At 41.5% G+C, this 144,179-nt stretch overlaps 2 protein-coding genes and 1 long non-coding RNA gene across 5 annotated transcripts; 1 reads left to right on the top strand and 2 right to left on the bottom strand.

The window, feature by feature from the left end:
* Nucleotides 1–17,460: 17,460 nt before the first annotated feature.
* On the bottom strand, nucleotides 17,461–19,280 carry LOC146558469 (uncharacterized). Its single transcript, XR_014888617.1, has 3 exons — nucleotides 18,543–19,280; nucleotides 17,657–17,794; nucleotides 17,461–17,574 (listed from the first exon to the last, which is right to left on the bottom strand). It is a non-coding gene; the product is annotated as an uncharacterized LOC146558469 (long non-coding RNA).
* A 15,279-nt stretch (nucleotides 19,281–34,559) lies between these two features.
* On the bottom strand, nucleotides 34,560–118,183 carry mei4 (meiosis-specific, MEI4 homolog (S. cerevisiae)). Of its 3 annotated transcripts, XR_014888488.1 has the most exons (6): nucleotides 117,927–118,183; nucleotides 116,674–116,919; nucleotides 114,931–115,448; nucleotides 92,682–92,813; nucleotides 48,811–49,123; nucleotides 35,212–35,327 (listed from the first exon to the last, which is right to left on the bottom strand). XR_014888488.1 is itself a non-coding variant. In XM_085246149.1 (5 exons), the coding sequence occupies exons 1-5, from the start codon at nucleotides 117,952–117,954 to the stop codon at nucleotides 35,082–35,084; spliced, it is 1,170 nt and encodes a 389-aa protein (XP_085102275.1). In that variant the 5' UTR covers nucleotides 117,955–118,183; the 3' UTR covers nucleotides 34,560–35,081. The 3 variants fall into 3 exon arrangements, 2 of the variants coding, with proteins under 2 accessions (XP_085102275.1, XP_085102276.1); XM_085246149.1 differs by lacking the exon at nucleotides 48,811–49,123 and having other exon boundaries at nucleotides 34,560–35,327; XM_085246150.1 differs by lacking the exons at nucleotides 48,811–49,123; nucleotides 92,682–92,813 and having other exon boundaries at nucleotides 34,560–35,327.
* Nucleotides 118,184–133,164: 14,981 nt separating this feature from the next.
* LOC146558467 (5-hydroxytryptamine receptor 1B-like) lies at nucleotides 133,165–138,322 on the top strand. The gene has a single exon (XM_085247404.1). The coding sequence runs from the start codon at nucleotides 133,535–133,537 to the stop codon at nucleotides 134,684–134,686; it is 1,152 nt and encodes a 383-aa protein (XP_085103530.1). The 5' UTR covers nucleotides 133,165–133,534; the 3' UTR covers nucleotides 134,687–138,322.
* Nucleotides 138,323–144,179: the final 5,857 nt, after the last annotated feature.

Here is a 144,179-nt window from a genome sequence, read left to right as displayed (position 1 = left end):
TTTATTTATTGTGCATAAATAGTGGATTGTCCTGACACAATATTGCGTTTCGCTTCTGTTATTATGGTACATTGACAAAAACATATACTTTTATTCACAGGATAAAACAGGTTTTTTGTATCACTAATTGCCCAGTGCGATTACAGACTGCGGTAAAGTGAGCCGTCATTTGTGAGCCGCGGTCAAGCCAGCCGCCTCCTATCCGCGCGGTGATTACAGCATACAATATTATTGTCACTGCTACATTTCTGTAATGCGAACCAGAAATTATTTCCACTACTAATTAATTACCGTTGAGCTCAAAGGTCCTATTAATAAACGGTTAAGGAATGTGTATTTATGACGACAATTTGTGAGACTGGTAAACTTATGATACGTACGATGGTCTTTCGTTCTACACGGTGCATTTCAAGGTCCTGCACCCATCCGTCAGTAAACTGTACCTGGGCTTGTTGCAGTGACCTGAAGTTACTAAACTTCATGAGTGTATGCACTCACTCCAAGAACCGTATAATTATAAATATGCATATAAATATGCTAAGATGAGATAGCTGACTTCATCTAACTAGCAAATGTTTTCCAGGCTACGTTGGTGATACAGTTTTTTTTAATGTGTATGATATTTTTGTCATGCGATTTTAAAGCTGGTCCTACAACCACATCCAAGAATAACATGCAGCGTATCTCAGAACTGTCGGTGAAAATTATTCTTGGAGCTAGGTTTAATTGAGCTGCATTTTAAAGAGGTGCAATTTCACAATTTGTGTATATTTTCTAAGTTCACTATTTTGTCATGTGTTGAGAAAAACACAGATTTTAAAATTACATGGTCTAATATTTACATTTAGCATAACTGCAACATTATTTTTTCGTTTTTTTTTTTTAAAGACTCGAAAGGACTTGAAATTCAAAGTTTCAGACTTGTGACTTGACTCGGACTTTTACACCAGTGACTTGAGACTCGACTCTGACTTGCCTGACAATACTTGAGACTTGACTTGAGACTTGAGGATAAAGACTTGAGACTTACTTGAGACTTGCAAAACAATGACTTGGTCCCACCTCTGAATTCTGATGCCGCACAGAATCCCTCTGCAGATCCCAGGCTGTGCAGCTTCGATGTGGCATTGTTCATCTGTTCGTGCCCTCGAAGAAAAGCTGCCAATAATAATTCATTCAGTCCTCTTGGCTAAGGAGACACTTCATCATCACAACTGTGGGAAAGATTGATTTAAAAACTGTGATTTTATTCGATTAAAGCTTGTGTGTCAGTCTGCATTTTGTACAATATTCTTTAACTAAATAAAGAAAATAATGGTTTCAGTTTCTGAAAGGTGAGAATTTGATGCGTTTCCTTCTGTTATATGATCGTGTAAAGACCATTAATGATGAAGGTTAATAGATACTGGAGATGTGATCGGAAAACAGACTGCTGATCGTATATATATTAGCAATTCTACAGAGGAAAAATAGGAATAGCAGCACGTAAAACCAGAGATTTGGTCTCAGTGGGAGAAAATGTGGATGAGGGATGTTTGCAAAACAAGTACTGCAGCATTTTATGGCAAAGCATCACCAGACGAAACCAAACCAGAGACAAACGAGCGCTAAATGTCAAAGCTATCTGAGCCTTTAAAGAGGTCTCAGCTTCTGCCCATCCAGTCTGTGGCTCTCAAACTAAAACTGGAAGTAAAACACATTACAGTACTACCGTTTACTACAGTATATGGCAATATATTGTGTTACTTGATTACATAAATATGAAATGAATGGACAGAAAAGCAAGAAAAATCAATGCAAATGAAGTAAACTGACATGTTAATGGAAGTGAAATAATGCAAACTAGTTTAAATTGTTTCATAATGCAGTTTTATTCAAATGTACTCACACATTCACTGACCGCATCATGTGAATAATGTAATCAGAATAGTTCTTAATATTTATGCCCAGAGAATAATAAATGTTGAAGCTCAGACACTTAATTTTAAAAACAATCTGAATCTGCCTGCAAACTCAGATTTTCAATTACTGAAGAGAATAAAAAATACTTGATATTTGTCTAAGTAACTGAGGGTGCTCTCAAAAATTAAAAGACGTAACAGGTGATGATGAGAGCCCCACAGAAAGCTACTCGCTATCTTTGGTTAGAGCAGACATGAGCTTGGGTCTGCATCGATGTTACAACCAAAACCGTCGGTAAAAGTTATTAACTTGCATTTCATGAGTGTGTGGTATGTGTGGCTTCAGCCCGACAATCTGCTGCTCCGAAAATCCCTCAGTGCTCCGTAATAACGCCCACGTTGCCATGGTTTTTGTAAGAGATGCTGGATTTATAGAGGGAAGGAAATCTATGAATTATTTTACCCTGTTTGAGGCAAAACTTTAACCCACCCACTGACAATCAGAGGGCTAAATCAAAGGCTGGTCGGAATAATGTGACGGGTATAAGTGGGGTTAAAGTGCAGACTGTTAAAGGCCCTTTTTTAGACCTTTATGGAAGCAATTTATGACCTAGTTAACAGTCATATAGGAAAAGGGTGTAAAAAACATGAAGAAAAACAGTATAACATTGCACTAGGGTCACTTTGGGGTTCGTTTTTTTAAATTGAAGGTGGCTGGAAAAAGTTCACAAAAAAATACCAAAGCAGCAACATTACATTACAGTTCACTGTAACGGAGCACAGCTAATTGTGCATATGTACAGTGATATGCATGCATGCACAGTGTGCATTGGGTATTGTTAGTGTTGTACAGTCATGTCATAAGAAGTCAAAGATGGCTCGTTTTACTGAAAATGAGATTGTGATTTGTTGTCGGCTTTAATGGTGTGACTGGAAGAGTGCTTGCTGGCCTTCTATTAATGTTTCTAATGAGTTATTCAGTTCTTAACCTTGAAAAGTGAAGTGATGTAACTCAGAAAAACACTATTTTTACGAGTGTGAAATGTTTGGTGAGTCAGTGTAAGGCTGCTTGCTTATGGCAAAAACCATAATCTCCAGTACATTGGTCAGTAAATGTACTCTCTTATTTTAGTCACATTTGTTGATCTCTTTCCCCATAAACTTTAAATATATTTAAGTAAAAACAATAAGTAAATAATCATGCACCACCCTGGTGAAGCATTTCATGCTGAGGCCAAAAACATTCAATTCAGTTCTATTCAATTCTATTTATACAGCTCCAAATCAGAACAGCAGTCGCTTCAAGGTGCTTTATATTGTAAGGTAGACCATAGACCAGGGGTCGGCAACCTGCGGCTCTTTAGTCCTTATAGTGCGGCTCTGCGTGGTTTGGGAAAATAAATTAGAAGTATTTAGCTGAAGTGTATTTTATTTATGTTAGTTCTTTTTTAACTTGTAGTTCTAAATTGGAAGATTATTGTGATATTGAAATATAAAAATAAAATTATATTTATTTATTTATCGAAACTTTCAGCCCCAGGTAGGCCAATTATGGATCTTCGGATCCACATTATGTCAGCAGCTATTCTCCACCGTGAACTATGTTAAAAACAAACACGGCTCATGCCTCACAGATGACAGCTTACAGTCCTGCGTAAAGATGAAAGTGACTTCGTACAGCCCCGATTTGCAGACGCTGTGCGCAGAGGTTCAGGAGCAGAAGTCCCATTGTACCATGGCAAGCCTGACGATGTTTGCATGAACACGCTTTTCAGCATCTCTTTATTGACCACTTTTCACACACAGTTGCTGTACACATACAGCCGGCTGTAGTTTTGCAGCTCACAGCCCAACATATATACCAACAACAGCATAGATAGCACATACGTTAAGGTGGCGAGGCGTGATTGCGGGTGCCGCTCAGGTGCATCCGCGCTGCAGACCACGCCCCGCCACACACATTAACCAAGTAAAATACATATTTAGGCAGAATTTTGCCAATATCTATTTTTCATCTTTAGCAGCATAGTGCTTTTTTTCCAATAATTTTTTAAAAGTCAGGTCAAAGCTCCAAAAGCCCAAAGGCGATATAAGGGTGGCGGCTCACAACAGTTTTTGTTTGCTACATGGATCATTTTAGTTCAGCTGGGCGTCTTTCCTTTTGTTATATTTCTTTACGTTCAAAATGTGTTAATTACATAAATAAAATGTTATTTTATCTGTAGCACTTCATGGATTTCATAAGCAACACACCTTAGTTGTTCACACAAAGCATAAAGGTAAAAAACAATATATACAGTGTTATCTTCATTTTAGATGTCAAAAAGTATTTGCGTCTCCCAGTGTTTTCATTTGCGTGGAAACCGGGTCCAAATGGCTCGTTGGGTGTTAAAGGTTGCTGAGCCCTGCCATAGACTAAACATGAAAATTTTCCTACTACAGGAACCCCTGAGATTGTCTGTGACAGAAAACATTCACATTATTAGTTAGAAACCTGCATTAAAAATGCTCCAAAAGACACAGACTCAACAAACACAGTCCAGAGGTCCAGCTCAGAGTCTCCAATTAGCTGAGGTGAAGCCTGGCAGAGAGGTGGAGGAGGATGGAGGTTGGCGCTTTGGGTAACCCTGTATTCAGTATTAATGTACACTGATGGGATCAAACAATAATAATGCTGATTAACTCCAGGAGTGGAACATGGGGAGGTCTGGGATATATTAGTGGTAGCTGGAGTCAGTACGGTGGATGTGACGGGGGTAAACCGATAATAGCATGATGGAGGACGGGGTCGAAGCATCTCCATAATCAAAACGTGTTGGCACTTGTTCTCAGGCAGCTGCTGGCCGCTATCAGCAGGTTCTTAAGTGCCACTTTCTTAACAAACAAGAAAACTGGAGTCAAGGAACAACTCTGTGCTTTGAGGGGAAGTCTGGAGGCGGTGGGCGAGATCCTGACTTTGACTGATGGGTAAATCAATGGAGCCAGACATAGAGACCTGTCAAGACTTCAAAATATCAAAACTGCAATTAGTGCATTTTTTTTCTCCTCCTGATGAGACTCAATGTGATTTGTGATAAGGCTGGCTCAATGGTGGGGATATTTCACAATAAAAGTTTACCATCTTTGTTTGAATTCTCTGAGCCTGATAATTTAAAAAAAGGACATTTTGCACTCCAAATGTACTTTCCCTCATGTTACATCTAAGAAAAACAGTGGAAATTGTGTACGCTTCCAAAACACGAAAATTATACAGTTATTACCACATCAAATACGGTGTAAAGGGCTATCCACATGCTAAAAGAAAGAAAAACACAGTAAATCACTTAGTTGTAAATCTTCATGTCATTAGCATTTACTTCTACAGTAGCAGCTAGCTAGAGAAAACCTAACTGGCATGGTTGCTGTTGTTATACGAGCATCTCCAAACCTGCAGCTGTGTTCTCGGTCTACAGGCGTCAGTGTTGATCAAAGTGGTCCAAGCAAGGAATACTGCTGAACCAGCGACAGGACGGTCAAGGCTCACTGATGTACATGGGGAGGGAAGGCTGGTCCATGTGGTCTGATTCAACAGACGAGCTGCTGTCGCTCAAACTGCTGAAAAAGTTCATGCTAGTTGTCCAAACACACAAAGCACCACAGTTTGGGGCGATCGTGGTTCAAGAGTTGGGAGTTCGTCTTGTAATCGGAAGGTTGCCGGTTCGAGCCCCGGCTCGGACAGTCTCGGTCATTGTGTCCTTGGGCAAGACACTTCACCTGCCGCCTACTGGTGTTGGCCAGAGGGGCCGATGGTGCAATATGGCAGCCTCGCTTCTGTCAGTCTGCCCCAGGGCAGCTGTGGCTACAACTGTAGCTTGCCTTCACCAGTGTATGAATGTGAGAGTGAATGAATAGTGGTATTGTAAAGCGCTTTGAGGGGTCCCGAAAAGCGCTATATAAAATGCAATCTATTATTATTATTAGTAGTAGTAGTTTGTTGTATATGGGGCTGCAGACCTGGAGACCAGTCAGCGAGCTCATGCTGATGCCATCCACCACCGAAAGTGCCAACAATGGACACCTGAGCCTCCGAACTGGACCACAAAGCAATGGGAGAAGGTGTGCTGGTCTAATCAATCACATGAATCATTGGGTGATTACCTGGGGAATACCTGGCACCAAGATGCATGGAAGAGGCGGAGATGTTGGTGGAGACGATGCGATGCTCTGGGCAATGTTCTGCCAGGAAATCTCGGGTCCTGCCATCTATAGGGATGCAACTTTGACACTTATCACCTACCTAAACATTGTTGCAGGCCATGTACGCCCTTTAGCGGAAATGGTACTCCCTGATGGCTGTGGCCTCTTTCAGTAGAGTAATGCGCCTGCCACAAAGCAGAAATGGTTGAGGAATGGTTTGAGGAGTACAACAACCAGTTTTAAGTGTTGGCTTGACCTCTAAATTCCCCAAATCTGAATCCAGTGGAGCCTCTGTGGGATGTTCTGGACAAACCTTACAACTTGAATGACTTGTTGACGTGTCAGATACCACAGCACACCTTCAGGGGTCTAGTGCAGTCAATGCCTCAATGGGTTCAGGGCTGTTTTGACAGCAAAAGTGGGGCTGACATAATAATCATCACAATGTTATGCCTGATCTGCGTATATTTACTATGAAAATTGCCATAATATGTCAGCCAAAGCCAGCTGGGGTAGGCTCCAGCCACTAAACAGATCAGAAAATGGATGGACTACAATAATGATTAGTGGTTTGAAGGAAACCTTCCCCACTGACAGAGTCTGACAGATGATTCACTTATCATGTTTTTATTCACAGGGAATGAAAACAAAGCTGAGATGATTTGTATGGTTCAGACAAACATTGGCAGGCAGTGTTTGTGTGCTAATGGGCCTTCACTCCAGGAGGTGTTGACCAATTCTCAGAGAAGCGCTGTTACACAAACGTCTCAATTAGCTGGCAGCTTGTTCGCCAACAAATGTCAAAGAATGATGGATTCTGTGGTGAGCCTGAAAACGCCCAAAGACCTGCAGTGAGAGGACAGATTCATCATAATGGAAGACCTGATCTGAAACACGATCACAGTGGAAAAAGGAAGTGTATCTGTGGCTATGAGGTTTTGGTTGTCTGAGAGCTCAGATGCCACAGGTGTTCATACTGCCTCTTAAAGGTGGAAAGCACTACCGGCTGCCGAAGGGTCCAAACTAATAGAGCAGAACTTGCTCCAGCAGACGGCAAATCAGCTTCAGATATATCTCATGTTTATCATTGAACAGGTCTATAGAATAGCTCTAAAGGCAGGCATCCTCTGCACACGGCCATTAACAGCCAGAAGAGTCTGTTCAGTGACAGGTTGCTTCTCCCCAAGACAAGAACTAACAGACTTAAAAACTCCTTTGTCCCACACGCCATCAAACTGTTTAACTCCTCCCTGGAGGGGAGAGGGAGGGGAAACAGGAGGACAAAGGAGGGGGGAACAACTAAGCTGTAGTGCCTCTTCACCCCACTGTGCAATACCTTTTGTGCAATACTTTTGTAAATAGTCAACAGTGCAATAGACCTCAATACTCGAAATGTGCAATTCATTCACTTGTATTTTTATTTTTTATTCCTATTTATTCTATTTATCCCCTTCGTATATTTTATTTATATTGTCTCTGTATTTATATATGTGTGTGAGTGTGTGTGTGTGTGTGTGTGTGTGTGTGTGTGTGTGTGTGTGTGTGTGTGTGTGTGTGTGTGTATATATATATATATATATAATATTCTGTAACTCTGGAACTTCTGTCGGTGCTGTGCTTTTTGGAAATCGAATTTCCCAGAGGAACCCACCCGAGGGATTAATAAAGTTCTATCTGAAGGAAACGGTTTCCAAGGCCTAATCCGTGGATCGACTTCCTTCGAGGCGTGGACGTCTATCAGCAGAGAATGTACCTTCACCTATCAGCAGAGAATGTCCCTTAGTCTGTAACACAGTCAAATATATTCTCAAGCAATATTCAAGCATGCCATTCAGCGTGTTAGTACGAGCTCGGGAGCAGCTTGGGAGAACAAGAAAACAGAGACTGCTTTAGATTGTCTTCCCAAATTGACTCAACTTTATTCACAAGTACAACAGTTTATATAGAGGGTAAAATTCATGAGACAGCAGATTATCAGTTTAAACCAGTACAGACCAAGATAAGGGAGCGTCTTCCTGCCCTTGGGTGAAGAAGCATCCTTTGTGTAGTTTATTAGTTCAGCTACAATTGTGATTATCTCAGCGACATATTTTCAAGGCACAAAACAAAGAGTTCTTTCATTAGTGAAATCTGAAACAAACCATTTGGCCTTCAACAGGCGTCTAAAAGATTAAGAAACTAATGTAGCTGAGGGAGTGATCTCTGTGGTATTTCAACCTTGTACCAGCCTGTGATTCTCACACATCAATACTTGGGTCAAAGAGAAAAATAACTAAAACAAAGGGGCCGTATTGAATGACAGAGTTTTCCTGCATAATGTCACTATAAAACAATATCCAGTAAATGCTACCATGGTACTAAAATACCTAACAGTTCCCCTCTTTTATTATTTTTAAAAATAATAACTCAAATAGAAAGGAAAAATCACAAATGTAATAACATAATATAAAAAGCAAATCATAAAATGTAATAGTTCACAACCTAATGTTCAATATACACATCAGGAACATCATTGGTAACATCTGGCACATCCTCAGGATCAATTTGTGCTAATTGCAAATACATTGAAGTAGCTGTACTAGTAGCTATATGGGTTATCATTGAAAATGTGGCTTGCAGAAATGTGAACAGGGTTGCACTTTACAATACGAAATAGTAAATAAAAATCCTAAGGTTAATGCAGTAGATATGATTAATAACCTAAATATATAAAAAAGACAGTTCTTTAGTCGTCTTCTGGCCTGGTCCCAGGTTCGAGAGACCCCGTATAAGCGTCGTGTGATGACAATGGGCATTTCATTTTCTCCATTATCAGGATGAAACGAGTCTATCTTTATCAGGTTAGACATTGTGTGGTACTCTAGGATTTCTGTTCCTGCTGGATGTTCGAGTACCTTGTTGTTGTTCTTTCAGGCGTTGTGTGTTAATCAGTGATTGTGTGTGTGTAGGTGGATTGGATCCGGGCGTTGGCTCGCCTGAGTCGTCATCTACTTGATCCGACGCCTTAGGTGGTTTGGTGGGGCTGGTCTTAACCCTGCTGGCATGAATCCACTGAGGTTGTCCATCTGTTAGGATGCTGGTTCTCGTCACTGCAAGTACAGTCTGGGGGCTGGAACACGCGGCCTCCCCGAGTGCCCTTGGTTTTAGCGACTTTACCAATACCGCATCTCCTGGTTTCCACGGATGGGTTGGATCTATGGAAGGGAGAGGCTGAGAGAGACAAACTTTCTGATAGTTATTATTCAGTGTTTCTACCAGGTTATGAACATAGTCAGACAATGCAGTGTCTATGTCCCCTTCCAATAGCGGTGCCCCTCTGGAGGCTGACCATGGTGTTGGAAACGGTCTTCCCATGATTATTTCAAATGGAGATAATTTGGTTGCTGCGGATGGAGTCATTCTAATCTCGCAGAGGATTTGAGGAAGTAGTTTGATCCAGGTCATTCCTGTTTCTATCATTGCTTTAGTCAGGCGATTTTTTATGGTCCTATTCATTCTTTCTACAACTCCTGAACTCTGAGGATGGTATGGCACATGATATTTCCAGTCTATTGCTAGAGTTTTAGCACACTTTTGAATTACTTCTGATGTGAATGAAGGTCCTCTATCACTGTTAATTTGGTGAGGTATTCCAAATCTGGGTATTATTTCATTGCACAACTTTTGACAGACTACTTCTGCAGTTTCTTTTGATGTTGGGTAAGCTTCTACCCATTTACTAAATTGGTCCACTATTACCAGTAAGTACTTGATGCTTCCTTGTGCTGGCATGTGTGTAAAATCAATTTGTAATGTATGAAATGGGAAATCTGGTTGTGGTAAATGCTGATGTTTTGCTTTTGAGCTACCTACATTAGTTCGTGCACATGTTAGACAGGTTGCTAATATGCGTTTTACTGCGTGTGATGTTTTCTCGATTACAAATCTTGATTTTATTGCTCCTATTACCCCTCTTTGTCCGACATGACTCACACCGTGAAAATGGCAGACAAGGATTGGCAGTAGTGAAGATGGGAGGGCAATCAAACCCTCAAGGTTTTTGTATAAGCCGTCTCTGTTATCTAAGGTACAATCATTACTTTTCCAGTAAGTGTAATCTAAGGCAGAGGCCTGCTCTTGTATGAATTTTAGGTCAACATTTGCTTCTAAATAGTCTGGGAGTGTGACAAGTGGCAGCTGTAAAGGCAAAGATAATACTTCCTTTCTGGGTGGTTGCTGTGAGGCAGCAGCTGCTTTCGCGGTTACGTCTGCAAGAGCATTTCCCACTGCTTCGTCTGTGTCAGCCGTGCTGTGCCCCTTCGTTTTAACAACTGCAATTGCCGATGGCAGCTGTATAGCCTGCAAAAGTCTTAGAACAAGGTCAGAATTAGCGATCGATTTTCCATCAGCAGATCTAAATCCTCTTTGTCTCCACAATGTGCCAAAGTCATGCACCACACCGAATGCATAACGGCTATCAGTGTAAATTGTTACCCGCTTATCCACATGGAGCTCACAGGCGCGTATTAAAGCCATGAGCTCTGCTTTTTGTGCTGAGTGAAATGGTAATGAGTGAGCCTCTAGTATGATGTCAGGCAATGTCACCACCGAATAGCCACAAAGAAATAAGTTGTCATTTGGTTTTGAACAGGACCCGTCCACATAAACAATGACTGAGTCTGGGATTGGTGTCTGCTCTAAGTCTGGGCGTGGTGCTGTGGATTCCTGTATACGTGTCATACAATCATGATCGTCAGGGTCGTCTGAACCATCCTGTCGGTCAGAGGAACACAGCATACGAATGAGTAAGTGTGCTGGCGAATTGGGTGTGCTGCTTGCTTTTATAGTGAGATTTGCTGTTGAAGTCAGTGTAGCTTCATAACCTGAGCGACGTTGTGCGGTCATGTGTTGTGTAGTTATGTTTGCTAGAATGGTCGTGACCTGGTGATTGGTGTGTAGAATAGTGTCATGTGAGAGTGTGAGCTTCTCGCAGTCCCTTATCATGATAGAGCAAGCTGCTACTGCTCTCAGGCAGGCCGGCATCCCCTGAACTACTGCTGGCAGCACCTTTGAGTAGAAGGCTACTGGACGGTAGCCACAGCCATGCTCTTGGGCCAATACACCTGCACAGGTTGTGCCGTTCTCTGTGACGTACAGGTGGAACGGTAAGTGGTAGTCAGGCAGACCCAAACAAGGGGCGGAGGTCAGCGCTCCCTGTAATGCATTGAAAGAGGCAGTCATTTCTGTGGACCACAGTATTCGAGGAGGCTTGTCTTTTTTGCAGCATTCACGCAGAATGTGGTCATGAAAAGAACAGTCTGGTATCCACTGTCTGCAATAGTTCACCATGCCTAGGAAAGACAGCATTTCCTTCTGTGTAGTGGGCTTAGGGACAGAGGTCACAGCTTTGACCCTGTCTGTAGTCATGGAACGTTGTCCGTGAGACAGTGTAAATCCCAAATATTGAACAGAAGTCTGACAGTACTGCATTTTCTTTGCTGATGCTTTGTGGCCAGTCTGTTGGAGGTGCTGGAGTAGCATGTGTGTGGCAGTTTGACATAGTTTTTCACTTTCAGCACAGAGGAGGAGATCATCTACATACTGGATCAGAGTACAGCCCTCTGGAGGAATGAAGCCGTCCAGGGTAGCACGTACCACCATTGAGAAAGCCGCAGGGCTGTCTACCATGCCTTGGGGTAAGCGAGTCCATGTGTACTGCTTATCTCTATGTGTAAAAGCAAATATCGGCTGTGTGTCCTCATGCACAGGTACTGAGAAAAAGGCAGAGCACAAATCCACCACAGTAAAATGTGTAGCTGTTGCTGGAATACCTGTCAGTATGCTGGGAACATCTGGGACAAGAGGAGGTAGAGGCATAATGACTGCATTAATTTGCCTTAAGTCTTGTGTGAAACGCCATACGCCAGGTTTGTTAGGCTTTGGCACAGGATTGACAGGAGTGTTATATGGAGATACTGTGGGCTTTATTACTCCAACTGTCAATAAATCTCCTATGATGATGTCTAAGGCTGCGGCTTTTTCAGTGGAAATGGGATATTGCTTGACATATACCGGCTTGTTGTTTTTCAGCTGAGCATGATAAGGTGTACAGTCAATAAATCCTACATCATTCTCACCTCTTGACCATAATGTCATGTTTTGATATTCAGCTGGCAATGTGACAGCAGAGATAGTACAGTGTATGGGGTAGGTTAGATCTATGTGTCGACATGGTGCAGTAATGTCATAGCCTATGTCTGAGTTATGTGACAAAACCACTGTTCGGCCTTCACTGGTGTGTGCAGTTATCATGTTGTTGAACAGTGTGAGAGAAACAAATATGTGGCTTCCAGGCATGGGGCTACCTGGTAACGGTGTTTGCACATGTTTTTGACACAGAGTGTGACGTGGGGTACCAGTCAGATGGATATTGAGTTCATTCTCCGCTGAGGCGTCCAGCTGACACAGAGGCTGTTCCTTCTCCATGGTGTCGGTGCATAGGGCAGAGAAAACATAGCTGTTATCAGTGTCTGCAAACATTTCACCCTTTGTGTTAAATGAAATACACAAGTTCATTTTTGCCATTAAATCTCTGCCTAATAGATTCACAGGCGAGTTTGGAATAATTATGAATGGATGATATGTAATTTCGTCTGGTTTTGGGCCCCAGCGTGTTTTTAGAGAATGAGTTTTGGGGCATTGCACTAGAGTTCCGTTTATTCCCATGGTGTTGATGCACACAGAGGAAACAGGCCCACTATAGAATTTTCCAGACAGTGAACTTTTAGTGGCTCCACTGTCAACTAAAAAGGAATAAGTCTTTTCACCTATCTCTATATCTAACATGGGCAAGCTTTCTGTGTTACGGGACAATTGCAAATGCAGCATCGTGTGTAGTGCTTCACACTGTCCCTCATCATCACCTGGGCCTCCCTATTGTCGGTCCAGTCTTTCGTTATCATATGGGTGGGGATTAAAATGTGGATTATAAGGTTGTGTCCAGACAGGACAGATGCTTTAACTACATCCTCTGAATCCTTCTGAGCAAGAGAATCTGCTCTACTGTGAATCATTTACCCTACAAAGGAAACTCATTTCCACTACTTGTTTCCAAAATCTCATGTTTTTTGGTTACTGCCTGCAGCTCAAGGTCGACATGTTAATCCACAGCTTTGCTTTGACGCTCAGCTCTCTCTTCACCACAACAGGCTGGTACAGTATCTGCATCACTGCAGAACCAATCCATTGGTCAATCTCCTGCTCCACTCTTTTCCCACTTATTAACCAGACCCCAGGACACTGTATCTCCAATTGAGGCATTCCTGGTCCACCGGTTTTCCAGCAAAGAGCCATAGCTTAAGACCTGAAGGTGCTAATTCTCATTCCAGCCACTTCAAACTCTGCTGCAAACTATTCTAGTGCAAACTGGAGGTCTTTGCTTGATGAAGCCAACAGAACCACATCATCTGCATAGATTGGAATTTGACCCTAAGGCTGTTGAACCAGACACCCTCCTCCTGGCTGTGCCTACAAATCCTGTCAATAAAAGTTACAAACAGAATCAGGACAGCCATGAGTCCAACACACACCAGGAACAGGTCAAACTTATCTGCAGCAATGCAAACGTACAGGGAATTAAATAGCCAACAACAACAGACCCCATACCTCATCCATGCATTTCCCAAAGCGCACAAAACACATGTTAAGTTAAGCAAACTCTCACACAACTTCAAATATCTTTAAGAGTATAATGAGCTAGATTGGACAGCAGTTTTCCAAAACTGGTTGTCAAAGTACAAAAAATTCATCAAACTGAGGGAAATTAAAATATCTGAAGGTCAGAATTTCCTTGTGGGTCCACAGACATCCTGCTTATGTGATCTGATGTTTGACAGTTCACATTAAAATAACACCTACGTGTAATTAATACATACCTCTGGCTTCCATATGAATGCAAAGCAGGGCTACATTGAAAGGTTCCTTTGATTAAAAAGAAAGTATTTAAACAAACCAATCTGGACTGAGTGTAATTATAAAAGGATTCCCTGAAGATATTTTGTTAAAATGTGAAAAACTAAATGTAAAAAAATGAAATAAACATTCATAAACCAAATAAATGAGCTTTGGTGCAATTGCCAATCTCGTTGAGTGATTTCGTGATCCCTGAGGCCCCCCCCAGCCCCCCAGCAGCAACACGCCCGCTCTGTGTCACAGGGCTCTCAAACACATTCTTGCGGCACTCTCCCAAGCAGCTGTTTTAGCTCTGCAAGTCTAATTTATGTATCTGTGAACACTGTTGTTGCTCCATCAGCCTCCAGGGTCACTGCAGACAGTGTTGGGGAATACTAACGTAATGCAAATCCCTTTAATTATACATTGTTTACTCCTCTTTCCCTCAAAGTATAGCTTGACTGCAAAGTCCATGTCTTCCTTCAGTCTGAGGAGCAACAGGAAAGCAGTGAAGTGAAGCAGTGAAGCCTGGAAGTCAGAGAGGACCATTCATGCTGAATTTCTATGGTTTTGAGCTTCAGGTGATGGTTGTAAATGTTAGCAGAAGCATTTTTTCCATTAAAATCGATTAGTGATGAGAGTAAATGTAAAGGTCCATCATATTTCTGAAGTGTAAAGCTACTTCCTGAATCTTACGTCAGCATGATGTCACCGCTGACAGCATCCAGTTTAAAAATCTGCTAAATCAAACGTGCAGAGCTACCTTCTGTGGTGACCCCTTGCAAATATGGGAGGAAGTGAAAGTAGCTGTAGTGATTCTTTTCTAGGTCTTTTTTTGCATTACTGCATGTTTCATGTATTGGGTTATTTTGGAAGGTCGGTAGCACAAAGGATGTGCTGAAAACACTACGAAACGAGGATCTCTGGTTATAGAGGCAAAAGAGATGGTTTGGACATGTGCAGAGGAGGGATAATGGATATACTGGACAAAGGATGCTGAAGATGGAGCTACCAGGCAGGGGGAAAGGCAAAGACTACAGACGAGGATACTGGATGTAGTGAATGCTGATAACCCCTGAAGAAGCAGTGCTAAGTGCTAAGCTATGAACTAACGCCGGTCACAAAAGCAGTGGTGGCCTAGTTTCTCAGCTGATGAACGCAGGAAGTCCCTGAATTGAAAAGGTAGTACAAGTCCAGGAAGTTTGTACTCCAGTTTTGATGAGTATGTTTCTGTTATTAAGCACAAATGAGCAGATATCAGTTTCCGTGTGTTAGAATCGATGGGTGCTATAAGAGCCACTTACTCCCTGTTTTTGCATTATTACATGTTTGAACACTAGGGGGCGCTTACTTGTAATATACTGCGTATCAGTAAGTTCCGTAGTGACTTACCAAAAAGCAGGTACGTCACTAGGGACACACAACCGTTTCCGACCGTGTTCACTGCAGCAGCAATGTCAGCACTAACAATATTAAGTTAGGCTTCATAATTCAAATTGTTCAAGTCATTAAAAAAAGATGTTTGGATGTACATAATGTTCCTAGCAGCGGCTACTAGAAATGATGCATCTTTTGAAGCAAACTAGCTAGAGTTAACTGAAAACTTCACACTCCATCTTATCCAAACATGGTCTTTTTCATGCTCGAAATTCGCAGTGGTGACACAGAGGCTTTAAAATGTGCAGTCTTGTATACAGTCTATGGCCCAGACAAACATCACAGCATCTTTAATCTAAAGCAGAATCGCTGGGCCTGCCTCAGTGTCCCACGGAGGACCGGGGCTGTATCTGCCGGAGAGCTGCTTCGAGGAAAATCGTGCCAGCTCAGCAACTTCTCCACTGTAAAAATAAAGGTCAAACGAGCAGCCAGAGACAAAGTTTCATCCTCTGCTGAGTCAGACTGCGCTGCTGCTGACCTTGGTCACTGCTATATGCCTCACCTGAAAATAAAGGATTAAGTTGTTGGTACTCTAAATCAATAGCTACCAGCAGCTTGTATCGACAGTGTGAGGTACTTCTGACAGATATTGTTCTTTACCTTTTCATAGTTTATTACTTATCGAGCTGCAGGTACAACATGTGACACTAAAATCTGTGAAATAAGAAAAGAAGTTGACCTCATGCTGTTAGTGTCCTCCTTTTCCTTATATGATGATATGAGGAATACTTGGAGGATCCTGGGATTTTTTACCAAAGCTTCATCTTTTAAAATGTGACTAAAGAAGGTAAAAAAAAAACCCTGAAACAAACATTTAAATCTAATAATGTGGATGCTGATCGTGTTGCTACTGACAGATGAATCATAGCGAGATGAGGCAGGTATGAGCAAGAAGTCTGATCATATTAAGCTCTGCATTGTTTGCAGCACGACAGAAATGAGCTTCATGCGTTTCATCTGAGTCATTTTCTGTCATTTCAGTCTGAAAGGTGGATTCAGCCTGGCAGGGAATTCCTAATTCATTAGTTATCCGTACAGAGTGATTAACTGAGCTTTACAGAAGGTCTCAGCCTCATATTTATTCTCTTCCACTTTGCAGAACAGAGTTGAAGTATCACGATGTGCAGAAGACTAGAAAATTAACTTCTACAGGATCATATTTAGCAGTTACTCCAAACAGACACCTATGTGAAGTATGAATAAAGTCAGCTCTGCATGTAGAGACTCGTTCATTTAATCAGTGCGAGTGTAATAAAAAAAAGAATATTTGGTATTGACATCATGAAGCAGCTTTCAGAGAAAACTCATGCTTCTCTAAAAAGTAGATTTTGTGAAAAGACATTATTTTTGCCACCAATAAAGACACCTTTGTATATATGAATACACATACACATGGATTTGTGAGAGTAGCAAAGTTTGCAATGATCTTTTTTAGCACGCCAGTCGAATCCTTTAATAAACCAGAGGTTAAGTGGTTGAATATATGCAGGGATGGTGGCCGTGATGTCACCCGTTTGTTGGTGCTTTAAAACCAGATTTCTTTTTTGCACCCAGACGAGTCACCCTGTATGTTTAGAAGCTAGCATCTTTTAAATGCAATCTATTGTGAGAGACCGTGTAAGACAGACTACACTGAAAAAAAGAGCATGTTGGATTTACTTAATTCAATAGTGGACATTGGTTGCACACAATTGTTTTGCTTTGGCAGAAACTTAAATGACGTAGTTAAATCAACACAACTTATTCATATTCAATAAGCCAGTGCATTTTGTGTTGATGAAACGTGACTGAAACATATTCAGATGAAGTAAGTTGAGCTCTTGGAATATTTTAATCCCCACAATTTTTTCATTTTATTCCAACACTATACAATAACTTTTACGCCAATACTACTTGTGTCACGGTTCGGCATGGCAAACCGTGGGGGGTGTGGGGAAGGAGGACCCAGGCGCGGTGCTCTATGTACAAGCAGTGCGTTTATTTACAGTGATGGAACTGATACACAACAATAATACATCCCCGTGTGCTCCCAACTTCCACTCCGTGTCTTCTCCCCGTGTTTGTGCCCATGTGTCTGCTCCCTCGTGCCAGTGCACTCTGTGTCTGCTGCCCTCTCATCCAGCAATCCTTCCTGGGAAAATAGAGGCAGTAGTTAGTACCCTCAGTTCACTTGGTAAGCTCACACTCACAAACAGACCAGCTGGAGAACTGACGGGAAGTCTCACGAAATGATCCCGTGTCGGTGGGAGCTCCAAGACTCTCTTAAGTAGCTCCCCCGACGAGGCCTGATCAGCAGCAGGTGTGTGGCTTCGGGTGTGGCCAGTCCACCAGCAGGGCCACACCCACCAGGCCTGAAGGCACCCGCAGAAACAAACACACACACACACACACACACACACACACACACACACACACACACACACACACAAGCAGGGATAACGAGGGACAGCAATACAAAATATACATTATAATATTAGTCCATAACTGCTCAGGGATCCTGGGTCGCTCAGACCCAGGACCCTGACAACTTGGATCTATTGAACCAACCACCATGCCACCAACCCAGGGTTAACAGAAGTAGAAAAGCTGTGGTTTGAAGGCTTGATGCTGAATTTCCTGTATGTTTTTGTCCTTGACAGGTTGTCTGCCTTTTATAACTCCAGTGATTTTCCTGCAGTTTGAAATCTCATGCGATCTTGTAAATTTCATCAGTCCAGAAACTAACCACTCTTACTACAGTGTATCATGTCATCTCAACTTACAGATCCTACATGATTTAATTACGTTCACCATAGAAACATTAAATTATTTTGTTCAAATTACAAGTTAGACTTTTGTAAATGTAACAACCACACCGAAAAAAGTAGAGGCGACTGCTCGACTTGACTGAGATGGATACCTTCCTCAAACCACGATCCGAAGCGCGCGAGATTAAATCATGTGAGATTTAACATTGCCATATTATTGACTTACTTTGCTCAAACATGATATGAACAATTTAATATACCCTCTCTGCATATCATGTACTTTCTGCACTATATAATTACACTTAACTTTAAAGCATGAGGCAATTGTTTTAAATATACGTAAGATGCTTACATAAATTCAAGAGATGGCAAATCCCTTTTTTCAGTGTAGACACTTCTCTCTCCTTGCTTCTGAGGGATCTTGATGTGTTCCTATGGTACATGAGATGGTTTCTGCAGACCTTTCTGGGTTTTCTCCACAAGACACCAAAGGCACTATCGAACAGTCTCCTTCAACTCTTAGCTGCCATCACCAATTGACAGCTGAATTGAGAAACATGTCAGCAAGTCGTGTTCTGCGGATGGCATAGTGGTGCGGTGGTTAGCGCCGTCGTCCAACAGCAAGAAGTCCTGTGTTTGAATCTGCTGGTCCACTAGGTCCAAAGGTGATCAGAGAAAAAAAAGAGACTATGAGCTACGATGGCAGAACTAACATACCTGGTGACAGCTGAGATTTTCTCCGTAAGAAAAGGGATGGATGTTTTTTTAGCTGGTGCTTGTGAGGACAGGAGAGGTTCTCCACAGGTTTGAAGTTGTAATGTTGTGAAACTGTGCTTGGATAGGAAGGAATTTCCCCATTCAAATAGGCTCATTCAAACCAGGAGAACTTAAAGTGTGACAAAAACTTTATAGAGACTGAACAGCAGCTCAATACCACAACATGAGAAGGGCCTAATGAGTCAGTCAATAACTGAAATGAAAGTGCTTAAATGACATTTGACAGAAATAAAAGTCCCTGTAGTACTCCATTTAAAGCTCTCTGACAGTTTGACATATGATCTTTCAAAATGTCACATGAACTACTTGAGTTACATTTCAATTCAGCTCTCCTGCTGATGGCTGAGGCCAGATGACAACACTTTGCATGATTTACAGCCTTTTCACACCTGACAGCCCAAACCAAGACTTATTTTTTATTACAAATGCATAATATTTGGTGCAGTTAGTTTCTGTTCACATATCACGTACACCCAAGGACTAAATTATTCTACATGACTTACCTATATCTACTTCAAAATGACTGGTTTGTAAAGCAGTGTGTGTCTAGCATCAATGCAGTGCTTAGAGTATTATTTGAAGAAATCAATTAACAGATTAATTTTGTAATCACACTGTATTGTGTTTGCACACTGCTGCCACAGCTTTATTGTCTTCTTTATTACCTCCAATACCTTGCCTCATCTTTCTCACCACCTCTTTTTTGCTTGACTTTCATCCTGCATTATTGTTTTTCTTTGTTTTGGTTCTAAAGTTAACCTGACATTCTCCACATTATTAGTCTGAACTATCCAAAATAATGAACAAAATGTCTCTAGACTGAGACCATCCCTGTTTCCTTCGACCTAGAAACTGCTGTTTGGTCAGTCCGGAGATAGATGACGAGATCTGTAAAATCACAATCACGAGAGAATTAATCGTACCAGGCTCAAACAATCAAAGAGCTGGTACAGACCAAATACTGGCCAACATGGTTGTAGCTATGAATGAAGGTTTATCCAAACCTGTCAACTTCATGTGCACATTTTCCTTACAATGACAACAAGAATCACTTAACAGTATGCTAACTACAGAGCAGAGAATTGCCGTCCTTACCAAAAGGTTTTCAAATGATTCTCTGTAGGCCTAGGTCATTTAGGTTTTATATCAAACTAATTCGTCTGATGTTCTAGGCCAAATAATTTATGCTTGCATATTTTCTCCTGCCATGTGAAAAAAAATTAGAACAAAATGTTTAATGCCGTGAGAGACAGAAATTCTGAAACGGTGCACGATGGCTTAACACAGCGGTCCCCAACCTTTTTTGCGCCATGGACCGGTTTATGCCCGACAATATTTTCATGGACCGGCCTTTAAGGTGTGGATAAATACAACAAAATAAAACTAGTACCGGTACTGAAAAAAATAAAATTTATTCATAACACATGTGAAAAGACCCAGGAAAACCGAGTAAACGATGAAAACGATAACAAAATAACGCTGAAAACCGATAAAAACCCTGAAAACTATACATTTCACACCTGAGCCTCAACTCTCGCGGCCCGGTACCAAACGACTCACGGACCGGTCCGAGGCCCGGGGGTTGGGGACCGCTGGCTTAACAAACAATTGTTGTGCTTGTATATATCCAAATATATCGAAAGGCTTAATAATATCCCATCGTTCTGTGGCTGCCCAAACATATTCAAGACAAACGCATAAGAGATATCAGATGCAATGAGAGAGCTAAAGTTTTTCAGTGATACCAACGTCACCTTCTTTTGTACCTCCTTTCGGTGTGCCAGCTAATTTTTATGAAGCTCCACAGAAATCTCATTATGACAACTTAAACTTCTTTCAAACAGAGCAGATCTCTTCTGTGTCCAACTAACTCGACTTCTATAGGAAGGAGCTTTACTGGTGATGAACTCCTGGGTTTCAGCTATTGACTCAGCTCTGACTTTGGATGCCCATGTAAAATCTTTGGTTCGCTCCTGTTTTTATCATTTGAGAAACATTGCTAAGCTGAGTCCCATTGTATCGCGCTCCGAATTAGAAATTGTCATTCATGCATTTGTTTCATCTCGTCTGGACTACTGTAATTCTTTGTTTACTTGTTTATGTAAAGCCTCTTTGGATCGTCTGCAAGTTGTTCAGAATGCTGCTGCAAAGCTTCTGACCAAGTCCTCCAAGTTTTCCCATGTCACACCCCTGCTGATTCAGCTGCACTGGCTCCCCGTTAAATTCAGGATCCAGTTTAAGGTTTTGACCTTGACTTTCAGGGCCCTGCATGGACAAGCACCAACATATATGAGTGAACTTTTGCATCCATACATTCCCAGCAGGTCCCTGAGGTCATGTGACCAGGGCTTGCTTGCTGTCCAGCACACGAGGCTGAAAACAAAAGGCGACAAAGCTTTTGGAACTGTGGCCCCCAGATTGTGGAACTCCCTTTGAGCCTGAGATCTGTGGACTCAGTGGTCACTTTTAAAAAACAGCTAAAAACCCATCTTTTTAAACTTGGTTTTAGTTGATTTTTATTTTTAGGTTTTAGCTTCTGTGAAGCACTTTGTGATTTTTATCTTGAAAGGTGCTATATAAATAAAGTTTTACTTACTTACTTACTTTCGGCTGTGACCTTTACAAGATTGACACTGTCAACGAGAACACCACAGTTTTAGCTCACCACACATCGACTTGACAGATACGCCTACCTGCAAGTTCACTGCCTTTCCCCGACGTTATAATTCAAAGTTTACCATTGTGACAAGGTAGCGGAGATCCACTGAGGAATGCAGAGGGACAGGTACGAAAGGGTAGAACTAAACGGAGCTGGTCCGAGGCTCGATAGATGAAGTTTCCAAGATTATCAGCCTTTACACAAACACACACAGAAATACAGAGGAGGATCTTCAGACAAACTTAATATCTCTCAAATACATAAAAACCAAGACCTTTTTATCGTGTCAATCATATTTCTGACAACCCTTTTCTATCTTTGGAAGTTCCAGAATGACCAGTGAGCACATCTTAGAAACACATCTCTATCAGTCTAGGCAACCCTGCAGGAATATCAATATTATATGCATGGATGGAAATAAAGCAAGAAACTTACTGCAATTAAAACTTTATTGCCAAATTGAAACTAGGCAAAGTCCCTGAATGCCTTGGTCTCTGGCATCATCAACATCATCTCAACGCTGAAAAATAATCCCCAACAAATGCTGTTACACCTGTCTGAGCAAAGTTTTGTAAAGGTTAACTAACTGTGTTGACAAATGACTGAAATTTGTGTTTTATATATAAAGCTGAGCCAGTTATCTTAAAGAATCATAAGCTATAAAGGAGGAAAAGTTTCAGTATCTTCTTAAAGCACACTTTGACAAAGTTGACTGCTTCCTGTCATGGCACCAGTTTTTCGAATCTTCTAACACCAGTGGACCCCGGCTCTCACCAGCTTTCACCAATCACTGCCCTCTGACTACTCTCACAAATCGTATAAAGAAGGTGATCAATAAAGGATGGCACAAGACAGAAAATAAGGGATTGTTTGGAAGGATGCACGCTCAACTGCACTCTGACAACCGGAGGCAATTCGAAGACACCCAAGCTCCCGCTGCTGCTGGAGTTCAGCTCGCTATTTGTTGAATATTTTAGAGGGCTGCATGGCAAGAGGGAAGCAATGAAAACTTCACTCTAGAGTGAATTAAGTAGACTCTGACAGAAGTCAGATCAAACCGGCCAGTAACACAAGAAAATGAGGGTCCTTCCCGTTGACTTAGCTCTCACGACTTATTAGGTTGTTCCCATGGGGGTCGAAACACACAGCAAAGGCCAAAATTTGCCTAGATAAATTGAAACTGAACTTTAGCAGTACCCGACATGCTAGGAGAAAAAAAATCTAATCATGGTCATTCTGTGTTGAAGTAACTTAGTGACTAATCAGCAGCTGCTAAAAAGTCATTCTGCTTCAAAGGGAAGGCTCTCTAAGAGGTTTGACAGTTCATTTAGGGTCACTTTTAACCTGTAAATGACATAATAAAAAAGAAAATTACTTAAGGTGGATTTTTTGTGTGTTCAAAATAAAAATAAGACAGCTATACTGTTTATTTTATACAGTTTGATTAAGGAAATATATTAGCTTTAAAACAATCTGGCTGCCGTGTAAGAAGGAATGAATTAAAATCAGATTCTGGCATTTATAGATATTTTACTCCACTGCATAACAATCCTCTGCTGCTGCTTCTGCTTACTCACATATGAGCCAACACTGTTTACAAGGAAAAGCAAACACTCTTCTTGTGCTGCAGGAAAGCTACAAGTAATTTCATTCTGCAAAACAGATTCAGTCTGGCAGGATTTTCAAATTCATTTCATCATCCTACCAATCCAGCTGCCCTGCACTGCAAATACACACTGTGTTTGGTGCTTTATTTCTAATTTTAATAGCCTGGAGCCTTTTGTAGGACATGTCAAAACAAGTACAGAAAAAAAGTATAGAAAATGTGAACACTAGTGTTGTTTCTGCATTTCACAGCCATACAGCTACAGTCGCCTACACCAGTAAATTATTTTGAGACAGAACTAGATGATCCTGGTATCAAATTTAGGTAAAAAGGACACCTGTCATACGTTCTCACTTGTTCTGAGTAGCCATCTATCCTTCGTGGTGATACAGCCAGAGGGTACCACATGTTACAGACAAGAAACTGGTACAGTTTTCTGACACTGGGGTATAGCCCATGACACCAATGTGCAAACTCTAGCCCACTCGTAAAGGTCAAAGATTTTTATAGTATCAAACTATAGATCAAGGGTCATTAATATACAAAACAATTGCTGATTCTGAGGGGATCAGATGGGAGCTTTGAATGACTCTATATCGAATGACACATTTATTGTGTCATAATTTAAAAACAATGAGCTGATGATACAGTTAATATTAAAAAGACTGTTTAGGAGAAACGGTTATTTTATTCCTTACTGTACAGAAGTGCAAGAGATAATGACAAAGCATTCAGTTCAGTGTAGATGTATAAATAAAAGTATAAACAATATATTCATTATTGTTGCATTTAATTTCTTTTATAAAGTGTTAATTTTAAGTGAAAAAAAAACCCAGCAGCTAATATTCAAGAATCTAAGTGTGTCCGCATTTTGTAGAAGGACCCGGGATCGAGCCCTGAGGAACACCAAATGTTTGCGCAGTTGCACTAAAAACACACAGTTTCACCTTACAGAAACTGATTTTAAGAACTTACCACGAAGTCTTATGATTTCCTCTCTGGTTTTCATCTGAAAGAAAAGTTGGACAGGTCCTCCTCTTTCTGACTGGTGGTATCAGGAAATCCTAGCTAATAGGTTTTCATGATGTAAGACAAAACAATCCTATTTTATTGTTTTAACCAATGTTAAAATATTTCAAGTCATGAAATGTGGATTTGCCTCCGTTTGCATTACCAGGCGCAAATTTCACATCAGCAAATGTGTACTTCCAGTCTGAGGTGCTAGAGTGGCTTATTCATACACAAGGTTTCCTCCGGAGGCGGAGCTTGACACACCTGATTATGGCATTATTGAGACATCTGTCACTCCTGACTTAGACTGAAGAGAAAATAAAAGAAAACCCAATTTAGGAAGTATAAAGTTCCCACCTGCACGTTATGCCTGGTCTTCTGGCTCCAATGGACTCACAATCAAACAGAACTTTAATCTGCAAAAACATGTACAATTGGACTAGCTACATTGTTGAACCAACAATACAACAGCACAGGTGTTAATCTTGAGAGTTTTTAGCAGGTAAATCACACTGAAAAAAAAGAAGTATTTTTGTAGTGGTGAGAATAATATCCCCTATTCTCCTGAGTGAAATAGGGGACATCAGTATAGTTCTGAGGTATTCAGGTGGTTCATTTTCACCTGCAGGAGTTTCTGTAGGCTCTCGTAATATGCTTTTTTTTTCCATGGAGGAAATTAATTAGTGAAAACTGTAAACAGCTTTTTAAACTCCCCACATAAATGTCCCACAGAAAAGAAGCAGAAAGAAAGTCTGTCAACCATCCAAGAATTACAAATGCCGCAGATGACAAACTCAGAGAGAATGATTCAGAGCTTTGACAGCCTGAAAGAGGAGAGTCTGTGCCGCGCAAGAGGTTTTTATCTATGCATTAGCGGGTCGTTATCATTCCGTGGGTTTGAAATAATGTTGTTTTGTCAAAGCTGCTGGAGAGTCTCAGTTATGCACACCATGTACTTTGGAGGTGGTGCATGACACACAGGGTTATGGTATTACTGATATGAGGCTGTCACTCACAACTTCTCATTTTCCAATGCAAAGGTGGCGTGTTTTTCACCAGACCAGCGGGTTTTCCTAAAACCAGATTTGGCAAGGAAAGAACATTTTAACACACCTTTAGGTGGATGAAGTCCATCATATCCTGACTGATGACACCTGATGAAGAGAAATGTCTTGGATTAATGGTCCTCAGAAATTTCCCCCAATGTTTCCCCAATGTTCATTAATGTTTTTCCCCTCTTTTCTGGGAAATCTGAGGTATTTTTTCATCAGGGTGGCCCTTTATTCAGGTAATAATAAAGATGGGGTTCCAGCAGTCCTAAATAGACCACGAAAGTCCCCAGAAATATAAAGCTGAAATCCATTTATCGGGTCTAAATTAGATTCAGGTGCAGAGTGGAATTAAGATGAATGAAAACATTCAGCTGGCTTTTCGAATCAATCATCTACTTGCAGGTCTTACTTGAAAACTTCCGGACTGGAGATGCGGTCTCCGGGTGGGGGAAGCTTTTTAACAAACATGCACTCAGCCGCTGTGGCGGTGGGACTGGCATCACAAGCAACACTTCCTGCTGACTGTGTTATTGACAGTATGCATCCATTACTGGTTGTGCTCCTGATAAATGAGTGTCATTAATGAGGAGTGGACAGCACCTGGTACTGATGGTCACAATCAGCCTCTGGAAAGAATGAGAGCTAGCCAGCAGGAAGCCGTGGAGGACAGATGCTGGCTGTCAAATTAGCCTAAATTAAAGATAAAATCATCCATTTACCAGAGAGGATGGATTCAGACGTGTAAATCAGATTCAGAGGCACAAAGCCTCAGCTATTTTCCTTTTTTTTTATTCTAACACAGATTTAACACGGAAAACACGGAGGTCGTGTTGGTGGCTCTACGATGGAGCTTATGATGAATCGGTGTTTGGAGTCTGACTCTGTGTTTATACTGTTGGTCATTTGATCACGAGTTCTAAGCTAACATAGTTAATATGGCTGCCTTTTAATCCAAGAGCAGAAGAGAGGCAGTGGGGCGTTCAGGAGAGAGCATTGATTTTGTCGCTCCACCGAAAGGTTTGAAGCAAGCAAGAGAGCTAGAGAAGATCTCATTTTTTAAATTAAGTTACAATAAACTCACACATTGGCAATAAAATGTTTAATACATGAAAAAAGGTAGCAAAAGGTGAGCCATTTCTAAAATGAGCCGCTGAGATGACAAAACTATGACAGTGAAAATGAGATTTCCTTTCCCAACATGACTCGGTCACATCATGATAAACAAAAGAAATGAGAAATGTGAGCACTTTCCCTGGCTGGTATTTGCTCGACAGTGTGTGCGTTACTAAGAAAAGCTTTATATACTGAGATTGATTGACATCATCTCTTCCCCTGTGTATTTCCACTGATAAGCTGAGACACAAACTGAACGTGACCGGGGTGGAAATTGTGCTGCAATATTCCAGTGATGCAAAAACCTGTAAAATTAAGATGAATGAGCAGAGTCATCCTGAATTTACAGCTTGCTAAAGCACATTACATTCATCAGCCTGACTGTGTTCCCACAGAGCAACCATGGGAAGAAGCGGAGGCAGTCACTATGTTTGCACTGACTTGACAGCAGGTTATTAGGGGGAAACAGAAGGCTACAGGGACACTGGCGGATACGGATACAGCTGAACACGTCTGCTTGAGTTAAAGACACTTTCTGTTATTACATCAGGGTGCAGTGGTTTACACATAGTAAGAAGTTGCAGTGAGTAGCTGGTTCCCCAGTGGTTGAACGCTCTGAGCGACTATTTTCGACTCCAAGACACAAGGTGGGAGCCAACCAATCTCTAACCTTTTTTCCTATTGTGGCCTGCTTTGGACTGACTGCAGTCACTCTCTCAGTGTTTTTAGATTACTGCTGTTTTTCTGCAATAAGGGATTCGACTCGCCTGGTCACCATTGGGCTGGAGTCTCCTTATATAAAAGCGAGGTTGCCAAGTTTGCTGTAACACAAAAATTTGTGGACGAATTTCTGAACATCTGTTTCACATTTAGGAAGCTCGGGCTGGATTTTGAACCAAAGTGGTTAATAGGAATTTCTGTGCATCTAGACAGCAACAAATTTGTGATTGTCACCAACTTCTCACATTTAATTCACTTTTTATCACAAATCGATTGCATGTGATTCTAACCTGACTCCATTCAATTGTAAATTTATTACTATTTTATCAAAATCTTAACACATCAAATTTCTCAATAACTTTATCTCTGACCTGTCTGGTGTCTAAATCCAATTGAGAATCTGTGGCAAGATCTGAAAACTGCTGTTCACAAATGCTGTCCATCTAATCTGACTGAGCTGGAGCTTTTTTGCAAAGAAGAATGGGCAAGGATTTCAGTCTGTAGATGTGCAAAGCTGGTAGAGACATACCCTAAAAGACTGGCAGCTGTAATTGCAGCAAAAGGTGGTTCTACAAAGTATTGACTCAGGGGGCTGAATAATTACGCACACCCCACTTTTCAGTTATTTATTTGTAAAAAATGTTTGGAATCATGTATGATTTTTGTTCCACTTCTCACGTGTACACCACTTTGTGTTGGTCTTTCACGTGGAATTCCAATAAAATTGATTCATGTTTATAATAATAACATTGCATTTATATAGCGCTTTTCGGGGCCCTCAAAGCGCTGTACAATTCCGCTATTCATTCACTCTCACATTCACACACTGGTGGAGACAAGCTACAGCTGTAGCCACAGCTGCCCTGGGGCAGACTGACAGATGCGAGGCTGCCATATCGCGCCATCGGCCCCTCTGGCCAACACTAGTAGACGGTAGGTGAAGTGTCTTGCCCAAGGACACAACGACCGAGACTGTCTGAGCCGGGGCTCGAACCGGCAACCTTCCAGTTACAAGACGAACTGCCAACTCTTTGAGCCACGATCGCCTACATGTTTGTGGCTGTAATGTGACAAAATGTGGGAAAGTTCAAGGGGGGCCGAATACTTTTGCAAGCCACTGTATATATAAAATGTATTGAACTGTACTCTGTTAGTGAAACAATACACAGGGACCAAGATAAATAACACAAAAAGTATTTAATCAACGTATTCAGATTTCAGCTCAGTGTAAAAGTCTTTACTGCTCTTACTTCCATACACGTTAGTTTCATTTCTCAATGTCAGTGTGCATTCTCAAACAGAGCAGATAAGATTCAGGTGATTTAATGAAAACAAAATGCTATGTTGCAAGAAGGAAAGTAAAAGGTTAAAAAACAAGTGACAAACCTGACAGAACAACAGTGAAAGTTAGTGCATGTGAGAGGCAGGTGATGAGTTCTAGTCTTTGGAGCTTCCAAACCAGGGGTGTCAAACATAAGGGCTAGGGGCCATCATTGTTCTGACAATCTGGCCCTCTGGACAGTTTTGGAAAATATGAAGGAGGGCATAGATCTGAGACTTCATAGGTTTTCCTTACTGATAAAGACCCTTCCTATGGACATTCATACTACAAAGAAAGTAAATGAGTAATAGATAAACAAATGACAGAAACTTCCTGTTTTTCCACTATCCACAACAGAAATGTATGACTCTTGCAGTGGATTCACTGTAGGAAATTTAAATTAAAGTGTAAACATACACGGCAGACCCAGTGGCATTTTGATGCTTTTTATTAATGCTTTGACGGTTGCTGTCCACAATACTCACAGAGCTGCAGCTCTCCCGCTGCCGACTCAACATTATCACAACAACAACGCCAACCACAGGACCCAGTACAATATTTAATTCGGCGGGGCGTGATTGCGGATGCCGTGCAGGTGCGTCCGCCTCCTCTGCACGGCACCGCAGACCACGCCCCGCCACATAAATTTGTGTCAGGTAACACAAATTTTCAGTTTTGCGCAGACTGTCATTGCCCAGAACAGTCTGCGCAATGAGGTCACAGACCTTTTCTTATAATTTTGATGAGGGTCATCGATGGGCAAAGACAAACGGCATCATACGATGGGAAGAAGAAGAACAGACCAAACCTCAGCCAGAAGAACACCTTACATGATCCATCCACAACATGAGGTCATTCATTAATATGCTGCTGCATGGTTTGGATAACTGGCTGTGAAAGTCCTGATCCTGAGCTTCATGTCCATACGGAAAGAGCGTTACTTTTCCAAGTCTTCAAATATCTGGTGTCCAGGCCACTGTGTGCCCAATTTTTAATGTTTATAAATCATAAATCAATGTAAGAAAGCAAGCACTTTGTTTTTTACCAGATAAATCACATTTATCTGTCTTCTCACGCAGAGAGAGACTAACATCAGTTCAACGAGCACCTTGCAGCCCAGTTATTAATATCCTTTCAAGGTCCCAATTTGGTGTGCCAATTACTCTCTGGTAATAAAATGATTCGCTGCAGTTACAGTTGATTTCTGAATCATCTGTCATATAAAGCCACAGACTGAGCATCTGGAAGTTCAATCAGCTCCCGGATCAGTCAAGGTCACAACAACTCAAGAAGTCATCTTTATCAGTCTAAATGGATCAACCCCCCAGCCCCAGCCCTCACGGATATAAAGAAAAAGTCTTTATACCTCCCATTTGACTCCCTTTAAACCTCCTTTGCATCCAAAATGTGCCAACACATAAAGGCTTAATCCTCTTCTCTTGCTCAGAGGATTCGGATGCATGTTTCTTTGAATCAGTTCTCTCACAAATTCAATTCTCTCTGTATTTATGGTGATCCTCATGTTAGCCTCCATGCTGTCTTTTCTCTCTTCACTTGTTCTGCTGCTTAACTCCATTTTTGTCATCCTTTCAAATACAGATTTGATGAAGCATGTGCTGAATTTAATAAACCTGTAGAAAGCTCAGAAACCTCCAACTTCACATTTCTGACCTTTACACCACTAGATGGTTTTAAGTATTTTCCTTACCTATAACAGCAGTGACAGAACATATGGAAAATTAGCTTCAGATCAATCAGGGTTGTGTAGTTTGAAGAAGTCAGAGCTCATAAATCATCCAATCCCAATGGGAGAGGGCTTTCCACACTAAGCCGTCTCACAGCCTCACTGATTTATGCTCTTGCACCCGAACTTCAAGCTCTCTGTGCTTTTCATCATCCCTTCAGTATTTCACGGTCAGCCCGTCCAGCAACTGCCACAAACTAGATTCATCTCCGTCACAACAACTCGCAAATAAATAAGCATAGACACACTTGAGGGTGCAGCTTTTTGACCCAACAAACGCCATGAAATTACCAAAAACTTGCCTCTAATGGTTTTCACTTCTCCACACCGATACCCCATACAACTTCAGCAGTACAAACTTAAATCAAGCCTTGTGAGGCTGCAATGCATCTCTTTGAGTCTTCAGTTTGGAGTCTTCATTATGGTTATAGGGTTGCACTGCCTCCCCCACCGCTCAGTGCAAATCACAGGGTTTAACGTCCCTTATTTTCCCTCAGTACATCACTGTAAATAATAATAATGATGATAATAATAATAATAATATTACAGGCAGTCAAAGTTGTTGAATTAATGATAAGTGAAAAACAATACATCACTTATATTCCTCAGAGAGGTTTGGTCTGCTGCCTAAAGTACCACTGCTCCTTCAGAGGAAGTATAAGAAAACATTTCTTCTGCCACGCACGAAAACTAAACATATTTACTGCTGTAACCAGACTATATTTCCCACTCACACACTGACTCGTGATCTTCATGACTCACACGATGGGAGGCGGGAGCATCGTCTCTCAGGACGACATTTGAGGTGGTAAAAAATATTGGGAATCCCCATCAGGTGTCAGAACTGAAGAAGCCTTTTGTTATCCAGGCACCTGTTTATTTGGCATTTTATTCTGCCTCCACAGTCTTCTCCTGAGGTTTTGCAGATATGTGACCACCAACTACGTAACTTTGACCTGTTTGCCATTTTCAGTGTGTGAGAAGCAAGGTAGGCTAGTGTAGGCTCCAGTCACACAGGCCTAAAGTCTGATCTGCAACCACCTGGCAACCAGTGGTCATTGGGGGACAAATGTATATTTCCGACTGTTTTGGCTGTTAGCATACCGCTGCAGTCATAGATTGAATGGAAGCAATAGACTCGTCCACAAACACGGAAACTAAAAGTTTTGCCTTTGAAAAAGTTTGCCTTGCACTTTCTTGAGTTGTTAGCAACCATTTGCAGATAAAAATGAAAAACCAGGCAATCTTCTAACAACGCCAACATGCCTTCTTGGGAACTGATTTCACCCAGCAAGAGCCAGAAACCTCCAACAACTACTGCCAACCAGAATAAATGTCTCCTCAGCCAGCGTTTGAATCGCATCCAATATGGCACACAACCCTTAATTCATGTCGTGTGAGAAATCTCAATACACGCAGATGTCATTTTTCAAACACAGGTATTGCCCCCTGGTCGCCATTAAATAGAATGCAGATTTCAGGAACTTCAGCAGAGGCAGTGACACTAATATTTACAGACATTATCCAGTCGAAAGACCAAACAGAGCCTGAACCAAACAATTCCTTTATGATTCGAATGGCCAGCTAATATAGAGCTTAGATAACGTCAAAGGAAAGAAGATGAAACTAATGTTTGTCCAATTACTAACTTTGAACCTTTGCTGGAAGCATGCAAGAGGAACCACATCACAACAGGGGCAAATTTTCATGTAAAGCTAAAAAGCTAATAAAGTTTGAAGATTTAGAAAGTGCAGACATGTAAAAAGAAGAACAAATGATTCAGGCTCTATATGCTAAACACAAATAAACCAGGACCAGCCTCTGAACTTCTCATGTTATGAAGTCATTTTCCCATCATCCATCATTGGGAGTGCCTCTCACTGGGGTACTCAGCTGATGACCCAATCCGCCATGCCTGCGCCCGTCAAACACCCCCAACAGGAAGAGACGTATCCACCTCTCCACAGAGGCACATTAACCAGCAGCGCACGTATGAGCGACCCAATTTTCTTTTTTCTAATGCGAGCCCTATGCCTGGTTTGCTGTTCTCAACAGGATATGAAAGATGAGGAGATCACAGACGGAGAGGGCCAGAAGCCTGCAGCAAACACAATAGGAGCGATGGTATCGATGACGTACCAGGAAGCTTATTTAGCCGCGCTCGTGCCCAAATTATTATTTCACACGCCGAATGAACAGCAGGGGAGAGAGCAGCACTGCTGATGGAGCCTCTCGGCTTCCCGAGGAGGGAGTTGGAAACCGAACGATGGCAGCCCACATCATTAGGATGCTGACAGAGATACAGCCTCCATTAGAAGAATCCGATACCAGAGACAGTCAGGGAGTCATTTACACTCCACATAATAGAGCACGTCTCCTCTGACTTTTTAAAACCTCGTTTTAGTCCCTCTACATTTTTCCCTTCCTAAAATTCAGAGAGAGAAATGAGTGGATGTAAAAGTCAAATAATTTCCATCAGCCGTAACATTTACAATAATTTCACTGTAATAACCACAGTGAGTTCTATTTTCATTTATTTTTGACTGCAAATTAAAATCGGAAAAACTATCGGAAAACTAAGCCATTACTTAAGTCCCAAAACATGCAGTTCCTCTGAGGGTCTCTAACAGTGCCTGAGTCCCCACAGGCACACATGTTAAGATGTCCAATCTTACCATAGAAATAAACTTGTTTACAGCCTGATAAAAAAAACAACCTGTTACTAGTTTCTATGTATAGTTTGCCTGTTAATCAGAGGCAGTGATTTTTTTTAATAACGCAGCCTTAAACTTTGCATTATTAGGGCCGTGACTGTTACAATCATCAAAGATTGTGCTCCAATTTTAGTGAATAAGGAAACTTAGTTAGCACTAATTATCAGCCACAGCGTATGGACACAGTTTAGTTTTGATCACTTCTGGCATCAAAACAACTAACATGGTGGATTTAACGCCGAAGCTGATGTTTGTAAGCCGTCAAACACATCAATTCCCTTTGTGGATGACGGAGGAAAGGAAAACTTGAAGCTCATAAACGACTAACCATTATTTCATCATTATCCAATGCATTCTGGGAAATAGGATCCCTCTGTTTTATTATCCAGATGGACTATTAACCTGCAGGAAACAAAAACTGAAGCTTGATTGCAGTTTGAGCTTAACTGGCCAAAATGAAACCAGAAAACAAAACAGCTCCTATACACTGCCTACAAATGGTTTGTTTTAAGTGATCAGCCACGTAATGTCTTTGTTTCAGAAAGAAAAACTTTTCTCATTGGTTAAAATGTATTTATTAGATATTCTGTAAGTCTTAAAAACTCAAGTTGGTGCAAACTTCTTTTTAGGTTCATGAAGATGTTTTCAGCCTGCACAGAGATATGGTTATGCCCGGCTCGCTAAGGACATAAAGCAGATTCCTTTGTTAAGTATAAACTGAGGAAAAGAAGGACAAAAGAAAACTACGTGCTAACCTATAACCAACACGTGACTGAAATTAGAAATAACTACAAACCAAAGCAGAAAGATGACCTAAGTGGGGCGCCAGAAAGGCACCAGCTTTCTGGGAGGAGAGAGCGTGAGGAGCTGCCATCTTGGAACGATATCAGCTCATATAGGCTCCCAAACAAGTGAAGTTCTTTTTTCCTAAAGAATGGGAGGGGCAGTTAATGACGACCCGGACAGAAAGAATCAAAACAAATGGATGGATGGATGCATGAATGCTTCACCTTTTATCTGAAAGGCTTCTTTAGTTATCAAAGCTGATGAGGAGTTTGAGATAATGAACCTCTAGTGGGGTTGTCATCTTGAGGTGTTGCCAACCTATCAGGGTCACATGGGCCTAATCTAAGGCTGCCATGACCTGGAAGACAGCAAACCCACGGGGACCTGCTGTACATGGCATTTAATAATAAATGGTACCATTCATCATGAGTCATTCATAGTCTTTACCCAAACGTTAACAGCGTGGCCTAAACCTGTAGAGGAGTTTAAAGACCTCCAGAACGTTTCATCTATTCCATGTCAGATTTTTAATGGATTCATTTTATACCTGCGTTAAGAAATACATGAATAAAATGGATGGATCAAATTATCAGATCAAAGTTTAAACACTTGCCTTCCAACAGCTAATAAGTTTCACAGACCTGCTCTGACTCTGTTAAACACCAAAAGCTCTGATATCAAAGGTCAAGAGCTCCAGTCATTATTCACAGAAATAAAGCGGGTCTGTGTCGGCTTCACGGGGAAATCAATCCTATTAGCGCTCACCGTGAATCATTTCAATTATGTTTCAGTGTCATTCATCCAAAGACAAACACTTTAAAGTCCAGCAAATCCCCACAGAGCTCATAATGAAATACTGAGACAGTTAATGTTTTTGTACCACTTAGCAGAATAAAGACGCTTAAAAAAAACAGACTCCAGTAGAAACATTTCACACATTTTTGGTGGTTTTATCTAAAGTGATAGAAGGAAAATATATTATCTCCTGACACAGGAGCTAACGCAGATAAATTCATTACAAATAGATCAAATTAAGGCTGTAAATAGAGAAAAATACTTGCTATGTGTTTTTAATTTTTTAATATGTCTGTGAGACTTCTGTGTATGGGAGGGTTGGGGTCGTCTACCAATGCCAATTAAAGCCTTTCTTTTTTTACAATAATAGGGTGTGCTGGAGCTCTGTCTGCTGCACCATCTGACGCCTTTGGTATTTGTGGCAAATAAATGATGTGTTTTGGTTAAGAAACTACAGTGTGTGCCCGCTGTGGCACAAAGAAATGAGATATCTGAAAATAAAGCACTCAAAGCGATACATTTATTTAATGTTTGAGGTTTTTTTTGTCAGATTTTTTGCATTAAGAGAAAGGAATAATGTTTCCAGACATATCCTATTTGCTCAGAGGGGTGAGGAGACCTCGTATCCCCCACATTCGGATGGAAAATAACGGAAACTCATCGGACAGGAGGAAGACTTGCTGCTCCACATGGCTCAGGAATTCCAACTGTTCCGGGCCCACCTCGACCCTGTGCGCCACCTCGGGTTTCTGCAGGAGCTCCTCCAGGACGGTGAACAGGTAGCATGACTTCTGGTACCGGTCGACGGGAAACGTGTCAAGCACCGAGCCGTCACGCCCCTGTAAAGGAAAATTAGTTTAACCAAAACTCGAATCTATGAAAGGACCAGTTTCCTGTGTGAGGTTTAAGGTCAGAATTCAGCACAAAACAAGGAGTACTTGTTCCACTCACTTCACTCACTGTTACAGCGATACAAATCTCATCAACATGAGGGGAGAAACGCGGCAAAAAGATGAACAAGGACAAGAAGAGGGGCAAGAGGAAAGACAAGGATGAGAAGACAGAAGATGATGATGAAGAGGAAGGAGAAGGAGGACATGAAGAACAAGCAGGAGGAGATAATTTTGTATTGTTGATCTTTTTAAACGGGGGGTTTCCAAACTGGTCTCATGTGATGAAGGTCTGCGTAAGGTGCTGGCAGGTCTCAGACATGACAACAGCGAGACGAGCTGTCGCAACTCATCTTCGTTTTTAAGGAGACAACAACAACAAAAAAGTAATTTGAAATATTTTAGCGTCAATTAAGGGCTTATTTTCAAACTGAGATCATTGACTTTGAAGACTTGAAGGATCTGCAGGAGCCCAAATGATTATTAAAAGAACTGGAGCACTGGGGTAATCCCTGAGACGATGGGTTTTTAGATGATGAAACAACAAATACTCGTACCACGAGTTATTTAACTGCAGATGAAAGATGAGAAACACGAGATCCGACTGTTTTCAGAGCACAAACTGAGTGAAAGGAAATAGAACACACAACAGCTCAAATCAAAACGTAATTATTCAAACCAGCAGAAGCTGCCGCATCTCATACCAACTACATCCCAGTGAGAGAGAGAGTGTGTGTGTGTTATTTGCATGTCAAAGTTGGTGTGTGAGGGATATCACAAAGAAAAACAAGCGCCAGATGGCTGTCAGGTATTCCTCCTGGCAAAAACCTTCAGAGAACCGACAGGATGTGACAACAACACCCTCTTAACCCCACACACATACACATGCACACACACACAAACACAAACACAAAGGCCCGGACCCCATCAGCATCAGGTCAGCAGCCATTTTTTAAAATCCCGATTCATGTTTTTCTGCCTGAAAGCTCTCCAGCTTCTCCTCTGCTGACACAAAGAGACAAAACATTGAGAGACACACAGATTCACCAAAAACACATAAACTGTCAAAAAATCATTGAAATATTTCAGGGAAATGTGAAATTGTGAACACTTCAAATATGTCATCTTCCACTGTAACAACTGTAAAAATCTAAATCTTTGGGATCTCTGGTCCTCCGGAAGCGCTGATTCTGTGGAGACTACGGATCAGGAACACTTCCAGAAATCACTGAACACAGATGCCATCAAATTTAAAGTGACTTCAACTGTTTCTCAGTGTAAGCATCTGATGCTTTGTGCGTTGTACTGTGAATAAATATTTATATTTTCCAAAGTGTCCCAACATTTTTGGGATCCTGGGTGTATTTTAACTTCCGCTCACGCAGAATACTAGAACTGTGTTTTTGTTGTTGTTCATTACTTGAACTCACTGAATTAAAAATGCCTCTGATAGTCTGACTGGAGAAAGGAAAAAGCCAATTTCACCATCACCAAATAAGATAATATTTAGTCGTTGTTGGGTCTGTCTAGCACAGGCCCACCGCTGGAACGAGACAGTTTAACTACACAGCCAAAAGCATTGAACAGCAAGTAGGCAAAGTTCTTCGTGTTACTCATGCATGAGGGAGACCTGCCTGGAGCCAAGTGTCGTTCCACCCACTTGACCTCCGCCAGACTCTCAGCCAGGTTCCCCATAGCACTCCTGTTATTGTGGTTTACATGAATATGCATTGGTTCATTAACATATAACATCTTACATAGGTATACTTGTCTGTGTGTGTGTGTGTGTGTGTGTGTGGTCAGAGTGTGACCCCATAAATGACTTCCCTAAATCTGGAAGTCCAGCAGTTCATCTAAACAAAAGGCACCTAGCCTAAAACAGATAAGTTTATCCTACCATAAAACAATAAGAAAAGAATGTGGGTGTGAATGCCAGAGTGCTCTGGAATGCACACAAAGTCTTTGCAGACAACTAAGGATCACACATCCTATCACTACACAATCGATTATACACCTCCAAGCATATATGGTTAAATATTTCTAAGCATAAATGACAATAAACAATACAAATCTAACAGTCGTGATGAGTTGCTCAATCACTGCGTCACATTTCTGAGATCAGAGCTCCAGAAACACCTGCAGGTACATTTAATCGTTCCACCAACACATTTAAACCCAAGCAGCTACAGCACTTTAACTAACTAACCTTTAACTTGTATAGTTATAAAAATGTCAGTAATTCCTGAAGAGTTCATGAAAAACTTTTGTTGAACTCCTTGAATTAAAGCCAAAAAATTCTTGACTAATTTAAAATCTACTGTGGTGTTGTACAAAGGCAAAGCTACAAAAAATCAGTTAAAATCCTAAAACGTAAGAATTTAAATGTATTAACCCTTTCACGCATAGTGGTGACTACAGTGGACAGCTAGTCAAAGACTGTTCTCTTGTATTTGTGTCAGTGTTAATGGTATACTTGCACATAAACCACAACATTGGACAGCGATGTGTCACTCCACACCCTGCCACCCACTGGTCGTTTAATGTAACTATAGATGTATGACATGTTTCATGGTAATGAAAAGAGCTCCCAAAAAGCCAGCTGAAGCTGAATTACAACCGATAAGACACTGTTAATAAACAGATTCAGGGAACACTCGATCGGCTCAGTACAACACAAAGTCAGGGATATCAAACCACTGTTAATCCATTTCAGCTGCTTTCATCCAAACTGACATGAAAACAGATGAACAGGAGAGGGAACAACAAACCAACCCTCACTTCTGCAGGTGGTGGTCACAGACCGCTGCATTTTCTTCACTGATTTTTCTTAGTGTCCTCTACGTCACCTTCAGCCTGTTCAGCTTTATGTTAGCACAGGAAGTCCAGCTTATCCATACGTGTCACCTGAAGAAGGTTTGCCAAGTGTCCTGGCACAATCACGGGGGTGTGAAGGAGACACCAGGAGGCACCAGTAGGGATGCGAGCTCCACCGAGGCTCAGGGTGAAATAAAGGATGTTTATTATGATCCGTAAATCATGCAAAGCTACTCTAATAGAATCCAAGAGTAACAATACAAAGCTGGAAATGTTTAATGTTTATAGCTCGTTGGAGGGCTCACACATAATGATTATTCAATATGTGCTGTGCTGTTTCCAGACTGCACCACACACATGCAAAGCTCATGCTTATGTAACTGTGCTGTTTATTTAGAGGCATGTCAGTCAGTGTGAGCGTGACAGCAGGTTACAGTCCTGTTAGCTCTGCGTCTGAACCGTGAATTTATGGTATGCACATACTCACAGCATGTGGTTATATTTGGTGGAACACGAAGAGGCCGCAGATATTCGCACAATCGGCCGTCAGCGGCTGTCAGCAAGATGGAGACGGTTTCATCTGATGTGGTGAACACAGGCGTGAAGGCAGAGACGAGGCTTCGCAGGTCTTTGCTAGAGAGGCGACTCAATCCGCTCTGAGTCCTTCCTCTTTCACGTCGTTGTGCCGCCGACAGGCTTTGGTCTACCATCCGTTTAAAACCAACAAACCGACCAAGTGGTGAAGCTGAGACGAGGGAATGAAAGCGGTTCACACAGAGGGATAAGTGCAGAGAGAATATCATGATTAATTTTTAAAAGAACCTCTCGCTTTATACCAGAAAAACAACCAAAGCTCTGCACTGATCTCAGGAGGGCTGTCAACCAGTGTTTCATAATTTGATTATATAATCAGTTAAAAAAAAAATTAGACATTCAGCTGTGAAATTAATATTCAATCGTGGGGGGGAAAGCAGCTTGCACAACTGCTGTCTGTCTCCTGAGCAGCAAAGTGGAAAACCTGACAGAAATACATGGAGCTATTCAAACATAAAAAGTCCTGCTCATTACCTGCAGATGAGCCGGCCCTTTGTTGTGTTACACCCCTCGAGTGAGAACGTTCTGTTATTGTTTAATCTAAATGCGGCGTTTGATTAGTGAGAGTGGACCAGCACTGGTAGCTAATCACTGAATGCAAACGTCTGTGTTTGGAGCATACTAACAACACCAGGAGAGTCAGAGCATTAAAGACTATTAGTGCATCAGCTCGGCCAGCAGATCCATCGCCTGAGTGAAATACAGCAGCTGTGGATGAGAGCAGAGCTCAGGCTTACATGCTGCTTGATTAACTGCTGTTTGATATCGGACACATTCAGCGTCTGATTTCAGATTTTCAGTTCAGTCTTAAGGCTACATACGTCGTTGCATTTACCCTCAGACTTACACTCAGGTCATTTTCTCCAGTTTGCATAAAAATGTTATGATAAAAAGTTTGGACACATATATAACGGTGCCTGTGAATTAATCAGTTAAAATTAGAGTAGTAGAAATCTGTTCTATTCTATTCGGGTTAGACCGTCAACTTTTTGTTTTTGTGGCACAGCTTGTGATATTTGCTAAGTCAAGCATAAAAGTGAAAATAGCATTTACTTCATTTTTGTGACAAAGAATTTACAAAAAGTATTCTGTTTTATTTGAGTATTAATGTGAAATATAACTATGTACGATTCAAAAATGATCACTACATAGTTTTTGTGCTATAAATTTTTTTGTTTTCTTTTTAATGCTCAACTAAAGGACTTTGAATGTTTGAATGTTTTAATATGCAAAATGTCAATCACACTTCGGGCTTCACATGAAGCCGCTGACTGTAGTTCTGTTATTACCTTCACTGAGTTTATGTAACAAAGATATGACCTATCTTTGTTCACCTCTGTCAGTGCGCCCCAGGGTGGCTGTGGCTACAAAGTGTGAATGTGTGTGTGAATGAGTGGATGAGTGGTTGTGTAAAGCGCTTTGGGGTCCTTAGGGACTAGACCTCCTCTGACCACTGGTGGTGGTCAGAGGGCCCGGTGGCGCCTGTGTCCGGCAGCCTCGCCTCTGTCAGTGCGCCCCAGGGCAGCTGTGGCTACAATGTAGCTTGCCATCGCCAGTGTGTGAATGTGTGTGTGAATGGGTGAATGACTGAATGTAGTGTAAAGCGCTTTGGGGTCCTTAGGGACTAGAAAAGCGCTATACAAATACAGGCCATTTACCATTTACTCTCTTGTAATTAGCACAGGCCTAAAAACAACCAGACCTAATCACTGTTGATGAAGTCCAGTTATTTTCATTACTACCCATCACTGGTTCAGCTAACCGACTTGCGGTTTAATTGATAGAAATCTAACATGACAAACCGGCCAGAGGACACACAGAGGGGCTGCTAAACTGTTCGCGAGTTCAATCAGTCAACTTATTGAGGAACTGGGGAAACATTTCAGTTCTAACAAGGTCACCAAAAAAACAAAGTCAATAATTTAATGGCTCTTATATTATGACTCATCAATATCAGTGAAATCCATCAGCCTAAAAGAAATACTGCAGGTGATATAAAACCAATCAATTCGAACAAACCGACAAGGAATTCGTGGTCTCTGGGTCCTCCTTCAGGAAAGTCACAATCTCATTTGTGGGCTTTGGACTGTTGATAAGAGGAAAACAATAAAACCCAACTTTTACCTTTGAAATATGTGCAACCTGAATGGTTTATTGTCTGCAGACCTGTGCGTCCACCAGATTTAAACCTCTGTAAAGGAGACTATACCACGACTTTCATTTGACAACAACAAAGCAACGTCAAGGAGGTCGAGCAGCTTTATGCCCGTGAGGTTGGCGAGATATTCCATTTTAATCTCCAACCTGTCAAACACTCACATGCCCATGAAATTTATGAAGCCATGAAGCGAGATTCAATGAACGGCAGAAATCGATAACTGGAACGAGGATCCAGAGGGAGCGGTGATGGAGCATCTGCGAGGAGCATATAGAAACATAACGGGGGCTCGAGCTCCGCTGCAGGAGACAGAAATACTTTCAGAGGACCTGCTGGGCCTCCTCCTATCAAATCTGATTAAGAAAATCAACAACCTCCCAAAGTTTCGACATTTACTCCAATAAAACTCATTTTTCAGGGAGTTTAATGTTTCTTTAGTCACAGGCTGTATTTTACAAAACAACAAAATCAACTTCAGGCTTCATTCAGTGAGCCAAGAAACTCATCAGGAAAGCGCTTGCTGAGGTCACAGAGCAAAAGTGTCAAGATCTGCGGAGGCAGATCGTGCGGAAATGTGTGTAATGGACCCAGGTGCGTACACAAGTGAGTAGACGGGAGTGAACTTAACAGAAAGCGAGCCTTTATTATGGCTGGAGACAAGGTGTACAAACAAAGCAAGGATAACGTGGCTAGGCTATAACTAAACTGGGAAAACTACTACTGTGACAAACTAAGGAAACTCAGAGACTATGATGTTCGCTGTAAAGACTGACCGGGAAAACATGGAGGTGAGAACACAGACGACGCGACACAGACTGTATGAAACACAGAGTCTAAATACACATGAGGGATGATCAGGGGAAGTGGCCACACATGGGAGCACAGCTGACACACATGAACCTAACGACAGGACAGGAGGAGTGAAACGGAATACACTGACAGTGAATACAGACTTTCAAAGTAAAACAGGAAACATGGAGATTAGACATGACACATGAACCGGGGAGACTTAGTACAGGGGAAGATGACATAAACAACTAAGGAACAAAACTAAACTGCAGTCTAGAAATTAACTAGGTGAACTAAGCTAGGTGCAAATGAATACAGAAGATACATGGAACTCAAATACTGGGTCGCTTGACCCAGGACCATGACAAAAAGCACCTAGGGCCTTTCTGCAACGACAAGAATCGCCCCCTGCTGGTCATTAAAAATAATACCAGTTTAAAGCACTGAAAAGCTTCATTTTTCAGAATCTGAAGCTGCATCCAGCTTTCTGCATCCACCCACTGGTTAAAGGAGCCTCAGCATTAGCTTTGCGGCTGCTGCCATGTTAGTTTCAGTTAGAGGTCACAGAGTTATTGAACAACTGTCCACCATGTTTACATTAAAGTCTCTGCAAAGACACAAATTGGTGGCAGGAAAGGTGAACATATGTGAATCTGCTTCTGTGGGACACTACAAATAAAAAACTTTGGGAATAAAATCAGCTTCACGCCGTGTTTGCTAAGATACTTCCACAGACTGGATTTTCACGATGCCACCAACAGTAAGAAATGGAGGGCAGGTTTTGTCGTTGCTGTTAAATTTTGTTTTACAATACAGAAAAACAGAGAGAGGAAGCTTGGAGGAAAGCGAGTAAAATCATGAAACTTCGTGTTAAGTCCTGAAAACATGTTTGTGATTGTAGCCATCACCTGATCGCCTCCTCCTCATCCCATTGGCTGTTGGGGTGAATATTTATGGGATTTCAGTGTGACTACAGAACTTTGCTTCTTATTTAAAATGAAAGCGAAATGAGGATCATTGAGTGAAATCTGAGCTTGTTTGGCTTTGTGTCATAATTAACTTGTAAGTCTTCAGTTAATTCAGCCTGTGATTTATGGCATTTGTGTGAATCTTGCAGGAGAAAGCTCACAAAGAAAACCTTCATTTTGTCCCATCTTTCACCCGAGCTGATGGGAGTATATTTTCAGGCTGTAAATGTGTTAATTTCTCCTATAAAGACATTTTAACCTAGGCGGTTATGAGGACTGACTGCCAGCCACTAGTGGACATTAGAGGAACTGCAGCTTTTGGTGCTTCCACGCTGGCTTCACTTCTTAGTGATCAGATATTAGAAGTGTGAGGTACTGTACTGTAAGCTTCTGTAACATTCAAATACATCTGTGACTTTTCAGCAGACTGCTTAAAGGCAGTCTGAACCAGTCCTCCTCCTCCAATCCAAAGTACAATGCACACCAAACCAATCAAACCAAACCATTTTCTCTCCCTCATCTAGGAGTATCTGCCCCAAAAACACGAGGTACAAACACCACAGACTTTAAATAATCACTCTTCCATTTCCCCCGCTCAACAGCACATCTAACTCCTCCTTTAATGTGCTGCAAAAAAAAGTCAGCGTGAACTCTGCTGTGACTACAGAACTACAGTCCGACCAGAGAGAAAACAAGCTTTCTGAAGAAAAAGTGGTTAAGAGCGTCCGCACGCAGAGACGAGCAGCATCTCATCTACTGCACTCTTCCTCAGGTCGTCTCCAAACAAAGGAAAGGAGATGTTAAAGAGACTTTCTAATGAGCTGAGACCCCTCCATCAGTGGGTGCTTCTGATCCTCTCTGTGGGTCTGAGAGATTAAAATCTCCCTCGGGTAATACTTCTCTTTTACAATCCACCAGATGATTTTAATGAGTAAACAAAACCAAATAAACCTCCAGTTAAAATTGTGCGACCAGCAAAAGAACAGACAGCAGCTGAAGGGAACGAGAAATCCAGTGGACCAAGCAGAAACAAACTTATTTGCAGAGTTTCTCTTTTTGTGTTCATTCAGCAACTTTGACAGAACTACAATAACAATAATAATAATAAAAAAAAAAGCTTCTGCTGCATGAAAAATAATAAAGTTTGTGTTTCTGGCCACACAAGCTTCAGGTCCCTCCCTGAAAAGCGGACCTCCTCTTCCTGCAGTTCTCTTTACAGTGATGAACTGATTGTGTTGATTGGTTAACGTTTTAATTTTCATTTAATGGTGCTACAGGTCTGAGGGCTGAATGCTGCATTCAGCTGAACTAAACTGCACATATGGCAGCAGATTTGCATTATTTACACCCAGGAGGGATATGAGAGGATCATTTATACTTAACAGGCTGTGTCTATTATAGGCTCAAAAGCAGCTTTAGAAGTTGCCAGATCCTGGTATAGGCAGGAAGGCAGCAGCAGCAATCATTATGGTAAATGGCCTGTATTTATATAGCACTTTACTAGTCCCTAAGGACCCCAAAGCGCTTTACATATCCAGTCATCCACCCATTCACGCACACATTCACACACTGGTGATGGCAAGCTACATTGTAGCCACAGCCACCCTGGGGCGCACTGACAGAGGCGAGGCTGCCGGACACTGGCGCCACCGGGCCCTCTGACCACCACCAGTAGGCAACGGGTGAAGTGTCTTGCCCAAGGACACAACGACCGAGACTGTTCAAGCCGGGGCTCGAACCGGCAACCTTCCGATTACAAGGCGAACTCCCAACTCTTGAGCCACGATTATAAACTCACTGTAAACGTGGTTATTCACAGAACCACAGAGCTGGCATACAGGAGAAACCAGGAGACAGCAGAGGATAACTGCATGTTTCCTGCTGTAAACGCAAAGCTGGGGACAACATGATGGGCTGAGTGTCGGGTCGTTAGCGCTCCTCCTCCTCTGCAGGCTGACAGTGATGAGACAAGCTGATCCTGATAAACTGCCCTATCCCTCCACGCCAGGTACAGATTTTTAATCCAGGCCAAACCATGAGGTCACAATGAACCTAAACATTTTCACAGCGACCTGAGTCTGAGGCCGAGGTCCAGGCAAGTGCTAACTTTGAAAGCTGGCAAAATGGAGTTTGAGCCAATTTTCTGGAGGAGTGCAGGAAGTTGAGATGTTACAGAGACGTGTCCTCTTAAAAGACCACAATTAGAATCAGTTCATGTTTACTCTGTGCAGCAGGAGCTCAGCACCCAGATTTTAGTTTCATTTTAATGTTATTCAGTAACTCCACAGGAAATAATACATTTATAGCATGTGATCAGAGGTGTTGTGTGGTGTTGTGTCATTATTCGATTTGAATATGGACTTAACTGTACTACAGCTCCTGACATGTTTAAAAGCAGCAGGTAAGGAGACTTACCTGGAGAAAGGAGGGGAAAGGAGTTTGTGCTTCTGACTCTGCAGTTACCTCTTGATATATTTCAGGTGTTCATGACGGTGAAGTGCAATTGAGTTATAAAGGCATTAAAAACTTGTGGGCCTTTAAAGAAAACACTTAGAGTACCTGATTAAATTATCAAAACACAAACAAGTCTATGTTTTTACAGTTCCATAAAAAATATATTCTTTAACTGTGCTAGCAGTCCATCACATCGATCCAGACTAAAATATCTACGTTATGAGCCAGAGTCCATTAGACTGGGACATACATTACTGTGTCCCTCAGGAAAAGTTGTAACAGCTTTGGTGATTTCTAACCCTGTCATCAGCGGGTCGAAATCTCCATTCATTCACCCATTTCCTCCATCATTCATCCAAGCGGGGTCGCAGCGGGTCATTGGCTAACAGGCTGGGTGAACCTGTTAATTACCACTACGGGGATTTGGAAATATGCGGGGAAATTTGCACTGAGGTGGATGGGTGGAGGTGGAGGACCTGCACTTGGCAACCCTTTTAGATCTGTATGCAGCGAGGCAGTCTGAAGCACCACGACCCAGATAGCATCAGCTGCCCTGAGATTAAAGCACAGCATTCTGAAAGGTATTTAATCGTCCATTTGATTAGACTCGGAGCTCGTAACACCACAACTGGACCGCAGCAACGCACACCGTTGATGGTGATGGAGGGATGGTCATGCCGAGGTGTTAATCAGAGTTTCTCCAGTAGAAGAAAACAAGAATGGAGGCAGAGAGAGCGAGATTAACAGTACAGTCATGACAATGATGTCAAATGTGTTTCCTGGTCTGAATATCAACTAAAAACTTTGAGCTGAACATCTCTGACCACAGAGACAAGACGCTACCACAGGCCTGATTTTTAAATCTTAAAGCAAAAATTAGACAATACAAACACAAATATGTTCACAGCTGCATCTTCAAGAGAAAAAATACACCAAGATTTGGCTTGGAAGAAGTATCACCCCCCCCCCACACACACACACACACACATCCGAAAGAAAAATGCTTTTAAACCTTCTTTAACCTCCTAAGACACGAACTCTTCCACAGCATGCATTTTTAATTTCTCTTTGATATTTGGGGATATTGGGGCCCGATGAATGTAAAAACAAAGAATTACCATTATTTTTTTTTTACCTTATTTTTGTTTTTAAGAAAAATAAGAGCCACATATGAGGATATTCGTTTAAAATTTTGATAGAACAGTAGCAGTAAGTGGATATCAGGCCCTTGTAGAGCAAAATGGAGTATTTTGGTCTAAATAACCCAAAATGTGATGTCCACATATGTGGACGCCAGGTCCTAGGAGGTTAAAAGCATTTTTAAGCATTTTAAGCCAAATTCAAGCAGGCATATGTGAAACCATGTGATGTATTCAGCTTCTTTGCTGTGGATCTAAACTTAGGTCAGATTCATCAGTTTCCTTGAATTTTCCTTAAGACATGTGGAAAACGTGACTGAAGCCCACCGGCAGCAAACTGAATAGATTACACAGAGTTAACGACGACTCGCACCTTTGGTCCTGGCGTTTACACCAAACATCAGGACAACAAAACTCAACTCTCTCTATATGATCAGACCCGAACCCAACCGAGACCGACAATAAAGCATCGAGGATCACACACACCAAAGTTCAGGCCCTTTTAAATGTGAACCGGCTGATTTCTGGACTTCAGTCCTTCAGAGGAGCTTCTTACCATTGCTTTCAAAAAATCTCACATCAAAGTGCTAATTGACGAAACTCCTTTAAAGCAGATAAATGGTGCTAATTAGATTTGAGCCTTCAGTGACTCATCGCTGCACGTCTGTTTGCAATTCTGATGTAGACTCCAGAGTTTACTCAGTTTTTTATATGCTCTTTTTTATAACTATGCAGGTGCAGACACACAGGAAACCACATGGAAAAGCAGAGGGAAGGTGGTTCACAGAAATTGGTCCAGAAAGCCAAACAGAGAAGTCTTTTTTTTTTTTTTTTTTTTTAAAGGAGGAGAAGTGGGAATCAGAGGCAGAGCGGCAGAGGGAGAGGCACATAATGAAGCTGTGCTCGGCCGCCAGCATGAAGGGCAGTAATTTACAGATCAAGGACGGGCTCATCTGTCACCCGAGTGCAGGGGAAAGCCCACAGTGAGAGTGAGAAGCTTCAGCTTCTCAGCCTACACTCACAACAACTCTGTCAGTCAGTCAGCCTGCACAGCAGCACCGTACACAGAGCTTCAACCCACCCGCCATCAGCAAGACCCACAACGACGGCTGGCCGAGCCCAGTAAAACCATCACATAAGAACTAATTTTCACAATTTCTTTTGGTGTAAACAAGTATATTCTGCTTCTAAAACGCACAAACGAAAGGCACCATTTACCTTACATGAGAAACTTTGAGTACTTTAATTAAGGTTAACCCACGTGTCTCGCGTCTGTCGTTTTCATCACTCATTATATTTATTTCATATGTTAGAAATCACAGAAGACATAAGAGCTTTAGATTTGGAACTAAACTGGGTATTTTACATCATTGTGACTCAGTTTGTCTCGATCTGAACGTGCTGTCGGCTTTTAATCACTTTTTTATTCCAGAACAGTAAAGCCTGGAAGAACACGAGCTTTCACTGAGAAACTAGAGTAACTGATGATAATCACTTCACACCCTCCAGTGGGATGAGTTCTCTCTCTGGGCTCCTGCTCCACTGGGAGTTACAGGTAGCTTGGCATGTCACGCATTAGCTCCAACGATTTTAATTGCTCGGAGTTGAGATCAGTTTAACTTCCTGTTGAGTTTAATGATAACCACATCGCTGTCAGTCTCTTCTTGTTACTGCATATAGTGTTGGTGGAGTGTTTATATCTATGTCAAATTTTAAAATCTACTATTGTATCTTAAAATCTGGTTTCTTTTTCCTTTTAAGGGAACTCTGATTTGAAATTTGGGATTGTAAGGTTATTCTAGATCACTAAAATAAAAAATAAAAGCTTGACACTGGAAAACAAAACTATGTGAAATGATTTTGTTGACTCTGAAAACTAAACTAAAACTACAACTAAGCCCTAGCTTCAGTATTCATTAACTTGGAGAGAACTGGTTATCACAGTTTGCAGATGAAGCTTAGATGGGCCTGTTTATTGAGCCTTTGGAGATTCTTTCAGAAGATTCTGTGTTTTTATGCTGATTTCCTTCTGGCATTAAACTAACACTAACACTAATAAAAACTTAAGCAAAACAATCAAAACTCACTCTGGAAACTAAATGAGACTAAACTGAATTAATAACAAAAAGTCAAAACAAACTAAAACTGCAATAATTAGAAAATACTCCAGACGTGTTTGGATGTGAAGAATTGCTTCCTTTCTTAAAGCATAATCAGTTTTACATTGTTGCGCTGCTCTTTCAGGCTGACTCACTGCATTTATTAGCTGGTTATACTGTAAAAATGACCAAAGTATTTAAACATGAAGTACTGTAAAGTTGGTAATGGGCATTTTGAGCAGTGACTATTCACTGAGAACTATTCGACAGAGTTCAGCAGTGGCAGACTTTTTGATCTCTGAATGTCTACATGTGTCAAAAAGCATCTGTTATGCTTTCAGAAATATTATTTCCACATAAATAAAACCACAATAATCTTAATTATTATTATCTTAATGTTTTGTTGACTCTGTTTACCTGGACCTAAGGTGAGGAACACAGACTATTCCTGTTGGTTCTGCACTGACGTGAACACGACCACTCTCTGCTTTCCGCACAAACAGAGGAGGAAACAAGTCCCCGAAACTGACGGCTTCCTTTTTCCTCTCTTTGTCCGTTCAGGAGCCTCTCCTACCCGTGTTTTATTTTCCTTCCCTGCTAACCATCTGGTTCAGGGTGGTCCACTGATTCAACTGACAGAAAGTCGATACAATCTCATCCTAGTCGGCGTTCTCTTGGCTCATATCTTGACATCTCGGCTGCCCGGGGAGGTGGAAGAACACAGGTTTCTCTGACACACACACACACACACACACACACACACACACACACACACACACACACACACACACACCTGTGAGTTTCTCATGATCAGAAACTTAGAAAGTTCCACTGGGTTGGGTGATTTGTCAAGTGGAGGTGGCAGATCTGACAGCGGCGTTCCCCCATAGACCAAACCACAGTATTTACAGTGTTTACCCAGTTGGAAAGACTTGATAGAGTAGAAATGCCAGAACTGACAAATAAGCTTTACTCTTTTTCCTCCTTCTGTTTGCCTCCCTGTCTCTGAAGCCTCTGAAGGTCAGAAATAATCCAGAATATTAATGTTCAGACACATGATGCATCAGCTCAGGTTAAAGGACTGTTGTAAAGTCTGTTTATTACACATTTAACTAAACTGCCTTTGCTGCAGTTACTTGTTCACAGCTCTCCTGTGCAGTGACTAGGGTTGCCACAAACGATTATTTTGATAGTCGACTAGTCACTGATTATTTTTGCGATTAGTCGACTAATCAGATCATCCATTGGATGTAAAACGTACAGCTTATTGCACCAGCATGCATCTGCTCTTATATAACTATCATTAGCTTATAGCTTTAAGTATTTAAGGTATTTGCTAACTAAAAATAAAGACAAGATGATAGTTTATTAAATTTTAATGAAATTTGCAGATTGTTTCGGTGAAGTTTAATAAACTCCTTGCTATCTAAAATATAACAGGACACCGGAGTATATTCTCCAGCATCTCACACTTCTGATAATCAGCTGTCTGCTTGATGTTTATTCAGCTGTGTAAAAACTATAACTTTAATCTCAGCCAAGCCGATTTACTCAGGAACAAATAAAATACTAAAAAAGCCAAACAATAACATTTGTAAGTTATCTAAGTGACTTATATATATTTAACCTGAGTAGCGAAAGACGGCGGTGGGTTTGAAAATGATTTGCGGGGAGTCCGGTGTTCTCACGGCGCTAGTGAGCCTTGCCCCCGGCTAGCTATCGAGCTAGTGGGTAACGGACGTCTCCGAAAACGTCGGAGCGCTTTTGAAAATATGCGGTGTCTTGATAAACTGAGCAGATATTTGAGGTTTACACAGCTACATTCTCGCCTGAAAATATGTTAAACGTTTATTTTGTGACCCAGAAAGAATAATAAAAGTAATATTAAAACTAACTAGCTGCCACCATTGTTGAAAACTGAGCTGGGCCGCGCTATGAATTCTGGGACAGAGCTACTTCTTCACGGTTTAACGGCAGCTGGCATCCTTGTACATGCATTGCTGCCATCTTCTGTTTCAGTCCGTGGGAAACAAATTTCCCACGTGTGGGACTAATAAAGGTTATCTTATCTTATCTTATTTTATCTTATCTTATTACACTCTTAAATCCTACTACTTATTCCTGCGTCTTTTGGGATCTTACAAAGCTTCAAACGACGCGTGCGTGCAATGGCACACGCATAACCCCCATTTCAACTCCCCACGCTAATACGTCGGCGCCACAATACGATTGGGCTGAAAAAGGTGAAACACCCTCACAAATGAGTAACTGTTTTGCCCCAGTGTCACGCAGAATGTTAACAGCAACTTTCTTCTCTCCTCCCACCAAAGAAGCAAAACCTTTTTTTTTTTTTGCCTGTCCCGTTTGGCTCTTTTGCCATCAGAATTGTTGTCTAAAGGCAAAGAAAGATGCCCAACGGATTTACTTTACCAAATTGACCATCCCAGCCTTGCCGTAATGGTCCATTTGATTCACCTTTTATTGTTTATTTTATTTTCACTTACTGAATACGGGACAGACTTGACTGGGGGAAAGAAGGGGAGAAAGAAAGAGGGAAAGAGAAACAGCTGAGAAGAGGGACGGGGGAGAAGGGCAAAAAACAAAAACCAACAGAATGAGCAGAAAAAAAAATGCATATATCAATCACCTGGATCACCTGCTGAGAAAGAAAAAAGAAAACAACCAGAAGAGAACAAGAGTAATAGAATAAACAACATCACAATGATATATGGGAATATGACAGTAAATACTAAATGTTAAACATTATTGTGCAGCACATAAGATCAACAGAACACAGTGTGCTTTGAGGTAGGAGCCAAAAAGGGTGTAGTTTGTGGGTGTGATCACCCGTGTGTACACCTGTGAACATGGACGCGCTTGGTTTTTTTTTTGTTTTTTAAAGGTTCCTTCATGTAATGATCTGCTAGAGGGTGTGGGGGGGCCACAGCCCCGTCCTCCAGGGCATGAAGCAGGTATGGAGGAGATCAAAACTCCAGACATCCAGAGGCCCCCAGAACACAAGAGACCAAGAAAGACCAACAGAGGGGTAGCCGCGCCACTGTCCCAGAAAGAGCTGAGGAGAGTCCCAGATGAGGGCTCACTCAGCAGCCGCGGAGCAGAAGCCAGGGGGAGTTGCAGTGACGCGCCCGTGAGCTCCGCCGGCAGCCAGCTGCGCCTGAGTGACCGAGCCCCAGGCCGAGAGGCCGGGGGCACCCCACCTCCGAAGTGGCCCGAGCGAGCCCCAGGCTCCAGGCCCCGATAAGCGGCCGCCAAGGAGTGAGCCGGTGTGTACCTGGACGCCCATCCCCGGACACAAAGAACCACCAACGCACCGATGTCTGAGGGAGTCCGCCACTGGCAGGGGAAGTGGTGGTGGGGGGAGATAGGCCTCCAAACCTTGGAGGGCCTAAGATGTCCCCAGAGAGGTGGCGCCTGACACCCAACCTGACATATAGACACAGAAATACAGGCACACACATATACAAACATCCATTCCCACCCTCATGCTCTCATATGCACTTACTCCACACTCAACCAACGTGGAGACAGACATAAAGAGACGCTGTACACACGATCACACTCCCCAAGCGTACTCTACAAACCGGGTCTAGGTACCCTTGCCCCTGGAGGGGGGAACTGCACCCAGACCCAGGTGGTGTTACCCTTTTCCCTGCGGTGGGGGGAGGCAGACCGCCCCGACTCCGCAGCAGCAGGGAGGCCCCACACTCTAGACCGCAGTCGGACGGCCAACTCCTCCTCCTAGCCCCCCCGCTCCAGCAGGTCGCAGAGAATGGGGGTGAGAGAAGACTCCGAACCTCCCTCCACCCGCTCATTGTAGTGTTGATGCATGTGTGTTCTAAGGTGCATTTAAAACCCAGGAGGGCATGGAGCTACCTGCCAGAGAGCAGCAGGTAAGCGCATGGTCCCTCCTGCTAGCCCTCAATGTCTACGTGTATTTAACCTTGAGAGGTGGGCAACGACGCCAGGGGTGGGGTGTACACCCTGATGGTACTTTGGATTCCGTGTATCGTGCCCACCCCCAAGATCCTATATGTATGTGTAATGAGAGTGTGAGTAATGTGAATGTCTAAGTTGTGGGATAAAATTGAGGCAGAGGCAGCCAGAAGGGGACGGGGGGGGGGGGGGGTAGCCTCCTCTGCACCCTGGTGACATACCCCTACTCCAAGGTCCTGCATGTGTGGGTGGTTGTGGCGGAGCGGGAAGAGGGAGGCAGCTGGAGATGGGGAGGGAAGGAAGGGAGGGGCAAGTGAACCCTCCCTGGGGCCAGCTCCCCCGCTGACCCCAGTAGGCACCCCCATACTCCGCGACCCGCCAGGGAAAGGGGGCCCAGGCCCATCCAGACCGGGGCCCAGTGCAGCAGCGCCCCCCGGCCCCACAGAGCCCGGGACAGTCCACCCAACCCCACCACAGAGAAAACTGCACCCACCCCACCATCCACTCATCTTCCAGACTACATAAGACAATAAACACCCAGGCTGAGATCTTCCTCCACCTCTCCTGTATCTCCCCCTCCTGCAGAGAAGCAAAACCTTTTTACACGAACGGTTTGAACTCGTCATCTATCCTGTCCTTCTCAGTTTTAAGTACGGCCACCCCTTCTAGAGCATACGGTTTGGTTTGCAGAAAGCTGATTGGGGAAGGAGATTTAGCCTTCCTGGACTGCTCCTTTCCTCTTAAGAACGGGACAGGCAGCAATGAGGTGTCCTTGCTCATGGCAATAGTAGCACTCTCTATTTTCAGTGGTTGCGGATGTGATACTGCGGGTGTTCTTTGGAGACCAGATTTTTGGACTGACTGAGTTTGGTGTGCTGTAAACAGGAGATGAAAACACACTTTTGTGTGTCAATGCAAACTCATCGGCCTGTACAGCAGCAGCGGCAAGAGTTGTAACTTTCTGTTCATTTAAGTAGGTTACTACTTTCTCTGGGAGTTGACTTTTGAACTCCTCCAACACCACAAGCTCACGCAAATCATCCAAGGTTTTTACCATGGTAGCGTTACACCATTTATCAAACAGAGTTTTCTTTTCCCTGGCAAACTCTACATAAGTCTGGGTAGCAGTTTTTCTAAGACCTCTAAAGTTTTGCCTGTAAGCTTCTGGGTCAAGCTCGTATGCACGTAGGACAGCAGCCTTTACCATTTCATAATCCAAACTGTCCTCCAATGAAAGAGCTGTGCACACCTCCTTAGCTTTCCCCACCAATTTGCACTGGAGTAGAAGAGACCATACAGTCTTTGGCCAGTGTAGTGCACCTGCAATGTGCTCAAACACTATGAAATACGAATCTATCTCAGTCTCTCTAAAAGCTGGGACTAATTTGATGTGCCTACTTACATCAAAGCCGTCCTCTGACTGCGGGGATGGTGACTGCGGGGCTGACCGAGGTGTAGGAGGACTGGCAGATACAGCGGCTCCCACCTCCAACTGCTGCTTCTGTAACTCAACCTCCTTTATGCGCAGTGTTAACCGCAGAAGGGCCAGTTTGAGGAGGGAGATCTGTCAGTGGGGCAGGAATGCCAGCAACAGCTCCCGCCTCAACTCCCTCTGCAGGAGCTGGCTCACCAAACAACCCCCTTTCATGCAGTTTAACACACAGGAGCTCTTTCAGCTCTTTCTTCTTCACATTCAATGGCACAGGTACATCAAAAAAGTTTGCAATGAGCACCAAATCACCCTTTTTACACCTTTCCAACTTCCCCTTAGTTGGACTCATGGTGAACTCCTCTAATTTAAACTCCATACTAACACACCCACTACAAACACCCTGCCCCCCACACAAGAAAAAACTGCCAACCAGAAAAACAGAGTCAACAAATGACACCGGCAACGACGACTACAACAAATAAAGAACGAACGAGCCCACGTCCCAAGCCAACCCAAACAAGACGAAAAAAAAGGAAAGGACGAGCCCCCAATTACGTTACACCCCAGCCCAGGGAAAACCGGCGTGCAACATAAGGAAAATAAAAATAAGGAGAAATGCCCCCACACTCCCTGCTCTCAAGGAAGAAACCAACAAAAAACAGCTACCACGGATTTCACAACAGCCAGTCAGTTTATTAAGTTCCAAAAGGTAGCAGGCGTCAGGGTGAGCATGGCCAAAACACCAAACAAAAAACTCTAGAAATGAAATGCAGCTGGCTTACCTTCACAGAAAACCCCAAAAGAAAATTACAGGTGTCTTACCTGCCTCCCTAACCAAAAACAGGAGAAAAGGTTCCCAAAGAAAAATGGCTTCTCACCCCTACAGCCACCGAGTAAAAACAAGTATCGACAACTATTTACATCTATATACAACAAACTATTTACAACACGGCAAAAGCTCCCAGAATACAAATTCACACGCAGCCACATGCACAGTTCATTGGGAACAGGAAGTAGGCAAGGGCGTGTCAGTTGAAAAGGGTCCTCATTTATAGCCAGCCTCTCCCAGTCCTCCACCAATGGTCAGCCTCCACCTGTAACTCACATAGCAGCAATAACACAGGACACAAACTATGGCACCCTCTGGGGTCCGTTCTTCGTACCTCGCTTACTACATCCAAGATCAAATGACACATCCAAGATCAAATCATCGCGCCAACTTTGAGCTCGCTATTCCGGTTCTCCGAACACACCTGTTGTTGACGATTAGTATAGCTGGATGAAGTAATGTGAGATCACTGGGTGGCTTAACAGGGGCTACGCATCGATAGTAGAAACATTGATCGGCAACCCTTTGATTGGTCGGCGAAAATGTCGAAGGAGCGCGCTCAGTATTTTTCGGCAGCAGAGCAAGAACTCTTGATTGAGGGATTTCAGGAGTTTCAGAGTTTAATTAAAACGCAAGGGAACACTGCAAAGGCTGCAAAAGCAAGGAGAGAGGGCTGGCAGAAAGTTGCTGACAAATTAAACTCGTAAGTAATTTAATAATAATAATAATAATGGATTGGATTTATATAGCGCTTTTCAAGGCACCCAAAGCGCTTTACAATGCCACTATTCATTCACTCTCACATTCACACACTGGTGGAGGCAAGCTACGGTTGTAGCCACAGCTGCCCTGGGGCAGACTGACAGAAGCCAGGCTGCCATATCGCGCCATCGGCCCCTCTGGCCAACACCAGTAGGCGGTAGGGTAAATCTATTATATTATATTACATTATATCATATTATATTATATTACATTAAATCCTCTTTCACATTAGAGCCACAACAGGACCCACTAGAACATGGGAACAAGTAAAGGTGAAATATAAGAATATTCTACAGAATGGTAAGATTTATCACTTATATTGCTTTTAGTCTCTTGAAAAAGAGACCCTGAAATAATCTGTTTGTTTGTTTATAACAGCAACCAAGAAAAGGGCAGAGCAAAAAAAGACAGGTGGTGGTCCTGCACCCCCTCGTCAACAAGTTGGTTAAGTAAATAATACCCTCACGGGAAAATCGATATCTCTCAATGAGCACACTGTCGCGCTGAGCTAAAGGATCCTGTCTATCCCGCAATATACGCTGAATTCTGAGGACTCTCCTTATCAATCTTGCACCTTCCGCAATGGGTGGCTCGCGTATACGGACAGGACATGGCAGCGACAGACTTCCCAAATCCCCCTTCGTTTTTATAGCCGTGGTCTCTCATCTTGATTACACGAAGTAATTTACTATTACTACTCTAAAATATGAATTACATCTGAAATAATCAAATACATGGAATAGAATGATTAATAGTACATTTCCCTTTTTTTAGGAAATGGCCTGTATGTATCTGTATGAAATCAATAACAGAATCAAATACTGCATTAGCTTTAGTTACACTGATAATATTTATTTATGGAAAAACAGTGGAAAAATATCGCTGTTGCTTTCATATAGATGAAGCGGACATACCTGAGTGGCCGCGATCTAATCCTGTTTAGATAAGATAAGATAAGATAAGATAAGATAAGATAGAACTTTATTAATCCCTCGGGTGGGTTCTTCTGGGAAATGCATAAAGTAAGCCTGCTCCCAAGCAGGTTTACACTTACGGATCTGTTGCTATGACAGCAAGTCCCGGATGAGCTTCGGAGAACCGAACGATCCAAGATCATGCGAAATCGTCAACAATCAAATCCAGCTAACTTACTTAGCGAGGTACGAAGAACGGACCCCTGGTGTGGAAGACAAAAAACACAGTACAAAAAAAATATCCATGACACTGAATCATAACAACTTATTCCTGCGTCTTTTGTGATCTTACAAAGCTTCAAACGACGCATCGACTATTAAATCAGTCGTCGCCGACTTTGATAGTCAACATAATTGTGACTAGTCGACTAATCGTGGCAGCCCTAGCAGTGACACATTTTATTGGAGCTCACTTTCAGTTTAACATACAAATGAAGTGGTTCATAAACCACTGGTTTTAATGTTAACAGCCCAAACTTAACAAACATAGGCCAACAAGGTCAAGAAAGTTCTGTAACAGCACCACTGCCAAAGCTTCAGCACTTCAGTCTTTCCATCAGCAGGTAAACTTTACTTCACAGCCGGCTGGTCAGGTTAAATTTGTTTTTGACGAGATCAGGGGAGAGCGGGTGACATCACGCAGAACCTGCAGCAGGTACCGAGCCGCTTCGTGTGCCACGACACCACCAACACCAAAACTGAAGAACAGGACCAACACAATCGCTGGCTGCAGGTTAAAATGCTGGTGTTCGCAGAACAGGAGCACCATTAGAGAAACAGCTGAATGACACAGAGAACCACCATAACAACACCAGACCAGGGAAATTTCAGTCACTACTAACTCTCTACGAACCGGGCATGGAGCGCTAAATATTTACCTAGCAAGCTCAATTGGCAAACTACACCTTTAAACTGTACAGGTACAACACACTACATGGATACTGATACACTGATAAAACAGTTTTATTACCACCTTCTTGGGTGGTCTGCACCACACAGGAGGCCTTTTTGGAAAAAAAATTATTAAAATGCTCCAAATGTCAGCAGCAGCAAACACACAGTCAAAAGCTCCAGTTTAATGACTTGTTCATTAAACTGGAACTTGGCCACTATACCCCTACCTTTAAACCTTCACTGTAACCAAATGGATGAGTTATTAATAAATGAATCCCCCACACAGCTGTTATGTAGCAATAAATGCCAAACAGTTTTAGTATCAGGCTGTAAACATGTTTACAGCTGTTGTGAAGATTTAGCATGAGTTTATAAAAGCATCAGAGGAAATGCAGTTTTTGGTGTGCTCAGGACAAAAAACTGAAATGGTGAATGCTTTCTATGAGAAATAATCATCTTAGAAATTCTAAAATTAAGATTCAAGCAGTAATCTTTCCCCGTTTGTAAATGGATGGGCAGAATGTTAAAAGCCTGTTTTGTATGACCTTGTGTTTGTGACTTGGAGCTTGTGAGTAGTAAAGTAACCCCTCAGACTTGGAGCTTGTGAGTAGTAAAGTGACCCCTCAGAGGCTTCCACGTTTACTTTTCTAAAGTGACTTTGATCAGCTGCTCTGAACATTCCTCTAATGAGGCCGGTGTGCTGTGAGGACAGAGGACAGCTTTGATCTGCAGCTAACTGTCCGTCAGTTTATTCGCCTCATCCTGTTTAATCTGACCATTCTTCAGATGTCACACATGCACCGGTGGACGGACAGAGCCCACCTCACCGCACAGAGAGAATGTCCATCATCAGGCTGTTTAGGCGGAAAACCAGCCACCAGTGGTCTCTAACTCTAAACAGATCTCTAAACCTATGCTGAAAGCAGATGAAATATCTGCAGTTTTAGGAGGCCTCTCAACCTCATTTATCTCCGTTATCGGATTAATGATTCAATCTGGTTCTGATTTAGGCCAGAGTTAAAAGGAGTAGAGTGAAAATAGCTGGGCTTAACTGCAAATATGCATAGTTCTGCACTGGTAGCACACTATGGACTACCAAGAAAACCCCTTAGATAGAAAAGGGGGGCTCTGCAGTAAGAGTTTGCTCTCCCTGAATATGAACTTGTGTGTTATTTATTGCCTCTTCAATAAAAAAAATTGTCCTGATTGCTCTTTTCGTTCCAACAGATCTGCTAAGGTTCCTTTATGAAACTTTAACACCACTTTCCAAGAATAAAAAAACGACTCTTGAGCGATCGTGGCTCAAGAGTTGGGAGTTCGCCTTGTAATCGGAAGGTTGCTGGTTCGAGCCCCGGCTTGGACAGTCTCGGTCGTTGTGTCCTTGGGCAAGACACTTCACCCGTTGCCTACTGGTGGTGGTCAGAGGGCCCGGTGGCGCCAGTGTCCGGCAGCCTCGCCTCTGTCAGTGCGCCCCAGGGTGGCTGTGGCTACAATGTAGCTTGCTATCGCCAGTGTGTGAATGTGTGTGTGAATGGGTGGATGACTGGATATGTAAAGCGTTTTGGGGTCCTTAGGGACTAGTAAGGCGCTATATAAATACAGGCCATTTACCATTTACCATTTTACTACCGCTACACCACTGCTAGCACCCTTAACACAACCTTGGTTAGTTTTGTTTCTCTTTTGCCTACATTATGTGCTTCTGAGGTCGCTAAAGTTAGACACATCAGTGGATTTTGGAAATAAACTGGCAGACAGTCTCTCTCTATGTGAGCTCAGTCATAACTTGGATTATAGTCCAGAAAGTTTTGGCGAAAACTGGCTTTTGTCTGCCAAATTTCCGCTCTTTAAATGTACTTGGCAGCACCGGAGATCAGTCTAAATATTGGCTCAATTAATTTTATATTTTCTCCAGCAGTGACAGCCAAAGTTGAGCTGCTATGCAGACACACCACAGTGTCAGGATGTTGCTTCTCAGCAGATTTGTAGGCCAGTCAGACAGTAGCTCAACTGAAAATGCCAAAGACGTTACAACTGTGAGGAGCTGGTAGCTTTACATGAAAATGCTGCAGCTTGCATTTACGTGGGGAACAATTAACTGACAGTAAGACACTAAATAATGCTTTTGAGCACTAAAAAAAAGAGTCAACGAAGGGAAAGAGGAATATCTTCTCTGTCTTTTCTGCTTATATTAACTCATCATGTTACATGAAGGCCATAAAGGCGATGAAACCATATATTTCCCATCCTGTCTTTGCCAATTCATTAGAGTCACTGCAGCTCCTCGATGTGGTTATCCATCCCGAGTCGCCTGACGCATGTGATACTAAAGACTAAGCAGAAAAGTGGATCCAATTGATTATTTAAGTGACAGCTGAGACAGGCGGGCACTGTAGGAGGAAGACGACAAATAGAGATAAAGACAACAGACAGCCCGAGAGCCCAAGAATGCTAATTAATTAAGCCGTCACCACAGATGCCACCAGAGCTTCAAGACAAAGGATGCAAAGGAAAAAGAAAACTCCCCAGAAAAGGAAGAAAAGTATAAAAATGACATTAATTCTTCTGTGTGGCTTCCATCTGTGACTTTAAAGAAAATAACAGACCTGCTGCTTACCACACTAGTGTAACACACATCATAATCATCATCATCCTCCAGTGTGTGAATGTGTGTGTGAATGGGTGGATGACAGGTTGTGTAAAGCGCTTTGGGGTCCTTAGGGACTAGAAAAGCGCTATACAAATACAGGCCATTTACCATTTACCATCATCATTTTCCAGATCCCGCTGGTCTTCATTCTGCAATCCAACATCTTCTTCAGTCAGTTTCACACCTCTTGGTGCCTGGCTCCCTATTTCCTCTTAACAAAATGACATGCCAGCAGGAATGAGACAGCAATTTCATATGATGCTCGAGATCTTCAGTGGGCTTTTGCAGAGCTGCATGCTAGTGATGTAGCTCCTCCAGGAAACAGGATGGTACGAAGGATGCAACTGGCAGTGCTTCTGAGATGCATGGAGAAGATCAAACCTCTGACTAGGCTGAAGTTCGAGTAACATCTGGAAGAACAACTTTACTTCTGGACCAGCACATTTCAGCCTGTAGCCTTCATCAGGATCATCGAGACATCTTCCAGACATACTTTAAATAGCACTGATGTTTTAGTAGAAAATATTTCTAGTGGACAAAACAACCAACTGTAAATATCCAACATACACATCTACCAATGGAGCACCAGCAGGGATGGGCTGGCCATGTGGTCATTCAGTATAAGGCCAACTGAGGAGTGACCAATGTAAAACCTGAGTTTTAATCACAAGAGTGCAACTTTAAGATGGTCTTCATCAATAAATGTTGGTGAGAAGACTAAAAGTTCATGCCGGGGATCCTCGATGGCCTCGCTGGACAAACTCCATCATACAGCAGGAAGAAGGCACCATAAATGGAAAAAACTTCAGTCGAAGAACATCTGAGCACCGGGTTAAGTCATTAATATGTAGCTGCATGGTTTGGGCAACTCGATATAAGTATTCTGATCCTGAACTAAATGTCACCACTAAAATCTGAGTGATTCTTTTCTTGGTGTTTGGGATATTGTGTGGCCATTAGGCCAAATCTTAAAGGTGTGCTGCACGTAAACCGTGAAAATAAAAAGCTGGAGAGGCAGAGAAGACAATAAGAAGCAAAGCACTGCAGCACATGACATGACGAGAACCTGATCGGACAGATTCAGCCAAACTCATGCATGCTGCTAGATTAATGATGTTGCATCTTCAAGTGTATTACCGTAACAGCTATGGATGACTGTGGGTAATCCTTTAAGTCATTAAGTTTATTGAAAGGAGATGCTAAAAAACTGCAGCTCCTCTAACGTCCACTGGAGGTGGGCTCCAACAGAGTACATGCCTCAAATCATGAAGTTGGTAAATTCATGTGTTCTTTCATTCACAAAACCATAGATTTGGGTGAAGCTTATTGTCTGTGTCAGACAGGAAACTTAATTAAAACTAAAAGTTAATTTCTTATTTTTGGTACCAGAAATAAAACGTTTAATTTGGACCTGCTGATCTGCCTTTTTCAGCCTTGTCAGCACCTGACGGTTCACTGATTATTACCTGACAATGCCTCCCGTGTTCTCAACCGCTTTTCAACGTACTGCTGACTCAACTCAACATGGCCGCATTCACCAACTTTAGCACCGCCTCTAGGATTGATGTCATCATTTGTTTTTCCGTTAAGGTGTTTTATTGGTTTTCTGTCCCCGCGAGGAACAGAGCGGAGCTGGTGAGTGAGGATAAATAAGAAAGCCAAGAAGTCCTGACAAAGCTTGCTGCAGGAACTCCAGCTGAGACTCGGGCTTTTTATAATTCAGTTTTTAATGTTCATCCACGTTTTCAGAGTATAACTGACAGAACTGCATGCTGCACACTTTGCTTGTGAGCATACGATTCATATTTTTCCCTTTTGTGTGGAGATGAGATTCAACATCACACACAGAAAGGTCCTTTTTGCTCAATTGTTTCTTATCAAACTGATTCTCTCATCACCATCTCAGTGTGATGTCCTTAAACCTCAGTGTGAATCTTCTGTATGAAGAGACATTTGTGGGAAAACTTACCCAATTCCTCAATACAGCAGCCCATCATTTTGTCTTCAAATGATGGGTTTTAACAGCTGATTTACCAACGATCACTTTTATCAGGACTTAACCGAGTCAAGGATTTCAGTTCTCACCGTCACACCTACAGAGGCTGAACGCTTTTTGGAGATTTCATCAGTTCACCTCTCATCTCTCCTTGAGACTTTCTCCTTCAGAACACCTCTGCCACTCAAACTGAAAGCACAATCCCATTAAAGCCACATTTTTCTGAGTCAGAGATCACCAACAAGCATCAGGCGGCTCTGGAGAAAAAAAGTCCTGATATTTGAAGATTAGATGCAACACACAGCTGAGGCCCAACAGTGCCGGTGTCACCGCCTAGGCTTTGGACCCACAGTTTGGGGTTTCTGTGAACAGTTGTGATTTTGTTTTAGTTTTGAGGATCATTTGTGTTTGAGTTTTGCTCCTTTTGCATCACAGGCTGTCCATTTATGTTTTACCTTTATCTTGTGGAGGTCTCTGTGATGCTTGGGTAAATAGTATTGAGTTTATTCCTTTTTTGTTCCTTTCTCTTCTGGTCTTAGTTTTTTTGTCCTTCAGGGTGTCCTGTGTGGAGTGTAGAATTATGATATTATTTTATGCCATGTTATACCCCTAATTAAAGATTGTGAATTATTATGTAGTTTTAGTTTGCATTATTCTCCTGAATTAGAAGAAGCTGATAACTATTGCATTAGTTAAACTGATTTGCATTACATTAAATTGCTGACTTGTTGTGAATGAATGATATTGTTTTATGATGCATTATATTGCTGAGTTATAAGAAATACTGTTCGCAGAAGGTTATTGTCTAATTTGTCTGAGTAGAAGAGAACAGAGTGTGCTGGAGTTTTCTGCCCCATTTCAGCAGGAGCAGATAAACAGGGAGCCAAGGTCGTAGCTTAGGCGCTGTGTGAGAGAGAGCATGTGAATGTTTAGGCTTTTTATGATAAGGTGGAGGCACCAGAGGTTATAAAAGTTTGAGCAATGCTCCACCATTTTGAGATTTTGAGGCTGTCTGCATCAGTGTCCATCTCCCACGTGTGTGATCATTAAATCATCGTTTGACTCAACCCGGCCGGACCAGTGTTGTTATTGTGGTTTTTTCTCTTGTCTCCATCCCCAATATTTTGAACCTTAACAGCTTGGGGGCTCGTCCTGTGGTATTGGGGTGGAATTTAAAAGTTTGGACGGTCCGAGGTTGTCGAACGGACAGGCACGAGCCAGTGGTCTGATGTGAGTGGACAAAAGCCGGCTTATCTAAAGGTAAGGCACTACCTGTTGAATTATTTCCAAAGTGTGCCAAATTGGATATGACTAAATTAAAGTCTACTCACTGAAATTACTGGTAGAGTGTCTGTTTTGATTTTGATGAGAATCACCGTGTGGTATGCAGTTAAAGTTGCTTAAGAGTATTTAATGAAGTTGAAGAAATATGAAACTGTTCCCAGAAGTAACAGAGAATGTTGGGTTTGAGTCCCTGGATATTGAGCTGAAGGCTCAGGTAGTTTGGTAGGGAAATTAGGACAGAAACTGTTCCCAGAAGTAACAGAGACTGTTTAATTGGTCGTAAAAAAGTTATCTTTCTTCGGTGAGACCCGTTATGGTAAAATTTCTCAAAATCGGTTAGGTGAAAATTATTATAGGACGGCAGCCCAGAAGTCTGCTAAGAAGCACATAGCCCGGGGGTTACGCTCCCTCCTGGCCGTGGACGCGCGGTCTTGACCTGTCGGCGAACAGGGGTAGTTCAGTTTGGCTTTAACTGTGGGGTACAGGGCATCCCGAAATAAGCTAGGAGTTAGAATCTCCTCACCGTTTAAATGGTGTGATGTGCTTGTTTGGACAAAGTTAAATTGAGTTAGGGATTTAGAAGTTAGGTCAGAAACTGTTCCCAGAAGTAACAGATACTGTTTGATTGACTACAAAAAAGTGAAGCTTTCTTCGGTTGGACCCGTTAACTTAAATTTGTCGAAATTTGTTAGGTGCTGAATCTGTCAGGCCTGTCAGTGATTGTAAATATAAGACGTCTTTGTAATATAAAATAAAAGAGTTTTGTCTGAGCTTTGTGTGACCCTGTGTGTGACGTGCAGCTGCAGCACTGCGAGCTATTTTTAGACGGTGTGTGAACATGCAAATGAGCTGTGACGCGCACAGAGGACTTTGCTTCCTGTTTAGCGTGTTTTTGAGTTTTATAATTTTGATTTGCAAACAATGATACATGCCTGTAAGTAAAACGCTGATTTTGCTGATTATGATACTACAAATAAGGTTTTGAATGACTAGGGTGTGAATGAGGTTGGGTTTTAAAGCTGAAACTCAGAGAGGAGTGTGTTGGGAGACTGGCATGTAGTCTGCAGTGCAAAGGTGGGCGTCTTGCCTGCTAGTCTATTTAACAGTGATGAAAATGATATTAAATAAATCTCTCAGTGTGTTGATACAGGTGGCTATGGGGCTGGACCAACTGCCCCCACAAGCACGGCGGCCGAAGCAAAATTATAGTAATGGACACAAAATCAGCAAGAATCAGCAGCTGTGGAAAAGACAGCAGCTAGCAGAGAATTAAAGGAGAAATTAAGAGAAGTTTTAACACATAAAATTGCGGCCAACAGACTTGTGGAGGTTGGGAAGGCGCCTGGAGCATCACAACAAAAGGTGAAATAAAACACACAAGCAGAGAAATGTGAGAGAGAGGCACGTGCTAGAGAAATGCCTCGTTTGAGAAAAAACGTTAAATTAGCCCATGTACAAACGCACATACACGCAATGAAGAAACAGCTTACACCCATGAACACGTGAAGATTTTCCAGCAAGTTTAAAGCAGTGAAACTTAACATACACCCGCCGTTACACAATAAAGTTTATCCACTACTAACAAATAAACCCTCTGGGTTGCAGGACAACAACTTAACTTCAAAAAAAAAAAAAAAAATCACAACCAGTGATAACACGACAAATTTAGTGGTTAATAAAAGTCAAACTGTGACATGTTTTCTTCTGATTGATTAATACAAGTGATTACTGAATGAAAGAAAATTCCATTTTTGTGCTTTAAACATGATCTTAAGAATTTTAACATGTACCTGTGTTGTCCTGTCAGCTTGGTGAGTTATGAGAGGATTATATGGTGAGAAAAAACAAAAAAAAAAAAAAGGGGGAGAGAAGGCTGACACAGGGCCTGGTCCCGTTGTTTTTCCCCTCTCTGAGTAACACAGCCAATACAACATGATTTTCCTGTTCGTTTGTTTTTGTTTTTGTTTTGTTTTGTTTTTTCTCTTTATGCTTGATTACAGGCTGCTTTGTCGGCCCGGGAAGCCGAAGCTGACTCTGGACTCCTGCTCTCCCCTCTACCATCTTTGCTCTCTCCTCTACCATCTTTGATGTGACCCTGACTAAATGCTAAAGCAGCTGAACCCGCAACAACAACTTGAAAATGTCAACAGTGCTGCAGGAAAATGATCTCATGCAGCAGAGACGGAGAGCGGTAATCCAAGGCCCGTTTCACTACACGGGGAGATTTCTGTCAGCGTCTTTTCTTTCTGAGAAGATTGAGAAAGGCCCGGCTCCCACCACCGATTCTGACCACCTTATATAAAGGAACTATTGAGAGCATCCTGAGCAGCTATATCACTGTCTGGTTCGGGAACAGCACCATGCCGGACAGACAAGCACTACAGAGGGTTGTGCAATCAGCTGAGCGCACCATCCGCTCCGAGCTCCCTGACCTGCACTCAATCTACAGCAGGCGGTGCTGGACCAAGACCAGGAAGATCGTGAAGGACCTCAGCCATCCCAACAACAGACTGTTCTCTCTGTTGCTGTGTACGTGACAAAGAAACATCTGGATTTGGAAAACGAGGCACTCGCAAAGCCACCAGCATTGTGCCTGATTGGACACACCCCTCTCACACACTCTTTACATTCTTGCCATATGGAAAAAGACAGCTTCAGCTGACAGAGCTGTGACGAGACGCCCATCAAGCCCAGATGAAAAGTGAGGCCGAGCAAAACCATGCTGACCTTAACCACTCTGCATTAAAACTGTGCAGGACAGTGACGGACCAACAATGACCATCGGGCAGCAAAAAGGGCGTGCCAGGGACAGGAGGAGTAACTGAGGTCACCTCAGAATGGACAAAACACCAGGAGAAAATAAGCTGAAGGCACAGGTGTCGGGGCTCGGCCAGGAGCTGACCTCTGAGAAGAGCCGAACAGCAGAGCCGCAAAAGGCCGTGGAGCAAAGCAAGGATAACATCAATGGACTTAAATCTGATTTCTACGGAAAAGACTCTGAGGTTTCTGCCCTCAATAAGACCTCGAGGCATCAGAGCAGAAACTGAGCATGGCCCAGGAGGAGCTAGCTGAAAATCGAACCCATCAGGCTTGGAGTCCAAGACACCGGACTTGAAATCAGGCCGGAGCATCCTGGAGCTAGATGAGCAGTGTGATTTGTCCGGTCTGCTATGGAGCGAACGTTAGGGGGATGGCTTCCTGTCGCCCCTGCCGTCCTCCGATCGCTCAGCGTCCTGGGCTGCCCAGCTCTGGACTGAACGCTCGGGCCGAGACACCCAAACAACCATGGACTCCATTCCCCTGGAATGGGACCACGACTACGACCTGAGCCGTGGGCTTGAGAGTGCAAGAAGGGATCCCAGAGGGCCTTGAGGCCTGTGTTAGACTAACAGAACAAAGATTGAGGTCTTCCACTGGGGAGGTGGAAGCTGCAGACTCTCCTATACACCTTCTGGATGTCAGCCGTTCCACCTGCAAACAAACGGACAGCAGTCGCACTTCTGCAAGCAACAAACGGACATCCAGACAATTGAGCTGCGTATCAAAACCCTGAAGGAAGACCGAAGCAAAAGGGTCAAGTTAAGGAGGAGCGAAATAAGGAGAAGATGCTGGACACTGGAGAAAAGGACTGCCTCAATTGGGGCCAGAACCAGTATGGACAGAACTCTGAGCAGCAGCACCAATGGATGCAAACAGACTGAAAAGGAGGAGGGCAGGACCCAGGGCACGCAGGAAAGTGATGAACACAAACACCCACACAAACACACACATCTACATGCACCGACTCAGAGTGAAAAGAAACATACATATGAACATATGCACTCGTTGATTGAGGGAGAAATGACACACACACACACACACAAATTAAAATGTTGATTCAATGAACTGAGAAGTGATCCACACACACACACGCTGATGCAATGAAGAATGCTTTACTAACAAATGCTGCACACAAACATCCAAATACGGAGTTGGTTACAACAGCAAGAACTGATTGATTATTTATTGCTTAAATGTATTTCATGCCACGCAGAGGGCATTTGTGTAGATTTAGAGGACATGGTCTGAAGCACTTTGATAATGAAAACAATGTCTGTGCGTGATGTCTGTTTATGGCTCAAAGCCTCCACTGAATTGTTTACTGTGCTTCACACAGTCTAACAAGGAGCAGTGGTACAGAGCGAAAATGATGAATGAATGGTGTGAGTTTTATTTCGAAGAGATTATGAAAAGGTTGTGTTGATTCAACTTAGTTGTTTACGTTTTTGCCAAGGTAAAGAGTTGGTGTGTAACTAGTGTCCACTATTGAGTCAAGTAAATCCAACATGTTTTGTTGGTGCAAAAAGGAGTTTTGGTTGATCTTTGGGTTTTGTTTGATACTAGGTTGATTCTATCAGTGAGGTTTGGATTGTTCTCTTTCTCTAAGAGAGAGAAAGATGGTTTGAACTTTGGACATGTTTGCAATGGGCCCCAGTATCTGTTATTATATGAGTGTTTTATTGTTTACGTTTGTTTTTGCTTTTGTTACAGTGCACTGAGAGAAGAACATCTGAGAGGTGTGATCCACCGGTGGTGATATTTTGGTATTTTGTGAGTTCCTGATTTAACAAATCAGCTCTTTAATCCAGGCCTGAGAGATTGAACTTTAAAGCGCTATAAAATATTCTTATTGAAAACAGTCGCAAAGTATTTTTTCTCCATGATTATAATGAGCTTGGGAGAAAATTGACTTATATGGGACACTGATCCTGAAGCCTAAAAGGATTGCAGCGAGTCAATCCAGTCCAAAGACGGAAAAACAAACAAGGAGCTGTTTCCTTTAAAATGATGACGTCATCTTGCTGGTGATGGAGCCTCGAATAGGCTGCGCGTGAGACTCCATTATCAGCAACTTTTGGTATGAATGTGTGTGGATGTATGCATATGACTGACGACTAAAAGTCATGGACTGACGACTAAAAGTTTAACTGACTTGATACTGAGACAAAAACGGTGCTGACTTTAGGATTATTGAATGTCCACAGACAATTCACCCAGCCTGTAAAAGAAGGGTGGATGTTTTGTTTTGCTTTGTTTTGTCTGCAAGAACAGAAGAATGACAGAGACTAAAGAGCTGTAGCTTCACAGCAGTGTGAACTGCAGACTGAACCCTTTGGTTGCTAATTTTGAGCTACTGATGTTTGCATTAAGGAAATTGTGTTTTAGTAGCTGTGTTTTAATTAAGGTATTACATTATATTGTTGGGAATATTAAATGCGAAAGTGAAGAAAAGGTTTGATCCCACTCATGACTGAGCATGTTATTATTAACCATAGTGGGTCACAATTAATTTTAGAAAAAAAAAAAAACAAACAAACAAAAAACCCTCCACCGAGGTCTATGAATAAGAGGGGAATGATAGACAGCCACACTCAAAATAGAGATATGTAATGATAAACACTGGTCCCCGTCTTTTGGGCGCTCTCTTGAAGTAGTCAACAATTTAAAAGTAAGATAAAATAACAGGGGCATGTGCTGAGGGGTGGTGCTGCACAAGAACAAGAGTAAAATAAAGAAAATATTGTTTTTAGAAGTGCAAATTAAAATGTACCATTACACTCAGAGGATCAATATGAAGCTTGATATTTGTTAATTTTGAATGAAGTACATGACTGGTGACTGTTCTGTCCTGAGCTTTTGTTTTTACAGCACCCGCTTGATCACACCAACAGTTTCTCGCCACCGAAGAGGGGTACTTGAAAAAAATAAAGAACGGGGAGGAATATCATCAAAACTGGAAAAAGGTAATCCCCAAAGGGGGTGATAACGCCATAACTTTCACTTATGGTCAAATTCTCAAAATTTGACCCTCAAAAATTCTTCAAACATTTAGACACAAAGTGGAGATTTAGATACATATAATGTCGTAAACCACATAAGCATGTAGTATTTGATTCAATAACATGGTGAAATAACAAGCAGCAAAAGGTTGATCATGTTAATGGTGTTTATTCAAGGGTGCAGAGGAGATTATTATTATTAAAGACAACAAATGAAATAACGAAAAGTAGAAGTGGAAAAATTTGCGTTAACGGTAATAAAATCAAAAAAAAAAGAAAGAAATACTAACTAAAACTGTACTGAATGTTCACAAAACTAACTAAAATTAACTAGATTTATAGCAAAATGTGTTTGGTTGCATTGATGTGTGCGTGCCCTGCTATAGTGAAATTAAGGTAGTACGTTAGTCGAGTCGTCTGTGTTGCTGCTCCGTTCACGCGCAGAATCAGGTCAGGAAAAGTCGGGAGACAGCGCCAGAATAGAATTGAGAATGATTTTAATATGACTGTTTTGTAGACATAACAAGAGTCTTGTAGTGGAGAGGGACGTAATGTCCTCCTGAGACCCAGAGAATAAGAAAAAATAGGGAGAAAATATTTTCGTTTTTTCTTTTTTCTTTTTTTTCTTTTTTCTTTTAAATGAATCAAGTGTTATTAAAATAACAATCTCATAAGATGAAGATCAGGGACCAACCCAGAAGTCACTGACACTTCACTAGCTGTAAACTATTGGTTTAGGAATAAGTGATGGCACTGAACTTTCTATTTCACAAAAGTCAATTTATTTAGGAAATCTGAGGAAGTACTGATTTTATTTGGAGACACAAAGGAACATTTGGCACTTCCCTCATCTCACATCTGTTTCATTGTTGTACCCAATCATTCTACAACTGAAATGCCTTGGACTGCTAACCATTTCAGGCAAGTGGAGTGAACCATATTTTGCTAGACTCTCATCAGATTGGGGCTTCCTTTTATTGATCTTTGGAGAGAAGTCTTCATTACTGGTATTATTCAGGTCTTGTTCACATGTTTGTCCCAGGTTTCTCAGCCAAGAGGAGCTTAAACCCCAGATACTGTGAGTTCTTTTCACACGTTGAGATCACTGATAACTCTCAGCAACGACGTGATCTCGTAGAAACAATTAGGTGTTATGGATTCAACTATAATTGCGACTCTTATTTTTTACTTTACTGGAAAACATTTCTGCATTTTACCCATATTTTATTTTTAACTCAAAATCAAAATTCCAGATTCTACTACATGTTGGTTTTGCACCAGATAGGACGACAGATTTCAGGTGGCCCTGTGTCTTTCTCTATTACATCTGCCACTGCATCTCGATAATCTTCTCTGTGGCTTTTAGTGGGTCCTGACCCTCTCATATTTTGAAAAATCTATGTTTGAATCTCCCTTAATAATTGTGTTAAGAATTCTCTCCGCCTTTTTCAAAAGTTGGGTATTAGGAAAAAGTGAAATAAATATAAATATAAAGTCCCAATGTGTAGAGCACACATTAATAAATTAGTCATGTTCCCTGTGAAAGTAAATGAGCCTAATTCTTAAAGACCCCTGTAATTATTTACTAGATGTTTATTTTTTGAATAAAATAAAAATCTGAGTTTAACAAAACATTTTAATTGTAAATATCAAGCTTACCTTTCTTTCTTCCATAAAATGTGCTTGTGGGCACGCCAGCCATTTTGAAAAGGTGGGAAAAACAATTGGCAAGGCCACACCCCCACACATGGGATATAATTTTAAAGGTTCTGTTGTCCTCTCTAAGAAACATCAGGACTTAGAGGAGTGGCAAGTAGAGTATGAGAGCTACAAGCAAAAAACTAAATGTGTACTACAGTGCGCAAAAATGAATTACTGGGTCATCAGGGGGTCTTGAGGGACATTTATAAAACAAAAAATCCCACAAACCTTAAAAGTGCACTTGAAAAGCTCACACAAGAAGGTTAACCTAGCTTACCTAGAAGACCTCATCAGGGGGAGCACACTCCCCCTCTTTTTAGAGCTCACCCACTTAACTCGCATCCCAAGAAAATAGCTAACCCCAGATAAGGCAGCGTGATGTATCCCGAGATAACAGGACTGGGACATCTAAATAAAGGTGTGAAACAATCGCCTTCAAAAGGTTATCAATTGACTTCAACCAAAATTAGGAACACTCGGTGCGGCAAGAGTTAATAGTTATTAGTCTCAACACCCAAGGATAATTAGAAGAGCATGACTGATATGATGGAACTGAGATTTTGTTACACTTAACTTTTGCAAAACACAAATAGAACTAAATTGAAACTAAGGATTTTCAGAAAATAAAAACTAGACTAAACTAGCAAAGAATTGGTAAAAACTAATTACAACTGGCAAAAAATTGAAAATCTGGAGTCGAAACTAAATAAAAAATAAAACCTAATGAAAATGGCGAAACGTTTAAAACCCTGGTGCAGAGATTGGCAAATCTGACCAGGAAAAGTATGAGATGGATTGTCAGGACAGTCAGCGTTAAAGCCACTTTTGACAGTCCATACTAGGATGGCATTGGACATCTTGGGGGTGGGAAGGGGTTGGTGTGACCAAGGTGTGGTTTGGCTTGTCGTATGTATATTTGAGATCATATGGCTCTGGATGGACCGGTTACCAGGGCATGGAAGGAGGACAGACTCATTAAAGGAGGAGAAGGAACTTCCTGGGATTGGAGATCCTCTGGGTGAGTGGTTGATTAAAAGCATGCATAAAATAGAAGTTATCTGTTGTTATTGATTGGTAATAGATTGATAATTGGCCACATTTACAGCTGTATTGACTTGTTGTGGACGTAGTCGACTTCAGGTTTAAACACTCTCATTAACAGGTTGAAAATAGTGATATTAAAGGAAGAGTATGCAGCGCCACCCTGTCAGACGCCAGTGATGGTGGAGCTCACTGATGAATCAGGTGAGCTGGATTCATGGCTGATTCAAAACTAAGATCCCCCTGCTGTGGTCAGTAAGGGGACAAAAGGGGGTGTTATACTGTTATTTTCAATGTCAGCATTATTATTGTATGAGAATCATGCAACAAGCATTGCATCGATGATCATTTATTGAAGCTTTTGACCTTATACTAACATCTGTGTTCCTGTGATTGTTATAACTTCTGATGAATCTTCCATTTACAGGTGTTAGGATAATGATATAATTTTTCATTGCAGGTGTAACCATGATCATTTTTATACATATTGCAACTTGTTGCTCATTGTAGAGTTGTGCTCAAGTTAATAAGGGTTAAAAGCTACAGTCAGCGCGAATGTCTGACTGATCTATTGAGGGAAAAGGCTTCGAGCATGGAGGGCCGCACGCGCTTACAAAACACTGATATCATGTTATTCTTTGTGATCTTTTCTTAAAGTATGTCTTTAAGGTTAGTTTAAATAGTGGCAGTTAATTAAACGACATTTTTAAAAATATTAAATACCTGAGTCAGAACGTTACACGCGGATCACCTTAAGAGTCTGGGAAACTTTGTAGCTGCCTAACTTTTTTTTTGAATGTTCTAGCTCCGTTGATTTGACACATTGGAATGTGTCAAAAAAGGGGGGGAAGGTTGAGCTTTAACATCAAACCAGGATTATTTGAACATTTTATAACTTCATTTGTGTCTTTAATAATTTAGGAATGGTAAAGCTTAAGCTAATAGCGGTCCGAGAAGACGGACCTTTTAGAGAATCAGTGAAAAAGCATAAACTATCACTTTCATGTTTAATCATTACTCATTGAAATGAACTGAATAGCGTTTAGAAGATTTGTTAATTTTTTGTCTTTTGTTAAAAAGAGGGGTTTCAATAATTTTCAGACACACCTTGCAAATGTGCTTATAACGAGTTGGCACTCGGCCTTTTGAAGGTCAGAAGCTTCGTTCGGCGTGACTGTCCGGACTGATAAAGTGTAGGAAATGCCTTGAGTGCGGAGGGCTAAATGCAAACATGCTTACACACACATAAGATATGATTAGAATAAGTCCCTGGGACATTCTGAATGTTTTAGACCAATTCTGAATCACTAGAAGGTCAGTAGATAATAACATTAGATTATTAGGGTTAGGAAGAGAGGTGTTTTGGTTTTCTGTCTCTTACAGAGAAAGGAACAGACACCAGACGAGGTCACAGAGATGCGAGGATCCTCCGTAGCAGAGTCAGACACAGTGACTGCCGAGACATCAACTGGGTCCAAGGGTCATGGCGTTTGGGCTCCAGCTAGTCACCACAAAAGGATGGATCCCATAAACACAGCAATAACCATGAAGGGGTTGGCGGAAATCCGGGAACACCAGACCAACGAAGTTCGAGAGGCTTTTGGGCAAAAAGGGGACACCTTCCTGTTCCTTTTTCTGGAGAATACACAGATCGTTGTTTGAAATCGGAGCAGAATAATCCCCTGATCTGTGTTACGACTGAAGGGTTGTCTAACCCCTAAGGTTGAAGAATTAAGAGCAGAGGATCACCCAACTGGACGACACTGGTAGCTGCAGCAATAAAATAAAGGTTAAGAGCTCTTCGGACAGAGGTTCTAGTCTACGTCTGAATGGTATAAGGGAACACCAAATAAAGCTGTGGGAGAACAGGGGAGTGTCATCTGGACCTGCTACTGTTGGAATCCTAGTTTTTCTTGCATCTGAATTGCGCAAACACAGAGGTCATCCCACATATGGTTCGCCCGTCAGGGGGACAAAGGACCTCAGGAGTGAGAAGAGATGAACCCGGCCACACTGGGCTACAGGGTGTTTGTGAGGTCATTATTCTAATGACCTCATCAGGGGGAATTGTAGAATTATGATATTATTTTATGCCATGTTATACCCCTAATTAAAGATTGTGAATTATTATGTAGTTTTAGTTTGCATTATTCTCCTGAATTAGAAGAAGCTGATAACTATTGCATTAGTTAAACTGATTTGCATTACATTAAATTGCTGACTTGTTGTGAATGAATGATATTGTTTTATGATGCATTATATTGCTGAGTTATAAGAAATACTGTTCGCAGAAGGTTATTGTCTAATTTGTCTGAGTAGAAGAGAACAGAGTGTGCTGGAGTTTTCTGCCCCATTTCAGCAGGAGCAGATAAACAGGGAGCCAAGGTCGTAGCTTAGGCGCTGTGTGAGAGAGAGCATGTGAATGTTTAGGCTTTTTATGATAAGGTGGAGGCACCAGAGGTTATAAAAGTTTGAGCAATGCTCCACCATTTTGAGATTTTGAGGCTGTCTGCATCAGTGTCCATCTCCCACGTGTGTGATCATTAAATCATCGTTTGACTCAACCCGGCCGGACCAGTGTTGTTATTGTGGTTTTTTCTCTTGTCTCCATCCCCAATATTTTGAACCTTAACAGCTGTTAGTCTAATCTCCACAGTCATCTCCTTCTTAGGTTTCTCTGCCTTTGTCTCATAAAACCAATTAGTGTCAGCTATGTTTCATCATATCACCTGTTTCATTACCTGGTGTGTGTATACAGCGGGGCAAAAAAGTATTTAGTCAGCCACCGATTGTGCAAGTTCCCCCACTTAAAATGATGACAGAGGTCAGTAATTTGCACCAGAGGTACACTTCAACTGTGAGAGACAGAATGTGAAAAAAAAATCCATGAATCCACATGGTAGGATTTGTAAAGAATTTATTCGTAAATCAGGGTGGAAAATAAGTATTTGGTCAATAACAAAAATACAACTCAATACTTTGTAACATAACCTTTGTTGGCAATAACAGAGGTCAAACGTTTACTATAGGTCTTTACCAGGTTTGCACACACAGTAGCTGGTATTTTGGCCCATTCCTCCATGCAGATCTTCTCGAGAGCAGTGATGTTTTGGGGCTGTCGCCGAGCAACACGGACTTTCAACTCCCGCCACAGATTTTCTATGGGGTTGAGGTCTGGAGACTGGCTAGGCCACTCCAGGACTTTCAAATGCTTCTTACGGAGCCACTCCTTTGTTGCCCGGGCGGTGTGTTTTGGATCATTGTCATGTTGGAAGACCCAGCCTCGTTTCATCTTCAAAGTTCTCACTGATGGAAGGAGGTTTCGGCTCAAAATCTCACGATACATGGCCCCATTCATTCTGTCCTTAACACGGATCAGTCGTCCTGTCCCCTTGGCAGAAAAACAGCCCCATAGCATGATGTTTCCACCCCCATGCTTCACAGTAGGTATGGTGTTCTTGGGATGCAACTCAGTATTCTTCTTCCCCCAAACACGATGAGTTGAGTTTATACCAAAAAGTTCTACTTTGGTTTCATCTGACCACATGACATTCTCCCAATCCTCTGCTGTATCATCCATGTGCTCTCTGGCAAACTTCAGACGGGCCTGGACATGCACTGGCTTCAGCAGCGGAACACGTCTGGCACTGCGGGATTTGATTCCCTGCCGTTGTAGTGTGTTACTGATGGTGACCTTTGTTACTTTGGTCCCAGCTCTCTGCAGGTCATTCACCAGGTCCCCCCGTGTGGTTCTGGGATCTTTGCTCACCGTTCTCATGATCATTTTGACCCCACGGGATGAGATCTTGCGTGGAGCCCCAGATCGAGGGAGATTATCAGTGGTCTTGTATGTCTTCCATTTTCTGATGATTGCTCCCACAGTTGATTTTTTCACACCAAGCTGCTTGCCTATTGTAGATTCACTCTTCCCAGTCTGGTGCAGGTCTACAATACTTTTCCTGGTGCCCTTCGAAAGCTCTTTGGTCTTGGCCATGGCGGAGTTTGGAGTCTGACTGTTTGAGGCTGTGGACAGCTGTCTTTTATACAGATGATGAGTTCAAACAGGTGCCATTCATACAGGTAACGAGTGGGGGACAGAAAAGCTTCTTACAGAAGACGTTACAGGTCTGTGAGAGCCAGAGATTTTCCTTGTTTGAGGTGACCAAATACTTATTTTCCACCCTAATTTACGAATAAATTCTTTACAAATCCTACCATGTGAATTCATGGATTTTTTTTTCACATTCTGTTGCTCACAGTTGAAGTGCACCTCTGGTGCAAATTACTGACCTCTGTAATCATTTTAAGTGGGGGAACTTGCACAATCGGTGGCTGACTAAATACTTTTTTGCCCCACTGTACATATTGTCTCCTTTTGTCCTTTGTCGCACCATCCCTCATTGTTGTGTTTCCTTGCCCTGGATTCCCTGAGAATTTGGCTTTCTCTGTATTTTGAATTACCACCATTAAATCTGTGTTTTGAGTAGACTCTTGGTTTCCTGAATCGTGAGCGTGTGGGTCCCCAACCTGCCAGCCACAAAGTCATCAGATGTCTAAAAACTTACCTGACCCCCAAATCCAAACTTAGAATCATTTAGAGATGCTGGAGTTAACCCGTTAACTCCAGCTTCCTGTCTTGGATGTTATTTATGTCACAAAGAGCTTGGTAAGAAATATCCACATTGGAAAAACACTGGAAGACTTGATGTTATGGTTTGTGTGCTCAAAAGCATACAGAAAGCAGGTTTTCCAGCTGCTGCTGAACGTGCAAACGTCTGGAAATCAATGAATTTTCTCTCTGCTTTAAAATGATGACATTTAGTTGAAAGCACCGCTGTGTCAGAGCAGACTACCACAACTTTATATGAAGCAAAAGCAGTCATTTGCTTAGTCACAAACCACAGAGAACCTCATCAAACGTTGCATGCTGATCTCTTCCAGCTCACGGTTTGTGTTTGGTGGCAGCAGCGGGCAGCTGTTTTCATCAAACTAGCTGCAGTAAAGTCACCAAACACCACCTGCCCGGCACAAAGCAGCAGGCGGACGCAGGCAGGAAGTGAAGAAAGGCGGATGTTTAGCATCCAGAGCCAGATATTTGTCTCTGGAGCCTTTAGAAAAAAAGCCGGTTCTGCCTTCAGCTCCTAAGATGTGTCCGTTTGTGTTTCTTCTCTCTTCCTCGTCACTTTGTGCTCACTGGCAAACTGTCATGCTCTTTATTTTCCACCATTTACTGAGTCCAAACAACCATCTTCTCAGGTATGTCCACAGCTTTTTTTTTTATTTCTGACTTCACTGCAGACCCCAAAATTGTTTCAAACTGACCTGAATTTATATTTAAGGATCGTCCTTTAAGAGCTGGCATTGCAGCTGAAGAGTCCGCACGTTCCAAGCCCGGAGACAGCGCCTCAGGTAACTGGGAGGATTCACCGGATCATGCACCGTGAATTTGTCCCCAGGGTGAGACTGAGAACGTGAGACCTACCATGATGTCCTGAGGCTTGAGGGAGAAGATTCAGAGGCACCAACAGAACTGCAGCGGTGACGTCACATCACGCTGAAAACGCTTTTACCACACCAAAGATTTATTTCCTGCCATTTCCTCCACATCCTAGAGATTAAAATTGACCTGAAGGAATATTAAGTACCTTCAAACAAAGGGAGGCCATTTTTATGGTCTGTTTTTACCCTGTAATAATTTTTACTGGATTAATGTTGATTGTTCACTGGTTTTAACTTTTGATTCTTACATTTTTAAAATTCTACTCTTGATTGTAATCATTTTCTGTGTCTTCTGTAGTTTTAATAAGTTTTTAGCATCCTCTTGTTGCCTTTCTGTTTGTGTTTGCCAGTGACTGTTGTTTCTTTTTTTCTGTTGTTTCTCATTTTTATCTTATTAATTAACTTGCTCACGTCGGTCTGTTGACCGAGTTTTACATCTTCTTGTGTCGTGCGTGCAGTTTCAGTGCTAGTTTATAGAGTTTTGCATGATTTGGGCCCATTTCCACCGTAAAGACATTTATTTGTCGTCTGGTTTTCAGCTTGTTCAGCAGCTGAGATTTGGTGCTTTTGTCTGTTTTCACCCTCCTAAAAATCTTCTGCACTATCAGTTTAAAAAAAAGAAAAAGAAAAGGATGAAGTATCCACCGACACTTTGCATAAAAGGCAGACGCCGGGACAGCAACCACTGAGGGTGCATAGTAATGGCGTCAGAGTGGCATTTACACTGCCCAGAGGTTTGGCGGATCTCTGCGTGCTTTGTCCTAAGGGGCTGCCACCGAGTGTCACGGACCTCTGACAGAACAGCGAAACGTCCAGATGGTGAGGCTTATCTGTATGCTGCGTCGCTCCAAGGACAGCGGCACTGGGCTGGAGCATCTCTGAGGGCATATGTCAGACAGGAACGCCCGCCTACACAGTGCCGCAGCCCCTCATCCTCTCGCCCTCCTCACTACTCACTGAGAACTCGTGTCCTTGAAGCCGTGCATGTGAAAAAAAAAAAAAAATTCCTTAGTCGTGACAGCTCTGAATTTCAGTGATGCGCAGTTTATCATCTTGCACCTCAGTGTCATCATATGGAAGTTTACATGCTAGTGTCTGCTTTGCTTTAGTACAATCATCAAGTCTACCTACACATTAACACAGAGCCTCATCACAGACTCACATTATCTGATTATCAACATTGTAATTCAGGTTTATGATGAATTCTTGACCTCCAGCGGGTCAGTGTGCATTTTAAAGCTCCTGGTAGGACGTAATGTGCTACAACCATCAGAGGGTGGTGCTAATGCAGCTATAAGCAGGTTGCAAACCTCCACTAAACAAAAGCAGAAGAAAAAAAGCATGACACTGCCAACAGTCTTCAAACAGGCGTTTGAAGATTAGGATCTCTCCTTCAACTAGGATCAGAAGGGTAAAAGCGACATATATGAAAATCCAAAGACAACCACAGCTACCCATCTTTAGTTAAGTCAGTGGGGTTAGGACTCTACCGTGTTAGCACTTCTGCCACAGCCATGTTGGTTTTTTAATACAATCTTTGAACAAGAGGGAGGACTGCTAAGTTATCAGCTAAGTTATCAGAGCTAACTCTGGCCAGGTTAGTGAGTAAGCTGCAAGGCAGCAATACAGATCCCAATTAATCATTTCTGAGTAACGTCCAATTTTAAATCCTAGAATATTACTCACTAAAACTGGAACTCAGGTGTCATGGACAGCGTGACGATTAGCTGCACAGCAGACGATGGCAGATAAGCCTAGCACACAAATACCTCTCTCACCATACACCTGTCAGTCCAAGAGACCACACCCCTAAGGATTCAAACTTTAAAGCCTTAATAGAGTTTAATGCTCACCAGCTGCCTGGACTGCTGTTAGGAATACGGAAACTATTCCTAACAGACAGCAAAACAGTTTATTGCTGGACATTTTAGTAATGCACGCAATGAGAACCGACTCTCTGTTGGAAACCCTAGTGGACATTTGTGGAACTGCATGTTTTGGTGCTCCATTTTCCAACAAAAACATTATTACAAGCTTCGGCCTGAAGAAGACAAATCTGTTCATTATGATTAATCTAATCAAACTGTGGGACTAAATAGTTTGTTGGGTCTGTCAGTTAGGCTGCTCGTTCAGTTTATATATTTATAATAGGAAAATATCTCAAACTAATCTGGATCCAGCCATTCATAGTGTGGAAGACATTTCTACCTTTCAGAATGTTTTTAAAAAACATTTTTGAATTAATATATCACAAATAATACATATATATTAAATTATAATTTTGTATGTGTTTTTGCACCCAGTATTGAATGCTGACTTGTTAAAACCAGTTTAACTGCTGACATACTGACATATAAACTGTAATAATACAGTTCACAATAGTGTCATCAGCCACTGAAAAACCAACAAATAACATCCCTGTGCTGGTATCCATTTTAATTCTCGCTTGAATGTGCTTCCAGACTGGCTCATAGCACAATGTTCAGGTCTCTGACTAGACAGCACGATTGACAACAAGGAAATAAGGTTGATGATGTGTGAACCTGACACCACGCCCTTCAGCCATCATCACCTGTCCTTTCCACCACTGGAAAAAGAAGGCCTGAGTCAGCGGAGAGTCCCTGGACAGATGGGAACAATCTGCTCTCTGAACCACCAGCTGGAGAAAAAGAGGGCCGGCAGTGTGCCGATGACCTGACCACTTCAATTAATTACTGCTTTAACAGTATCCGTACACACAGCCAACCAAATGGAGCTTCCTCTTCATTTATTATTTAAAAAATGTTTCCATGTATCAACAGTTACTGGTACAGCGCACTTTAAATGGAAACTGAGCATAAAATTTAAGATATGGAACCAACATGTTATTCTGAACACTTGTTACGCGTTCGTAAACCTGAATGTCAGTGCTCTCTGGTTTCTTTCCAGAAGGACAAAATTATGATTAAAGTTAGTTAGTTGGGTAAATAGTAAATAGTGTTAGTTTCTGGGTTTTGTCCAGTTTTGCTCATTTCTATTAATATTTATGAAAACAAGAATAAAGATACTGTTTTAAAATCTACTTAATGACAAAAGTGGGGTCTGAACTTCGAAAAGGGAAAACCTGCCTCTTCAAAAGTAACAATAAAAATCTAATGACTTTATAGTGAGATTTAAAAAAATCTCGATGTTTCCTCAGTAAAGCTAAATGTCGGGAATCTGTGTTGAGGTTTGCAAAAGAAATGCTTAAAGTCAAGTTTTTGTTCGGGTAGATGAACTGCTTCCTGTCCGGGGGGAGGGTCCTACAGAGAGGACTGGAAAGCCATCTGCTTCTGTTATCAGCAGGAGTGAAGGGTTAACTGAATCTCAATGCCCACATAAATCACTCACTGACAGACACTAAAAATAGAGTGCACAGTACCTGGATGTCTGAGTAACCTGTGGGAACACAGCATGGGACTCAAATTCTGCCTTTAAGTCTTTTTCTGTAAAGTTACAAAGTTTCAGCTCTCGTCTCCCAGGGGAAACGTTCTTAATGCACCACCTGAGCGCCCAGTTCAAGCCTTTCTTCAATAGCCACCAACAAAAGTCAGCATGTGGGAGTTTATAGTTTGACTTGTTTATCATGGCTTACGTCTTCGACAGCAACATTTACATCCTTGCTTTTAGCTGAAGGCGGTACACTGGTCTATTACACAAAAATCAATCAGCAAACCTTTGCAATAAATGTTCTGGACGTGAGTGAAGCACTGCAGAAAAAGGCCAACAATAAAGCCACCATTATTAAAGAGAAAGAAAACTGCGACAAATGATTTGTTAAACTTAAAGAAACAACCAAAGGGGAAAAGAAAATCATCAAAACACAATGTGAAAGGTTTTGAAATAATCTAAAAAGTTTCAGTTTACTGAAGCCAAGGAGAGAGGCATTCATAACATTAAGTTTGTCCCTTCAATGGAAAGAAATTACTAATTAAACAATCAACTGTTCAATTAACCAGCCTATCAGCGTCGTTCTAAAACGATCTGGTAGGTCTGCAGAAATCCAACATCCTCTTACTCACCGCCTGAGAACCTCAGTTTAGCCCTCAATGATGTATTTCATTTCTAGGGAAATACAGCAGAATGAATGCCAACAGAAAGCTGCATTTATTTTCTTCATTTTTCAAGGCAAAATCACAAACCCAGAGAGAGGCACGCTCAAACCAAACAAGGTTTCAAACCAAGGTTTCTCATCACTCCAGCTCCCAAAGGTTTCCTGTAAATTTCAATGTGCTGCTCGTATGACTAATGCTCAGCTCTGATTAATGTAATCAGTGTTTTTTATCAAGAGTAGACAGAAATGCATAGCAACTCACTATTTGATGGATAACTCATGACGCACACAGCTCTATGATCGTGTGCTACAGGGCAGCAGCGTGTTTGTCAATGCAATCCAGAGTTTAACGTTGTTTATATGCATATTTAGATTGTCCGGTGTCACAGATCTCCCACAGGAATAAATGATTACGAACATTATTAGATGCTGTTAGACAGAAAATCAACTGAATGACATGACAAATCACAGACACAATAAATAAACTGACCTGCTGATCGCATGAAAAACATGTTATTTTTGCGAGTTATTTACATCGTTCAGGTATTACATGAAGACAATAAATCTTCATGCAATTGCAAAACAGAGACTAAAACATACACCAAAATATGTCCAAACCACCAAACCACGTTTAAAGCCAGTCAAAAACTAAATGTACTCCAAACTCAGACGCCCTCTACAGGAAAGGGCAGAGCAGGCTGTACCTGCTGCGGAGACTCAGGTCGTTTGGGGTGGAGGGCCCACTCCTGAAGACCTTCTATGACTCTGTGGTGGCTTCTGCTATCTTTTATGGTGTGGTCTGCTGGGGCGGCAGCATCTCTGCTGGGGACAGGAAGAGACTGAACAGGGTGATCCGAAGGGCCAGCTCTGTTCTAGGATGCCCTCTGGACCCAGTGGAGGTGGTGAGTGACAGGAGAATGGCGGCTAAGCTGTCATCCCTGTTGGACAACGTCTCCCACCCCATGCAGCAGACTGTGACAGCACTGAGCAGCTCCTTCAGTGGGAGACTGCGGCACCCACGGTGTGGGACGGAGAGATTTCGCAGGTCTTTCCTCCCCACTGCTGTCAGACTCCACAACAAAGACTTTAACTGAACAAACACACACATCCACACATGTGCAATAACACTAAGTGCAATAATCTTTTCTGGCATCGTTGTATTTTTACTCAGTTGTATATAGCATTCGTATTCTATTTTTATCTTATTGTATATTTTTATTCTATTTTATTCTACTGTATATAGTATATTATTTTATTCTATTCTGTACAGCTGTGTACTGTATTTATTCTTATTGTATTCTAATTTTTGCCTCATAACTTTTGCACTGTCCACTTCCTGCTGTGACAAAACAAATTTCCCACGTGTGTGACTAATAAAGGTTATCTTATCTTATCTTATCTTAACTCATCTGCCATAAAGTTCAGCCCGTTCTTATTCCCAAGGCGTTCCTGAGGAACGCGAAAGGTGACCTTCAGCGTTCTTATGCTATGCGCCAGGTTATGGGTTAAATCCAATAGAATTACGGTCCCGCGGTAATACACATTCCAGCCATGTATTCCAGCCCTAACCCTAACCTGATCCCTAACCTTATCCAGCACTATAATGACATTAAGGCTATGTCCACACGTACCTGGGTATTTTTGAAAACGCAGATTTTTCTATGCGTTTGCACCTTTCGTCCACACGTAAACTGCGTTTTTGGTCACTGAAAACGAAGATTTTTAAAAACTCCGGCCAGGGTGGATATTTTTGAAAACTCTGTTTTTGCATTTACGCGCGGACGAAAAAAACGGAGAAAATGCAGCGTCAAATGTGTGCGCATTTTTTGATGTCACACTGTGCGCCACGTTATTGTTTCTTTACTTTTTCCCACCGAGGCTTCTAGACTTCTGATTGGCCAACATTTCTGCACGGTTAGGAATATATCGCCACCTGCTGCTTTGGCATGTTCCTAGCAGCGTTTTCCTTCATTTCTGCCTTTACGTGTGGACGGGATTATTTTTTAAAACGAAAACGGAAAATCTCCGTTTTCAAAAATACCCGTGTACATGTGGACGTAGCCTAAATAGTGTTTTCCAAAGCGATTTAAGTAAAATGAACAAACATGTGTAGATTGATTCCAAATGGTTCTCATGTTTCCTAATTTTTCCGATTTCATAATTAAGGGACGTGTTGGGTGCCCAGAAGTGTAAGATGTTGACGATTTGTCACCTAGCATAAAATATTACACTTTGGGAGTGAGAATGTGTTGCAAAGTTTTAGTCACTTTAAGCCCGCGTGGGACTGAATCTGATCTGAATCATTAGTTTAAAGATGAAGGTTAGCCAAAAAACTGTAGTATCTCCAGCTGAGAACTAGGGCTGCTATACAGCATTAAAATGACTAAAACTTTCTGGCACATTCCTTAACGGCACCACACATAGCAGCTAATTTCAGCCTGAATGTTTATGTCACTAATACTGACTGCGTGATTTGGAGTGACATTAAACTACATATTACTTTGTTGCCACAAACGATTATTTTGATAGTTGACTAGTCACCGATTATTTTTGCGATTAGTCGACTAATCAGATCATCACCCATTGGACGTACAGCTTATTGCACCAGCAGCATCTGCTCTTATATAACTATCATTAGCTTATAGCCTTAAGTGTTTCAGGTATGTGCTAACTAACAATAAAGACAAGATGATGGTTTATTAAATTTTAATGAAATTTGCAGATTTGAAGTTTAATAAACTCCTTGCTATTTAAAATATAACAGGACACCGGAGTATATTCTCCAGCATCTCACACTTCTGATAATCAGTTGTCTGCTTGATGTTTATTCAGCTGTGTAAAAACTATAACTTTAATCTCAGCCAAGCCGATTAATCGTGGCAGCCCTACTGAGAACTGGATGTACTTTTATACTTATGTGGCCGGATGGGTTGCGCGTGTCTCTCTCTCTTGGTTGTTTGCTTGCTTGCTTCACCTTTTCTCTCTTTCCGCTGCATTCGCTCCTTGTATCATGTGATTGGGCTAATTAGGAACCTACCTGCATATTGATTACAGGGTGGTGTCTGTCTGTATGAAGGGAAGCCGTTTTTTTTGTTGGTTCATTCCTCCCGAGCTTCTGGCGCAACACAGTAAATGCTGGCCTATCGTTACAGGTTAATTTACCGAGATGATCGGATCATGTGACTGCTACAGGTAAGTAGTGAAACTAGTAGTAATATTTCTGCGGCAGAGTATGTTTAGAATTAGATTATTAATTAACCTAAGCTAAAGGTTTAAAGGCACCGTGAGGTGAAATAAAGACACACCACTGGGTATTTTGTTTTGAAATGAATGTGTTGGTGATAAATTTCTGTCACCCAGTGATATGCTATTATGAAGGAGTGTTCACTTTCTCTGATGGTCCTGTTAATGTTGGCAAGAAAAATCAAAACATTTGAAAATGAAAGGAGACAAATAAAATCCACCCACTCACTTCTGCCACTGTCATGATGGTTCTCCTGTCAAAAGAAATCCTCCATGCTGAGAACTACTTTTCACTCAACACTGCTCATGGGGTCTGCTGCTACTGACAAAGAGCTGAGGCAGGGGTCTGTTCATGGCGTTGACTCAGCCTGCCGAGAGTGTGAAAGATCTCAGTTCTGTATGGGGCGAGCTTGTAACTGCAGAGCTCAGTGGTTTTCGAATGACGAACAAGAAGCTCTTAGAGGGTCTTTGTAGCGTCCCAGCGGGTCGCCGGCAAAGTAATATGTAGTTTAATGTCACTCCAAATCACGCAGTCAGTATTAGTGACATAAACATTCAGGCTGAAATTAGCTGCTATGTGTGGTGCCGTTAAGGAATGTGCCAGAAAGTTTTAGTGATTTTAATGCTGTATAGTGTTGAATTGGTTCATTAGTTGAAAGACTAAAGTTAGTCATTAAAAGAGGATTTGAAGCACTTTGGACTTTTTCTTTGGGCTTTAGAAGCCTATTATATCACTTTAAAATGTAGTCAAACTATTTTTACCTAAAAACTGCAATAGAAATTAAGTAAATGTTAAAGCATTCATTCTAGACCCAAAATCTAAAATGTTAGATTTTTTCTGACACAGTATTTTATTCTATTGCATATAGTTTTGTATTTACCCTGGCCCTGAGGTCGTCAAGCTTGTTCTCCAGTGACTGGACGTTGGCGAGCAGGATGCTAGGCAGAGGTGTGCGGTGTGCACGAGCTCTCAGCCTGTTCCTGACGCCGGCTCGCTTCCCTCTAGGCTGCCACCGCTTCCCTTTGTTCTCCCTCAAGATCTCACTCGGCCAGCTCGGATCCGGAGTTAAAAACTTCGAATTGTGAGTAAATTGTATACCAATAGAGACAATAGTGTCACTGTCATACCTAATGTACCCAATGGTGATGATTTTGCCGATTTAGAAACGCTGAAAACTAACTTAAAAAACAAAGACAAAGAAAAAGTGGTCGGAGCAGTCGTGACGGCAGCCGACCTCACAGGCGCCATCTTCATCTTCATCTATGCTCGCTTCGAGGCTGCAGCTAAGGACTCCAACAATGCTAGTGCTAGCGGCGCTAACGGCTGCAGACAGGAAGATACTGCCAGCACCGGAAACGTGCTCGTCATCTCCGAGCATGAAGTAAGGAGAGCCTTTATGAGAGTGAACACCAGGAAAGCAGCAGGACCAGACGGCATCCCAGGTCGTATCCTCAGAGACTGCGCATACCAGCTAGCTCCTGTGTTCACTGAGATATTCAACATCTCTTTATCTCAGTCGGTGATCCCCACATGCTTCAAAGAGTCCATCATTGTTCCTGTCCCGAAGAAACCCCACCCTGCTTCTCTCAATGACTACCGCCCTATAGCCCTCACCTCAGTAGTGATGAAGTGCTTTGAACGCCTGGTCAGAGACTTCATCATTTCTTCACTACCAGACACACTGGACCCACTACAGTTCGCTTACCGTCCAAATCGTTCCACAGACGATGCCATCTCTCATCTCCTCCACACATCACTCACTCACTTGGACACTAGAAGGGGGAATTATGTTAAAATGCTCTTCATAGACTACAGCTCTGTATTTAACACCATAATTCCCTCCACACTCACCACCAAGCTGGAGCATCTGGGACTCAGCTCATCTATGTGTCAGTGGATCTTCAACTTCCTAACTGGCAGACCACAGGCAGTAAGGAAGGGCGGACATGTCTCAGCCTCCACCACTCTCAGCACTGGAGCCCCCCAGGGGTGTGTTCTGAGCCCCCTGCTGTACTCTTTGTACACATATGACTGTGTGGCCACTACCAGCTCCACCACCATCATCAAGTTTGCTGACGACACCGTCGTGGTGGGCCTGATCTCTGATAACAACGAGACGGCCTACCTGAAGGAGATTAGGAATCTGGAGAACTGGTGCCAGAGGAACAACCTCCTTCTAAACGTCAGTAAGACAAAGGAGCTGATAGTGGACTTCAGCACTAAGCAGGAGAGGAACTACCAGACCCCCGTCATCAACGAGTGCCCAGTGGAGAGAGTGGACAGCTTCAAATACCTCGGAGTTCACATCACGCAGGACCTGTCATGGTCCTGTCACATCAACACCGTGGTGAAAAAGGCCCGTCAGCGTCTCTACCACCTCAGACGCTTGAGAGACTTCCAACTGCCCTCCAAGGTGCTCGGGAACTTTTACTCGTGCACCATAGAGAGCATCCTGACGGGAAACATCTTAACCTGGTTCGGGAACAGCACCATGCAGGACAGACGAGCTCTACAGAGGGTTGTGCGATCAGCTGAGCGCACCATCCGCTCCGAGCTCCCTGACCTGCACTCAATCTACAGCAGGCGGTGCTGGACCAAGGCCAGGAAGATCGTGAAGGACCTCAGCCATCCCAGCAACGGACTGTTCTCTCTGTTGAGGTCAGGAAAGCGATTCTGCTCCCTGAAGACCAACACAGAGAGACTGAGGAGGAGCTTCTTCCCGCAGGCGATACGGTTTCTCAATCACACCACCACACAGTATTGACCCACACATACAGTTCTTACACACACACTGGACATTCTGGACATTGTTTTCACTTCATCACTTAAATCACTTTAAGCATATTTGCACTGCACAAGACATAATGTGGATTGCACAACACTGGTCACTACATTCTTCATTTCCAGTTAATACTTGTACAGCTGCTGTTATTGTGTATATATTTATTTATATTTCTTCATACATTCTTATATAGTTCTATATTGTGTATTTTGTTGTACAGTTATTTTATTTTCAACTTTAATTTATATATTTTATCTTATTCTTTCTCAGTTAAATTTACCCTTCATTCTAATTTGTGTTGTACAGTTATTTCATTTTTAACCTTAATTTATATTTTATTCCTTCCTAGTTAAATTTACCCTTTTTAATTTTTCATATTTATTTCCTATCTTATTCATAGCCTTTTCCTTTTTTGTTTTCTTTAGGTCACGAGCAGTTGTCCAAGCATTTCACTACATATCGTACTGTGTATGACTGTGTACGTGACAAATAAAATTTGAATTTGATATTTTGATTTGTATTCTATTGTTTAGAGTGAGTTATTCTTTTTATCTTATCCTATTCCATAATTTTTCTTAATTTTTGCTGTTAAACTAGATCTAAAACCAGCCCAAACCTAAAACAAAGTCTAAATCCAGTCCAAACTCAAAACTACATCTAAAACCAGCCCAAACTCAAAACTAGATCTAAAACCAGCTCAAACCCAAAACTACATCAAAACCAGCCCAAACCCAAAACTACATCTAAAACCAGCCCAAACTAGATCTAAAATGAGTCCAAACCCAAAACAAAGTCTAAAACCAGCCTAAACCCAAGATCAAAACCAAGTCTTAAACCAATCAAATCCCTAAACTACCCAAAACTAAGTTCAAAACTAGATTTAAAACCAATCCAAACCCATAATAGATCTAAACCAGCCCAAAACCAAAATAAATCTAAAACCAGTCCAAACCCAAAACAAACCTGTCTACAAAAAGGCCCAAACTCTAGAACAAAACCAAGTCTCAAACTTGTCTAAACACAAGTTCAAAACCAAGCCTAAAGTGAAGAGAAAAACTTACCCACAACCAAAACTAGATCTTAAACTACTCCAAACCCAAGCCAAAAAGCCAAAGCTAAGTGTAAAACCAGTGCAAACCCAAGAACGTTGACCTTTAGGCTTTGTTATACAAAAGTTTACATAGATCTCTACTTCTGTGTATCAGATTATTTATACACTGTATGTATTTTCAGGAAACTAAAGGTGCTGGAGCATTTTAAGAACCTCACAGTTGGGGAATGACCTACATGCACAAATCAGACTAGAGCCTGTGACTGCTTTTCAATCTTCTTATCTATGACATAGTACAGTTTTCACTGAACTTTCACTGGATGTTTCTGTTTCACTAGTTAACATCCCGCAAGTCTCTGGTGAAATGTTTAAGGGGTTATGTTTTACTCTACTTACATTTCAGCCCAATAGACCTGAAATCGCTGTTGTTGAGGAGTTTGCTTGGTACTTAAGTTAAAAGTGAAGTTAATTCCTCATGAATGCTGACAATGAGTGTCATTTACCTTTACTTTGAGTTTTTTTTTGTGCACTTCACCCTTGGGGTGAAGGGCAGAAATTTCTAAAAATCAGTCTGAACTCATATAGTCACTAATCCCCTACTTGGACATAGCAGTCTTACATAAAGCACTTCTCACTTTGTCCTGAGGCTTTCCATTTGGTTTTACATTAAATAAGTGGACAACTCAGCAGTTTCCCCTTGTATATAAAACTGTACAGAGTGCAAATAATGGGTTTAAAACATTTTCCTGATATAAAAAACTGGCCCAGTGTTTTCTTTTTTCCTTAGGCAAATGTATGCATTTGCTTTTTGTGCAATGAAGCAAAAGTAGGACCACAAGGAAGGAAAAATCACCAGGAATTTGGTCAAAATTGGTTATTCTGAAGTAATGTTTAATCTGCTACAGCTTAAAATAAATGTTTGTTTATTAAAACAAAGGGAAAATGCACAGATGGTGTATGTAAGCAAGGTGATGCAGACTTTCTTTTCTTCATGTGGACCAATCTCACTGAAGGTCCATTTTGGGGCAGAAAAACTACTACAGAGTCAAAGACATCCTCTAATTTGAGTCCAGCCAGCTCTACCCCAAACCACGAATACATTCTATGTGTTTTTAATAGAGATGGGCCGATCCGATATTACGTATCGGTCTGATACTGACCTAAATTACTGGATCGGATATCGGAGAAAAATAAAAAATGCAATCCGATCCATTAAATATCACGAAAGCACCTCACAAAACTTGCAACACACCGTAACTCACCTCAGAACGTTAGCACGTCGGAGCAGTATGCATCACGTGATAGAGCGGCTGTGGCATGCGGGACCTGTCGGTGGTCTGGATAGCATTTGGAGCTTTGCTAGCAACCCGGCATTTCATCTCCGACAAAGTTATCCCCGAGAGAAGTAAAGCAAGTGTGTAAGTCCATCTCTGAATGTTTGTAAAGCATTCCTGCATTAAGCTTAACAAGCGACTGCCTCTCCTGCTGCTACTTCAATCATGAAACTGCTAATGATCAGCTGATCGGCTTTTCTGTCGCGAGTCCGTGTCTCTTGTTTGTTTTTGGCCCACTTTGCACCAGAAAGAGGAAACCAGCGGCTGAACAACAGCAGCACGTTTAAGCTTGATCAGCTGTTGTTAGAATGTATTTAATATTACTTTCTACTCGAGGATCTTTTTCTACGTAGCTGACGCTGGTAACTGTGCAGGGGCGGATCTAGCAAAGTTTAGCCAGGGGGGCCGATAGGGCATTAACAGGGAAAAGGGGGCACAAAGACATACTTTTCTTTCTTATTCTCATTTAAAATGTCTAGCTTTTAATAAATAATTATCTGACACCCAAAGTTTTAATTTGATGTAAAATGAATAGAAGTCAATTACTGTATATAGTGACTATTAAGTCTAATATATATACACCCTAGTAAGCTATAGTACTTTTTCCTTTGGGAAGGTACCATCTGTGCAGTCTGCAATTTTGTTGAAGAAAGATGTTGAATCTATTTAATATTTCTTGAAAAATAATTGATTTCTGTGCATTTTTTTTTCACACTGCATCAAATTAAGGTTGATTACGTTGATTAAGCATCATGAGGTGGAGCGTGAGGGGTGGTTCCCTATTTTTTATTTATTTATTTTTGTTGTTGCTGGGAGTTGGAACCCTATTAGTTAGGTTGCTTAATATTTACGCTAAGTACTCTTTAAAATACCAGAATAGGGAGGATTGTCATGATCCTGGGTCCTTTTGACCCAGCATTTTGTGTTTTTTCTTCGATTTTGGTTCTGTTCTTCCTTTGTTTAGTGTTTACTCTGTTCTGCCCGTGTGTTCCTGTTTTATTGTGAAGGTCTGCGTCTTATGTGAGTGTTTTCAGTTTGCCTCCCTAGTCTCGTTATGTTAATCACTCCCAGCTGTGTCTCCCACCTGTGTGTAATCTCCCTGTGTTCTCTGAGTGTATTAAGTTGTATTTTCTGTCTTAGTAATTGCTGGTTCGTCTGTGTTGTTTCCCCTCGGTCTCCCTGCGTCTCTCCGTATGTATTTCCCCGGACCTCTGCATCTTCGTTTCTGGTTTGTTTTGTTAGTTTTACCCAGTTTAGGTTTTCCTGTTTCACCTTCACCCACGCCATTGCTGTTTGTATTTTCTTTTGTTAAATAAACACTCACCTGCTCCAGAGCTGCTGCCCTTTGGGTCCTTTTCTACATTCCACACGGCTTGCCCCGGCAATCCGTGACAAGGATGGTGTAGGTTTAAGTTTATTAGATTGATCAGTATTGCTGAACTATGAAACTTTTTTTTTTTTGCATACAGGTATAACAGAATAGCTTTAGTGTAGTTGTTGTTTTAAACTTGAGTATGAACTTATACAAAATGCAGCAAGATATTTAAAAAAACAGTTTTGTTGATTAAAAAACACTATATCGGATTCATATTGGTATCGGCAGATATCCAAATTTATGATATCGGTATCGGACATAAAAAAGTGGTATCGTGCCATCTCTAGTTTTTAATAGCATACTTTGTTAGGAGAAGGCATTTAAAACATATTGAGGACTGCGGGCTGAAATAGTTTTCTTCTGAAGGCTGTGATTGAAGAATTGAAGGTTCAACAGAGGCAGCCATCATCATTTACTGTGAAGCAGAGCATGATTGTGTGTTTCAAATGCTGCTCTCCAGTTTTTTACATAATGGGAGCCACACAGCTCTTCCCCCGAGAGGCTGAACCACAGAGAGCTGCAGGCAAATATGGGACCGCCGTCTGCAAATACCAATCTCAATCCCATCTCTCTAGCCTTGAAAGAAAAGAGGAACAAAAGGCTTGTGGGGTGGGGAGGGATGGTCTCTGAGACATTTCCATGGACACACTGATGGCTGCCCGTGTGCTTGGAAATGTCACACCGTCATAGCAACAGGTTTAACATCCTGCTTAATTCAAGTTCGCAATTACAGGCCTCGTGCATGCACACAGGATGATAACAGGGCCGCACTTTTACGAAGGACTACCTCTTCAGAGTCTTGCTTACAGATACCCATTACTGCTAGTTTGCTGGAGACAAAGGCTTCACTGCAGCTCAAGGCTGTTTTGCATTGTCAATATCTCCAGTGAACAGTGTGTTCAGCTGTTTGTCCTCTTTAACTTGGCTCTAAAAAAATGCAGCATGGATAAATTTCAAGTGAGCGTGACCGACCCTGCTGAGTGGGAGGGAAGCTCAGCAGGAGCAGTGAAGGGGGAAAATTGTCTGTATCCTTTTTTTTTAAATTTTGATTTTTACACATTTCCATTTCGCAGGACCCCGGAGGCATGACACCTGCCTCTGTCTTTCACAGGAAGCAACGCCGGTCACACGCAGCTCTCACCTGGTCAGAGAAACCCACTGAGAAACTCTTGAATACGGTGGACAGGAAACCTGTAGGAAGCGGTATTGATTACGGTCTTTCAGACGCGACCGTGGCAATGAGTCGATAAGGGCAAACTGTTTGGGCCTGAAGCCTCGTACAAAGGGCGACTTTGAGGAGCAAAAAGGTCAAATAAAAAATAGATGTATGAGAGAGAGAGAGAATCTGTGGGGAAGAACAATAAAAACAAAACAAAAAAAAAACAGTGAGCACAAGTCACACATTTATGATCTGAACATGGTTTTTAAAAAAAAGAGCTGCAAAGCTGCAGAGACTGGGAAAATAAACCTGCAGTTTATCAGCGGGCAGCGGAGGACGAAAGAAACAAAAGGGATCAGCATTGTCACTGAGCCAAAAATAAAGACACAGGAGAAGAGGTGGAGGAGCAGGTGTGGGGAAGGCAGCGGGCGTTTACCTGGAAGGCTTGCCAGAGCTGATCGGCCAAGGCGCCGATCTCTGAGAGGATGTGACGAACGAGCAAAGATGCTGACATGCGGCTGCTACCCAGCGCGATCACGTACTCCATCAGCTTCTCCGCAGGCTCGAGCTGAGTTTGGAAAAACACCACGATGATGCTTCCTTAGAACTTTAGAACTTAATAACACAGAACATAAAATCTGTAAATACACTGATTCTGTTTCTCAAGATTCTAAACTAATCATAAACAGAGTTTCTGCAGGATTCACCTCCAGCATCAACAGTTCATCATGATATCTAACTTTGTAAAATAAACTAAAACGTGGACATCATTTAGTGATGCATTTAACATGGATCTCTCTACACTCACATTTTACAACAGACACAATAAATAGTTAGTTTATGAAATTAATAAAGCTTTTTCTATTGACACATGAGGAAAAGGTAGAACAATGTTTCCCAGTTCAAAATAAGCTTTCTTAATCTGATACTGGGCCTTTGTGCAGCACCTCATATCAGCCTGTGACCGGAATAAGCTGTTTTTTAACAGAGGGTTTGTCACACAGCAGCGGCACGACCAATGGCAACTCAATAACGACTTGAATTCACCAAACTTTTATGAAAAAAAACACTGATGTAACAAAACAAAGACAACCAGAATCAGGATCAATCCTGATCAGCAGGTCACGAAAAATGCAATAAGTGAGACCTTTTCTGAATAAACCCAGCAAATAAAGACATAAAAAAGATAAGAATAACATTGTTATGTTTAATGTAAAAAATGGCTCCAGTGAATGGTTCAACCTGAGCCAGAAGAAACCACTTTCACGATCTGTGATTTTTTTTTTAAATTTAACATAATTTTCATTTAACCTTTATTTATACAGGTAATGATATTGAGTCTCATTTAAAAGAGAAACCTCTTTCAGACAAACATACTAAAGTATTGAATATTAATGGCTGTAATTGTACTTAGAGCAGGGCGATATGACCAAAAAATATTTATCACGATATACATTTGAAAATTTGCAATAACGATATAACTGACAATATAATTACACTAGATAGAATACTTTACAACTCCACAACTTTATTAGTGCAAAAAAAGAAAACCATCAATGTATTTTCACTTAAACAGCAGCTGTTTTTTATGTGCATTAAAGTTATATAAAAATTTAACAGTGCAAATGCAAATTCCTCGCTGACAGTTTAACCAAAAGACATATCCTCAGCATAACCATGTATAATATCCACAAAACTTAAAAAGAGGTTATACACACACAATACGGTAATATTATGTTGAAGCACAGTACGTATCACTCTGCGAGGCTCCTGCCAACGATAGCCATAATCCTCCGACAATCCATCAAGCGGTGCGGGTTCGTATCCATCAAGGGGGCACTGTCGATTTTCAGAAAAATCAAAGGATTGATTTTAAGTGTGCCGTATTTTCCAAAAAACACGGTAATAACGACGGCCCGCTAGCATGCTCTACCAAAAATAGTGCTTTGTTGTGTATCTGATGGACGAAAGCTAAACCAGTTCCACACTGAAGTTGCAGCATTTTTACAAACCAATTCTGGTTCATCCGTTTCATTCAACGATCTGCTTTTGCCCTTCTTATTCTCCGTTGCCGCCATGCTTTTTCCGCCATGTGCTTATGAAAACAAAGGCACTGAGCATGCGCGTTTTACCCATATTCTATCACGATATTTCATTTTCTTATCGTTGCCCAACATTATACCGGTATTACCGCGAACGGTATGATATAGCCCAGCCCTAATTGTACTTTAGGTTTATTTTATGTCACATTTATTTACTTATTTAATATTAGTTAGTTGGTTGGTTGGACACAGATTATAGAGCATATCTAACGCACATCTTCCCTTATTGTCTTTTATTTTCTGCATTATTTGACTCAGGAATGATGAATGGATTTATAAGAGATCAGGACCCTACCTATTTCAGATTTTCCTTTTATTTTGTGCGCCACAAAGAAACTTCTCCACACACCAACACATCCTCTGTGCTGCTCCACAGTCTCCAGACGCCTCACATTTAGAACAAACAAACACTGCCCGAAGCTCATTAACAAACTTTTTAAATTATTTCAGCTGCTGATTTAACTCCAGTCGGGGAAAAAAAAATCTAATTTCACTGAAAAGCTCTGCTGAGCTGAGAAAGTGCTCCGACACTCGATGACAGAGGAGCAGCCAAATATTTTTAGTCTTGAGAATATTTTAGAGCATGATTTATAGCAGCATGCTCAATATCTGACATGGAAATACTCAAGTGGAGCAAAAGTTGCTTCATTTTGTAAAATAATGCAGTTTTGTCAATGGAAATTCCAAAAATGAATACAAAAGAATAAGTTTTTTACTTCAATGATAAAACACTCAGACTTCGATCCAACCGCAGCAGAGCTTCTTTCCTTGTTTTCCTATAACTGGATGCCCCAGGTGTAGAAGCAGTCGACTCAGAAAAGCTGTTTTTAAATTCCAGATTACGCTCAGAGCGCATCCTTTGCCAAGGCTCCAGTTTTGCAAAGATGGATGAATAAACTGAACTCTAGCATTTTTCTTTTCCTTTTTTAAATCAGCCTTGTCAGTTTTCCATTGGTGGAAATCATAAAAACATCTTTATATGAAAACCCTGTGGTGTTTGTGCTCTATGTGTTACATTTCCACTTTTTCATGTTAGTTCCCTTTCTGCCAAATCAAACACGTGGAGCTCCTCGCTGTGGCGACCTCTCGTAAATAAATACCAGCTGAAAATAACTTTTCTAATTATCAATTAAAATCTGTGAGTTTTGTCTGTGAAACCAAAAAGATAAATTAGTGCTTGTGTATCTAATACAGTCACAAAACATGTATTATTATGCATTATTCTGTTAAAGAAGCTGGGGTTCACCTACCTTTACTTGCATGTGTGCGGTTATTTTGATCGGTTGTGGTTTTCAACGAACGTGCATATTAGAGGAAAATGTCTTTTGTACTGTACTACTGTAGCACTAATTTAATTTTGCAGATTCATCTCATTAACATAAGTTAATAGGTTTTTACAGATTAAGTTACCCGGGAGTGTATAAAGTAATTAACACCGACTCCAATAATTCCATGTATACAGTTCTGCATAATGTGCACTTCCAGTCTGGGAATTTAAATATACTTTGACACATTTCCAGTAAGATTATTTTTGTTTCATTATTTCAGCTTTTACTTAATGATCTTTCACCTGTGGACTGGAAAAAAAATTATGCTGGTAGATCGATTCTGTGGAAAACAGGTGCCTTATATGTGATAATTAAATATTGATTTGGTGAAGATTATGTGATTTTTGTGGTTAAATACTGTGGTGGTTGGAAAGCTCGCCAAAGCAGGCTGAATGTGCGACTGAATCCATTGTGAGAAATCTGTTTTGTGAGGTTAGCTCCTGTCTGAAAGTTCTTCAGAACCTTCGACGATTGTCGTCTCCTTCGCTTTCTGCAGCATGAATATTAGAACAGACTTCAGTCACAGTCTTAAATCCTTCTGAGAATTCGCAACTCTCAAACACACGAGAATCCTGAAGGCAACAATCACTCGACACTGATTGAGGCTGACACTACGAACTTAAATGACCTCCCAACCAAACAGAAGCTGCCCGATTAAAGGTTCACAACAGAAACCAATCAAACAAACTCAGATTAATATTCTCAGGTTGGGTAAAACTATGGGCTCAAAATGTGGTCATAAATATTTTGTACTTGTAAATCAGTTTCTTGTAAATCAGTTTCGTATGTGTAAAAAGAATTTGTGTGTGTGTAACAAAGATTTGTGTGTGTAAAAAATAATTTGCGCGTGCGTAAAAAAGATTTGTGTGTGGACTTAGCCAAAAAAAACCCTGAAAGTTACAAGTACGAATTTTGACACTATTTTTCTTCCTTTTATCTGATTGGTCAATGTCATGTCAATCAAAAATGTAACAATCCAATCAGAGAACAGATGGGTTTGGCTGTCGGAGGGGCGCTTTTTTTGAACTGCAGGTCCTTGAAGGGTAATACAGTTTGAAGCTGGAGGATCTCTATATAAATATCCGATAGCAGCTAGGTCCCCTAACTGTTGAAAGGATAAAGTTGTGGTATATCAGTGGTTAGAAATATTATTATTACTTTAGGATTAGTTTAACACAAAGTTAGGGCTGACCCGGGACCACTGCTGTGAGTCACAGTGCGCAGCATAAAAGTCCTTTCACATCGGACGCAGGATGTGCTGCTAATGCTAACTGCTAACTAAAAGCAAAGGATCCAGAATTTGTTGCGCTGGCTGCTGGGCTCTGTGGGTTTTTGCAGCAGCTCTACCTGTACTAGATGCACCTGCTCCTTGTCGTTTCTATCTCTGACTTTATGTCCTCTACAAGAGTTTCTGGTTTTTTTGCTAGTTCTTCAAATGTTAAATAAAAACATCTATGCTAATTCATAACGAAGAAAGCTTTGTAATGAAGACTGTCATTTCCAAAACACTGCCCGCCCCCACCCCGCGGTCCGCAGCGCTGTTGAAAAGGCTGTGGAAGTCCCTATATTAAACACGTAAACCTGTGACACAAAAATCACCAAACTCGGACAACCACAGACTGTTTTCCTTCGTGGTGATTAAGGAAAACGCTGGGTTGGCATGTAAAAGGGCATTTATTCCCTTCAAAGACCTGCAGTTCAAAAAAGCGACAGCCAAACCCATCTGTTCTCTGGTTGGATTGTTACATTTGTGATTGACATGACATTGACCAATCAGATGAAAGGAAGAAAAATGGGGTCAAAATTCGTACTTGTAACTTGCAGGGTTTTTTTGGCTAAGTCCACACACAAATCTTTTTTATGCACGCACAAATCTTTTTTACACATACAAATCGTGATTTACAAGTACAAAACCGATTTACAAGTACAAAATATTTATGACCACATTTTGAGCCCATATGAAACCAGCAGATCACCAAGTCCTCACTCGGTGACACACCTCCAACACCATCTTTAAAAAAGGGGTCTTTACTTTAACCAGGCAGCTAGGTGATGTTGCACCCATCAAACATACAAAAACAGTGCATTTGTTTAGGACTATTTTCAGTGGCGTGTTTGGTGCTTTCTTGAGTATTTGTGGCAGCAGGACTCTTCAGGGTAGCAGTGCAGCTCACTGACGTGTTTTTAATAGTTTTAATGGAGCACACAAGAGGTTTTTTGACTAGAATATTAAAAGTATACTGATCCCAAAACACACTGTCAGCCATTTTACAGCCGACACATCCAAACTGTCCTCTGATGTAGTTCCGCCTGGCAGCTCCAAAAACAGCAACCAGGGGGTGAAATACCCAACTCTCAGACTTCATTAAAACTTCAATTTTGAGCAGGGACCACGTCCAGTTAACCTACGACTGACCTGGCAGTTTGAAGCCCAGCAGAGAGGTGTAAATCTTTATTTATTTATATGAAAGAGACAAAAAGCCAGCCTGCATCTCCTTTCTGCTGCTGGAAAAAATTTTGCCTTTCAACCAGTATGACACACTCTTTGTAAAGTTTTGTTATTCTCCTTCTGTTCAGCTGTGAGACAGACTGAGGATTACTCACAGTCTTTGGTTTGATCGTTGGAAGTTTTTTTTCCCCCCTTAAATTTACTGCAACATCTTCTTATTTCATGTCTTTCATGCGTTACCTGCACATCCTTTAAAAATGCATTTATTTTGTATGCCTTTGGAAAAATGATGTTACAGAGTACAAACCTGTGCAAGAGGCCTATTTTTTTAAGCCTAGCTTCCTGATTTGTCTGCATATGTGAAGGCACTGTAAGAGTGAAAGGCAGCACCGTCAGAAAAATTAATGGTGTGATATGAAGGCGAGTTTAAACACTGGCTGGATCCAGGGTACGAGAAGGTAATAAAAGTTCGTCCAGCAGACAAAAGGATGACATGGGTAAGATGAGGCAGCGGTGGAGTTATAAGAAGTCAGACAGACACCAAACTGTTCACCCTCTGAAAGGTTACTGCATGAAATATGTCTGCAGTTCAGCACAGAGGGAGAGTGACATTTGAACGAAGCCGCTCGGGGATCCGGAGCTGGCAATTTCACCCTGTGAGCTCTTCATCTTGTCCAATCTCATTCGTCTTGGCACACAACAGCTCGTCCAGGTGTGTCTGAGAAATGCAGGCAGAAATAAGAGCTCACCGTGAGGACCTGAGCAGCTCTGAAGGCAGGACCTACCACCGAATAAACTGCAGCTGTAAACTGAGGCTGTAAGCAGTTTGCTGAAACTTGCAGAGGACTCTTACTCAGCTGTTTTCACTGTTTGAATACACAGCCAGGGTTTCAGAAAAAGGCCAAACAATGATGGTATAAAACTGTCTAAAGCTGTCACATGGGTCTCCGTTTTCAAATTTAGTAACACCAAACAGTGAAATCTCTTGTTATTCCTTTCTGCACGACTACAAAATGACTGAGTGGCTCAACAAAATGCTGAAATGCATCTAATGAAGACTGTAGCTGATAGAAGTGATCAAGTTAATGAGCACAAAGGGGTTAAGTGCTAAAACACAGGCATGCACAACCTGTAGCAACTTATCCAAGAAGTCTGGATCATGTGAATGAAGGTTTGTCAGAAGATCCCAACTTTTAGAAGAATGTTAAAATTATAAACGCCCTGTCTCACAGTGATGTTGAAAACCCTTTCCAAAGTCGAAGTCTTGAATAATCAGGCCCCATCATACCTTGAAGACCTCATAGTAACCGAGCAGAGCTGTTTGCTCTCAGACTGCAGGCTTACTTGTTGTTCCTCAAGTATTTAAAAGTAGAATGGGAGGCAGAACATTTCAGGCCTCTCTTCTTTGGAGCCAGCTCCCCGTTGGGATATAGGAGACAGACATAAATAAAACTGGACCTTTCGAGTGTTATTGAAGGGTGAACTGGGGTATCTAATCTATTTAAAAACTAGTTGCATAAACAGCAGCAACAACAAAAATAATCTGTGTAAAAACATGAAGCAAATGACCTGAATATGAGCAGATCTGTAAGGTGACACTTCATAACTGCCAGTTTAGCACTTATTATCTGTAACTAAACTTTAGTTAATAGTTTTTATTAAAACTGACATTACTGACATTCAGCATTGAGCTGTAGCGACGATCTTTGCTGTGATTCTGACAACGCTGACTGTCACTACATAACAGATAATTTAGCTGCTTCCTTAGAAGAGTGCCATCTAAAATGTCCTCAGAAGTCAGTGTGCCATATGATTGCATTAGCAATAAATTTAATAACGCTCTATATTAACAGTTACACACTATATAGAACCACTTTATAGAATTATATTTGTGCGCAGATGTTGGCAGCTATCAGCGAATAGTTATCAACTATTTTGAAACAAAAAAAAGACTTTTTATCCATAACAGCAAATGAACTGTACAACAGAAAATACAAATGCTATTTATGGCCTCCTCACAACAATGATAAGAAAAGTAAACTGGGCCAATATGGCATGTTTGTTAATACAGAGACACACATGTCAATGTGATCTCTGGTCTCCCACTCAGAGACACAGGTCTCCGAGTGTCCAGCGTTCAGACCTGAAGACACTCTTCATGTGAGAGAAAATCTGCTCACACAGATATGTAGAGCCAAATACTGTCAATAAGGCCTCTGCAATGTTCTGAAGACAGTTAAACTTGTCAGGTAGTGATGTCCAGCAGGTGAAAAGCTCCATGAACACGCACAGCTGTGGATTCCAGCGTTCGTAGTTCTGCAAACTTTGACCCCCACAGAGTCGAGCTTTTCAGTTCAATCAGCTGCATTTCGATGTCCTCTGTGTCCAGCCAGTTAATGCGACACAAATCCAGCTGCTCATTAAAGCTTTCTGGTTTGATCAGAAAAGAAAACATTGGTCCATACACAAAAAAGTCCCAAAAACCCATTGTGAATTCTGACTCGAGTATCCGGATGTATCCGTGTATTTAGGTGGTGCTGATGCTCCTGAAGCTTTTGAAGTGTCTGAATATGGAACGTTCAACATTGCTTGAAAAAACTGCCAGCAAGCAACGTCCCTCTCACCGGTAGGCTAAGTTATTTTTAGCCAATTACAAGTTTAATCTGGTAGTTGGGGTTGTTAGCTAAGATACCGTCATTAAGAAGTGGCACAACTAATGTGTCTATGCGAGTTAATTTGCGATGTGCACCACTGGCCAGGTCATTTATTTTCTAATGCACCATCTCAGATTAATTCACTGTGTGTCATGCCCGGGGCTGGACTGGGAAAAAAAATTGGCCCGGCACTTTGACTAGAGACGGACCTACCAGGTATTATAGGAAAGGCCATAAAGCGTTTCAATGAAAACAAATGCTGTTGTGACAGTGATGTACACTGTCTTGTTGGTATATGTATACATTTTACATCAGATAAAAACTTGTTGTAAGATTCAGATAATTATTTATTAAAAGCTAGACATTTTAAACCTTTAAAACCGGTCGGAGCGGGCACGCTCCATTTTCTGTAACTATTTTTTAAATCCCTGTAGGACCGGAACCACGTAAGCTAGCACAATAATTTGTACTTACATCTTATTCCATCAACTTGTCCTAAGTCACGGCTTCCTTCTACATATAGCTTTGCAAAAACAGCATAAAAAGCGCTTGAAGCAACAAAACCATAATATTCCAGAAACACGCTTTGCCGATCCGATCACCTGTTTATAACACTTCCTATGTTGGAATAGACGTCAGCGCGAACTGTCGCGTGTCCACCATTACCTGGCCAAAACTGGAACTGACGTCATTTTCGTGGAAAATGTAGTTTTGTACCTTCGGGGCCTTATAAGCCTGTACTGGTGTTTTTAAAAGTCATGTTTGACTTCATACTTTTCTGAATAGTTTCTGGGATGCTTAGAACTCAAATTGCACTATTTATTTTCATTTTTCCAGCAGTATATAAAAATTTGTGTATCTCAAAACTAAAACTATGAAGACACTCAAAATAAATTTCCTGTTGTTAGAAACTATTTTGTGCAACCTTAATGTATTTACAGTTTTGAGGAACAAAACTTAAATTTCTCTAACTAGAAATATATGTAAAAAACAAAAAAACAACAACTATTTTTTGTAGTTTATTGCACTTTTTTGCAATTTATGTAGTTATTATAGAGTTAATGCATACATATTATCAAAATCTGGGCTATAACAGTTATATTGATGTATAGCAACTTGAAATACTCCCAAAAATGGCACTACAGCATGTACAAATATAAAGATAACTCTGGCAGACTTGGTTCTATGGTAGGTCTTAAAGGGTTAAATGAGAATAAGAAAGAAAAGTATTTCTTTGTGCCCCCCATTCCCTGTTAATGCTCTACCTGCCCCCCTGGCAAAACTTTGCTAGACCCACCCCTGCACAGTTACCAGTTTTCAGCTACGTAGAAAATGATCCTGGTGTTATTTGTCTCTCAGAAACAGTTCATAACTTCCCTTCAACTCATTCATTTCACCTAAAAGGTAAACCTGTTTGTCCTTTACCTGTTCAGCTCACCACATATCCAAACCGATATCATGACCAGCAGCTTTACAGCTGTGGCTCCAGCAAACATCGGCTGATACTAGAAATTAATATTAAATAAATTCTAACAACAGCTGAGCAAGCTTAAACGTGCTGCTGTTATTTAACGCGACATCTGCTGGTTTCCTCTTTCTGGCGCAAAGTGGGCGATAAATAAACAAGAGAGAAAAGGCGATCAGCTGATCATTGATCAGTTTCATGATTAAAAAACTCCAGCTTTGTGTCTTTTTTAATTCTAGCTGAAGTACGGGACAAACTGTGTTCCTTCTCAGCTCAGTACGAAACGCGTAATATTTTCTCTGAATACGGGACGATTCCGGTTTTTACAGGACGGTTGGCAACTCTATTAACTAACCTTATGAATAAAATAAAGTTCACTATCAGTAACATCATAGCAACCGAACAGCTGTATAGAAACTCCGTCATGCTAGCTAGTACACAGTAAGAGTTATTGTAACTGACTGTAAAAAGTCAGCACAACGAAAATAAACTAAACTTGGTTTAAATCTGACCCAGATAGACTGCAGGTCATAACTTCTTACCTGAAGTTCAGTTCTCTCCTCCTTCTGCCTCCCCTTTCCGTCATCCACCTGCTGGCCTCTGTGGAAGCTCCGCCATAGCCACCACCAAACAACTGAGTTATTTTTACACATCGACCAGCATCCGGCCAGTCCACCACCTTTCATTGTTTATACCGTTACAAAACAAACAAACAAAAAACAATCGGCCCATAAAAATGAAAAATCACCATCACAATGCCCGGTGGGCCGATGGCCAGTCCAGCTGTGGCACGCGTGCCCTGGGTTGCCGACCCCTGCACTACTCTATATTTCTAGGAATACAAAGTTTTAAAAAAGCAGTGATTAAAGTCACTTTATGGTGTTTTTAACTTTTTAAAACCTATTTCTTATGAGTCACTCGATTCAACATTTCAAGTCATAATAAGAAAAACAAAAGATTAAAGAATAAATCACTCCATCCTGGATGATCAGTTGTTTTATAGCTGTCCCCCAACAAAGAAAAACTGCGAGAGGACTCGTGTTAAACTGCACCTGAACCTCGCCTTCCATCTCCAAAACCTAATTTCCAGGACCTCTGATTCATGTATACAGACCACCTCTTGTTTTGTGGGGAAAAAAAGTCATCACATAAAGAAGAGTTAGAGCGTCGATTTTGATAAGACTTGTGCTGGATGGTGTGCGGTGGGCCTGTGCTAGACAGACCCAACAGATGGCATGAGTGAATATGTCCACACAGCAAGATGAGATAAACAAGTTAAATATTACAACAGGCAACTGTCAGCCACAGCACCAAACACACTGACAGGTGAGGAGAATAACACTGATTATCTTGTTACAGTGGCACTGCCAACGGGTGGGATACATGAGGGCAACGGGGGAACAGTCAGTTCTTGGTGTTGATTCACTGATGGAAAGAAAATGGATCTGAGACTTTAGAAAGTCACAGATTGTGATGGTTGAATGACTGAGACAGAGCATCTCGACAACAGCAAGGACCAGTGATGAAATACCCACCAAAAGTGGTCCAAAGATAATCAGTGAGCCAGCAACACAGTCAGCCCGATGCTCACTGATGTGTGGAAGGAGTGAACTCTGGACCGAAGCATATTCAAGTGCACATTTGTTTTATTTGATGCCATTCACACACAAATTGGAGAAAGGGTTTAGGATATGGAACCTCGTCTTTCTCAGGGCCTTGAATGTATTGTAACAGCACATTTCAAACAAGTTTGGGCAATTCTTTTACATTTCTTCATCAAATAAACATGCAAAGAGTCAAGACTGTGGCTCTCTGTGCAAGTGAAACAGGCATGAGAGCCAAATAACTTAATCTGAAATATAAAAAAAATTCTTGATGTCTCTACAGGAGAGAACAGTAGTGGTGGCTGATCACAGGATCCTCTCAACCTATCAAGATAGCAAAGTCTACCACAGAGAGAAGACTGAAAATATGGAGGTTTCAGGTAAGTTGGATGGGTTTCTCCCAGAAGGTCGTCATGTTAGCTTCGTGTCAATCAGTTCTGTTTGACGCTAGACTGCTAACAGCCAGACGGACAGACAAACATAGTTTGAGAGATATAATTTTAAAATTTTGTGTGATGGCAGATACCAATAACCATTTGAGCTGATTTAATTTTAGTGAAAATCAGGTCAAGGTCACAACAAATGTCAAAATCAGTAAAAACATCTTCAAGCTTCCCAACAACACACCTGATCTTTGGGGACATAAGTACCTAGGTTTGCTAAACTAACCTTCACCTTCATTATTAGCGCCCAAAGTTCACCTCGGGAAAAAAAATGTCTAGAAACCACATAGAGTAATACATCATATGAACAGGCACGAAGACAGCTGTCCAACACGCTTTTTATTTTTTCAATTCAGCATGACAGTGACACAATAACAGGCTAACGTCATCATAAAAACAAAGTGCTAATACAAGTTAGTGTAAGTGTTAGTACAGCCCTTACCCTAAAGGGGAAGGGCTGTACTAATTCTCTGAATGCTTTTGTTCTTAAAGTGCTGGACTGTTTGATTGGATCCCTTTAAAAACGAAATTTCATGTATAAAATTTCACTTTAAAATTTTAGATAAGTCCCTACAGAGTAATGGTTCAATAATTCATTCATTACTTTTGTATGCTGATGTATATTAGAATAATAAAATACCAAGGCCCGCCTTAACTCACACCAAACCTTTCAGGAACAATGAATTAGACCAAAAATGACCCAAAATAATCAGCAAAGTCGATCCAGAAATCTTTGAAGGTTGAGGTACGACTATGTTGCTCATTAATCTGATTTTATCAGCATTTCGACCCACAAACAAACGAAGACTAAAAACAGCTACAATAAATCCTGACAAACCATCACAAATGACTGAAGGGTCAGACTGAGCCGCATGCAAAAGACTCTCCACAGCGTATTACAAATTAGCATTTTAACAATGATTATGACAATTTGCCCAGCTACATGTTAGTCCTCGATAAGAGGAAATTGGGTATAAAAATGTCTGTAAGCGCTTGAGTTTTTAAACCTAAAATTAAAGCTGAGACTGTGAATCACACCTAGGTTTTTTAATTTCAGATAAATTATGGTGGGGAAGCAGATCCAAAATTATTCGCTTTATATAACCTATAATTTCCGCACATTTGGTTTATGTATTTGCAAAACGAAGAAGAACTCCGGGCAAGACAAGGAATACTTTGAGTTTAAAATCCTGAAAGATATAACATTTAAGTCCTCTCTTTTTTAAAGCAATTGCATGAGGTAATCACAAGCAGATTAATCATTTATTTAAAAGTAAGTTTTATTATTTTGTGTTCAATTGTGTTTGCAATTAAACGAAAGTTCCTGACAGAAACAGAGCGACTGCTTGTGTATAAAACATCTCACGATAAACTGGATCAAGACTGATGTTGTTTATTAAATGATTTCAACAGTTTTAATAGGCAGGGAGGTCGTAATAATGCACGATAGTGTTCTCCCTCATCTCTGTCAGTTAAAGGGAGACACTGAAATCTACTCAAAGCTCCACGAACTTTGCCAGACAATCTCGTCTGCTCACAGATATGAAATTGTTCTTGAACGGCGTGTTTAATAGATTAGTCTGGTGTCAGAAAGCTTTACAGTCGTGTCCCAGCTGCCGTTTTTTCCTCCTCGATCATGTCAGGAGCCGTTTCCAGTATTATAATTACCCCTGCCCTTCATCTCTGACCTCCTCTGCCATATACGAACTGTCTGTGACAATCAGTTTGACTGGCAGAGCGATGGCGTGTTCGTCAGAAACAGAAAGAGTTCATTAAACGGCTATCCTCAAAGTCCTTTCCAACGTCCTGACCCAAGAAGTTACAGAGAATGCAAATTTTTAATGGAAGCTGAGAGAAGGCTATCAGCTGCACAATGAAAATGCTTAGTGTGCTGGAGACCCCAGAGCCCCGCGTTTAAAGATAGAGCAGTGAATGACCACATTTTGCTTCAGATATAAGCGCTCTTAATTATTTAATAAGACGGTTCATAAGGTGCTCCTCTGCAAACTACTTAATAACAAATACGTAGAATAAGTGGGACCTCTGAGTATTTAAAAACCTAAAAATAAGTGAATGTTTGGATGGCATAAAACATGTGACACAGCAGGGTTCAGTGTGTTTTCCATTTTAACAAGTGAAAATGCTTCACATGCTCAACAATGAAGGCCGTTACACCTGGTTTCTGTAGCCAGGTCCACACTCCTCCTACCAGGAAAATCAAGCTAAAGGGGTTTTTGTATGCTTGCATTTGATATGACAGAGCAGCTGTGTTTATCAGTGATGAGCTAATGATGAGCCGTATTCCAGTCCGGTCGTGTTACAGGTTAATCAGGAGTGACAGGAAACATGTAAACAGACAGCATCTGCCTCTCCAACTGCCAACCACGAGGTCGAAGAGCTCAGACTTCATGAAAACGTCGTGCTGAAAAGTTTCATTACCCTATTTTCTGTTAACACCGACAGACTGCGAACTCTTAACTTGGAGAATGCAACATTTCATTCATCAGACCAAAGCAAACACTGGAAACAAGAGGAGAGCAGAAAACTACAAAACCTGTGCCATCCCCAGTCAAAACAAAGGATGTGCATGATTTTTAAATATTCAAACAGTTATAATAACATATACCTTATATATCAGTCATGGATGGGCCTCCCAGAGCCTGGACCTCAGCATTTCTGAAGCAGCATGAGATCATCCTGACAGAGAACAGAACAAAACGTAGAAGCATCCAAAGAAGAGTTTTGATTGGAGAACGATTCCTGAAGATCCTCACAGAGCTGACAGAGAGCTGCTCAGAGCTTTACAAAATCTTTAAACCCATTTCCCATTTTCCCAGATAAATTTAAAGGGATGGCTCTAAACTTTTGCACAGCACTAGTTATTCCAGAAATCATCATCTGCTGCTGCTTTTTAATGCTTTAATGAGTTAAACACTCTGTAAAATGTTTTTACAGTATTACTGTTAGCAGTGCGCATTATCTGGGATGTTTCAGTGCCAACAGCTCTGAATTGACATGCAAAGGCTTCGTCCCAAAGCTGCTGTTTTGTTCTATAGTTCATCCACCACACCAGAGCGCATCGATAACAGAAGAGGTAGAAAAACCAGTTTCTCCAGGCTCGGCAGCATCAGTGCACCAGAGTGCACCACAGCCTGGAGCTGCTGCATTTTAAGAACGGGCCCAGCTGAGCTCAGTGAACTGCATCACCTACAGAAGAACGATCACATTTTAAAAGCTATTTCTCTGCCTGTGTACAACCATGTCTGACTCAGAGGAGAAACTTTACACCTCTGTGCTGAGCGCTGCTTCATTCTGCAAAAAAAAAAATCAAACCCCAGACTGAAAGAGGAGGGAGCACATCAGAAACAGTGATTGCACATGCATCACTGATTGGTCAAATCGAACCATCAAAGAGGATTTTTGCTCTGAGTTGGAGTCACACTGGGGAAAACTGTTGGAGGAGAAGTTACTGGAACCGTATGCAATAAACTTTGAATCTCGCCCCCTGTGAAATGGGCGCTTCAAAGACAGGGACCACATCGTTTTCAAAGTGACTTTTGCTCCATGAAGATGGTGATAAAACATAAAAATAACAGGCCACTGCATGCAATCTGGTTCTGGTTCTGGTTCTGCTAGTACGGTCATTAAATGTGATAAATCAGTGAAAAATCACAAATCTACGGAAGCGTAGAGCAGCCACCCAGGCAAAAGAAAAATACAAGTGTATCACGTTATAACGTGAAAGGTTTATTGTTCTAACAAGATACTTTTCCTGTTTGTACAATATACTATTCATGTTTGTACAATATACTTTTCACGTTTGAACAACATAATATCACGTTATTACAATATACATAATTATCACGTTCGTACAATATAAATATTATATTGTACGAACGAACCAATTTTACTCCAGCTTTCCGGTTTTCTCCAGACTGTTCTATTTTAAAGACTGAAAACACCCAAAAATATATAATCTCAGCATAAGAAAATAAGGAAATTTGTACTTTTTTTTGAAAAACTTGTTCAATCTTCCCCCTCAGTGCCAAACAGCTTTTTCTGCTGTTGACTTTTGTTTGGTTGGGCTTGTTGGATTGGATGACTGAAAGGTCAAGAAGCGACACATAATGGCAATTTAGCAATTTATTGATTTAGCAAACAGGGGGATCAGTAGTATGTGGAAGAACCGCACACAGCCACAAACGCCTGGCACTAGGGCTGCTCAATTAATCAAATTTTAATCACGATTACGAGCTGGGCTTTCAACGATCATTAAAAATGACTGAGCCGATTATGAGCCCCTCCCTCATGCTTTACTCTCGCGCTGCTCCGTGTGGCAAATCGAGCGCACCTCTCTGCATTTCGAACACCCGTCACAACAATTAGGAGGACCCGAGGGAAGCTCGGAAAGCTAAGCAGAAGTTATTTGGAGAGGAGAGTGACTGCCGTTGGTTGAAAAGAGGTAAAAAAAACCAAAAAACTTCAGTGGTGTGGAAACATTATGGGTTCGCGGAGTCAGATGTGGATCAAGTAGACATAGTGTGTAAACTTTGCTATGGTGTGGTAGCTGCACCACAGAGCAACACTGCAAAGTTCACTAAACATAGATGTTTACATTTTTCATTTATTTTTTATATTGCAAACATTTGCACTGTTATCAGTATTTGCACACTTTTTTATATTATTTTTTTAAAGTCATTATTCAATACATTGTTATTTTTAACCCTTTAAAGCCGGTCAGAGCAGCACGCTCTGTTTTGTGTAACTATTTTTAAATCCCTGTAGAACCTGAACCATGTAAGCTAGCGCAATAATTTTTTTTGCATATGAAACCAGAGGAGTTGTACTTACATCTTATGCCATCAGCTTGTCCTCGGTCACGATTTCCTTCCACATAAAGCTTTGCAAATATTGCATAAAAAGCGCTTGCAGCAACAAAAACATAATACTCCAGAAACACGCTTTACCGATCCGATCAGCTGTTCCTAACACTTCCCACATTGAAACAGACGTCACCGCTAACTCACGCATGTCCGCCATTTCCTGCCCGAAACTGGAAGTGACGTCATTTTCGCGGAAAATGTAGTTTTTTACTTGTAGGCCTTAAAAGCCTATACTGGTGTTCTTAATAAGTCAGGTTTGACTTTTCTGAATAGTTTCTCTGATGCTTAGAACTCGAATTGCACTGCTGGAAATAGTTTATTTTGATGCACATGCTGTTTTCTTTGCAAATTTGCATCATAGGATTGTTTTTCGTTTGTCCTGCAGCATATAAAAATTGCTGTATCTCCAAAATAAAACTATGAAGACGCTCAAAATAAATTTCCTGTTGTTGTAAACTATTTTTTTGCAACTTTTTTGTATTTAAAGTTTTGAGGGATAAACCTCTTAAATTTCTCCAAGTAGAAATATATGTTAAAAAAAAAAACAAAAAAATGATTTTCAATTTTTTTGTAGTTTATTGCAATTTTTTGGAATTAATGTAGTTACTATGGACTTAATACATACATATTATTAAAATATGGGCTATAACAGTTGTATTGATGTATAGCGACTTGAAATGCTCCCACAAATGGCACTACAGCATGTAAAAAAAATAATATAAGCTCTGGCGGACTTGGTTCTATGGTAGGTCTTAAAGGGTTAAATAAATATCGTCAAATAATCGAGATCTCAATTTCAGTGAAAATAATCGTGATTATCATTTTTGCCATAATCGAGCAGCCCTACCTGGCACCTCCTCCTCATGGTGGTCACCAGCTTGGCCATGCTGTGAGTGACGGCCTCCTAGCTGCAAATCAACAGGAGCTCAGCAGCCTTGCTTTTATACAGAAATATGGCCAGTTCAGTCCCCCAATGCAAAGAGATAAGCTGTACTCGTCAGTGCAGGCTGACCCTGAGTAGTTGCAGTTTCTTGGCAAACTCTCTACATTTCTACATCAGACAGCAGTTATTTGCAAACCTTTACCAATGTCTCAGAGTGACTGCAGTCAGTCCGATTCAGACAGTGATTGTTTGGAGACAGTTTGCCAGGCAAAGGTGTTAAATGCTCAACCTCCAGATGGCCTGTTGGTCGCTGTAACTACTTTCAGTGCAACTACTGATTTTTGATGTTTATGTTTTTTTGTGTAGTGGCTATACAGGTTTACATTCATAGATTGTAAAGAATCACTAACAGCAATGATAAATACGAATTACAATTTTGAGGCTCTCCAGGCTAAATTTCTTTTAATGCGAGTGTAGCTTAAACAGATCAAATGTGCCCATTACATATATCCAGTGTTGGGACTAACGCGTTATTAAGTAACGCGTTACAGTAACTACGTTATTATTGTGGTAACGAGCACGGTAACTAGTTATTATGCCAAAACCGGGAACGCGTTACTCGTTACTGGGATTTAGATAGGCTCGTTACTCGTTACTTCGTGTGGTGGCTATCGCGGAGCTTCCACAGATTCAATAACATTAGCAAGTGGTGGAGGCCAGCAGGTGGATGAGGGAAAAGGGAGGCAAGAGGAGAGACCCGAAGTGGCCGCTGGTCCGAGAGTGTCAGGTGAACTGAACTTCAGGTAAGAAGTTATAACCTGCAGTCCATCTGGGTCAGATATGAACCAAGTTTAGGTGGAGTTTATTTTCGTTATGCTGACTTTTTCGTACTGCGTGCTAGCTAGCATGACGGAGTTTCTATACAGCTGGGTGGGTGCTATGTTACTGATGTTGAACTTTATTTTGTTCATAAAGTTAATTATTAGAGTTGCCAACCGTCCCGTAAAAAACGGAATCGTCTGGTATTCAGAATTACGCGTTTCGTATTGAGGTGAAAAGGAACACAGTTTGTCCCGGACTTCAGCTAGAATGAAAAAGGCACAAAGCTGTATTTATTCTGTGTCTCTGCTGCACAGCTGCCTCTTCTCCTCTCATCCTCTCACCCTCCCTCTCCTGTTTCTACTTCAATCATGAAACTGATCAATGATCAGCTGATTGGCTTTTCTCTCTTGTTTATTTATCGCCCACTTTGCGCCAGAAAGAGGAAACCAGCCGATGTCGCGCTAAACAACAGCAGCACTTTTAAGCTTGATCAGCTGTTGTTAGAATTTATTTAATATTAATTTCTAGTATCAGCTGATGTTTGCTGGAGCCACAGCTGTAAACCTGCTGGTCATGATGTCTGTTTGGTTATCTGGTGAGAGGGAAACATGAAGATGAAACCAGGAGATGTCCTTACTGAATCATCAGAGCTGTGATGGAGAAACAGGTTTACCTTTTAGTTAACATGAATGAGTTGAAGGGAAGTTATGAACTGTTTCTGAGAGACAAATAACACCAGGATCCTTTTCTAAGTAGCTGACAGCTGGTAACTGTGCAGGGGCGGGTCTAGCAAAGTGTTGCCAGGGGTCCATGTAGGGCATTAAAAGGGAAAGGGGGGCACAAGGAAATACTTTTTTATTCTCATTTAAAATGTCTCACTTTTAAAAAATAATTATCTGAATCTTACAACAAACAATTGATAGATTGATGCATATATACCATCAGAACAGTGTACATCACTGTCACAACAGTGTTTATTTTCATTCAAAGGCTTCATGATTTTTCCTATAATGGTGGGCCAGTCTCTAGTCAAAATGCCTGGGACGATTTTCTTGTCCCAGTCCAGCCCTGTATGCAGCTCATCTGCAGTCTGGTGTTACCTACATCTCCCTATTCAGAAGGCAGAATTTCCGAGTTCTGAGTACAATCGAAAGCACCACGACTGCAGTTTTTGTGTTGGATGTAAAAAGCAGGCTAGGATAGAATCAAGCGTGGGATTTCTCTCGTGGGAATGTGCACATTATCTTTTCCTTTCTATTGGTTGGTGGCACAGTGCACTTGTGGCAAGTAAGCAAGCTAGAAGACTGGCAATCTTGCTGGGTTACGGAAGCAACACATTAACAAGAGAATTCTGAGTAAAACCAAAGTTACTTTCCCTAGTAACTAGTTACTCTGAAAGTAACGAGTAACTTGAAGTAACTGAGTTACTTTTGATAGAAGTAACTAGTAATGTAACTAAGTTACTAATTTAAAGTAACTTACCCAACACTGCATATATCACATACTTTTAAAATGATCAAGCGCTGCTGCTGGTGTCGTAGTTAAACCCTGTTCTTCCGGCTGATGTTGCTCAGTTTGAATTCACTCTGCATTATTGTGATTATTAGTAAAATATATAAATATATAAAATAAAGCGCAGAATAAAATTGTAAATGTAAATCATTTACAATCACATGACTTCTCTGGATCTTCAGACATGCTGGTTAGATATGCTGTAATGCTCTCTCTTTCTCTACATCTGTTTGATGTATTAACAGTTTTTATTATTTTCATATTATTGTCCCTTCATTTGCATTTCTTTTAAATGGCTCCAGGAAGCTTAGAGCAAAGATATGGCTGCCATTCCAACCAGGCCGTACTTGTTCAGTCTTTTTCGTGAACTTTAACCTCCCACAGGCTGACTGAGGCCGGTAGAGTCTCAGATGGAGCTCTTGGGTCTTTTGCTGTTTTGCACAGTTTGACCTCAGGGTGAATCTGAGATGGGATGTCTAATCCAATGTGGCAACTGAATGCTGCAGATCAGCAAACTGCTGTAAGCACATACAGCAGCTGTTTTACAGTATGTGTTCACAGTTACTGATTATAAATCAATCAAGTGGATTTGACTGGCAGCACTTCAGTGTTACTCACACTTTAATTCATAGTTCCTCATCCAAACCAAGCCGAAAATACACCTGACCTGTGACCCCCACTACACATCCTATCAGTCTTCTATTATTAATCTATAAACATCTGCAAATAACTGACCAACTGCAGCTTTCAGTCACCCCTGTTGGCTACAGGCACTTCTATTAGAAAGAAGGAGGACAGCTGCTGTTGGCCTGCAGCAAAGTTTACAAGAAATATGAGGAATTGAGAGACTGGAGAAATAAAACTTCATCTGCATACAGAGAGCTTTAGCTTTTCATTTATTTTGCTGTATAACACAAAGCAGTGGTGGCTGGATGTTTCTCTTCATCTTGGTTGGAGGAAATATAATTTTTTTACATGTGAAGGTTTTGATGTCGACTGTAGTGCATCCAGGTTTAGTGTCCCGTAAACTGGACATCGGGCCACCGGTTATGTCGAACTGTGTACACTTACGGCAGAGCAACATCGAACAAACACTGTTCAGAATTCATGTGGAAAAAAGAAAAATCTCCAGTTTCATGAGGATGAAAACAAAGACAGCAACATGTTAACTCTCTGCACAACAAATATCTGCGTTGCTACAGCCACTCGCAGCCTCTCTGAGAGCCTCAGAGTTGCTCCTCTGTTTTATATCTTTGTAACTGAGTCTTTTCTTTCTTTTTTCTGTTTTTTATAGAGTAATTGATCAAAAGAAAAACTGGAGAGACTGAAAACAGTTGTGCTGTTTGCAGAGCCGGCTTTTAAATCCACCCCAGCGACGCGTCTCTTTCACCCCTAATCACACTCTGTGGTTGTTGGTGGTTCACTGGGCTAATGATCATTTTTTACATTTGCCTCTGAGCTCTCCGTTGCTGCTACATTCAGCTGAATCGACACATATTTTCACACAAACCCCCCAAAAATTAAATAAAGACAGACACAAAGACAAAGGAGATGATCCCTGTGTGAATGAAACCGTTAGCATGAGCCTTTGAGCACGTTTCACACAAAATACCCAAACAGAAAAGATCACAAAAGAAAAACTGCAGTGCAAAAACACATCGATGAGACATGATTACAGTAAGCACATTTTGGGGGCTGTAGTCTTTTCTCCATGTTGGTGTCCAAACTCTGAAAATCTTCACATACTTTGTCTATGTTGTCATAAAAGAAGTGTGAGGCTGACTTTAGTTTAGGACATCAGTGGTGCCCTTGAACGTCTCCAAACAAAGACACTCTGTTTTTTTCTGTGACTTTCACCATCATTCATTCTTCTGTGCTTCTCTGTCTGCCAGTTACTCTGCAGATCTCTGCTGCATGAAACAAAGAAACTCCCCACGATACACACTCACAGCACTGGGCTGAAGCCAAACTACCCACGATTACCACCGCTGAAAAGAGGATACGACTGGCTCCAGTCATAACTGACTGGCATACTGAAAGCCAGCAATGGCTCAACACACAACAGTCCAACTGGTCTACAAACTGGGAGCGTTTGTTGTAAATGGCCTGCAAATGGTAAATGGCCTGTATTTGTATAGTGCTTTACTTAGTCCCTAAGGACCCCAAAGCGCTTTACACTACATTCACCCATTCACACACACATTCACACAGGCTGTCTTGAGGCGGAAACTAAACAGAAAACGATGAGGACATGTCCATCAGGCAACAAGTTAATGAAAACAAACACACCCAAAAACTAAATCCAGGAAGTTGGGAAAGGTTTGGTGAGACAGCAAAAGAATGTAAAGAAAAAATCTCTTTGAATCTGCAGATCATTGCAGACTAAACAAAAACTGTAAAATAGCTCAAAGCTTCTGTAAACAAAGCGACTGTGTAAATTATGGAGACTCAAACAGAGCAAACCCTCTGCAGCCCGCACTGAGAAGCTTAAACCTGTAACTGTACAGCTCTAACCTCGGGGAAGGTTTTCCTGTACTCACCCCGTTGGGCCAATCACTGTGCAGCAGCATCCTGCTCAGCTCCCTCAGTGGCTCTTCCACACGTTTTACAAGCTCAGCCGACGGCAGCTGCTGGGAGCAGTAGAGGTCCATCGCTTGGGCAGCGATCTGGCAGGCCTTCAGGAGGAGGTTGTGTGATTCCAGCGTGGAAGAATCCCTGCAGGCGGCCGCCACAGAGTCAAGGAGCTGGCACACGGTGTCAGCAAGTACTGACCCCACGTCTCCATCACACCCGAACCACAGAGCTTCCACTCCTCTGCTGTTCCCATCCACTCGGTGCAGGGCACACAGCGACTGCATGAACTGCACATGAGGATGCAGCGTGGCTTCATCACGGTGACTGCAGGGAAACAGCGGTGGAGGGGAAGCGGCGGCAGGCTTGGCTTTATGCAGGAAGAGCTCGGGAGTCTCTGAGTCAAAGTCTTGCTGATGTTCTTCGCTGAACTCCACTCTTCCTGGACCAAACAAATCCTGGGAAGGGTCATCCATCCTGCTGCTGTCTGCAAAAAGAATTACACAGAAGAATGAATCGAGCGCACAGCATGTTCGTTTCCTGCTGCCTCAATGGGTTTGTGTGTGTGTTTGCGTTAATTTGGTATTTTAACATCTGAATTCTGAATGCTTTAAGTTAAAAGGCGAATGAAGGTCAGGAGACTCTCATCAATAAAGCGGTTTTGGGGCAAGAGGCCATCGCGGCCTGTGGGCGGGGCAATACTGGCAGCATATGTATGGCTTGGTTTAATATAAATAGTATAATAATCATGTAATTATGCCATAAAGAAGATAATCACAGTCACTTATTTCCAATATGATCCCCGTCGTCAGGACAAGCTGTCACTGAGCTGCCTTCAGCCGAATTTTACTGTCGACCTTGGAAGTTACAAGGTGCCGACATCTCATAAACTGGAGTTTATGTTTCAGCCTGCGCTCTTCTTCACACTCAAAAACATCGAGAGCTCACACCTCTAAACACCTCATTTTTTTTAAAGAGGGAAACTGTTTTAAATACTTTTAGAACATTATCGTTAATGGTGTGGCATTTATAGTATCTAATGAAGAAGCATTAGGGGCCAGACTGATAGTCTAATTTCGTATAAATATGTATTTACTTAAAGTGTACGTTTAAGAGTTTCTCAGAGGTAAAACTTCATTTTTGACCTTGAGATGAACCCTAATGCTTTGTTGTTTTAAAGGTCTCTAAAAACAGATCAGTGGGCTTCTGATCTCAGAATTACAGCCATCTTACCTCGTAACCCTGACAGCAGATGCACCTCGGTAGCCCTAAATGTCTCCCTACGGCCCTTGAGGTTTAGATTTAGGAGGACAAACGTTTTCCTTGAAACAAAAGGTTTCATAAAGGTGGCTCTATTTATAGCTCTGTTTGTTTTTATATGCAACAGTCTGTTAAATGACAAAAAGATGGAGCCTCTGCTGGGAACCAGGATTCATTCAGGTATGGGAAATGAATGATATCATCATTTAAGCCTGTCATGGCGCCTGACGAGAACCAGCAGGCAGCTACAGGTCTCCCACATAAAAGAGGAATGATGGGCAGTAAGTGTGGAAAGAAGGAGAGCGCATATAAATGTGCCATATAGAGTTTTAGAAGTAGACTCTGTAAATAAGCAGCATTTCTACAGGATTTAATTCAAATTAAAAACTCTTTATTAATTATACTAATAAGCCACTCTGACTTCAGTGAGCTGACTCTGGAGGAAGGCCTACCTGCCACCTGCGTGCTGCTCTTTGAGGCACATGTCGCTGTGGCGATCAGTGCTTCCTGCCGCAGCCTCAGCACCTCCCGCTGCAGCTCCTCTGCTTTCTTCTTCCAGCCTTCATCCTGACTCCTCAGCCTGCAGCCCAGAGCCTCGGCGTACTGCCTGCCGCTCATACCCGGGGGGCGGTTTCTTATTAAAGCCACCGCCACCGCCACTTTAGCCTGCGTGGAAAACCACTCGGCTCGACTCAGTCCTAAAAGATAGGGGCAAATATTTCAGGAAGTCCACATTCCAAAAACTGATGGGCTGACTAACTGCATGAATGTAGAATGTAGAAATGTTATTAGAAACATAGTTTTATTAGGTTAAGCATATTTAATGTGTGTTTTTTTTTAAATAATATCTATATTTTAAATAGGTTTAATTATATTTTCTTTCAGTCTTAACTTAAAATAAAAAAGTGAAACTTTAACTTTTGTTCTCCTTCCCTTTAATTAATTTTACTTCTCAGGTTTAATTTTATTGGATATTATTTACATTTTTTGCTCATTGGAGTTTTTTTCCTTTTACCTTTAATGCATTTTGGGGGGGGGGTATTTTTACTTCTTATATTTTATTTAAATTCTTTACTGACTGAACTTAAATATTAAAGCCAAATTAACAAAAATTACACATTTTTCCTTTTTTCTGTTTATCGCTAATTTTACTGTTCTTTATAGTCTAGTTTTTACATTTGAAGGTGTTAATTTATTTAATTGTTATAGTTTAAGTTAACTAAACTAAGTTTAGTGAGTGTCTTCTGTCACATTTTAACTGAGTGCTTATCCAATGAGCCAGAGTATAATAGACAGTACACAGGACAATACAAAATATATAACGCATTTATTCACTGATACAATGAAATTATGTCCTTCATGCTGCATGTGGTAGTGGTGATCATTTTGTCCCAATTTTATCCAAATATATTATGCATCTATTTTTGGACAGGCAGCTAATAGAGCGCTAGAGAGAAATAAACCCATGACTTTATTTTACAGCTCACACAGTCCATCCGTTTTTATTTTCTATATTTTCATATACCCTTAGCTGAGAGGAGAACTAAAACTGAGTGAAACTTTGCTTCAGGTGAAGTTAAAACTACAAACTACAAAATCTAATGGGACCTAGCTAGCTGCACAGCTAACAGTCCAGCTAATGTTCACCATTTTTCTCTGCACTCTTCAACAAACTGATATACAAACTACACAAATAACTATTTACCTGTTGAGCCGTCATCCTCTTTCTCCATTAGCCGCTGCCTGTCCTCCTCACCTTCCGAATAAACTTAACTGAAAGTCCTTCACTTTCAGAGCTAGCCTATCTTCAGCAGCTAGAAAGATGGTAGTGATGTGTCGGTGTGAACGAAATGGCTCTTAGAGCCGACTCTTTGACGTGAACTACGTGAGCTGGCTCCTTTTGTTTTTTTTTTTCTTTCACCCTCTCTCTCGCACTTTTTTTCCGCTTCACTCTGCATGCCAGCCTTGTGCTTTGCGCTGAGCAGAGGGGGGAGGGGCAGTAGTTACACTTGCAGTAGCACAGGTATGGGCTCAAAATGTGGTCATAAATATTTTGTACTTGTAAATCAGGATTTGTATGTGTAAAAAAAAAATGTGTGTGCCTAAAAAAGATTTGCATGTGTAAAAAAATTTGTGTGTGCATAAAAAAGATTTGTATGTGCGTAAAAAAGATTTGTATGTGTAAAAAAGATTTGTGCGTGCATAAAAAAGATTTGTATGTGTAAAAAAGATTTGTGTGTGGACTTAGCCAAAAAAAACCCTGCAAGTTACAAGTACGAATTTTGACCCTATTTTTCTTCCTTTCATCTGATTGGTCAATGTCGTGTCAATCACAAATGTAACAATCCAATCAGAGAACAGATGGGTTTGGCTGTCAGAGGGGCGCTTTTTTGAACTGCAGGTCTTTGAAGGGAATAAATGCCCTTTTACATGCCAACCCAGCGTTTTCTTTAATCACCACGAAGGAAAACAGTCTGTGGTCGTCCGAGTTTGGTGATTTTTGTGTCACAGGTCTACGTGTTTAATATAGGGACTTCCACAGCCTTTTCAACAAGCTGTGGATGATAAAGGATTCAGAAAGTTTATTCATGCAGGCCCATATGACAGAGAATGTGCATCTTCTTTTTGTTTTCATATTGTAATTTATATTTAATTGTGTTGTGGTTTGCAGGTTTTGTGTTGTTTCATTTTAAATTAGTTTAAAAGGAAAAAGCTGAAAATTTAAATAGTTAAAAGTTGAAATGTAAATAGTTGGTTTTTGTATTTAGGGCTGTGCGATATGACCAAAATCTCATATCCCGATATTAAGACATCTATCGTCTAGGGGTGGGGGAAAAAATCGATACTGTATAGTATCGTGATATTTTGTTTGCTAATAATGTATCGATACAGGGACAGAACAAATCGATATTTTGTTACAAAAAAAGTTTTTGTGGACTGGAACTCTGACTTCAGAGCATGTTGATCCTTTTTCTGAGCAAGAATCCTGACATTCCTTCACTGTCCAAATGTGTTTAACTTGTTTTTTGGCAGCAATAAACATGACAGTTTACTTCTTTTAATTTAAGACATGATTTATTTTAATTAAGTTTAAAACTTTTTTATTTAATGTAAAATTATATTTTGTTTTAATTTACTTTCAAATTCTTCAGTTGCTGAATGGGCTGCATAGTTATCATAAATTGCATAGTTCAGAATAGCTATAATTATACCAGATGGTTGCATTCAGTTAAGTTGGACTAGACTGTAATACAAACCGTTCAGTTTGTCACCAATAAAACTGACTGAAATGAGACAAAGACTGAGTGTGAGACTTTGACATTAGATAAAATGAATATTGATAAAGTTTACCTTTATGTACAGAATCTGAATACCGCAAAATATTTTTAAAAATTGCAATAATATCGTATTGTGCATTAAGTATCGTGATAATATATATGGTGATTCCCACCTCTACTATCGTCCGATAACGATATAAATCACAAAAATGTAGCTTTTTTATGTAAATTCTGTGAATCTCGGGCAGCTCAACTTGCGTGAAGTGTTTCCAGCTGGGCGTCATGTACCTGGAGTCGAGTGTTTTAACTGATGCATGAAACTATACATTTTTAGACACAAGTTGTAACGGCCACCGTTTTCTTTGTGAGTATTTATTACACAGCGTGCTGCAGGGAAAAGCCTGTTCTAATGTTTGAGTCTAAGGTTTATTTTTTAGCACCTGACGGCTCTTTTTTTGCTTCTCATCCGCAAACACTCTGCATACCCTTTCACGTGATTCAGTTTATTTTGAAGTCTGAAGTCTTAACAGGATCTTGAGCTTTTATTGTGAAAGGTTTATGTAGAACAAGCGGACACGCGGTGGTTTTACCGTCGTTGTTGATAACGACAACGCATAAAAACAAACGCCTGTCTGTCTGTAGTGTGGTTATATTAAATATAAGAGAAAGAGAGAACTGTAGGAAATTAATAAAGCCACTACAATAACCATCAAAATAATGAAAAAATATTGCCGTAAATCGTTTATTTTGCGACACCACAAAACAAACGATTGCATAAAATGAAACGATAGATGTTTTTATATCGTCATCCGATATATATCGTTATATCGAACAGCCCTATTTGTATTATATGATTTATTTATTACATTTTATGTGGAGTGAATAAATAAAAGTATATTTACGGTGGCCCCTAGAGACAAAGCACGTACAAACTTCAAAACACGCACAAACCCTGAAGCACGTAAAAACTCCAAAACACGTACAAAACACAACAGAAGTGTTCCAGGATGCTAGGCCTGGCGTTGAGCTTTTGTTACCTAGAGGCTACACAAGCCAGCAAGTACCAATGACCGGGTTTGGTGTGTGGTAGTAGCAGGTAAATGAACATTTTTTTAAAATTTTTGAATATATATAAGTGCTTGTGTAGAAATACACAAACAATACACATATGCTTTCAATTGTGTAATTTAAGTGATTTAGGTAGCTCTGTTTTGAAGTTCAGTTAACGCTAGAAATGTGTTTCGGAGTTTGTACGTGCTTTTTGGAGTTTGTATGTGTTTTGTCTCTATGGGCCACTGTATATATTTATGTATAAACATATATAAATAAAACCACTTTTTTTTTACATTAGTAATTCCTTTTGTGCATAATTTCATATTATTGTTAATAATAAATTAATTAAAACAACAAAACAACCTGAAGAGCGGTTCAGAGCCGAAAGAGCCGGCTCTTTTCAGTGAGCCGAACCGAAAGAGCCGGTTCTCTAAAAAGAGCCAGAAATCCCATCACTAGAAGATGGTACACTAAAAATCTGTTACTGGGAAGATTCTGCTTCTCAGAGGTAGCCATTAGAAAAAAGGATATAAGATAAGTTATGAGATTTAAATTACTGCATTAAAAATGTTATTTTTAATTTTAATTTTATGTTTTTTTAATCTGGTTATTTAAAATATCTATAGCTGTTTTAAAATGGAAAGTAGAAGCAAACATTTTAAAATAAAAGCATAACCTACTGCAGAGGATAATTAGCTTGTTTGGATGTTGCATATCAGGTGTTATTCTTTCCTTTCAAGACCAGATGTTTAAAGTGTGATGATTATTTTTCTTAAAGTACTGGTCATTAAAGCAAAACTTAATCAACAAGATATTTTAATGCAACACTGCTCCATAAAACTTTTCTCTTTGCGCTAAAATGTGCCATGGTAGTTAAAAGAATAAAACAAATAAATAACTATACTAATTTAATGTGATTTTTTAAAATATATATTAATATTTATTGTTTGGTCTGCTGAAGATCACGCCCATATATAAGATGGAAAAAGTCAAAATATCGTAAAGGAACATTCAAATACATTAGACACATACATTAATTTGCTTTGATTATTTATTATTTAGGTAGCACACAGATAAAACGGGTTGAACTGAAGAGTTCTGTTTTACTTTTTTCCTCATGTCTTCCTCTGGCTTCACCTGTCTTGACATTTTTAAGGACTTTTATTCACCTTCTTTTTATACCTTCACATGCAGTGGCAGTTACACACAGTAAAGCTTACACTGTAAATGCAGGAGTGTTGGACATATATTTTTTAAATAAAAAAATAAAGATAAAAAATATAAAAGACTAAAGGATAACCAGAGACACAGACACAGTTTAAAATGTTCCCATTTTAAAAGATTTTTATTGGGCCTTTGAGTTCACAGTGTCATGTATACACAAATATATTTATATGTATTTCACTTGCAAAGCTACCACAGTGGTAAACATAGCTGGAGTGGCCATCGGGCATACCGGGCATTCATCCGCTGGCGATTTTTTGTTTTTATGGGCCGATCAATTTTTTTTTTTTTTTTTTGGAAGGGTATAAATGATGAAAGGTGTTGGATTGGCCAATTGGTCATGATCGACTCTGGGCTGGACCAATTACAGCCGAGGAGGTCGGCTGCACCCTCCCCCTTGTTTAGCAATCTTATAGACGAACTAAAGAAAATGGAGAACAAAAAAAGGAAAGGAGGTGCAGAAAAAATTAGGGCCTCTGGATGTCTGGAGTTTTGATCTCCTCCATACCTGCTTCATGCCCTGGAGGACGGGGCTGTGGCCCCCCCACACCCTCTAGCAGATCATTACATGAAGGAACCTTTAAAAAAAAAAAAAACAAGTGCGTCCATGCTCACAGGTGTACACACGGGTGATCACACCCACAAACTACACCCTTTTTGGCTCCTACCTCAAAGCACACTGTGTTCTGTTGATCTTATGTGCTGCACAATAATGTTTAATATTTAGTATTTACTGTGGGGCGATCGTGGCTCAAGAGTTGGGAGTTCGTCTTGTAATCGGAAGGTTGCCGGTTCGAGCCCCGGCTTGGACGGTCTCGGTCGTTGTGTCCTTGGGCAAGACACTTCACCTGTTGCCTACTGGTGGTGGTCAGAGGGCCTGGTGGCGCCAGTGTCCGGCAGCCTCGCCTCTGTCAGTGCACCCCAGGGTGGCTGTGGCTACAATGTAGCTTGCCATCACCAGTGTGTGAATGTGTGTGTGAATGGGTGGATGACTGGATATGTAAAGCACTTTGGGGTCCTTAGGGACTAGTAAGGCGCTATATAAATACAGGCCATTTACCATATATCATTGTGATGTTGTTTATTCTATTACTCTTGTTCTCTTCTGCATGTTTTCTTTTTTCTTTCTCAGCAGGTGATCCAGGTGATTGATATATGCATTTTCTTTTCTTTTTTTTCCTGCTCATTCTGTTGGTTTTTGTTTTTTGCCCTTCTCCCCCGTCCCTCTTCTCAGCTGTTTCTCTTTCCCTCTTTCTTTCTCCCCTTCTTTCCCCCAGTCAAGACTGTCCCGTATTCAGTAAGTGAAAATAAAATAAACAATAAAATAAACAAAATAAACAAAATAAACAAACATCTCCCAGTGTCACAGTGGATCAGGTCAGGAGGCAACTGAGGAAGCTTCGCCCCAGAAAGGCAGCAGGCCCAGACAAGGTGTGTCCTAGGATGCTAAAGGCGTGTGCTGCTGAACTTGGGGAGCCGCTACAACGAGTCTTCAACCTCAGTCTGCGACTGGGGAGAGTGCCCGCCCTATGGAAGACATCCTGCATCGTCCCGGTCCCCAAAAAGAACCGGCCCAATGAGCTGAATGACTTCCGACCGGTGGCACTGACGTCACATCTTATGAAGACTCTAGAGCGGCTCTTCCTCAACTTCCTCCGACCACAGGTACAACATGCCCAGGACCCACTACAGTTTGCATACAAGGCGGGTGTCGGAGTGGAGGATGCCATCCTGTACCTCCTACACAGAGCCCACTCACACCTGGATGGGGGAAAAGGCACGGTCAGGATACTGTTTCTTGACTTTTCCAGTGCCTTTAATACCATCCGGCCCTGTATGCTTCAGGAAAAACTGAACAGGATGGAGGTGGACCCCTGCCTGGTGGCTTGGATCTCCGACTACCTCACCGACAGACCACAGTACGTCAGGCTGAAGGACATCACGTCTGACACTGTGGTCAGCAGCACAGGAGCACCACAGGGAACTGTGCTGTCCCCTCTTCTCTTCACCCTGTACACCTCTGACTTCTGCTACAACTCTGAATTATGCCACATTCAGAAGTTTGCAGACGACACAGCCATCATGGGGTGTATCTGGGATGATCAGGAAGAGGAGTACAGAAGTCTGGTGAGGAACTTTGTCGCATGGAGTCACACAAACCACCTGCAACTCAACACCTCAAAGACTAAGGAACTGGTTGTGGACTTCGGGAGGTCCAGAGAAGGTCCACTGCCGGTTCAGATAGAGGGGGAGGAGGTGGAGGTGGTCAACAAGTACAAGTACCTCGGGCTGTGGGTGGACAATAAACTGGACTGGTCATGCAACACAGAGCACCTGTATAAAAAAGCCCAAAGCCGACTGTACTTCCTCAGGAGGCTGAGGTCTTTTAACATCTGCAGGAAGCTCCTGAGGATGTTTTACCAGTCGGTGGTTGCTGGAGTACTTTTCTATGCAGTGGTGTGCTGGGGGAGCAGCACAGCAAAGAAGGACTCATGCAGGCTGGAGAAACTGATCAGGAAGGCTAGCTCTGTGGTCGGCATGAAGCTGGACACTCTGGTGACAGTGGCAGAGAAAAGGACATTAAAGAAACTGATGGACATTATGAACAATGCTGGGCATCCTCTGCACACGGCCATAAACAATCAGAAGAGTCTGTTCAGTGACAGGTTGCTTCTCCCCAAGACAAGAACTAACAGACTTAAAAACTCCTTTGTCCCACACGCCATCAAACTGTTTAACTCCTCTCTGGAGGGGAGAGGGAGGGGAAACAGGAGGACAAAGGAGGGGGGAACAACTAAGCTGTAGTGCCTCTTCACCTCACTGTACAATACCTTTTGTGCAATACTTTTTGTAAACAGTCAACAGTGCAATAGACTCAATACTTGAAATGTGCAATTCACTTGTATTTTTATTTTTTATTCCTATTTATTCTATTTATCCCCTTTGTATATTTTATTTATATTGTCTCTGTATTTATATATGTGTGTGTGTGAGTGTGTGTGTGTGTGTGTGTGTGTGTGTGTGTATATATATATATATATATATATATATATATATATATATATATATATATATAATATTCTGTAACTCTGGAACTTCTGTCGGTGCTGTGCTTTTTGGAAATCGAATTTCCCAGAGGAACCCACCCGAGGGATTAATAAAGTTATATCTTATCTTATCTTATCTTAAATGGACCATTACGGCAAGGCTGGGATGGTCAATTTGGTAAAGTAAATCCGTTGGGCATCTTTCTTTTCCTTTAGACAACAATTCTGATGGCAAAAGAGCCAAACGGGACAGGCAAAAGAAAAAAGAAAAAAAAGAAAAAATTAGGGCCAAAAAGAAACAAGCCCTTCAGGCAGATGCTGCCAAATGTGTAAAAATAACTGAATTGTTTGTCGGTAGCTATGGCATAGCTTCCACAGATTTAGCAACATCAGCAAGTGGTGGAGGCCAGCAGGTGGATAAGGGAAAGGGGAGGCAAGAGGAGGAGTTATGACCTGCTGTCTATCTGTGTCAGATATAAACCAAGTTTAGTTGTAGTTTGTTTTCGTTGTGTTGACTTTTTACAGTCGCTTAAAATAACTGGTACTGCGTACTAGCTAGCATGACGGAGTTTATATACTGCTGGGCGGGTGCTATGAAGTTACTGATAGTAAATTTTATTTTATGCTTGAGGTTAGTTTCTCAAACTCCTCAAAATCTTAACAAATTGTGCCAATCCTTACATGTTGCACCAGGCTGATTTATCATCAAAAGTGGAGAAGTCCGTGACAGAGGAGACAGAAGAGCAGCAGAGAGAGATGGAGCAAGAGAGAGAAATAAAAGAGCAGGAGAGAGAGATGGAGATGGAGAGATGACTTTATGTCATCCATGAGGGATGCATTTGACATATGTTTCACATATTATAGCCCAACAAGTTACTTATAGCAATTTAAATACGAGCAATCAGTTTTTGGCAAATACCGGAAATCAGTTTTTGGCAGACAATCACTTTTTGGCACAACACCGGCTATTGCAGTTAATAATACAACAGCTTCTTGCCATTTTTTGTGTTTCTTTTTATCGCTGTGTAACTGAGTTCAATTGAAAGCCTGCATGCGCTAGTAACTCTTGCCACAAGTTCCCAGAATCCTTTGCGGTTTTACCCCTGAATGACGTCACATTTTTGGTGGGCCAGTCTCTAGTCAAAATGCCCGGGCCGATTTTTTGTCCCAGTCCAGCCCTGGTGGTAAAAACTCAAATATACATGTTGGATCTGCATGATATTAAGGATCAATTACAACCTGGCTTCCTGCGTTCAACATCAAATCTACAAATGGTGTTTTCAGCAGGAAAAAAAGCAGCTTGTAATTTTTTCTCCTGGTTCAGCTAAGAATTCACTGGAAATTACCAACGTTTCCATGCAGTGATGGCTCACCTTTTGAAAGTTTGCTGAATGAAATGCTGAAGTGTACGCATGTCAGTCAGTTTGAAGAAGCATGGCAAAAACACTGCCTTCACATCTGCAGAAACACAGCTGCACCGGTCTCAGATGCAGTCGCAGCATTTTTATTAGTGTGGAAATCATTTCAGACTCCAAGCAGAATTATTTTGACCTTAATGCTAAATGTAAAAAAAAAAAATTATTCACCTACATTCTCCATTTTCTGTCGCTTATCCTGGTTCAAGCTGTCTAAACATACATGTCCTCCCAAGCCATCACCTCCAGCTCTTCAAGAAGAAGCCCGAGGAGCCAGCTGAGCCACATGTTCATCGTGTGCTCCCAATGGGACACACCCAAATGCCAGACCCAGCAGGCATCCTAATCAGATGCCCAAACCAACTCGACTGGAGGCAAAATGACCACAAACAGATTCAAAATAATCACAAAGTGAACCCAGCAGATTCCATCCATCCATCCATCCATCCATCTTCATCTGCTTTATCCGGGGCCGGGTCGCGGGGGCAGCAGCCTAAGCAAGCAGATTCACAGTCATGATAACTGACAAATGACCACAAAGAAGAAAAAATATGCATGCAAAACAGCTACAAAATCAAGTACAACACCCACAAAGAGACACACAACAACAACAAGCCCTGTATCTGCCCTCTCTCCTGGACCCAACTGAAGAAAGTGAAATTAGTTTCTTGTCCTTAGAAACATTTTATTGTCTTAGCAGTTTTAGCCGTGTTTGTTTTTCTCCAGCTCTACATCCCACAATCGCCTCCACTCTGGATGGAGATGAATGTTTGCTGCTGCTGAAATGAGCCAGCCAGCTTTTCTTCATTGTGAAGAAGCAGCAGCTAGTTACAGAGGCCCTTTTGGTTCACTGAACGCCTCATTCCCCCGCTGAGACCGAGGCCTTTCCAGAAGAATTCATTTCTGAGTGTCTGCAACGTGCAGGTGTACGGGTGAAGGTCGGCAGGAGTTTGGGTGGAGGAAAGGGAGCATTGCATTGACTCAGCTGGCTGAGCTGCACAGCATGGACGCGACGTGGACAGAAAGAGAGATGAAGTGTGCTGAATGATTTATGCTGAAAATCTTGCTCTGATTGATATTGCTGGAAGCTCAGAGCTTAAAAATTGAACATCGTTTGCTGAAGGGAAAGAAGTGTCCACAGGATTCTTCAGCTAAACTAAGGCAAACTTTTACTGATGTCTCTCTAAGGTGGTTTAACATTATTTATAACACTGGCTGCTTGACATGTCGACCCTGTTTCCTCTCCAAGCGTTTGCTGAAGCTCCTTTGTTTCTTGTTTGCCCCCCAAAAACTCATCGTTCTCGACCTTTACAGCTTTTTATTAGAAGTATTCACATGCAACACGTCTTTAACATCAGTTTTTAAAAACTTGTCACATACACTGCAGCCTAAATCCACATTTAAACCCGAAAACCTTGATTGAATATGAACATTTATTAAACTATGAAATAGCCTGTAATTTAAGCTAGAAGACAGTTACTTGGCTCCCAGGAAGACACAGGGAGAACATGCAACATCTACACAGAAAGACCAGGGCCAGATGGTCGATTCGAACCCAGGCAACAGTGCTAATAATGACCTACCGAAAAGATATGTAAAATAATGATAGAGACACTCAAAATGACCACATATTGACATAAATTATCCACAAAGACAATTAGAATAAATACACACAGATGTAAAAACAACAACAAGAAAATAAAACACAAAAAAATAAAATAAGCAATACACTCAAGATTATGACAAAACTACATAAAGTCGCCATAGATACTCTGAGCCACTTCGAGACAGGATATTTCTAATTTTAGAGATGTTGCACAAATGAAAGAAAGCAGTCTTACATATTTGTTTAATATGTGCATTGAAGGACATATCCTGGTCAAAAATAACTCCAAGGTTCCTCACAGTGTTACTGGAGGCCAAGGTAATGCCATCCAGAGTAAGAATCTGGTTAGATACCATATTTCTAACATTTTCAGGGCCAAGTAAAATAACCTCAGTTTTATCTAAATTTAGAAGCAGAAAATTACAGGTAATCCAGGTCTTTGTGACTTTAAGACATTCCTGCAGTGCAACTAATTGGTCTGTGAATCTGGTTTCATAGATAGATAAAGTTGGGTGTCATCTGCATAGCAGTGAAAATGTATCCTTTACCTTCTGATGATACTGCCTAAGGGAAGCATGTATAATGCAAACAGAAATGGTCCTAGAACTGAACCCTGTGGAACTCCATAATTAACCTGAAGAGGACCCTTCATTTACATGAACAAATTGGAGTCTATTAGATAGATATGATTCCAACCACTGCAGCTCAGGAGTTAAAAATAAGTTAATTATATTTAAGACTGAAGCATTAATTAATGGTGGGACTTCTTTGAGCAATCTTGTGGGAATGGAGTCTTAAAGACATGTCGGTGATTTGAAGGAAGTAATTCCTGAACTCAGAAAGATCAACCGAAGGAAAAGAGTCAACATAAATAACAATGCTATTGAAAGTAGTTGTACATAATGCTATGTCTGTGTGATGGTTACAAGTATTTTTTTTCTGTAATGGTAAAAATTTTATTTGTAAAGAATTTCATGAAGTCATTACAAGTTAATGTTAAAAGAATGATTGCCTCAAAAGAGCTCTGGCTTTTTGTCAGTCTGGCTACAGTTTTGAAGAGAATCCTAGGCTTGTTCTTATTTCCTTCGATCGGTGATGAATAATAAGATGTTCTAGCTTTACAGAGGGCTTTTTTAAAATAGAGCAATAAACTGACTTTCCATGCTAAATGATGATCTGCTGGCTAAATGAGGAACAGGAAATGATACTCTACCGCAGAGTGAACCAACACCAAGTGAGTGTAAAACACCAAACAAAAACACCACAAATTGGCCTGAAATAGCCAGAAAGACACCCACAATAATCACAAACAGATGTAAAATAACAATATATTGACTCAAAATGTTCACAAATTAAGAGAAAATGACCACATATTTACATAAAATAGTCAGAAAGGCATTCAGAATAGCTGCACACAGATTTAAAGCCACCATAAACATAATTAAAGCAAAAACTGTTGTAAAACATCCACAGAGACACTCAAACTATTCATGCAATAAATAAAATGACCACACATTGACATAAAATAGAAACACGCCTTAAAGATCATAAAAATACTCAAATTTACCAAAAACTGATGTTAAATATTCATAGAGATACTCCAAATTCCCAAAACACATGTAAACTGGTTATAAAAACACTCAGAATTACCACAAATTAACATATGATGACCATGAAGATGAAAATGACTTGTGAAAATGGTTGGTTTGTTTGTTTTTTTAAACCACTGAGTTATGTTGAATTAGCTGCACTCATGCATGGGGTTTATTTAGTTGATTCTTAGTGAGTATCAGTGCAGCCTGGAAACAGTGTGTTACTCAGACACAGTTGTTATCTGAACTAAACTGTCTCTCCATTTTCATCTTGATAGGACCTGAAGGCTGCAGAGGATTGAAACCGTGTGACCTCAGTGACCACAATCCATCACGGCAATGATGCCGAGCACCTGCTGCTGCCGCCTCCAGCCGTCATGTGTTCAAATGGACATGAAAGGAGAACAGACGAGGAGAGTAACAGCAGACGTCTGCGCTGGCAGCATTTACAGTATGTTCCTTAACAAGGTCACACCGGGATATGAAACAAACAAACATTTGTGTGGAGACATCCAAGAAGACTTCAGATAAAACTAGCAGCAAGAAACACATAAGATAAGATACCTTTACTAGTCCCACAAGGGGAAATTTCATGTTAAGGCTGCCGACCTATTGCACGCAGTGGCGGCGCCATCTTACCCTCCGACCATACATACATTACACAAAAACATCACATGGGGAAGACAGGTCAGAGAGGTATAACAATGGAAAATGCACCACATGAGGAAAAATAAGGAGAAAAAAATAACTCCCCCCAGACTGAGCTCCAACAGGGAGATCAGTTTGAGAACAGAACAAAAAAAACACCTCTGCACATAGCACATGAAAAAACTCTTAATACACCAACACATGACAAGCAACAGGGATGGGTAAAGGGTGAGAGACAGCCAGTGTAGACAGTGCATCCGGGCCTGCAGCATAAGCGCTGGTCTCCTTGATCCACCATCAGCATTTACTTTAGTGCGACAACTCATATGAATTTCAAAGCTGTTCTAACAGTGCAACACTGGTCTCTCAATCTCCCGTTGGAGAGCCGCGAGCTTCTCCATGATTTTATCAACCTTACGCTCCGTGATGTTGTCATTCTTGTGCTCAAAGAGCCGATTCTGAAAACTCATGACCGCAGTGAGCTTCTCCAAGATGTGATCCAATTTGCGCTCAGAGGTGTTATTCCGAGCGAGCCCCTCCAAGATGTAATCCAGTTTGCACTCAGAGGTCTTATTCTGAGTGTTCACGGCAGCCGTAAGCTTCTCCAAGATCTTATCCGTGCTGCACTCAATGAACCATTTTGAGAAACTCACGCCTCGTCCCATCGTTCCAATCCCAGCGGGCAGCCTTGTGGGGGTTTGAACAGCCGATTCCGCTTTCTTAATTCTTCGATAAGTCAGGGCTGTCTCTTGCTCTCCCTCTTTGTATCTTTCACTCACTCACTCACACAGACACACCACCATCAACTTTGCTAAATTACTAATGAAAAACATTGACTAGGCAGCTGCAATTGAGGTTGTTGTAGTCATGGTAATTTTGTGAGGCCACATTGAAAAGCCTCGGATACGTAAGAGTAGAGCTGCCACCCAGGCAAAAGAAAAATAGAGCTATATCATGTTAGAACGTGAACAGTTTATACTTTTCATGTTCGTGCAATATACCTTTCACGTTTGAACAATATAATTATCACGTTCCTACAATATAATATTTATATTGTATGAACGTGACATTATATATTAATGCGCCAGTGCCCGGCAGCCTCGCCTCTGTCAGTGCGCCCCAGGGTGGCTGTGGCTACAATGTAGCTTGCCATCACCAGTGTGTGAATGTGTGTGTGAATGGGTGGATGACTGGATATGTAAAGCGCTTTGGGGTCCTTAGGGACTAGTAAAGCGCTATATAAATACAGGCCATTTACCATTTACCATTACTCTATTTTTCTTTTGCCTGGGTGGCAGCTCTACGCTTACGTACTCAGATGAGCTTGAGAGCAAACTGCTGCTGAAGCTTAACTATCACCTCACTGAGTGAAGAAATGGCACATTTTTGCTAAATATGCAGAAATAAATGCACACCCATACAATTTATGGTAAATTGAGCTGCCTTGTATGTAAGATAAGATAAGATAAGATAGAACTTTATTAATCCCTCGGGTGGGTTCCTCTGGGAAATTTGATTTCCAAAAAGCACAGCACCGACAGAAGTTACAGAATATTATATATATATATATACACACACACACATATATAAATACAGAGACAAATATAAATAAAATATACGAAGGGGATAAATAGGAATTAAAAAAAAATGTACATATGTTGAAGATGCCTCGTTCTAATGTTTTCTCTGAGGCTGCTGTGCCATTTGGAGCAAAAATGAATATAAAGTTTACAGCATATCTTGTCACTGGAAATTGTTTGCACTGTTTATATATTTATATTATTTACTGTAGGTATTGGTGAAAAAAGCTTTATGTTGTGAAAAACTGAAATCTGGAAATTAGAATTGTGCCTTATTTTGTTGATGTTTTTACATATATTCCTTTTGAAAATACTAAAAATTTGTATATTTGTTAATTTTTGTTTGTCTGATAGCATTTATTTATAAAATAAATTGGACATTTCAAACAGTTACTCACTACTTGAGTAGTCTTTTCGCCAAGTACTTTTTAACTCTTACTTGAGTAACTTTTTTGACGACTACTTGTCACTTTTATTTGAGTAATAATATTTTAAAGTAATGCTACTACAATTTTTGGATACTTGACCCACCTCTGCAGCTAACTGAGACTAACTGCAATCTACTGACATTTAGAGATGAGATTTGACACACAATATAACTTTAAAGCTTTATATTATTTCAGCCTACACTCATTTAGATTAAGATCACCTGAGTTTCCTGGCTGTGGATCCAAAATGTGATCTCTGGATCTCAGCTTTGAACTGAAGAATTATTATGATAATGATGATACAGGAACAACAACAGCAGAGGATATCAAATACACCAAATCCTAAACTAAAGAAAACCCATCTATGAATACAACATGAAAAGAAGTCTCTAATCAGACAGCTTCTTCAGAGATATATTTTGGGTTCAACTACTCTGCATTTCTTTATGTCTTGATGCATGCTCAATCATCCAGGTAAGTAAAGCCCAAAAAGTTGATTCTGTTCATTTGGACAGTGTCCAGATGAACAGAATCAACTCTTTGGGATCTGCATTTCTTTAGTTTGCTTCCAAGGAACCAGATTTTCTTGTCATTTTTTAAAAAAGTAGTCATAAGTAGCAGTTCTTCAACTTTGTGGTCTTTCAATGTTTTCTTTGGACATTGGCTGCTTTTTTGTTCATTTACAGGTAACATACAGATAAACTCAGATACTGATCCCCCATTTAAGAAAAAATCAGAAAAGTATCTGATTGGGTAGTAACTGAGTCCTCAGCACAGACTTTGTATTATTGCAGGGTGTTAAGTACATAGCACCTTGAGGCAACTGTTGTTGAACTGAATACCTCCCAAACCTATAAATATGTGATGCTTTAAATTGATTCTTGCGTCTTCGTTGCTCACAGACTCTTTGGTTGAGATGTAAAAGAATAGAACATTTTCGGGGGAAAATATTTGCAAGAGTCCTTTAACCATCTGAGATTTTTAAAAAAAAGAAGGGGAGGGAGAGAGGGAGAGAGAGAGAGAGAGAGAGAGAGAGAGAGATAGGCGTGCGGTGCGTTGGCAGTATAAAACCTGGAGTCAGACTTGAGCAGCTCTGAACTTGTGAGGAGAGCTGAACGCGGATGAAACTCCCGCTTTCTTGTTTTATACTGAAAAAAAAAAAAAGAGTCCAATATGAGAGAAAATGACCGGAGAATGATGGAGAGGCCGCCCTCTGAGCCTTCTAATTCTCAGCTGCTGGATATTTAAGTTGATCAGAGAGTTTTTATGTTAAACATGCCGCGGGTGACGCGAACAGGATGAAGAGGAGGAGGCAGAAATGTGTCGGATAAGTGCTGGAGATGGAGACGAGAAACGCGCGCGGTGGATGAATATCTGAGGAGCTTCGGAGCGGTCTCCTTTGCGCTCGATGACAGCGGGGTCTGACCGGGGAAGGTGGAGGGATGGAGAATGCCAGTCAGCTTAAACCGACTCCTGCCATCTACGGAGAGCTGCTAAACATCTCGACCAACGACACCCATGCCAATTTCACGGCGAAAGCGGAGCCCAAGGACAGTAATGTGGCTCTCCAGGCGGGTCTGGCCGTCACCTTAGCGCTCATAACTTTGGCCACGACGCTTTCAAACGCGTTCGTCATCGCCACCATTTACCAGTCCCGCAAACTGCACACGCCGGCAAACTTTCTAATCGCGTCGCTGGCGGTCACGGACCTACTGGTGTCTATCCTGGTGATGCCCATCAGCGCGCTGTACACGGTGAGCCAGACATGGACGCTGGGGCAGGTGGTCTGCGACATCTGGCTGTCCTCGGATATCACGTGCTGCACCGCGTCCATCCTGCACCTGTGCGTAATTGCGCTGGACCGCTACTGGGCCATCACGGACGCGGTGGAGTACTCCAAGAAGCGCACGCCGGCGCGCGCAGCCGGGATGATCGCCACCGCCTGGGTGATTGCCATCTCCATCTCTCTGCCGCCGTTCTTCTGGCGCCAGGTGAAGGCGGAGGAGGTGACGAGCTGCAACGTGAACACCGACCACATTTTTTACACCATCTACTCCACTTTCGGCGCGTTCTACATCCCCACGCTGCTGCTCATCGCCCTGTACGGGAGGATATACGTGGAAGCCCGGAAGCGCATCCTGAAGCAGGCGCACAGCAAGCCCGGGAAGAGACTCACCTCTGCGCACCTGATCACCAACTCCCCCGGCTCGGTGGCGTCCACCACGTCCCTGAACTACGGGACCAACGACTCCTCCTCCTGTGACACTACCTCGTCCGCGAACGTGAGCCAAGTCAAAGTCACTGTGTCCGACGCGCTGCTGGAGAAGAAGCGCATCTCGGCCGCCAGGGAGAAGAAGGCGACCAAAACTTTGGGAATAATCCTCGGAGCCTACATCATCTGCTGGCTGCCGTTTTTCATTTACACTCTTTTAGTGCCTCTGTGCGATTCCTGCTTCCACCCGGAGCTATTTGACATTTTCACCTGGCTCGGTTACCTCAACTCCTTAATCAACCCCATCATTTACACCATGTCCAACGAGGACTTCAAGCAGGCCTTCCACAAACTGATACGGTTCAGATGCTTCAGGGCCTGAAGGACGATGCCAGCCATGATTTTACCCCGCCCCCAACACACACACACACACACACACACACACACACACACACACACACACACACACACACACACACACACCTCCTTCAAGCTCCCATCTGTAAAATACCAGGATTGAGTCAAACATTGATCCCCCCCCCTCCCCAATCCCCCTCCCCTTCTCCTAAAGTTGCCATCACCCAAAGCCAGATTTCTTTATGGCACAGTGGCTCCAGAAGGAGCGTCTGCCTGATAGGTGGTGCAGGTGGTGGACATGGACCTGCCTCCCGGCCTGTGCTGCTATTGAGGATGTTGGTGCAGATGAGAGGTGTCAGTGAGTGTAAGGCGTGTGACTCGTTTGCAGGTGATTGTATTGCTATAAAGACTCAGAGAAAGCTCCCCCTTCCCCATACAGGGGCCACCCCCCGCCTGTATGTGCTGCACTTGGCTGCAGCATACAGACTCACTTTGCCATAAGAGTTTGACAGCCAGCCTCAGTTGGCTCGTAAGCACAAACAGCTTAAGACTAAGCTACCATGAGCCCGAAGGGCAAAAAATAAGATTTGTGTTTCATTTTCCCGTCAATAAGGGGAAATACCGGTGCCTACAACATGTTTAGTTCAGTTCTTCAGATGTGCCTGGCCCTAACGGGGGCAAAGGCATGATTTTAGTTTGTGGGAAAAGATCCAAATTTGGTTTATTCTTGTGGCCAGTGTGTGTATTTCTGTTTCTTTTTCTTGCTGTGGCTGATGTTCACCTTTAACCATGGCTCAGAACTGAGTGTAATTGTACGAATCTGTATGCATCAGTGTGATTTTTACATTAATTTGTCAAAAAAAAGAGGCAGGATTTTGCTTGGTCATACTGTAAAATAGTGCTAATCTCAGAGAGAGGGAGGAGCCGGTACTGTAAAACCCAACCTATCTACCAGAGCTCTCTAAAGATGCATTCCTAAGTGTTGATGTTTGCTTTAATGTGCCGTCTCATATCAGACTCAAACAATTCAGATCTGACTCTAACGGCTGCTGATGCAGACTCCCATCTCTTGGCATTTGTGTCTTCCACACCTCAAAAGTTGTGCAAATTTATTTATTTTTAAAAAGCTGGAAAATGTCACGATATTCTGATCAAAATCACATGTTAAATGTCAGGCTGTAGCTGCTGCTGCTGATCCCTTAAAAGAAAATTTCAAGGGAAAAAATCTTAAAAAAAAAAATCTGTTTGCTTGCAGCTTCTAAAAAAATGTAAAAAATCATTTTATGGATTAAAAAAAAAAGCCACACATGTGCAGGACCATAGCAGAGGCAGTGAGGTGATGGGCTTGGTTTTGTTAGGGCTGCTCTACTGTGGCTGTGTGGTGTACTAGTTATTCACCCAACGCGGGAGAGAACGCCTAATTTAAGGCCAACAGGAGAGATAAAAACCCTGCCTGATGGTCTCAGGCCTGGATCAATCAGGAAGGGCATCCAAATCAAGCATGTAGTGACTCATTAGCAAACAAGGGAACAGCTGAAAGGATGGTTCAAATCCTCTGGAATGACAGTGGATTTTTCACCCTTTAACTTTAAATTCAGCTGAATAAATGAAATAACTACAGTTTTAGGGTGATGGCAACTTTGGCTTTTTTGCAGGGTAAAAGTAAAGGAAAATTGACTGTGAATCTGATTTATTTTATCTTCATTATATATGCTTCGTAACAGGAAGCTGAACTTGTCCAAGAAATTAAGATCCAACTTAACTGCACAGTCTTAGGTGTCATTTCTTGGAGTTCTGTTTGTACAGTTATACCCAGTTTACACACTGGTTAGTTTTTAAAGCTTATTCTGTTCAGTTTGGGCCAACAACATATGACATTCAAGTGATTTACAGTATTTTACCATATTTTAGACTTGAAATTAACAAATTATTTATTATAAATTAGCAAATACAATTTAAAAATTAAATATATAAAAGGTAAAACGTTTTGTTTGTTTGTTTGTTTTTTAAAAAAATGAATGGATTATTATTTACTGAGTTGCATTTGACTCTTAATTTGACCTGTGTTTGTAAAATTTCCAGCGATGCCCTGAACATATATAATCCCAGAAAGCAGGTTGGAACCATGTCCAGGTAATTTATGGAAACTGTTAAATGGTTACTGGATTTCTGCCCTAGGGCTAAAGGAAAAGGTTAAGGCTACTCTCAAGACGAGACATCCAAATATTTATCGTCACACTCATACAATGCTGTCAGACAGTTTTTCCCTCCTATCAGTTCAGGAGCAGCTACAGCAACACTAAAGAGTCTGAAGTAACACGTAGAAATAAATAAACAGTTTGGAGAGGAAGGTGAGTTTCTAATATTGTACTAGCCTTGTAAAAATTCACAAATTTCACAAAGAAATTTCACAAAAATCTAAATTTTCACTTAAAATGAAAAATTTCCTCACAAATGTGTTCGGCTTTATAATCTACAATTCTGCCACTTCTGTCTTTGAAAAGAAGATTTTCTCTTTTTTTTTGTTTTTTTCTTACCCTCAATGCGCCCCCGTAGCTACAGAGATCTAGCAGATCTTCAGACTTTGATGTGAAGTCAGGAGGTGATAATATTAGCTTAACTTAGCATAAACATTGAACTCAAAGGAGAAACAGCTAGCATCACATCTCTTTTACTCAAATCTAGAGAGAGTACGCAAGCTTTAAAGGTGAAAGGTCGTGGGCTAGCTTTCTCTCCTTGGTTTATGCTTTTGCGCTAAGCTAAGATAGGCTAAGCAGGTGCTGACATACAAAAGAAAGAATGGTATTGATATATCTCACATAGAAAGCTGTATATTATATATATTAAACTTTTCCATCAAAATTAAAAGGCTGAATTTTCTACTCATCATAAAGGTGACCTATTCTGCTTCTACCTAACCCCATATTTTTATTTTGAGACTCCACGAGAGTAACTTTGGATAAATCCTGGTTCAAAATAATCCTTATTAAGCTCATACTGGCCCTTAAATAGTCCCGTTCCTGTCTTTTTAAGACCCACCTACCAAAAAAAGGCAGATTAGCTTGCAGAAGCCAGCTGAGGGATTAAAATTGTTGCTTTTGGCCGACAGAGATTATTTTTACTCACTTTTTACTGCGTTATTTGAAACTTCGGCACATTTAACGACTATATTCCGAAGATAATGAAGAGCAGGATCAGTCTCCTTTAACAAGGGAAAATTCACTGAGTTGTTCCCGATCAACACTGAAATTAATGAGTTTGATTCCCCAATAGAAACAGTGAAAGTGTCTATCCACTTTAAAAAATAGAAAATCCCGGTGCAGTTTCTCTCGAAGAGATCCCACCTCTTCCTGTAACTGAACGGCGGCCACTCTGGGATTAGGATAGCCATTGTGCTCAAATCCAGCTCTGTGACGAGTCGCCTCTTTGTGTACAGTATCGATCAGCTCAGTGTGAAATTCATCTGGTGGCTCCGTCAGTCCAATGGAAGTTGCATTTCATCCAGGTTAGCTTTTTGCTGTACAACGCTTCTGCGCACATTGGCGATGCACTGTAACTGCTCTCTGCTCTGCAGGATGAAATCCAGCCCGGATGGAGCACAAAAAGCACTGCTGCTGTTGTGAAAACTTAAAAAATGAATAAAAAAGGTCTATGGCATCATGAGGATGTGACCGTTTGCTCACTTGTGTTCATTTATTCCGATTTGAATGATTCTGAGCCTTAAAAAGAGGCGTCAAAGAGAGCGCTGGCATTTCTTCTATCTGCCAGAATCTGTTGGCGTTTCAGTTTGCTCTGAGAGGATAAAACATTTGACAGATGTGAGCTGATAGAGGTGCTGCGTGACGACATTAACAGTTCGTAACTTAATTAATCAGCAGGGGAAAAAAGTGGAAGCTGTAAGGAAAATGTCTGCTGTGACTGCCTAATGAAATGCACGCCCTGCTTCTTTTTTGTCTTTTCCATGCTTCTTATCTGAATCTGCATCCTCCACCGTGAGTGGGGATTATATGTTAATGCACCCAGCTCAGCATACATACAGCATAATAAGGGCTTTGTCACGCAACAGCAGTTAGGTGGCCGTTGTGTTGCGAGTGTATAGGTTTATTGCTGTTTTTGCATTTTAAGTGATGTGCAGTGTTTTAAAAGTCAACAGTTATTCTCACAAACACCAAATGTGCACTTTAAAACCACAGAGTGACTAGAAACATATTTAAGTTCATATTGCAGTAAAAAATGACCCAACAATTCACCGCAAGGTCAAAGTCACCCTGTTAGTGTGTGGAGATGATTCTGGTGCGAGTTGCCCATTTTTAGTTACGATATCGGCTTTTCGTGAATACAAGGTGCAGTCAAAAACTTCCAGGAACAAAACCAGAAGCCTTTCCTGATTTAAATTTGACTGAACTCCCCTTCAATGTCATCTTTTTGTGTACCTTTGGATTGTTTCGGTGCTGTTGTCATCTTTAGATGGAGGACCTGTTATGTCACTTTATACTTTGTGCCTCTGTGATGGACCCTGGATTTCCTCCCGTGTAGAAAAAAAGGCGGTCCTTCAACTTGATTAGCATTTTGGGGAATTATGCCCTAAGATGCTGACAGTCTCGGTCCAGGGGATAAGTTCATGGTGCACCAGCTGATCTGTGTTAAACAACCATAAACTCCTGGTGTCCGTCCCACTTTCAGTTCCAATTTCAGGCTGGACTATTCTTCGGCTGGACGATGTTCAGTTGGAGCTAAAGACCGGTTCTACTTACCTGTGCAGATTCTTCAAATAAAATTTGGGTTGGTTTAAAACAGAAGACAGAGCTTTGTTGGTGGTGAAATCACAGAGTGAGGATTGTAAGTGGTCAGAAAGCGACTTCCAAACAGAGGTCTGAATGTAGCAGCCCTGTGTAAGCCGTCCAGTCATGCCTGAGAACATGGCCTTGAGTGGGACAATGACCAAATTTAAATCATTTAAAGTTTTTGATTCTGACAGACCTGTTAAAAACATATATTGAAAATTTCAGCAGCAGTGTTTGTTTCCAGAAAACGTGACCCAACAACTCAGGACAAAAATCTTCCTCAAATGTCAATGTGAACAGTTTCACAGAGGAACTATTTTCAAGCCACATCTGGAAAACACAGCGCAAAAGCAAGTTTGGATGTAAACGTAAATCGTAACATCTCAGCTAGACATACACTTCCGCCAGGACTGTTTTCAACAGCTACCCAGGAGGCCCGAGCCCCCCCAGCTGGCTCCTTTAGATCTTAAGGCCCATTATCTCAACTCAGAGCCTCCTCCAACTCTCCAAGATCCCCCCTTGATCACTAAGGCGAAGTGCAGAAACTCTATGGAGGAAACTCCTTTTGATTGCTCGTATCTCTGTCTTTCACTCACTGCCCAGATCTCATGACCATGGATGAAGGTTGGAATGAAGATTAACTGGTAAATGGAAAGCATCGCTTTGCAACTCATCTGTGTCTTCACCCAACTGGAGATCCGCATAACTGCAATTTTTGCACCAATCTGCTGGTCCATCTCCTACTCTGTCTTCCCATCACTCCTGAAAAAGATTCTGCGATACTTCAGAGTATCCGTGACAACCAATAGAGACCAATAGAAGTCAGAGGGGGTGTCCAAATTCATGGGCTGCGTCCTCCTGAGGCCGGATTTGTAGGCCGATTACGTCACAGTGACGCGATGAAGGCTGTCCCAATTCGTAGACTCCTCCGAATGCAGCCGACAAATGCGTCCTCCTTTTCCCCGAATTTGAAGGATGGGTTGGGTGTGTCCTTCGTGGCCCACCATATCCCAGAATTCAGCCAATTCCAGTTTTCAACAATGGCGGCCGCTACCAAGTTTTTTAATATTACCCTTATTACTCTTTCTGGGTCACAAAATAAACTTCTAACATATATTCAGGTGAGAACGTAGCTGTGTAAACTTCAGATATCTGCTCAGTTTATCAAGACACCACATATTTTCAAAAGTGCTCCGACGTTTTCAGAGGCGCCTGTTATCCACCTGCTCGATAGCTAGCCGGGAGCTCGAGGGTCACTGAAGCCGCCGTGAATGGCAAACTCCCGGCACATCATTTAAAGATCACTGCGGTCTTTCACCACTCAGGTTAAACGTAATATATAAGTCACTTAACAATGTTATTGTTTGGCTTTTTTCAGTGTTTTATTTGTTCGTGAGTAAATCGGTTTGGCTGAGATTAAAGTTATTAGATTAGATTAGATTAGATTAGATTAAAAAAAAACTTTTTTAATCCCCCGGGTGATTTTCCCACAGCTGAATAAACGTCAAACAGAAAACTGATTAAACAGAAGTGTGAGATGGTCGAGAATTTACGCCAGTGTCCTGTTACATTTTATATAGCAAGGAGCAGACAGCTGAGTTTATTAAACTCCACCGAGACAGCGGTGACGCTAATCAGAAGGCTAGACCGTCCAATATTTGCTAATTTACTTCCGGCCTACCTGACCTCCTGAGGACCCAGCCCACTTAGACCGCGAAGGCCAGTCCTCAGGAGGATGCAGCCCATGAATTTGGACACGACTAGAGACATTTAGTGACTTCCATAAGTCAATGTTTTCTCAACTTTGAAGCAGGCAATTGAGCCAACTGCCAGTGATCGTAGAGGATACTGCAGATCAACATATGAGGATGATGTAAATACATTAGAGCGTTGCCTAGTCAACCGAAGCCTGGAACCAGCGACCAGCAGTCAGCTATACAGCAATGTCCAAGATGTGAGGGGCTTTCTCTGTGGACGCCCTTGGACGGTGCTTCCGTGCTTGTTGACTTGTGCCTCGCTGTGATGGTGTGGAGTGTGGGTATTTGTTAGTACCATCATCATAGCAACAACAATCAATCACTGAGAAAGCGAACTGAGACTCATTCACAAACTTTGTTGATATAGAACAGGCTGACGTCTCACCACAATGATCCAATCCTTGTTCCTTTTGATGTACAGCAACAGGCTGCACAGGCTACCACCTGATCAGCTTTACATGTCTGAGACCCTGATGTCACCTCCTTGGTCAGAGGCCATCAGCAAAAAAAAACCCAGCGGGTTAGCTGTTGGTTAGCTCTGAGTGTGCTCCAGATCGATGTCGTGAGGTTCAGTCACCCTTTCGTTATTGATGACGTCCTTATTCAACTGTCAACCAAAGCTACGACAGTCCACAAGAGAAGCGAAGAAGAGAGTGCAGGAAGGGGGGAGTGGGTGGAGGCGAGTTTCAGGGCTGATTTTTGACTAAAAGATAATAGCAAGGGTGAAAGGAAAGATTTACAAGATGGTAGTGAAAGCTGCTGTCATGTTTGGTTTGGAGATGGTGGCACTGACAAAAAGTCACCGAGCTGAAGCGTGAACAGCATGGACAGGACCAGAAATGGGGGATGGCTCAGGTTAAGGAGTTTGGACATGTGCATAGGAGAGAGAGTAGATATATTTGGCAAATTGATGGTGAATGAGGATGATGAAGATGGAGCATCCATGCAGGAGGAGAAGAGGACGACCACAGAGGAGGTTCATGAATGTGGTGACAGAGGAGGATGCTAAAGTCAGATGGAGGCAGAAGATCGGCTGTGGCGACTCCTAAAGAGTTTCCCCAACCCAACAGAATAGAAAACCATCATTTTCATCAGGTATTATTCTTAGAAATACGCCCATTGCTAGAAAACACACGCCTAATGTCAACTGCTTGGTCCTCCTGAAATCTCCACCTGTTTGTGTGAATCTGAGCTCTGAAGAACATGTCACCCAGAGCAAGTGTGCCTCATAATTATCAGTTTTTGGACAACTATTGAGCTCTGTGGCACAAAGAATGGGAGGCTTTGACAGACACACACACAGTACTTGTTAGCAGACACGTTCTCTGTTGTTTTGGCTCCGCACATGCGACAAAATATAAACCGTTGCCACACTTCCTCTTTTAAACACAAATTTAGAAGCTTGTGGTATCTGCCAAGAAACCCAGAGCCAATGTCATCCTTTCCTCTTGTCAGAAATTAATATCGCCGGCTCCCTTTGAAATTGATCAGTCCGTCGTGGCCCGCTGAACACTGTTTCCATGGTCTGATGCTCGGCTAAACCATGGCAACGCTAGCCCTGCTGGAAGTGTATCCTGCTGCAGGAGCCAAATAAACACATCGACTGGAATGTAGATGAAGGCACAGAGCTGATGTCACAGCGCCGTACCTGCTTCTCACACTGTCGGAAGGTTTAATTTGGAACTAATTTGTTTGTGCTGACAGAGCCACACATGTGTGATGCTGTAACGTCCATCTTCAGGACAAAGATGATGGTCAGTTTGAGCTTCAGGGTGTGACTGAGCTTTACCCGGCTGTGCTTAGGCACAGCCTCTGTGTCTTTATCAGCTCTCACTGCTCACAGCAGCAGATCTTTACCTGGGCCTGAAGCTGCTCCGACCACACAATCTGTCGCCCACAGACACTGAATGTAAGGATCATTTAAACATATGTTGTTGCATTTTCCTGCAAATTTCTACATTTTTAAGTTGTCTCTGTCTAAAAGTCTCTGCTCTGCAGCTTTTGAATGAATCATAGTTTTATTACTTTGATCAGTTTGAATGGAAGAATGGATTCAGAGTGTTTTCTGGTATTCTAAGGTACATTTTGGCATTTATTACACACAAAACTGCAGAAGCAGTGAGGGCAGATATTTAAACAGAAAATATTCATCAATCATATCTGTAGGTCAGCTTGTTTCAGTGCACATGAACATTCGGTTTATTTGGTGTTTTTTATTTTACTTTACTTAATTTTATTGAGCCATTTGTTCTGTTTTATTGTGTTTTGAGACTATTATTTCTTTGCACTCTCTTTCTTTCTTGGGAATTCTTTCATTTTATTGAGCTACATTACTTATTTCAATATTTTGTTATGATCCATGTTATTGAGCTGGATTTTTACAATACTCAGCCTCTGTGTTTTACTTTATTTTATTGTGATTTCCTTTTGTATTGTTGGTACTGGATTTTCAGAATTTATGGGTTTTATCTAAAAAACAACCCATTAACATAAGAGGGTGAATAGATTATTCTCATCCTGAAGGTCTCTGAATTTTGCGTGTCACAAAATGACTTTCCTACTGGAAACATTTTACTGATAGTGAGACCAGACAAACAAACCGAGCATGTCGTGACGCTGGTAATAATATTCATACAGTGAAGCCAAATACCGACAGAAGACCACAGGTGAAAAACACTAAATGTGGTAAATGAGGGAGGGATCGAACAAGAACAAGAGGAAGACCAGACCAGTGATAAATGCTGAGTGAAGATAATAAGACACAGGTGAAGTGTGACAGGATAACAGAGTGGGAGAATGAACAAAGGCAAGTGTAGCAGATATCAAATGGTTGACTGCGTTGCGACGACAAACAGGCTGGTTGCAAAACTGGCTTTACAAAAACAACCCACTAACATGTGGATCCAAAAGACAAACTGCAGCAGCAAAATCAGTGGACACACACAGCAGCAGGCCTCGCTTCATCCCTGTATAGCTC

This window comes from Mchenga conophoros, linkage group LG15 (genome assembly GCF_057382185.1).
Source record: "Mchenga conophoros isolate Kocher_MC1m ecotype Shallow Benthic linkage group LG15, M_conophoros_male_GT1.1, whole genome shotgun sequence".
Taxonomy (NCBI): Eukaryota; Metazoa; Chordata; class Actinopteri; order Cichliformes; family Cichlidae; genus Mchenga; species Mchenga conophoros.
This window is presented reverse-complemented; position numbering and strand designations above follow the sequence as displayed.

What these genes read in the sequence shown, in the direction of transcription:
- mei4 (XM_085246149.1), bottom strand. Translation starts at nt 117,954, where the DNA reads ATGGAGAAAGAGGATGACGGCTCAACAG. An exon ending in ACAGTGATTGGCCCAACGGG is followed by an intron (nt 92,814 to 114,930) that starts GTGAGTACAGGA and finishes TTCCAAACTCAG; the next exon opens with CTCGAGCCTGCGGAGAAGCT. An exon ending in AGCTCTGGCAAGCCTTCCAG is followed by an intron (nt 35,328 to 92,681) that starts GTAAACGCCCGC and finishes TTTCCTTTACAG; the next exon opens with GGGCGTGACGGCTCGGTGCT.
- LOC146558467 (XM_085247404.1), top strand. Translation starts at nt 133,535, where the DNA reads ATGGAGAATGCCAGTCAGCTTAAACCGACTCCTGCCATCTACGGAGAG.